The sequence below is a fragment of the Dendrobates tinctorius genome, unplaced genomic scaffold, assembly GCF_039654945.1.
Source record: "Dendrobates tinctorius isolate UK_male_01 unplaced genomic scaffold, ASM3965494v1 ptg000524l, whole genome shotgun sequence".
NCBI lineage: Eukaryota > Metazoa > Chordata > Amphibia > Anura > Dendrobatidae > Dendrobates > Dendrobates tinctorius.
The window spans coordinates 49,276-193,454 of NW_027362183.1; the positions used below are offsets into that span (position 1 = coordinate 49,276).

A 144,179-nucleotide genomic window follows, 5' to 3' on the forward strand; every position below is an offset into this window, starting at 1 on the left:
TAGGGTATATACATCCATAGCTATGAGGATACAGACAGGACAGGTGTAACCTCCTATCACCTGTGTGTCCATATAATAGAGTATACACATCCATAGCTATGAGGATACAGACAGGACCGGTGTAACCTCCTATCACCTGTGTGTCCATATAATAGGGTATATACATCCATAGCTATGAGGATACAGACAGGACCGGTGTAACCTCCTATCACCTGTGTGCCCATATAATAGGGTATATACATCCATAGCTATGAGGATACAGACAGAACAGGTGTAACCTCCTATCACCTGTGTGCCCATATAATAGGGTATATACATCCATAGCTATGAGGATACAGACAGGACCGGTGTATCCTCCTATCACCTGTTTGTCCATATAATAGATTATATACATCCATAGCTATGAGGATACAGACAGGACCAGTGTAACCTCCTATCACCTGTGTGCCCATATAATAGGGTATATACATCCATAGCTATGAGGATACAGACAGGACCGGTGTATCCTCCTATCACCTGTGTGCCCATATAATAGGGTATATACATCCATAGCTATGAGGATACAGACAGGACCGGTGTAACCTCCTATCACCTGTGTGCCCATATAATAGGGTATATACATCCATAGCTATGAGGATACAGACAGGACCGGTGTAACCTCCTATCACCTGTGTGCCCATATAATAGGGTATATACATCCATAGCTATGAGGATACACAGGACCGGTGTAACCTCCTATCACCTGTGTGTCCATATAATAGGGTATATACATCCATAGCTATGAGGATACAGACAGGACCGGTGTAACCTCCTATCACCTGTGTGTCCATATAATAGAGTATATACATCCATAGCTATGAGGATACAGACAGGACCGGTGTAACCTCCTATCACCTGTGTGTCCATATAATAGGGTATATACATCCATAGCTATGAGGATACAGACAGGACAGGTGTAACCTCCTATCACCTGTGTGTCCATATAATAGAGTATACACATCCATAGCTATGAGGATACAGACAGGACCGGTGTAACCTCCTATCACCTGTGTGTCCATATAATAGGGTATATACATCCATAGCTATGAGGATACAGACAGGACCGGTGTAACCTCCTATCACCTGTGTGCCCATATAATAGGGTATATACATCCATAGCTATGAGGATACAGACAGAACAGGTGTAACCTCCTATCACCTGTGTGCCCATATAATAGGGTATATACATCCATAGCTATGAGGATACAGACAGGACCGGTGTATCCTCCTATCACCTGTTTGTCCATATAATAGATTATATACATCCATAGCTATGAGGATACAGACAGGACCAGTGTAACCTCCTATCACCTGTGTGCCCATATAATAGGGTATATACATCCATAGCTATGAGGATACAGACAGGACCGGTGTATCCTCCTATCACCTGTGTGCCCATATCATAGGGTATATACATCCATAGCTATGAGGATACAGACAGTACCGGTGTATCCTCCTATCACCTGTGTGTCCATATAATAGGGTATATACATCCATAGCTATGAGGATACAGACAGGACCGGTGTAACCTCCTATCACCTGTGTGCCCATATAATAGGGTATATACATCCATAGCTATGAGGATACAGACAGGACCGGTGTAACCTCCTATCACCTGTGTGCCCATATAATAGGGTATATACATCCATAGCTATGAGGATACAGACAGGACCGGTGTAACCTCCTATCACCTGTGTGCCCATATAATAGGGTATATACATCCATAGCTATGAGGATACAGACAGGACCGGTGTAACCTCCTATCACCTGTGTGCCCATATAATAGGGTATATACATCCATAGCTATGAGGATACAGACAGGACCGGTGTAACCTCCAATCACCTGTGTGTCCATATAATAGAGTATACACATCCATAGCTATGAGGATACAGACAGGACCGGTGTAACCTCCTATCACCTGTGTGCCCATATAATAGGGTATATACATCCATAGCTATGAGGATACAGACAGGACCGGTGTATCCTCCTATCACCTGTGTGTCCATATAATAGAGTATACACATCCATAGCTATGAGGATACAGACAGGACCGGTGTAACCTCCTATCACCTGTGTGCCCATATAATAGGGTATATACATCCATAGCTATGAGGATACAGACAGGACCGGTGTAACCTCCTATCACCTGTGTGCCCATATAATAGGGTATATACATCCATAGCTATGAGGATACAGACAGGACCGGTGTAACCTCCTATCACCTGTGTGTCCATATAATAGAGTATATACATCCATAGCTATGAGGATACAGACAGGACCGGTGTATCCTCCTATCACCTGTGTGCCCATATAATAGGGTATATACATCCATAGCTATGAGGATACAGACAGGACCGGTGCATCCTCCTATCACCTGTGTGCCCATATAATAGGGTATATACATCCATAGCTATGAGGATACAGACAGGACCGGTGTAACCTCCTATCACCTGTGTGTCCATATAATAGGGTATATACATCCATAGCTATGAGGATACAGACAGGACCGGTGTATCCTCCTATCACCTGTGTGCCCATATAATAGGGTATATACATCCATAGCTATGAGGATACAGACAGGACCGGTGTATCCTCCTATCACCTCTGTGTCCATATAATAGGGTATATACATCCATAGCTATGAGGATACAGACAGGACCGGTGTAACCTCCTATCACCTGTGTGCCCATATAATAGGGTATATACATCCATAGCTATGAGGATACAGACAGGACCGGTGTAACCTCCTATCACCAGTGTGTCCATATAATAGGGTATATACATCCATAGCTATGAGGATACAGACAGGACAGGTGTAACCTCCTATCACCTGTGTGTCCATATAATAGAGTATACACATCCATAGCTATGAGGATACAGACAGGACCGGTGTAACCTCCTATCACCTGTGTGTCCATATAATAGGGTATATACATCCATAGCTATGAGGATACAGACAGGACCGGTGTAACCTCCTATCACCTGTGTGCCCATATAATAGGGTATATACATCCATAGCTATGAGGATACAGACAGGACCGGTGTAACCTCCTATCACCTGTGTGCCCATATAATAGGGTATATACATCCATAGCTATGAGGATACAGACAGGACCGGTGTAACCTCCTATCACCTGTGTGTCCATATAATAGAGTATATGCATCCATAGCTATGAGGATACAGACAGGACCGGTGTAACCTCCTATCACCTGTGTGTCCATATAATAGGGTATATACATCCATAGCTATGAGGATACAGACAGGACCGGTGTATCCTCCTATCACCTGTGTGCCCATATAATAGGGTATATACATCCATAGCTATGAGGATACAGACAGGACCGGTGTATCCTCCTATCACCTCTGTGTCCATATAATAGGGTATATACATCCATAGCTATGAGGATACAGACAGGACCGGTGTAACCTCCTATCACCTGTGTGCCCATATAATAGGGTATATACATCCATAGCTATGAGGATACACAGGACCGGTGTATCCTCCTATCACCTCTGTGTCCATATAATAGGGTATATACATCCATAGCTATGAGGATACAGACAGGACCGGTGTAACCTCCTATCACCTGTGTGTCCATATAATAGAGTATATACATCCATAGCTATGAGGATACAGACAGGACCGGTGTAACCTCCTATCACCAGTGTGTCCATATAATAGGGTATATACATCCATAGCTATGAGGATACAGACAGGACAGGTGTAACCTCCTATCACCTGTGTGTCCATATAATAGAGTATATACATCCATAGCTATGAGGATACAGACAGGACCGGTGTATCCTCCTATCACCTGTGTGCCCATATAATAGGGTATATACATCCATAGCTATGAGGATACAGACAGGACCGGTGCATCCTCCTATCACCTGTGTGCCCATATAATAGGGTATATACATCCATAGGTATGAGGATACAGACAGGACCGGTGTAACCTCCTATCACCTGTGTGTCCATATAATAGGGTATATACATCCATAGCTATGAGGATACAGACAGGACCGGTGTATCCTCCTATCACCTGTGTGCCCATATAATAGGGTATATACATCCATAGCTATGAGGATACAGACAGGACCGGTGTATCCTCCTATCACCTCTGTGTCCATATAATAGGGTATATACATCCATAGCTATGAGGATACAGACAGGACCGGTGTAACCTCCTATCACCTGTGTGCCCATATAATAGGGTATATACATCCATAGCTATGAGGATACAGACAGGACCGGTGTAACCTCCTATCACCAGTGTGTCCATATAATAGGGTATATACATCCATAGCTATGAGGATACAGACAGGACAGGTGTAACCTCCTATCACCTGTGTGTCCATATAATAGAGTATACACATCCATAGCTATGAGGATACAGACAGGACCGGTGTAACCTCCTATCACCTGTGTGTCCATATAATAGGGTATATACATCCATAGCTATGAGGATACAGACAGGACCGGTGTAACCTCCTATCACCTGTGTGCCCATATAATAGGGTATATACATCCATAGCTATGAGGATACAGACAGGACCGGTGTAACCTCCTATCACCTGTGTGCCCATATAATAGGGTATATACATCCATAGCTATGAGGATACAGACAGGACCGGTGTAACCTCCTATCACCTGTGTGTCCATATAATAGAGTATATGCATCCATAGCTATGAGGATACAGACAGGACCGGTGTAACCTCCTATCACCTGTGTGTCCATATAATAGGGTATATACATCCATAGCTATGAGGATACAGACAGGACCGGTGTATCCTCCTATCACCTGTGTGCCCATATAATAGGGTATATACATCCATAGCTATGAGGATACAGACAGGACCGGTGTATCCTCCTATCACCTCTGTGTCCATATAATAGGGTATATACATCCATAGCTATGAGGATACAGACAGGACCGGTGTAACCTCCTATCACCTGTGTGCCCATATAATAGGGTATATACATCCATAGCTATGAGGATACACAGGACCGGTGTATCCTCCTATCACCTCTGTGTCCATATAATAGGGTATATACATCCATAGCTATGAGGATACAGACAGGACCGGTGTAACCTCCTATCACCTGTGTGTCCATATAATAGAGTATATACATCCATAGCTATGAGGATACAGACAGGACCGGTGTAACCTCCTATCACCAGTGTGTCCATATAATAGGGTATATACATCCATAGCTATGAGGATACAGACAGGACAGGTGTAACCTCCTATCACCTGTGTGTCCATATAATAGAGTATACACATCCATAGCTATGAGGATACAGACAGGACCGGTGTAACCTCCTATCACCTGTGTGTCCATATAATAGGGTATATACATCCATAGCTATGAGGATACAGACAGGACCGGTGTAACCTCCTATCACCTGTGTGCCCATATAATAGGGTATATACATCCATAGCTATGAGGATACAGACAGGACCGGTGTATCCTCCTATCACCTGTGTGCCCATATAATAGGGTATATACATCCATAGCTATGAGGATACAGACAGGACCGGTGTAACCTCCTATCACCTGTGTGTCCATATAATAGAGTATATACATCCATAGCTATGAGGATACAGACAGGACCGGTGTAACCTCCTATCACCTGTGTGTCCATATAATAGAGTATATACATCCATAGCTATGAGGATACAGACAGGACCGGTGTAACCTCCTATCACCTGTGTGTCCATATAATAGAGTATATACATCCATAGCTATGAGGATACAGACAGGAATGGTGTAACCTCCTATCACCTGTGTGCCCATATAATAGGGTATATACATCCATAGCTATGAGGATACAGACAGGACCGGTGTAACCTCCTATCACCTGTGTGCCCATATAATAGGGTATATACATCCATAGCTATGAGGATACAGACAGGACCGGTGCATCCTCCTATCACCTGTGTGCCCATATAATAGGATATATACATCCATAGCTATGAGGATACAGACAGGACCAGTGTAATCTCCTATCACCTGTGTGTCCATATAATAGAGTATATACATCCATAGCTATGAGGATACAGACAGGACTGGTGCATCCTCCTATCACCTGTGTGCCCATATAATAGGGTATATACATCCATAGCTATGAGGATACAGACAGGACCGGTGTAACCTCCTATCACCTGTGTGCCCATATAATAGGGTATATACATCCATAGCTATGAGGATACATACAGGACCGGTGCATCCTCCTATCACCTGTGTGTCCATATAATAGGGTATATACATCCATAGCTATGAGGATACAGACAGGACCGGTGTATCCTCCTATCACCTGTGTGCCCATATAATAGGGTATATACATCCATAGCTATGAAGATACAGACAGGACCGGTGTATCCTCCTATCACCTGTGTGCCCATATAATAGGGTATATACATCCATAGCTATGAGGATACAGACAGGACCGGTGCATCCTCCTATCACCTGTGTGCCCATAAAATAGGGTATATACATCCATAGCTATGAGGATACAGACAGGACCGGTGCATCCTCCTATCACCTGTGTGCCCATATAATAGGGTATATACATCCATAGCTATGAGGATACAGACAGGACCGGTGTAACCTCCTATCACCTGTGTGTCCATATAATAGAGTATATACATCCATAGCTATGAGGATACAGACAGGACCGGTGTATCCTGCTATCACCTGTGTGCCCATATAATAGGGTATATACATCCATAGCTATGAGGATACAGACAGGACCGGTGCATCCTCCTATCACCTGTGTGCCCATATAATAGGGTATATACATCCATAGCTATGAGGATACAGACAGGACCGGTGTAACCTCCTATCACCTGTGTGTCCATATAATAGGGTATATACATCCATAGCTATGAGGATACAGACAGGACCGGTGTATCCTCCTATCACCTGTGTGCCCATATAATAGGGTATATACATCCATAGCTATGAGGATACAGACAGGACCGGTGTATCCTCCTATCACCTCTGTGTCCATATAATAGGGTATATACATCCATAGCTATGAGGATACAGACAGGACCGGTGTAACCTCCTATCACCTGTGTGCCCATATAATAGGGTATATACATCCATAGCTATGAGGATACAGACAGGACCGGTGTAACCTCCTATCACCAGTGTGTCCATATAATAGGGTATATACATCCATAGCTATGAGGATACAGACAGGACAGGTGTAACCTCCTATCACCTGTGTGTCCATATAATAGAGTATACACATCCATAGCTATGAGGATACAGACAGGACCGGTGTAACCTCCTATCACCTGTGTGTCCATATAATAGGGTATATACATCCATAGCTATGAGGATACAGACAGGACCGGTGTAACCTCCTATCACCTGTGTGCCCATATAATAGGGTATATACATCCATAGCTATGAGGATACAGACAGGACAGGTGTAACCTCCTATCACCTGTGTGCCCATATAATAGGGTATATACATCCATAGCTATGAGGATACAGACAGGACCGGTGTAACCTCCTATCACCTGTGTGCCCATATAATAGGGTATATACATCCATAGCTATGAGGATACAGACAGGACCGGTGTAACCTCCTATCACCTGTGTGCCCATATAATAGGGTATATACATCCATAGCTATGAGGATACAGACAGGACCGGTGTAACCTCCTATCACCTGTGTGCCCATATAATAGGGTATATACATCCATAGCTATGAGGATACAGACAGGACCGGTGTAACCTCCTATCACCTGTGTGCCCATATAATAGGGTATATACATCCATAGCTATGAGGATACAGACAGGACCGGTGTAATCTCCTATCACCTGTGTGTCCATATAATAGAGTATATACATCCATAGCTATGAGGATACAGACAGGACCGGTGTAACCTCCTATCACCTGTGTGTCCATATAATAGGGTATATACATCCATAGCTATGAGGATACAGACAGGACCGGTGTATCCTCCTATCACCTGTGTGCCCATATAATAGGGTATATACATCCATAGCTATGAGGATACAGACAGGACCGGTGTATCCTCCTATCACCTCTGTGTCCATATAATAGGGTATATACATCCATAGCTATGAGGATACAGACAGGACCGGTGTAACCTCCTATCACCTGTGTGCCCATATAATAGGGTATATACATCCATAGCTATGAGGATACACAGGACCGGTGTATCCTCCTATCACCTCTGTGTCCATATAATAGGGTATATACATCCATAGCAATGAGGATACAGACAGGACCGGTGTAACCTCCTATCACCTGTGTGTCCATATAATAGAGTATATACATCCATAGCTATGAGGATACAGACAGGACCGGTGTAACCTCCTATCACCAGTGTGTCCATATAATAGGGTATATACATCCATAGCTATGAGGATACAGACAGGACCGGTGTAACCTCCTATCACCTGTGTGTCCATATAATAGAGTATATACATCCATAGCTATGAGGATACAGACAGGACAGGTGTAACCTCCTATCACCTGTGTGTCCATATAATAGAGTATACACATCCATAGCTATGAGGATACAGACAGGACCGGTGCATCCTCCTATCACCTGTGTGCCCATATAATAGGGTATATACATCTATAGCTATGAGGATACAGACAGGACCGGTGCATCCTCCTATCACCTGTGTGCCCATATAATAGGGTATATACATCCATAGCTATGAGGATACAGACAGGACCGGTGTAACCTCCTATCACCTGTGTGTCCATATAATAGAGTATATACATCCATAGCTATGAGGATACAGACAGGACCGGTGTATCCTCCTATCACCTGTGTGCCCATATAATAGGGTATATACATCCATAGCTATGAGGATACAGACAGGACCGGTGCATCCTCCTATCACCTGTGTGCCCATATAATAGGGTATATACATCCATAGCTATGAGGATACAGACAGGACCGGTGTAACCTCCTATCACCTGTGTGTCCATATAATAGGGTATATACATCCATAGCTATGAGGATACAGACAGGACCGGTGTATCCTCCTATCACCTGTGTGCCCATATAATAGGGTATATACATCCATAGCTATGAGGATACAGACAGGACCGGTGTATCCTCCTATCACCTCTGTGTCCATATAATAGGGTATATACATCCATAGCTATGAGGATACAGACAGGACCGGTGTAACCTCCTATCACCTGTGTGTCCATATAATAGAGTATACACATCCATAGCTATGAGGATACAGACAGGACCGGTGTAACCTCCTATCACCTGTGTGTCCATATAATAGGGTATATACATCCATAGCTATGAGGATACAGACAGGACCGGTGTAACCTCCTATCACCTGTGTGTCCATATAATAGGGTATATACATCCATAGCTATGAGGATACAGACAGGACCGGTGTAACCTCCTATCACCTGTGTGTCCATATAATAGAGTATACACATCCATAGCTATGAGGATACAGACAGGACCGGTGTAACCTCCTATCACCTGTGTGTCCATATAATAGGGTATATACATCCATAGCTATGAGGATACAGACAGGACCGGTGTAACCTCCTATCACCAGTGTGTCCATATAATAGGGTATATACATCCATAGCTATGAGGATACAGACAGGACAGGTGTAACCTCCTATCACCTGTGTGTCCATATAATAGAGTATACACATCCATAGCTATGAGGATACAGACAGGACCGGTGTAACCTCCTATCACCTGTGTGTCCATATAATAGGGTATATACATCCATAGCTATGAGGATACAGACAGGACCGGTGTAACCTCCTATCACCTGTGTGCCCATATAATAGGGTATATACATCCATAGCTATGAGGATACAGACAGGACAGGTGTAACCTCCTATCACCTGTGTGCCCATATAATAGGGTATATACATCCATAGCTATGAGGATACAGACAGGACCGGTGTAACCTCCTATCACCTGTGTGCCCATATAATAGGGTATATACATCCATAGCTATGAGGATACAGACAGGACCGGTGTAACCTCCTATCACCTGTGTGCCCATATAATAGGGTATATACATCCATAGCTATGAGGATACAGACAGGACCGGTGTAACCTCCTATCACCTGTGTGCCCATATAATAGGGTATATACATCCATAGCTATGAGGATACAGACAGGACCGGTGTAACCTCCTATCACCTGTGTGCCCATATAATAGGGTATATACATCCATAGCTATGAGGATACAGACAGGACCGGTGTAATCTCCTATCACCTGTGTGTCCATATAATAGAGTATATACATCCATAGCTATGAGGATACAGACAGGACCGGTGTAACCTCCTATCACCTGTGTGTCCATATAATAGGGTATATACATCCATAGCTATGAGGATACAGACAGGACCGGTGTATCCTCCTATCACCTGTGTGCCCATATAATAGGGTATATACATCCATAGCTATGAGGATACAGACAGGACCGGTGTATCCTCCTATCACCTCTGTGTCCATATAATAGGGTATATACATCCATAGCTATGAGGATACAGACAGGACCGGTGTAACCTCCTATCACCTGTGTGCCCATATAATAGGGTATATACATCCATAGCTATGAGGATACACAGGACCGATGTATCCTCCTATCACCTCTGTGTCCATATAATAGGGTATATACATCCATAGCAATGAGGATACAGACAGGACCGGTGTAACCTCCTATCACCTGTGTGTCCATATAATAGAGTATATACATCCATAGCTATGAGGATACAGACAGGACCGGTGTAACCTCCTATCACCAGTGTGTCCATATAATAGGGTATATACATCCATAGCTATGAGGATACAGACAGGACCGGTGTAACCTCCTATCACCAGTGTGTCCATATAATAGGGTATATACATCCATAGCTATGAGGATACAGACAGGACAGGTGTAACCTCCTATCACCTGTGTGTCCATATAATAGAGTATACACATCCATAGCTATGAGGATACAGACAGGACCGGTGTAACCTCCTATCACCTGTGTGTCCATATAATAGAGTATATACATCCATAGCTATGAGGATACAGACAGGAATGGTGTAACCTCCTATCACCTGTGTGCCCATATAATAGGGTATATACATCCATAGCTATGAGGATACAGACAGGACCGGTGCATCCTCCTATCACCTGTGTGCCCATATAATAGGATATATACATCCATAGCTATGAGGATACAGACAGGACCAGTGTAATCTCCTATCACCTGTGTGTCCATATAATAGAGTATATACATCCATAGCTATGAGGATACAGACAGGACTGGTGCATCCTCCTATCACCTGTGTGCCCATATAATAGAGTATATACATCCATAGCTATGAGGATACAGACAGGACCGGTGCATCCTCCTATCACCTGTGTGTCCATATAATAGGGTATATACATCCATAGCTATGAGGATATAGACAGGACCGGTGTATCCTCCTATCACCTGTGTGTCCATATAATAGGGTATATACATCCATAGCTATGAGGATACAGACAGGACCGGTGTAATCTCCTATCACCTGTGTGTCCATATAATAGGGTATAAACATCCATAGCTATGAGGATACAGACAGGACCGGTGTAACCTCCTATCACCTGTGTGCCCATATAATAGGGTATATACATCCATAGCTATGAGGATACATACAGGACCGGTGCATCCTCCTATCACCTGTGTGTCCATATAATAGGGTATATACATCCATAGCTATGAGGATACAGACAGGACCGGTGTAATCTCCTATCACCTGTGTGTCCATATAATAGGGTATATACATCCATAGCTATGAGGATACAGACAGGACCGGTGTAACCTCCTATCACCTGTGTGTCCATATAATAGGGTATATACATCCATAGCTATGAGGATACAGACAGGACCGGTGTATCCTCCTATCACCTGTGTGCCCATATAATAGGGTATATACATCCATAGCTATGAGGATACAGACAGGACCGGTGTAACCTCCTATCACCTGTGTGTCCATATAATAGGGTATATACATCCATAGCTATGACGATACAGACAGGACCGGTGTATCCTCCTATCACCTGTGTGTCCATATAATAGAGTATATACATCCATAGCTATGAGGATACAGACAGGACCGGTGTATCCTCCTATCACCTGTGTGCCCATATAATAGTGTATATACATCCATAGCTATGAGGATACAGACAGGACCGGTGCATCCTCCTATCACCTGTGTGCCCATATAATAGGGTATATACATCCCATAGCTATGAGGATACAGACAGGACCGGTGTAACCTCCTATCACCTGTGTGCCCATATATTACGGTATATACATCCATAGCTATGAGGATACAGACAGGACCGGTGTAACCTCCTATCACCTGTGTGCCCATATAATAGGGCATATACATCCCATAGCTATGAGGATACAGACAGGACCGGTGTATCCTCCTATCACCTGTGTGTCCATATAATAGGGTATATACATCCATAGCTATGAGGATACAGACAGGACCGGTGTAACCTCCTATCACCTGTGTGCCCATATAATAGAGTATATACATCCATAGCTATGAGGATACAGACAGTACCGGTGTATCCTCCTATCACCTGTGTGCCCATATAATAGGGTATATACATCCCATAGCTATGAGGATACAGACAGGACCGGTGTAACCTCCTATCACCTGTGTGCCCATATAATAGGGTATATACATCCATAGCTATGAGGATACAGACAGTACCGGTGTATCCTCCTATCACCTGTGTGCCCATATAATAGGGTATATACATCCATAGCTATGAGGATACAGACAGGACCGGTGCATCCTCCTATCACCTGTGTGCCCATATAATAGGGTATATACATCCATAGCTATGAGGATACAGACAGGACCGGTGCATCCTCCTATCATCTGTGTGCCCATATAATGGGGTATATACATCCATAGCTATGAGGATACAGACAGGACCGGTGTAACCTCCTATCACCTGTGTGCCCATATAATAGAGTATATACATCCATAGCTATGAGGATACAGACAGGACCGGTGTATCCTCCTATCACCTGTGTGCCCATATAATAGGGTATATACATCCATAGCTATGAGGATACAGACAGGACCGGTGTAACCTCCTATCACCTGTGCCCATATAATAGGGTATATACATCCCATAGCTATGAGGATACAGACAGGACCGGTGTAACCTCCTATCACCTGTGTGCCCATATAATAGGGTATATACATCCATAGCTATGAGGATACAGACAGGACCGGTGCATCCTCCTATCACCTGTGTGTCCATATAATAGGGTATATACATCCATAGCTATGAGGATACAGACAGGACCGGTGCATCCTCCTATCACCTGTGTGTCCATATAATAGGGTATATACATCCATAGCTATGAGGATACAGACAGGACCGGTGCATCCTCCTATCACCTGTGTGCCCATATAATAGGGTATATACATCCATAGCTATGAGGATACAGACAGGACCGGTGTAACCTCCTATCACCTGTGTGTCCATATAATAGGGTATATACATCCATAGCTATGAGGATACAGACAGGACCGGTGCATCCTCCTATCACCTGTGTGCCCATATAATAGGGTATATACATCCATAGCTATGAGGATACAGATAGGACCGGTGTATCCTCCTATCACCTGTGTGTCCATATAATAGGGTATATACATCCATAGCTATGAGGATACAGACAGGACCGGTGCATCCTCCTATCACCTGTGTGCCCATATAATAGGGTATATACATCCATAGCTATGAGGATACAGACAGGACCGGTGCATCCTCCTATCACCTGTGTGCCCATATAATAGGGTATATACATCCATAGCTATGAGGATACAGACAGGACCGGTGTATCCTCCTATCACCTGTGTGCCCATATAATGGGGTATATACATCCATAGCTATGAGGATACAGACAGGACCGGTGTAACCTCCTATCACCTGTGTGTCCATATAATAGGGTATATACATCCATAGCTATGAGGATACAGACAGGACCGGTGTATCCTCCTATCACCTGTTTGTCCATATAATAGGGTATATACATCCATAGCTATGAGGATACAGACAGGACCGGTGTAACCTCCTATCACCTGTGTGCCCATATAATAGGGTATATACATCCATAGCTATGAGGATACAGACAGGACCGGTGTAACCTCCTATCACCTGTGTGCCCATATAATAGGGTATATACATCCATAGCTATGAGGATACAGACAGGACCGGTGTATCCTCCTATCACCTGTGTGTCCATATAATAGGGTATATACATCCATAGCTATGAGGATACAGACAGGACCGGTGTAACCTCCTATCACCTGTGTGCCCATATAATAGGGTATATACATCCATAGCTATGAGGATACAGACAGGACCGGTGTAACCTCCTATCACCTGTGTGCCCATATAATAGGGTATATACATCCATAGCTATGAGGATACAGACAGGACCAGTGTATCCTCCTATCACCTGTGTGTCCATATAATAGGGTATATACATCCATAGCTATGAGGATACAGACAGGACCGGTGTAACCTCCTATCACCTGTGTGTCCATATAATAGGGTATATACATCCATAGCTATGAGGATACAGACAGGACCAGTGTATCCTCCTATCACCTGTGTGCCCATATAATAGGGTATATACATCCATAGCTATGAGGATACAGACAGGACCGGTGTAACCTCCTATCACCTGTGTGTCCATATAATAGGGTATATACATCCATAGCTATGAGGATACAGACAGGACCGGTGTATCCTCCTATCACCTGTGTGTCCATATAATAGGGTATATACATCCATAGCTATGAGGATACAGACAGGACCGGTGTAACCTCCTATCACCTGTGTGTCCATATAATAGGGTATATACATCCATAGCTATGAGGATACAGACAGGACCAGTGTATCCTCCTATCACCTGTGTGTCCATATAATAGGGTATATACATCCATAGCTATGAGGATACAGACAGGACCGGTGTAACCTCCTATCACCTGTGTGTCCATATAATAGGGTATATACATCCATAGCTATGAGGATACAGACAGGACCGGTGTAATCTCCTATCACCTGTGTGTCCATATAATAGGGTATATACATCCATAGCTATGAGGATACAGACAGGACCGGTGTAACCTCCTATCACCTGTGTGTCCATATAATAGGGTATATACATCCATAGCTATGAGGATACAGACAGGACCGGTGTAATCTCCTATCACTTGTGTGTCCATATAATAGGGTATATACATCCATAGCTATGAGGATACAGACAGGACCGGTGTAACCTCCTATCACCTGTGTGTCCATATAATAGGGTATATACATCCATAGCTATGAGGATACAGACAGGACCGGTGTATCCTCCTATCACCTGTGTGTCCATATAATAGGGTATATACATCCATAGCTATGAGGATACAGACAGGACCGGTGTAACCTCCTATCACCTGTGTGCCCATATAATAGGGTATATACATCCATAGCTATGAGGATACAGACAGGACCGGTGTAACCTCCTATCACCTGTGTGCCCATATAATAGAGTATATACATCCATAGCTATGAGGATACAGACAGGACCGGTGTAACCTCCTATCACCTGTGTGCCCCTATAATAGGGTATATACATCCATAGCTATGAGGATACAGACAGGACCGGTGTAATCTCCTATCACCTGTGTGTCCATATAATAGGGTATATACATCCATAGCTATGAGGATACAGACAGGACCGGTGTAACCTCCTATCACCTGTGTGTCCATATAATAGGGTATATACATCCATAGCTATGAGGATACAGACAGGACCGGTGTAACCTCCTATCACCTGTGTGTCCATATAATAGGGTATATACATCCATAGCTATGAGGATATAGACAGGACCGGTGTAACCTCCTATCACCTGTGTGCCCATATAATAGGGTATATACATCCATAGCTATGAGGATACAGACAGGACCGGTGTATCCTCCTATCACCTGTGTGTCCATATTATAGGGTATATACATCCATAGCTATGAGGATACAGACAGGACCGGTGTAACCTCCTATCACCTGTGTGCCCATATAATAGGGTATATACATCCATAGCTATGAGGATACAGACAGGACCGGTGTAACCTCCTATCACCTGTGTGCCCATATAATAGGGTATATACATCCATAGCTATGAGGATACAGACAGGACCGGTGTAACCTCCTATCACCTGTGTGTCCATATAATAGGGTATATACATCCATAGCTATGAGGATACAGACAGGACCGGTGTAATCTCCTATCACCTGTGTGTCCATATAATAGGGTGTATACATCCATAGCTATGAGGATACAGACAGGACCGGTGTATCCTCCTATCACCTGTGTGCCCATATAATAGGGTATATACATCCATAGCTATGAGGATACAGACAGGACCGGTGTAACCTCCTATCACCTGTGTGTCCATATAATAGGGTATATACATCCATAGCTATGAGGATACACAGGACCGGTGTAACCTCCTATCACCTGTGTGTCCATATAATAGGGTATATACATCCATAGCTATGAGGATACAGACAGGACCGGTGTATCCTCCTATCACCTGTGTGCCCATATAATAGGGTATATACATCCATAGCTATGAGGATACAGACAGGACCGGTGCATCCTCCTATCACCTGTGTGCCCATATAATAGGGTATATACATCCATAGCTATGAGGATACAGACAGGACCGGTGTAACCTCCTATCACCTGTGTGTCCATATAATAGAGTATATACATCCATAGCTATGAGGATACAGACAGGACCGGTGTATCCTCCTATCACCTGTGTGCCCATATAATAGGGTATATACATCCATAGCTATGAGGATACAGACAGGACCGGTGCATCCTCCTATCACCTGTGTGTCCATATAATAGAGTATACACATCCATAGCTATGAGGATACAGACAGGACCGGTGTAACCTCCTATCACCTGTGTGTCCATATAATAGGGTATATACATCCATAGCTATGAGGATACAGACAGGACAGGTGCATCCTCCTATCACCTGTGTGTCCATATAATAGGGTATATACATCCATAGCTATGAGGATAAAGACAGGACCGGTGTAACCTCCTATCACCTGTGTGCCCATATAATAGGGTATATACATCCATAGCTATGAGGATACAGACAGGACCGGTGTATCCTCCTATCACCTGTGTGCCCATATAATAGGGTATATACATCCATAGCTATGAGGATACAGACAGGACCGGTGTATCCTCCTATCACCTGTGTGCCCATATAATAGAGTATATACATCCATAGCTATGAGGATACAGACAGGACCGGTGTAATCTCCTATCACCTGTGTGTCCATATAATAGGGTATATACATCCATAGCTATGAGGATACAGACAGGACCGGTGTAACCTCCTATCACCTGTGTGTCCATATAATAGGGTATATACATCCATAGCTATGAGGATACAGACAGGACCGGTGTAACCTCCTATCACCTGTGTGCCCATATAATAGGGTATATACATCCATAGCTATGAGGATACAGACAGGACCGGTGTATCCTCCTATCACCTGTGTGCCCATATAATAGGGTATATACATCCATAGCTATGAGGATACAGACAGGACCGGTGTATCCTCCTATCACCTGTGTGCCCATATAATAGGGTATATACATCCATAGCTATGAGGATACAGACAGGACCGGTGTAACCTCCTATCACCTGTGTGTCCATATAATAGGGTATATACATCCATAGCTATGAGGATACAGACAGGACCGGTGTAACCTCCTATCACCTGTGTGCCCATATAATAGAGTATATACATCCATAGCTATGAGGATACAGACAGGACCGGTGTATCCTCCTATCACCTGTGTGTCCATATAATAGGGTATATACATCCATAGCTATGAGGATACAGACAGGACCGGTGTAACCTCCTATCACCTGTGTGCCCATATAATAGGGTATATACATCCATAGCTATGAGGATACAGACAGGACCGGTGTATCCTCCTATCACCTGTGTGCCCATATAATAGGGTATATACATCCATAGCTATGAGGATACAGACAGGACCGGTGTAACCTCCTATCACCTGTGTGTCCATATAATAGGGTATATACATCCATAGCTATGAGGATACAGACAGGACCGGTGTAACCTCCTATCACCTGTGTGCCCATATAATAGAGTATATACATCCATAGCTATGAGGATACAGACAGGACCGGTGTATCCTCCTATCACCTGTGTGTCCATATAATAGGGTATATACATCCATAGCTATGAGGATACAGACAGGACCGGTGTATCCTCCTATCACCTGTGTGCCCATATAATAGGGTATATACATCCCATAGCTATGAGGATACATACAGGACCGGTGCATCCTCCTATCACCTGTGTGTCCATATAATAGGGTATATACATCCATAGCTATGAGGATACAGACAGGACCGGTGTAACCTCCTATCACCTGTGTGTCCATATAATAGGGTATATACATCCCATAGCTATGAGGATACATACAGGACCGGTGCATCCTCCTATCACCTGTGTGTCCATATAATAGGGTATATACATCCATAGCTATGAGGATACAGACAGGACCGGTGTAACCTCCTATCACCTGTGTGCCCATATAATAGGGTATATACATCCATAGCTATGAGGATACAGACAGGACCGGTGTAACCTCCTATCACCTGTGTGTCCATATAATAGGGTATATACATCCATAGCTATGAGGATACAGACAGGACCGGTGTAACCTCCTATCACCTGTGTGTCCATATAATAGGGTATATACATCCATAGCTATGAGGATACAGACAGGACCGGTGTAACCTCCTATCACCTGTGTGTCCATATAATAGGGTATATACATCCATAGCTATGAGGATACAGACAGGACCGGTGTAACCTCCTATCACCTGTGTGTCCATATAATAGAGTATATACATCCATAGCTATGAGGATACAGACAGGACCGGTGTAACCTCCTATCACCTGTGTGTCCATATAATAGAGTATATACATCCATAGCTATGAGGATACAGACAGGACCGGTGTAACCTCCTATCACCTGTGTGTCCATATAATAGGGTATATACATCCATAGCTATGAGGATACAGACAGGACCGGTGTATCCTCCTATCACCTGTGTGCCCATATAATAGGGTATATACATCCATAGCTATGAGGATACAGACAGGACCGGTGTAACCTCCTATCACCTGTGTGTCCATATAATAGGGTATATACATCCATAGCTATGAGGATACAGACAGGACCGGTGTATCCTCCTATCACCTGTGTGCCCATATAATAGGGTATATACATCCATAGCTATGAGGATACAGACAGGACCGGTGTAACCTCCTATCACCTGTGTGCCCATATAATAGGGTATATACATCCATAGCTATGAGGATACAGACAGGACCGGTGTATCCTCCTATCACCTGTGTGCCCATATAATAGGGTATATACATCCATAGCTATGAGGATACAGACAGGACCGGTGTATCCTCCTATCACCTGTGTGCCCATATAATAGGGTATATACATCCATAGCTATGAGGATACAGACAGGACAGGTGTAACCTCCTATCACCTGTGTGCCCATATAATAGAGTATATACATCCATAGCTATGAGGATACAGACAGGAATGGTGTATCCTCCTATCACCTGTGTCCATATAATAGGGTATATACATCCATAGCTATGAGGATACAGACAGGACCGGTGTATCCTCCTATCACCTGTGTGCCCATATAATAGGGTATATACATCCATAGCTATGAGGATACAGACAGGACCGGTGTAACCTCCTATCACCTGTGTGTCCATATAATAGGGTATACACATCCATAGCTATGAGGATACAGACAGGACCGGTGTATCCTCCTATCACCTGTGTGCCCATATAATAGGGTATATACATCCATAGCTATGAGGATACAGACAGGACCGGTGTAACCTCCTATCACCTGTGTGCCCATATAATAGGGTATATACATCCATAGGTATGAGGATACAGACAGGACCGGTGTATCCTCCTATCACCTGTGTGCCCATATAATAGGGTATATACATCCATAGCTATGAGGATACAGACAGGACCGGTGTATCCTCCTATCACCTGTGTGTCCATATAATAGGGTATATACATCCATAGCTATGAGGATACAGACAGGACCGGTGTAACCTCCTATCACCTGTGTGCCCATATAATAGGGTATATACATCCATAGCTATGAGGATACAGACAGGACCGGTGCATCCTCCTATCACCTGTGTGCCCATATAATAGGGTATATACATCCATAGCTATGAGGATACAGACAGGACCGGTGTAACCTCCTATCACCTGTGTGCCCATATAATAGAGTATATACATCCATAGCTATGAGGATACAGACAGGACCGGTGTATCCTCCTATCACCTGTGTGCCCATATAATAGGGTATATACATCCATAGCTATGAGGATACAGACAGGACCGGTGTATCCTCCTATCACCTGTGTGTCCATATAATAGGGTATATACATCCATAGCTATGAGGATACAGACAGGACCGGTGCATCCTCCTATCACCTGTGTGCCCATATAATAGGGTATATACATCCATAGCTATGAGGATACAGACAGGACCGGTGTAACCTCCTATCACCTGTGTGCCCATATAATAGAGTATATACATCCATAGCTATGAGGATACAGACAGGACCGGTGTATCCTCCTATCACCTGTGTGCCCATATAATAGGGTATATACATCCATAGCTATGAGGATACAGACAGGACCGGTGTATCCTCCTATCACCTGTGTGCCCATATAATAGGGTATATACATCCATAGCTATGAGGATACAGACAGGACCGGTGTAACCTCCTATCACCTGTGTGCCCATATAATAGGGTATATACATCCATAGCTATGAGGATACAGACAGGACCGGTGTAACCTCCTATCACCTGTGTGCCCATATAATAGGGTATATACATCCCATAGCTATGAGGATACAGACAGGACCGGTGTAACCTCCTATCACCTGTGTGTCCATATAATAGGGTATATACATCCATAGCTATGAGGATACAGACAGGACCGGTGTAACCTCCTATCACCTGTGTCCATATAATAGGGTATATACATCCATAGCTATGAGGATACAGACAGGACCGGTGTAACCTCCTATCACCTGTGTGCCCATATAATAGGGTATATACATCCCATAGCTATGAGGATACAGACAGGACCGGTGTAACCTCCTATCACCTGTGTGCCCATATAATAGGGTATATACATCCATAGCTATGAGGATACAGACAGGACCGGTGCATCCTCCTATCACCTTTGTGCCCATATATTACGGTATATACGGTCGAGGGCGGGCACGTTTCTGAACAGCTTCAGATCAGCTTGTATTCGGTAGCTCAGGTCACGTGCCTCCTTTTCTGTGGGTTTGTATTGGTCACTAGGTGAATTCTCGTCACGTGTTCCTAGAGTCACATGGTTTTCATTGACTTATGGGCTGGAGCCTTTAGTCACGTGGTATAGATTCTCTCGGCGTCCTAGTAACCGTTGCCACCAGTCAGTCCTCTTTACGTCACTGTGGGGCGGAGCTATTTATAATACACCAATCACCATGTGAGCTTTGCGCATGCGTTCTGAGAGCAATAAGTTTTCCACGGGCCGGCACACTTGAGTGGCATCTGAAATAGCCAATGAGTTTCCTGACTTTAGAGTTATTCTCCAATTAGAGAGCGCGTGTTTTCTAGTGGGCGGAGTTCCGTGCTAGTCAGAGCGGGAGAATCGCCGGAGACTCGGAGGATGAGTGATCGGGAGATCAGACGTGAGTACCGGCGACTGCGGGGCCCGATCCCCACACTGCGAGGCTGCCGAGCCCGAGCTGTCACCGAGGACCCCGCCTGTAATAATAGAGGCAGACCCCTCCCCCCGCCTGTAATAATAGAGGCAGACCCCTCCCCCCGCCTGTAATAATAGAGGCAGACCCCTCCCCCCCGCCTGTAATAATAGAGGCAGACCCCTCCCCCCGCCTGTAATAATAGAGGCAGACCCCTCCCCCCGCCTGTAATAATAGAGGCAGACCCCTCCCCCCGCCTGTAATAATAGAGGCAGACCCCTCCCCCCGCCTGTAATAATAGAGGCAGACCCCTCCCCCCGCCTGTAATAATAGAGGCAGACCCCTCCCCCCGCCTGTAATAATAGAGGCAGACCCCTCCCCCCGCCTGTAATAATAGAGGCAGACCCCTCCCCCCGCCTGTAATAATAGAGGCAGACCCCTCCCCCCGCCTGTAATAATAGAGGCAGACCCCTCCCCCCGCCTGTAATAATAGAGGCAGACCCCTCCCCCCGCCTGTAATAATAGAGGCAGACCCCTCCCCCCGCCTGTAATAATAGAGGCAGACCCCTCCCCCCGCCTGTAATAATAGAGGCAGACCCCTCCCCCCGCCTGTAATAATAGAGGCAGACCCCTCCCCCCGCCTGTAATAATAGAGGCAGACCCCTCCCCCCGCCTGTAATAATAGAGGCAGACCCCTCCCCCCGCCTGTAATAATAGAGGCAGACCCCTCCCCCCGCCTGTAATAATAGAGGCAGACCCCTCCCCCGCCTGTAATAATAGAGGCAGACCCCTCCCCCCGCCTGTAATAATAGAGGCAGACCCCTCCCCCCGCCTGTAATAATAGAGGCAGACCCCTCCCCCCGCCTGTAATAATAGAGGCAGACCCCTCCCCCCGCCTGTAATAATAGAGGCAGACCCCTCCCCCCGCCTGTAATAATAGAGGCAGACCCCTCCCCCCGCCTGTAATAATAGAGGCAGACCCCTCCCCCCGCCTGTAATAATAGAGGCAGACCCCTCCCCCCGCCTGTAATAATAGAGGCAGACCCCTCCCCCCGCCTGTAATAATAGAGGCAGACCCCTCCCCCCGCCTGTAATAATAGAGGCAGACCCCTCCCCCCGCCTGTAATAATAGAGGCAGACCCCTCCCCCCGCCTGTAATAATAGAGGCAGACCCCTCCCCCCGCCTGTAATAATAGAGGCAGACCCCTCCCCCCCGCCTGTAATAATAGAGGCAGACCCCTCCCCCCGCCTGTAATAATAGAGGCAGACCCCTCCCCCCCGCCTGTAATAATAGAGGCAGACCCCTCCCCCCCGCCTGTAATAATAGAGGCAGACCCCTCCCCCCCGCCTGTAATAATAGAGGCAGACCCCTCCCCCCCGCCTGTAATAATAGAGGCAGACCCCTCCCCCCCGCCTGTAATAATAGAGGCAGACCCCTCCCCCCCGCCTGTAATAATAGAGGCAGACCCCTCCCCCCCGCCTGTAATAATAGAGGCAGACCCCTCCCCCCCGCCTGTAATAATAGAGGCAGACCCCTCCCCCCCGCCTGTAATAATAGAGGCAGACCCCTCCCCCCCGCCTGTAATAATAGAGGCAGACCCCTCCCCCCCGCCTGTAATAATAGAGGCAGACCCCTCCCCCCCGCCTGTAATAATAGAGGCAGACCCCTCCCCCCCGCCTGTAATAATAGAGGCAGACCCCTCCCCCCCGCCTGTAATAATAGAGGCAGACCCCTCCCCCCCGCCTGTAATAATAGAGGCAGACCCCTCCCCCCCGCCTGTAATAATAGAGGCAGACCCCTCCCCCCCGCCTGTAATAATAGAGGCAGACCCCTCCCCCCCGCCTGTAATAATAGAGGCAGACCCCTCCCCCCCGCCTGTAATAATAGAGGCAGACCCCTCCCCCCCGCCTGTAATAATAGAGGCAGACCCCTCCCCCCCGCCTGTAATAATAGAGGCAGACCCCTCCCCCCCGCCTGTAATAATAGAGGCAGACCCCTCCCCCCCGCCTGTAATAATAGAGGCAGACCCCTCCCCCCCGCCTGTAATAATAGAGGCAGACCCCTCCCCCCCGCCTGTAATAATAGAGGCAGACCCCTCCCCCCCGCCTGTAATAATAGAGGCAGACCCCTCCCCCCCGCCTGTAATAATAGAGGCAGACCCCTCCCCCCCGCCTGTAATAATAGAGGCAGACCCCTCCCCCCCGCCTGTAATAATAGAGGCAGACCCCTCCCCCCCGCCTGTAATAATAGAGGCAGACCCCTCCCCCCCGCCTGTAATAATAGAGGCAGACCCCTCCCCCCCGCCTGTAATAATAGAGGCAGACCCCTCCCCCCCGCCTGTAATAATAGAGGCAGACCCCTCCCCCCCGCCTGTAATAATAGAGGCAGACCCCTCCCCCCCCGCCTGTAATAATAGAGGCAGACCCCTCCCCCCCCGCCTGTAATAATAGAGGCAGACCCCTCCCCCCCCGCCTGTAATAATAGAGGCAGACCCCTCCCCCCCGCCTGTAATAATAGAGGCAGACCCCTCCCCCCCCGCCTGTAATAATAGAGGCAGACCCCTCCCCCCCGCCTGTAATAATAGAGGCAGACCCCTCCCCCCCCGCCTGTAATAATAGAGGCAGACCCCTCCCCCCCGCCTGTAATAATAGAGGCAGACCCCTCCCCCCCGCCTGTAATAATAGAGGCAGACCCCTCCCCCCCGCCTGTAATAATAGAGGCAGACCCCTCCCCCCCGCCTGTAATAATAGAGGCAGACCCCTCCCCCCCGCCTGTAATAATAGAGGCAGACCCCTCCCCCCCGCCTGTAATAATAGAGGCAGACCCCTCCCCCCCCGCCTGTAATAATAGAGGCAGACCCCTCCCCCCCCGCCTGTAATAATAGAGGCAGACCCCTCCCCCCCCGCCTGTAATAATAGAGGCAGACCCCTCCCCCCCCGCCTGTAATAATAGAGGCAGACCCCTCCCCCCCCGCCTGTAATAATAGAGGCAGACCCCTCCCCCCCCGCCTGTAATAATAGAGGCAGACCCCTCCCCCCCCGCCTGTAATAATAGAGGCAGACCCCTCCCCCCCCGCCTGTAATAATAGAGGCAGACCCCTCCCCCCCGCCTGTAATAATAGAGGCAGACCCCTCCCCCCCCGCCTGTAATAATAGAGGCAGACCCCTCCCCCCCGCCTGTAATAATAGAGGCAGACCCCTCCCCCCCGCCTGTAATAATAGAGGCAGACCCCTCCTGTATACACTGTGGATGTGTATATGGCGCTGCTGCTACTTGTTGTTCTTTTCTTCCTTTTTCCACTTCTTTTTTTTTTTTTTTTTTCTTTTTTTTAGAGTTGGAGAAAGAGAAATGTCGCGCTCAGAAATCTCACAACCTGCGGGAGGAGGCCGCTGTGTGCAACAAGCTGGGGGAGCTGCTGGCCCGGGCCGGTGAGTGGAGGCTGGACCGCAGGCCTTCATCAGTCCAATGTAGCATGGGGGGGGTCACCTCCTCCTCCTCTTTTCTCCTCTCTGTGGCCGGGGGGGCTCCTCCTCTTTCTCCTCTCTGTGGCCGGGGGGGCTCTTCCTCTTTCTCCTCTCTGTGGCCGGGGGGGCTCCTCCTCTTTCTCCTCTCTGTGGCCGGGGGGGCTCTTCCTCTTTCTCCTCTCTGTGGCCGGGGGGCTCCTCCTCTTTCTCCTCTCTGTGGCCGGGGGGGCTCTTCCTCTTTCTCCTCTCTGTGGCCGGGGGGCTCCTCCTCTTTCTCCTCTCTGTGGCCGGGGGGGCTCTTCCTCTTTCTCCTCTCTGTGGCCGGGGGGGCTCTTCCTCTTTCTCCTCTCTGTGGCCGGGGTGCTCCTCCTCTTTCTCCTCTCTGTGGCCGAGGGGCTCCTCCTCTTTCTCCTCTCTGTGGCCGGGGGGCTCTTTCGCCTCTCTGTGGCCGGGGGGCTCCTCCTCTTTCTCCTCTCTGTGGCCGGGGGGCTCCTCCTCTTTCTCCTCTCTGTGGCCGGGGGGGCTCCTCCTCTTTCTCCTCTCTGTGGCCGGGGGGGCTCCTCCTCTTTCTCCTCTCTGTGGCCGGGGGGGGCTCCTCCTCTTTCTCCTCTCTGTGGCCGAGGGGCTCCTCCTCTTTCTCCTCTCTGTGGCCGGGGGGGCTCCTCCTCTTTCTCCTCTCTGTGGCCGGGGGGGCTCCTCCTCTTTCTCCTCTCTGTGGCCGGGGGGGCTCTTCCTCTTTCTCCTCTCTGTGGCCGAGGGGCTCCTCCTCTTTCTCCTCTCTGTGGCCGGGGGGGCTCTTCCTCTTTCTCCTCTCTGTGGCCGAGGGGCTCCTCCTCTTTCTCCTCTCTGTGGCCGGGGGGGGCTCCTCCTCTTTCTCCTCTCTGTGGCCGAGGGGCTCCTCCTCTTTCTCCTCTCTGTGGCCGGGGGGCTCTTCCTCTTTCTCCTCTCTGTGGCCGGGGGGCTCCTCCTCTTTCTCCTCTCTGTGGCCGGGGGGCTCTTTCTCCTCTCTGTGGCCGGGGGGCTCCTCCTCTTTCTCCTCTCTGTGGACGGGGAGCTCTTTCTCCTCTCTGTGGCCGGGGGGGCTCTTCCTCTTTCTCCTCTCTGTGGCCGGGGGGGCTCTTCCTCTTTCTCCTCTCTGTGGCCGGGGGGGCTCTTCCTCTTTCTCCTCTCTGTGGCCGGGGGGGCTCTTCCTCTTTCTCCTCTCTGTGGCCGGGGGGGCTCTTCCTCTTTCTCCTCTCTGTGGCCGGGGGGGCTCTTCCTCTTTCTCCTCTCTGTGGCCGGGGGGGCTCTTCCTCTTTCTCCTCTCTGTGGCCGGGGGGGCTCTTCCTCTTTCTCCTCTCTGTGGCCGGGGGGGCTCTTCCTCTTTCTCCTCTCTGTGGCCGGGGGGCTCCTCCTCTTTCTCCTCTCTGTGGCCGGGGGGGCTCTTCCTCTTTCTCCTCTCTGTGGCCGGGGGGGCTCTTCCTCTTTCTCCTCTCTGTGGCCGGGGGGGCTCTTCCTCTTTCTCCTCTCTGTGGCCGGGGGGGCTCTTCCTCTTTCTCCTCTCTGTGGCCGGGGGGGCTCTTCCTCTTTCTCCTCTCTGTGGCCGGGGGGGCTCTTCCTCTTTCTCCTCTCTGTGGCCGGGGGGGCTCTTCCTCTTTCTCCTCTCTGTGGCCGGGGGGGCTCTTCCTCTTTCTCCTCTCTGTGGCCGGGGGGGCTCTTCCGCTTTCTCCTCTCTGTGGCCGGGGGGATCTTTCTCCTCTCTGTGGCCGGGGGGATCTTTCTCCTCTCTGTGGCCGGGGGGGCTCTTCCGCTTTCTCCTCTCTGTGGCCGGGGGGGCTCTTCCGCTTTCTCCTCTCTGTGGCCGGGGGGGCTCTTCCGCTTTCTCCTCTCTGTGGCCGGGGGGGCTCTTCCGCTTTCTCCTCTCTGTGGCCGGGGGGGCTCTTCCGCTTTCTCCTCTCTGTGGCCGGGGGGGCTCTTCCGCTTTCTCCTCTCTGTGGCCGGGGGGGCTCTTCCGCTTTCTCCTCTCTGTGGCCGGGGGGGCTCTTCCGCTTTCTCCTCTCTGTGGCCGGGGGGGCTCTTCCGCTTTCTCCTCTCTGTGGCCGGGGGGGCTCTTCCGCTTTCTCCTCTCTGTGGCCGGGGGGGCTCTTCCGCTTTCTCCTCTCTGTGGCCGGGGGGGCTCTTCCGCTTTCTCCTCTCTGTGGCCGGGGGGGCTCTTCCGCTTTCTCCTCTCTGTGGCCGGGGGGGCTCTTCCGCTTTCTCCTCTCTGTGGCCGGGGGGGCTCTTCCGCTTTCTCCTCTCTGTGGCCGGGGGGGCTCTTCCGCTTTCTCCTCTCTGTGGCCGGGGGGGCTCTTCCGCTTTCTCCTCTCTGTGGCCGGGGGGGCTCTTCCGCTTTCTCCTCTCTGTGGCCGGGGGGGCTCTTCCGCTTTCTCCTCTCTGTGGCCGGGGGGGCTCTTCCGCTTTCTCCTCTCTGTGGCCGGGGGGGCTCTTCCGCTTTCTCCTCTCTGTGGCCGGGGGGGCTCTTCCGCTTTCTCCTCTCTGTGGCCGGGGGGGCTCTTCCGCTTTCTCCTCTCTGTGGCCGGGGGGGCTCTTCCGCTTTCTCCTCTCTGTGGCCGGGGGGGCTCTTCCGCTTTCTCCTCTCTGTGGCCGGGGGGGCTCTTCCGCTTTCTCCTCTCTGTGGCCGGGGGGGCTCTTCCGCTTTCTCCTCTCTGTGGCCGGGGGGGCTCTTCCGCTTTCTCCTCTCTGTGGCCGGGGGGGCTCTTCCGCTTTCTCCTCTCTGTGGCCGGGGGGGCTCTTCCTCTTTCTCCTCTCTGTGGCCGGGGGGGCTCTGCCTCTTTCTCCTCTCTGTGGCCGGGGAGCTCCTCCTCTTTCTCCTCTCTGTGGCCGGGGAGCTCCTCCTCTTTCTCCTCTCTGTGGCCGGGGGGCTCCTCCTCTTTCTCCTCTCTGTGGCCGGGGGGGCTCTTCCTCTTTCTCCTCTCTGTGGCCGGGGAGCTCTTTCTCCTCTCTGTGGCCGAGGGGATCTTTCTCCTCTCTGTGGCCGGGGGGCTCCTCTTCTTTCTCCTCTCTGTGGCCACAGGCTGCGCCCCTGGGCAGAGGGGACACGATATTCTCCTTTTGTCCGCCCTCCCTCCACCTTTGTAATTCCCACAGTAAACATCGGCAGGCTCCGGCCACCTGCGGCTTTTGTAATGCATGTCTGGCCTGCCGCTTTTCTATTGGCCGGCCCTCGGTATCTGTGTGATATATTCTGTGTCCTGTGAGTAAAGTGTTGTCAGACTGGAAATACATGGAGAAGCAGTGATCTTTTATATGCGCCCATGTAACCAAGGAATTCCAGCCAGCGTCATTCATTCAGACTCCAGCCAACGCAGAGCGGACCTCCGAAAACACGGGGTGCTACTGAAAGAGGTACCCCAGCTTGGTAGCCCCCGTTACACTGGTGGCAGACAGCGGGATATGAAACCCCTTCTACAGGAGGAAAGGAATGAATGGAAAATAATTACCAGAAGTTAAAGAGGACTACATTAAAAGACCTGGTGGAAGCCCGAGGGTTGATCGCCAGCAACAAAACAAAAGCGGATTTGATAGCAGCCATCATGGAACACGACAGTGCAGCGCCCCCCAATGTGAACGTGGAGGAGACCGAATTCCAGAGGGAGGTAAAGAACAGACTGGCGTTCTATGGCCCAAACCCTGCAGTAGAGATCATACGAGAGGTGATGGCTGATGTGCGTACTGATCTGAAGGAAAAGATGGCCGAGCGGACCAGGATAGAGCTAGCCAAGATGGAGATGGCAGAGCGGACCAAAGTGGAGCTAGCCAAGATGGAGATGGCAGAGCGGAAAGAGGAGAGTCAGCGAGCAGGGGGAGCTCTGGCCTTCGACCAGGTACCTTCAACAGTAAGCCACAAAAAGATCCAGTATAATGCCTTCCGACAGTTGGGGGAGGCAGAGGAAGACATTGATGGCTTTCTGCAGGACATTGAGCGGCAGTGTGCCCTTCATCAAGTGAAGCTGGAGGAACGGGTTCAGATTCTGGCCAGCAAGCTGACAGGCCGGGCAGCAGCCGCCTATCGCACGGTACCTGATGAGAACTGTACGGACTATGAGCGGATCAAAGAAGTGATCTTGGCCCGGTATGCGCTGACACCAGAGGCCTACCGCCAAAAGGTCCGCGGACTTATAAAACGCGTAACCGATACCCACGCTGAATGGGCCTGTAAATTACTGCGGTCACTGCTACAGTGGGTACAAGGGAGCCAAGCAACCACTAAGGAGGACGTCCTCCAGCTCTTCTTGTTAGAACGATTCTTTAATGGACTAAACCTCGAGACACAGGAATGGCTTCGGGATAGGCGGCCAACAACTCTTGAGGAAGCCGCTCGTCTGGCCGATGAACATCATGATGCCAGGAGGCCGCAGTTGTCCGGATCAAAGGTGGTCACTAGTGGTCCTCCCATGGACCTGGAGGGCCCCAAGCCACTGAAGAATGTAGGGGGACCAGCTAGAAACCCGGCCTACCACAGTCCCCCTGGGGCGCGATGCCACACCTGCCGTCAGCTGGACCACCTGCAAAGACAATGCCCCAACCGGACTCAGCATACCCAGTGGCCAAAGGCAGACACAGCTACCTTCAGCCGGGCTGCTGTACACTGCTACCAAGGCGAAGCTGACCCGGCATTGGGGGCTACGACTAACCAAGGGGTGGAAGAGATGGAGGAAGTGCTGCATGAAGTAGACCCCGTGCAGGCAGCCCGGGCAGATAATCGACAACAGCATCGACAGGTCGTGTGGGTTAATGGGAAACGTATGCAGGGACTAAGAGATTCCAGAGCAACTTTGACCCTTGTGAAGCCTCATCTCGTCCGGGACCAAGAGAAGACGGACCGGACAGTGGCAGTCCGTGTAGCAGGGGGAGCTATACATCGACTGCCCACTGCCAGGATTCACCTGAACTGGGGAGTCGGGGATGGCCTTGTTGAGGTTGGCTTGATGGAGGATTTGCCTGCAGAGGTCTTGCTGGGAAATGACTTGGGGCCCATGTTGTCTGCATTCTCGGTGGCCCCTCTGGCTGAGACCTATCCTGTGACCACCCGGAGACAAGCTCGAGCTGCGGAGGCGGAATAACACTCAGAGGAGGCTCAGGTAAGACATCCCAACCCTGCACGTATTCCCATAGCCAGACACATTTCTTTGGCCACCCCAGATGAATTTAAGAGGGAGTTACTTGAGGATCCTTCATTAGAGGGATATCGTGGGAAGGCACAGGAGGGGAGAGGAGTACTGGAAGGGGAACAGTTTGTATGGAAACATGGACTCCTCTACCGGATCACAGAGCAGCACCACACAGGGACGAGCCCCACTATAAAACGACAGCTGGTAGTTCCCAAGAAGTATAGGCAGGAGTTACTGCGTATATCTCATGATATACCCTTAGCCGGGCACTTCGGCGTCAGTCGCACCAGGCATCGTCGGACACAAAACTTTTTTTGGCCGGGGGTAACCTATGATGTTCGTCAGTACTGCCAGACCTGTGACAGTTGTCAGCGCATTGGCAAGAGGGGGGATCGATGCAAGGCCAAATTACGCCCCCTCCCCATTGTGGAGGAACCATTTAGCCGAGTAGTGGTCGATCTGATAGGGCCGTTAGCCAAACCCAGTCCGTCCGGAAAAAGTATATATTGACAGTGGTAGATTATGCCGCACAGTATCCAGAGGCGGTTACGTTACCTAACATATTGGCAGAGACGGTGGCGGCCGCCCTGCTCCAGGTGTTCTCACGGGTTGGATTTCTCCGGGAGATTATCTCGGACCAGGGTACCCAGTTTACAGCAGAGGTGACCAACCAACTGTGGAAGCTGTGCGGCGTAAAGTCCATTAGAAGCGCCCCGTACCACCCGCACACCAATGGGTTGTGTGAACGCTTTAACGGGACATTAAAACAGCTCATTGGGACTTTTACCAGGACCTACAGGGACTGGGAGAAATTCTTGCCACACCTCCTGTTTGTCTATCGGGAGGTGCCCCAAGAATCCACGGGGTTCTCCCCGTTCGAGCTGGTATACGGGAGATGGGTAAGGGGACCCCTAGACTTAGTGCTGAACACTGGGAAGGGGAGGGCCTCATAGAAGGGGTACCTATTGTACCCTATGTGCTGGAATTCCGGGACCACCTACAGGAGCTGACCCAGGTTGTACGTGAGAACCTGCAGGCGACCCAGCGGCGCCAGCGCATATGGTACGATAGGAGGGCCAGAGAGCGCACTTTGGAAATAGGACAGAAGGTCCTGGTGTTAGAGCCCACTAAGCAGAATAAGTTCCAAGCTGCATGGCAGGGGCCCTACCAGGTAGTGGGGAAAATAGCCGACACAACCTATAATGTCACCGATTGTGACGACCCCAGGGTTATCCGCATGTTCCACGTGAATATGCTGAAGCCCTACCGGGAGCGCCCTGAAGAGGTAGTGGCCATCTGTGCACCTGAAGCAGAGGATTTAGCCGGACTTCCCTTGCCGGATGTCTTAGGGGAAAGGACTCAGTCTAAAACATGGGACCAGGTACACTTGGGTGAAGACCTAGGCCCCCGGGAGAGACAGCAGGCGGAGGCGTTGCTGAGGCTGCGACAGAGGATGTTTTCGGGGAGACCGGGGTACACTCGCCTGGCACAACACAAGGTTGAGACCCAGGATCAGACCCCCCTGCGACAAAACCCCTTCCGCGTCCCTGAGTCTGTACGAGAGGGGATGCAACAAGAGATACAAGAGATGCTGCGTTTAGGGGTCATTGAAGAGTCAGATAGTCCCTGGGCATCCCCCGTAGTGTTAGTGCCCAAGAAGGATGGGACTACACGGTTTTGTGTAGACTATCGTAGGCTCAATGAGAAAACAGTGACGGATGCATACCCCATGCCGCGTGTGGATGAGTTGTTAGACCGGCTGGCGGGGGCAAAGTATTTGACCACCATCGATCTATGCAAAGGCTACTGGCAGATTCCCCTTAGTCCTGACGCTATTCCCAAGTCGGCATTTGTCACCCCCGTTCGGCTTATTCCAGTTTCGAGTTATGCCATTCGGGATGAAGAATGCCCCGGCGACCTTCCAAAGGCTGGCTGACCGGCTTCTGGATGGTCTCCAGGACTATGCTTGTGCCTACCTGGACGACATCGCCATCTACAGTGCGACATGGGAAGAGCATCTAAATCACCTAGAGACAGTATTGGACAGGATCCACCAGGCCGGAATCACCCTGAACCCAAACAAGTGTCACGTGGGCAAAGCAGAGGTTCAGTATTTAGGGCATTGGGTGGGAAGTGGGAAACAGCGACCAGAACCTGCCAAGATTGAGGCCATAGCCAAATGGCCCATCCCATGCACTAAAACCCTGGTAATGGCGTTTCTAGGGAGAGCGGGGTATTACAGGAAATTCGTTCCCAATTACAGCAGCGTAGCCAAGACCCTCACTGATCTGACCCGTAGGAACCAACCCCGCCAGGTAACCTGGACCTCAGAGTGTGAGGAAGCCTTCCGCCAACTAAAGTACGCCCTTACCAATACCCCTGTATTGGCCGCACCCGATCCAACTAAATGTTTCCTTGTTCACACAGACGCTTCTATGTTTGGATTGGGGGCAGTACTGAGCCTACTTGCTAGAGATGGGGTGCACCTTACGAAGACTGGAAAGCAGGTATTTGGAAGTCGCCTTGCTACACTTGTAAGGAGAGCTTTAAACTAGAACAACATGGGAAGGGAAGCAAAAGACCAGAAAAAGCCATACACCTGACAAATGCTATTGAGAACTCTGCTATTAGAAGTGGAAAGGAAGAACAAAGACGAAAGAATCTAATTAATAAAAATATTGGAGAAAGAGAAACCAATCACAAACTAAAATGTTTCTATACTAATGCACAAAGCATGGGCAACAAACAAGGAGAATTGGAACTACTAACACAGGAAAAGAAATATGATGTCATTGGAATCACTGAAACTTGGTGGGACAATACACATGATTGGAATACAAGACTAGAAGGATACAACTTATTTGCAAGAAACAGACTTGATAAACGAGGAGGGGGTGTCGCATTGTATGTTCGAAACGCGTATATCTGCACAGAGATTGAAGCTTCAGAGACTGGGAGTTCTGTGGAAACTGTTTGGGTAAGAATACAAGGACAGAACAATGGAAAGGACACCATTGTAGGCATTTACTACAGGCCGCCTGTGCAAGCTGAAGCTATGGATGAACTCTTTATGCATCAAATGGCCAAGTTCTCCAAAAAATATGACATAGTTGTCATGGGAGATTTCAACTATCCAGACATTTGTTGGGAATCTCTCTCAGGCAAAACTAACAGGTCAAGGAAATTCTTATCCTCTCTTGCTGACAACTTTATCTTCCAAAAGGTAAGGGAGAAAACAAGGGGAACTGCTACCTTGGATCTAATCCTTATAAACAGGGAGGAAATGGTTGAGGAGGTAAAAGTGGCTGGGACCCTAGGAGGTAGCGACCATGCTATTTTAGAATTTTGGATAACTAGAGGCGGAAGACCTGTGAAGACTCAGACGTCAAGGTTAGATTTCAGAAAGGCAGATTTTAAGGGATTCAGAAAGAGAATTGGAGGGATCCAATGGCTGGATATCCTTAAAGACAAAAATGTCCAGGAAGGATGGGAAATCTTGAAAAATGAAATTCTCAAAGCACAGTTGTTAACAATTCCGAAAAGAGGGAAGAATAGGAAGCAGTTAAGGAAACCAGGATGGATGAACACAGAACTTAAGCACATGCTAAAAAGGAAGAAAAAAATGTTTATAAAATGGAAAGAGGGAGGCATATCTAAAGAAGAATATAATGCTGTCTGCAGAACCTGCAGGGCACAAATCAGATTAGCTAAAGCTGAAAATGAATTGAGGCTTGCAAGAGATGTCAAAAGCAATAATAAAGGATTTTGGGGATATGTCAAAAGTAAAAGAAAAGTCAAAGATGCTATAGGATTTTTACAGGATGAAAATGATGAAATGGTAAGACAGGATGTTGAGAAGGCTGAACTTTTAAATTCCTATTTTGCATCTGTTTTCTCTCAGAAAGGAAATGTAACATCAACTGTTATTCACTGTCCTATTAAGGGAATAGAAGAATCCAGGATATCTATAAACAGAAAGATAGTGAGGAAACACTTAGCTAGCCTAAATGAATTCAAGTCTCCAGGTCCAGATGAATTACACCCCAGAGTACTGAAGGAGATAGCAGAAGAAATTTTTGAACCCCTCTCTATAATCTTTGAAAATTCTTGGAGAACAGGAGAAGTGCCAGAAGACTGGAGAAGAGCAAATGTTGTTCCTATCTTCAAAAAGGGGAAGAAGGTGGACCCAGGTAACTATAGGCCGGTGAGTCTGACTTCTATACCAGGAAAGATCTTTGAACAAATTATTAAACAACATGTATGTCAATACCTGGATAAGAATGAAGTGATTAAACAGAGTCAGCATGGGTTTGTAACTAATAAGTCATGTCAGACTAACTTAATTTCCTTCTATGACGGTATCACTGATTGGGTGGATCAAGGAAATGCTGTAGATATAGTATATCTTGACTTCAGCAAAGCATTTGACAAAGTCTCTCATACAATCCTTATTGAAAAAATGACTAAGTATGGAATGGACAAGGCAACTGTTAGGTGGATTCATAACTGGCTTAGTGATCGGACCCAAAGAGTGGTCGTAAATGGCTGCACATCCAGTTGGAAGAATGTCTCAAGTGGGGTACCACAGGGCTCTGTCCTGGGCCCTGTATTGTTCAACATCTTTATCAACGATTTAGATGAAGGAATTGAGGGTAAACTGATTAAATTTGCTGATGACACAAAGCTAGGAGGGATAGCTAATACTAGAGAAGAGAGAGAGAGGATTCAAAAAGATTTAAATAAACTGGAGAAGTGGGCAGCAACTAACAGAATGGTTTTTAACAGGGAGAAATGCAAAGTACTACATCTGGGCAATAAAAATGGAAAAAGCATATATAGAATGGGAGGAATAGGGCTAAGTGACAGCACATGTGAAAAAGACTTGGGTATACTAATAGATCACAGACTGAATGAGTCAACAGTGTGATGCAGCAGCAAAAAAGGCAAATGCAATTCTAGGATGTATTAACAGAAGCATACAGTCTAGATCACGTGAAGTCATTATTTCCCTCTACTCCTCTTTGGTCAGACCTCATCTGGAATATTGTGTCCAGTTTTGGGCACCACATTTTAAAAAAGACATCAACAAACTGGAGCAAGTTCAGAAAAGAGCGACCAGAATGGTGACCGGTCTGCAAACCCTGTCTTATGAGGAAAGGTTGCAGGATTTGGGAATGTTTAGTTTGCAAAAGAGAAGACTGAGAGGAGACTTAATAGCTGTCTACAAATATCTAAAGGGCTGTCACATTGTAGAAGGATCAACTTTATTCTCATTTGCACAAGGAAAGACTAGAAGCAATGGGATGAAACTGAATGGGAGGAGACACAGATTAGATATTAGAAAAAACTTTTTGACAGTTAGAGTGATCAATGAGTGGAACAGGCTGCCACGAGAAGTGGTGAGTTCTCCTTCAATGGAAGTCTTCAAACAGAGGCTGGACAGACATCTGACTGGGATGATTTAGCGAATCCTGCTTTGAGCAGGGGGTTGGACCAGATGGCCCAGGAGGTCCCTTCCAACTCTACGATTCTATGATTCTATGATTAAGTCGGGCCGGACAGCCAAGAACACCCGGTAGCTTACCTGAGTCGGAAACTACTGCCCCGTGAAGTAAGCTATGCGGCCATCGAGAAGGAGTGCCTGGCGGTAGTATGGGCACTCAAAAAGTTGCAACCATATTTGTATGGACGACAGTTTTCCCTCCTAACGGACCATAATCCCCTAGTCTGGCTTAATCGGGTCTCTGGAGACAACGCCAGATTGCTGCGGTGGAGTTTAGCCCTACAACCTCTGAACTTCACCATCCACCACAGACCCGGCAAACAAAACGGTAACGCCGATGGACTGAGTCGACAAACGGAACTTGTACCAACCCCATAAACTTCGGTCATCCCCAAACCGATCCGTTGAGGATCAGACTGTGTATGCCGATCGTGTCGCTGAAAAGGGGGAGCCGTGTTACCGAACCACTCAGCACCCAGAATATGTTGTGCGGTTGTGTGTATGTATGGTGGGTTCCATGTGAGATGCATGTCCCTAATGTATCAGCAGTGTCCGCCCTCCTCCCACCTTTGTAATTCCCACAGTAAACATCGGCAGGCTCCGGCCACCTGCAGCTTTTGTAATGCATGTCTGGTCTGCCGCTTTTCTATTGGCCGGCCCTCTGTATCTGTGTGATATATTCTGTGTCCTGTGAGTAAAGTGTTGTCAGACTGGAAATACGTGGAGAAGCAGTGATTTTCTCCTCCCTGTGGCCGTGGTGATCCTCCTCTTTCTCCTCTCTGTGGCCGGGGGGGATCCTCCTCTTTCTCCTCTCTGTGGCCGGGGGGGATCCTCCTCTTTCTCCTCTCTGTGGCCGGGGGGAGCCTCCTCTTTCTCCTCTCTGTGGCCGGGGGGAGCCTCCTCTTTCTCCTCTCTGTGGCCGGGGGGGAGCCTCCTCTTTCTCCTCTCTGTGGCCGGGGGGGGAGCCTCCTCTTTCTCCTCTCTGTGGCCGGGGGGGAGCCTCCTCTTTCTCCTCTCTGTGGCCGGGGGGGAGCCTCCTCTTTCTCCTCTCTGTGGCCGGGGGGAGCCTCCTCTTTCTCCTCTCTGTGGCCGGGGGGGAGCCTCCTCTTTCTCCTCTCTGTGGCCGGGGGGGAGCCTCCTCTTTCTCCTCTCTGTGGCCGGGGGGGAGCCTCCTCTTTCTCCTCTCTGTGGCCGGGGGGGAGCCTCCTCTTTCTCCTCTCTGTGGCCGGGGGGGAGCCTCCTCTTTCTCCTCTCTGTGGCCGGGGGGGAGCCTCCTCTTTCTCCTCTCTGTGGCCGGGGGGGAGCCTCCTCTTTCTCCTCTCTGTGGCCGGGGGGGAGCCTCCTCTTTCTCCTCTCTGTGGCCGGGGGGGAGCCTCCTCTTTCTCCTCTCTGTGGCCGGGGGGGAGCCTCCTCTTTCTCCTCTCTGTGGCCGGGGGGGAGCCTCCTCTTTCTCCTCTCTGTGGCCGGGGGGGAGCCTCCTCTTTCTCCTCTCTGTGGCCGGGGGGGAGCCTCCTCTTTCTCCTCTCTGTGGCCGGGGGGGAGCCTCCTCTTTCTCCTCTCTGTGGCCGGGGGGGAGCCTCCTCTTTCTCCCCTCTGTGGCCGGGGGGGAGCCTCCTCTTTCTCCCCTCTGTGGCCGGGGGGGAGCCTCCTCTTTCTCCTCTCTGTGGCCGGGGGGGAGCCTCCTCTTTCTCCTCTCTGTGGCCGGGGGGGAGCCTCCTCTTTCTCCTCTCTGTGGCCGGGGGGGAGCCTCCTCTTTCTCCTCTCTGTGGCCGGGGGGGAGCCTCCTCTTTCTCCTCTCTGTGGCCGGGGGGGAGCCTCCTCTTTCTCCTCTCTGTGGCCGGGGGTTGCCGCCTCCTCCTCCTCTTTCTCCTCCTCTTTCTCCTCTCTGTGGTCGGGGGTTGCCGCCTCCTCCTCCTCTTTCTCCTCCTCTTTCTCCTCTCTGTGGTCGGGGGTTGCCGCCTCCTCCTCCTCTTTCTCCTCCTCTTTCTCCTCTCTGTGGTCGGGGGTTGCCGCCTCCTCCTCCTCTTTCTCCTCCTCTTTCTCCTCTCTGTGGTCGGGGGTTGCCGCCTCCTCCTCCTCTTTCTCCTCCTCTTTCTCCTCTCTGTGGTCGGGGGTTGCCGCCTCCTCCTCCTCTTTCTCCTCCTCTTTCTCCTCTCTGTGGTCGGGGGTTGCCGCCTCCTCCTCCTCTTTCTCCTCCTCTTTCTCCTCTCTGTGGTCGGGGGTTGCCGCCTCCTCCTCCTCTTTCTCCTCCTCTTTCTCCTCTCTGTGGTCGGGGGTTGCCGCCTCCTCCTCCTCTTTCTCCTCCTCTTTCTCCTCTCTGTGGTCGGGGGTTGCCGCCTCCTCCTCCTCTTTCTCCTCCTCTTTCTCCTCTCTGTGGTCGGGGGTTGCCGCCTCCTCCTCCTCTTTCTCCTCCTCTTTCTCCTCTCTGTGGTCGGGGGTTGCCGCCTCCTCCTCCTCTTTCTCCTCCTCCTCTTTCTCCTCTCTGTGGTCGGGGGTTGCCGCCTCCTCCTCCTCTTTCTCCTCCTCCTCTTTCTCCTCTCTGTGGTCGGGGGTTGCCGCCTCCTCCTCCTCTTTCTCCTCCTCCTCTTTCTCCTCTCTGTGGTCGGGGGTTGCCGCCTCCTCCTCCTCCTCCTCCTCCTCCTCTTTCTCCTCTCTGTGGTCGGGGGTTGCCGCCTCCTCCTCCTCCTCCTCCTCTTTCTCCTCTCTGTGGTCGGGGGTTGCCGCCTCCTCCTCCTCCTCCTCCTCCTCTTTCTCCTCTCTGTGGTCGGGGGTTGCCGCCTCCTCCTCCTCCTCCTCCTCCTCTTTCTCCTCTCTGTGGTCGGGGGTTGCCGCCTCCTCCTCCTCCTCTTTCTCCTCTCTGTGGTCGGGGGTTGCCGCCTCCTCTCTCCTCTCTGGGGCAGGCGGTCTCCTCCTCTCCATGTGCTGAGTTTCTTCTGAGTTTGGCTGTTGTGGGCTCGCTGACCGTCACACTTTTTCCTCCTCAGGGAGGTTCGGGGATGCCATTGAGGAGCATCGGCAGGAGCTAGCGATCTGCGAGGGTCTGGGAGACATCATCGGCTGTGCTGTCGCCAATCGCAGGATCGGAGAGTGCTGTGCCGAGATGGGAAAATATGACGCCGCTCTGAAAGTGGGTGGTCTCCTTGAGGTGTGGGACCCTTTGTCCTGAGAGACTGATGAGAGTCAGAGGTTTCACTAGATGGAGATCTTTGCTTAATAAGTTATACTGATCCGCTGCTGCACACAGCTGAGGGTTTGTCACAAATACGAGCCGTCAACATGGAGTCCATGTATCGCTCACAGATGAGCCGCAGGAGGCGCCGTCCTCTTCTTGCTGTCATTGTGTTCTCAGCATATTTGCCATTTTTGCATTCACAATCGGACTGATAATGACAACTCTGCACCTCTAAACCAAAACGGTGGCTATGACAGCAGGAGATTAGTACAGTGTGACCGCTCTTACAGGAGAGAATCTGCAGTGTGACCGCTCTTAGAGGAGATAATCCGCAGTGTGACCGCTCTTACAGGAGAGAATCCGCAGTGTGAGCGCTCTCACAGGAGAGAATCCGCAGTGTGAGCGCTCTTAATAATAATAATAATAATCTTTATTTTTATATAGCGCTAACATATTCCGCAGCGCTTTACAGTTTGCACACATTATCATCACTGTCCCCGATGGGGCTCACAATCTAAATTCCCTATTAGTATGTCTTTAGAATGTGGGAGGAAACCGGAGTGCCCGGAGAAAACCCACGCAAACACGGGGAGAACATACAAACTCCTCTTACAGGGGAGAATCCGCAGTGTGACCGCTCTTAGAGGAGAGAATCCGCAGTGTGAGCGCTCTTAGAGGAGAGAACCCGCAGTGTGACCGCTCTTACAGGAGAGAATCCGCAGTGTGAGCGCTCTTACAGGGGAGAATCCGCAGTGTGACCGCTCTTAGAGGAGAGAATCCGCAGTGTGAGCGCTCTTACAGGGGAGAATCTGCAGTGTGACCGCTCTTAGAGGAGAGAATCCGCAGTGTGAGCGCTCTTACAGGAGAGAATCTGCAGTGTGACCGCTCTTAGAGGAGAGAATCCGCAGTGTGAGCGCTCTTACAGGAGAGAATCTATAGTGTGACTGCTCTTACAGGAGAGAATCTATAGTGTGACTGCTCTTACAGGAGAGAATCTATAGTGTGACTGCTCTTACAGGAGAGAATCTATAGTGTGACTGCTCTTACTGGAGAGAATCTATAGTGTGACTGCTCTTACAGGAGAGAATCTATAGTGTGACTGCTCTTACAGGAGAGAATCTATAGTGTGACTGCTCTTACAGGAGAGAATCTATAGTGTGACTGCTCTTACAGGAGAGAATCTATAGTGTGTCTGCTCTTACGGGAGAGAATCTATAGTGTGACTGCTCTTACGGGAGAGAATCTGCAGTGTGACCGCTCTTACAGGAGAGAATCTGCAGTGTGACTGCTCTTACAGGAGAGAATCTGCAGTGTGACCGCTCTTACAGGAGAGAATGTATAGTGTGACCGCTCTTACAGGAGAGAATGTATAGTGTGACCGCTCTTACAGGAGAGAATGTATAGTGTGACTGCTCTTACAGGAGAGAATCTGCAGTGTGACCGCTCTTACAGGAGAGAATGTATAGTGTGACCGCTCTTACAGGAGAGAATCTGCAGTGTGACAGCTCTTACAGGAGAGAATCTGCAGTGTGACCGCTCTTACAGGAGAGAATCTGCATTGTGACCGCTCTTACAGGAGAGAATCTGCAGTGTGACCGCTCTTAGAGGAGAGAATCCGCAGTGTGAGCGCTCTTACAGGAGAGAATCTATAGTGTGACTGCTCTTACAGGAGAGAATCTATAGTGTGACTGCTCTTACAGGAGAGAATCTATAGTGTGACTGCTCTTACAGGAGAGAATCTATAGTGTGACTGCTCTTACAGGAGAGAATCTATAGTGTGACTGCTCTTACAGGAGAGAATCTATAGTGTGACTGCTCTTACAGGAGAGAATCTATAGTGTGACTGCTCTTACTGGAGAGAATCTATAGTGTGACTGCTCTTACAGGAGAGAATCTATAGTGTGACTGCTCTTACAGGAGAGAATCTATAGTGTGACTGCTCTTACAGGAGAGAATCTATAGTGTGACTGCTCTTACAGGAGAGAATCTATAGTGTGTCTGCTCTTACGGGAGAGAATCTATAGTGTGACTGCTCTTACGGGAGAGAATCTGCAGTGTGACCGCTCTTACGGGAGAGAATCTGCAGTGTGACTGCTCTTACAGGAGAGAATCTGCAGTGTGACCTCTCTTACAGGAGAGAATGTATAGTGTGACCGCTCTTACAGGAGAGAATGTATAGTGTGACCGCTCTTACAGGAGAGAATGTATAGTGTGACTGCTCTTACAGGAGAGAATCTGCAGTGTGACCGCTCTTACAGGAGAGAATGTATAGTGTGACCGCTCTTACAGGAGAGAATCTGCAGTGTGACCGCTCTTACAGGAGAGAATCTGCAGTGTGACTGCTCTTACAGGAGAGAATCTGCAGTGTGACCGCTCTTACAGGAGAGAATGTATAGTGTGACCGCTCTTACAGGAGAGAATGTATAGTGTGAGCGCTCTTACAGGAGAGAATCTGCAGTGTGACCGCTCTTACAGGAGAGAATCTGCAGTGTGACCGCTCTTACAGGAGAGAATCTGCAGTGTGACCGCTCTTACAGGAGAGAATGTATAGTGTGACCGCTCTTACAGGAGAGAATGTATAGTGTGAGCGCTCTTACAGGAGAGACTCTGCAGTGTGACCGCTCTTACAGGAGAGAATCTGCAGTGTGACGGCTCTTACAGGAGAGAATCTGCAGTGTGACCGCTCTTACAGGAGAGAATCTGCAGTGTGACCGCTCTTACAGGAGAGAATCTGCAGTGTGAGCGCTCTTACAGGAGAGAATCTGCATTGTGAGCGCTCTTACAGGAGAGAATCTGCAGTGTGACAGCTCTTACAGGAGAGAATCTGCAGTGTGACCGCTCTTACAGGAGAGAATCTGCAGTGTGACCGCTCTTACAGGAGAGAATCTGCATTGTGACCGCTCTTACAGGAGAGAATCTGCAGTGTGACCGCTCTTACAGGAGAGAATCTGCAGTGTGACCGCTCTTACAGGAGAGAATCTGCAGTGTGACTGCTCTTACAGGAGAGAATCTGCAGTGTGACCGCTCTTACAGGAGAGAATGTATAGTGTGACCACTCTTACAGGAGAGAATGTATAGAGTGACTGCTCTTACAGGAGAGAATCTGCAGTGTGACCGCTCTTACAGGAGAGAATCTGCAGTGTGACCGCGCTTACAGGAGAGAATCTGCAGTGTGACCGCTCTTACAGGAGAGAATCTGCAGTGTGACCGCTCTTACAGGAGAGAATCTGCAGTGTGACCGCTCTTACAGGAGAGAATCTGCAGTGTGACCGCTCTTACTGGCGAGAATCTGCAGTGTGACCGCTCTTACTGGCGAGAATCTGCAGTGTGACCGCTCTTACAGGCGAGAATCTGCAGTGTGACCGCTCTTACAGGCGAGAATCTGCAGTGTGACCGCTCTTACAGGCGAGAATCTGCAGTGTGACCGCTCTTACAGGCGAGAATCTGCAGTGTGACCGCTCTTACAGGAGAGAATGTATAGTGTGACCGCTCTTAGGGTCCCATTACACTAAACGACGCACCAGCGATCCCGACAGCGATACGACCTGGTCAGGATCGTTGGTGTCACTACATGATCGCTGGTGAGCTGTCAGACAGGCAGATCTCAGCAGCGATCAGAATAAGCGAGGACGCTGGTATCCGAGGTAAACAGCAGGTAACTAAGCGATGCGCGCACAGCACAGTCTGCTTACAGCGCTGGGAGCTCGCTGATCGATGGTCTCCCGCTGCCACACACAGCGATCAAAAAATGGCCCAGGCCGATGCTGCACGATCAGCGATACCCGGCGGGGGGGGCGGCCGCTGATGCGCGTGACACACAGCGAGATCGCTGGCGCATCACAAAATCGGTGACTCATCAGCGCTGTCGCTTAGTGTGAAGTACCCTTGCAGTAGATGGCTCCGTGACCACTTTTGACCTTTGGTGGGGGGGGCGCTCAGAGTGAGGTTGGTGTCCCCCTTGTCTGATGTGCGGTTGTCTCTTCAGCACCAGCGCCTTCACCTGGATTTGGCGCAGTCGGTCTCCTCGGAGGTGGAGGAGCAGCGGGCTCTGGCCACCATCGGCCGCACCTACCTGTTCATGTGTGAGACGGGCGATGTGAGCGCTCGGCGGCCGGCAGAGGAATCCTTCCTGAAGAGCCTGGAGATCGTGGATGAGAAGCTGGAGGGTGAGGATGCTCCGCAGTAGTCCGGGGCCCCACAGGGGTGGTCTGTAGTTACAGCCACGCTGAGGGGCCGCTGCAGAGAAGCAGGGGCCACACTACGGTGTTCTCATGTGGTTATGGTGGGGGAGTACCCCCGGGTGTCAGCCACTGACTCTCTAATCTCTAGGTAAGGTGTCGTCGCGGGACCTGAGTGAGATGCGAGCGCGGCTCTTCCTGAACCTCGGCTTCTTGTACGACATCACGGCGCAGGCGGAAAAGTGCAGCTTCTACATCCGGAAGAGCATCTTCATAGCGGAGTAACTCGGCCTCCCCTCCCCCTCCAGCCCTTCCACCGCACTCAGCCTCTACGGGCCCTATGCTCCAGTGCCCCGCTCTCGGCCGCCTTCTCTCTCTCTCCTGAGCTCTGCCTACCGTGCTCAGCCACCTTCTCTCTCTCTCCTGAGCTCAGCCTTCCGCGCTCAGCCGCCTTCTCTCTCCTGAGCTCTGCCTACCGCGCTCAGCCGCCTTCTCTCACTCTCCTGCGCTCTGCCTACCGCGCTCAGCCACCTTCTCTCACTCTCCTGCGCTCTGCCTACCGCGCTCAGCCGCCTTCTCTCACTCTCCTGCGCTCTGCCTACCGCGCTCAGCCGCCTTCTCTCACTCTCCTGCGCTCTGCCTACCGCGCTCAGCTGCCTTCTCTCACTCTCCTGCGCTCTGCCTACCGCGCTCAGCCGCCTTCTCTCACTCTCCTGCGCTCTGCCTACCGCGCTCAGCCGCCTTCTCTCACTCTCCTGCGCTCTGCCTACCGCGCTCAGCCGCCTTCTCTCACTCTCCTGCGCTCTGCCTACTGTGCTCAGCCACCTTCTCTCTCTCTCTTGCACTCTGCCTACTGTGCTCAGCCACCTTCTCTCTCTCTTGCACTCTGCCTACCGTGCTCAGCCACCTTCTCTCTCTCCAGTGCTCTGCCTACCGTGCTCAGCCGCCTTCTCTCTCCCGCAGACAGATGCAACTCCATGAAGATCTGTACAGAGCTAACGCCAACCTTGCCAGCATCCACCTTCGTGGTGGCGAGCACTCCAAAGCCATCCGCTGCTGGGAGGCCGCCCGTGAGTGCGCCCGGCGCATGCGCGACAAGTACATGGAGAGTGAATGTTGCTGCAGCATTGGCCAGGTGAGGGCGCTGGTGAGTGGAGGTCACATCCAACCTCAGTGGTGCCATTCTCCGTTCACAAGCTCTTTCTTCTCCAGACTCTGCTGTCTCTCGGTGACGTCTCTGCAGGGAAGCGCTCTCTCAAGAAAGCATTCATCCTGGGCACTCTGCAGGAGTCCGACCGCGACACAGTGCGCCGCAGCCTGAAGTACGGTGAGTGTGTACGACTGCATCCCGGGGCCCCAACCCTCCATCAAGGGCCAAACAGACAGCTTCCCGTTTGTTCCTAGTTACCTGTGAACTTGTATCCCCCTGGGGGGCCTAATATGATTGTCAAAGATGCACAGGGAAGGGAATCGCGCAGATCCCACCGCTGCCACTAGCTTGTCAGGGACCGGCACATGCTGCCTCCAAACATCAGGACAATAACACAACAGACTGACGAGTGATGGATGAGGCCGCGGCTGCTCCCACTAGTAGGCCGGGTATTGGGTGACTCACAGGGAGTTTATGGTATATACACCTCCGATTCTAAGACATGGAATATATACTGTATATATACACACACACACCCCCCGGTACGGTCACTGCCAACTCCACAATTACAAAAGTAACTCGCTGCCACCACCAATCGTTTATACAGGAAAATTGGACGCCTGTTACAGGTAGTGTACGGCTTCAGGGTGCGGTTTACAGAACAAGAGGAACAGATATATTACATTGTATGTATTTAATCTGAAAAGTAGTCGGTGTTTATAAAAGTATGCAAGGATGATACAAAATGGGAACAAACAATACGATATACAGAGGTGTTCAAAATAATAGCCGTGATCAGAATCCCGAGTCGCTCCCAAAATAATAACCTTGATCAGAATCCCGAGTCGCTCCCAAAATAATAGCCGTGATCAGAATCCCGAGTCGCTCCCAAAATAATAGCCGTGATCAGAATCCCGAGTCGCTCCCAAAATAATAGCCGTGATCAGAATCCCGAGTCGCTCCCAAAATAATAGCCGTGATCAGAATCCCGAGCCTCTCCCAAAATAATAGCCATGATCAGAATCCACAGTCACTCCCAAAATAATAGCCGTGATCAGAATCCCGAGCCACTCCCAAAATAATAACCTGTTGTGAGCTCATTTTCTCGTTCACCTTTGATGTCCGATGAACTCCCTCTGCTGGTGAAAGGAGGTGGTGAAACTGATTTGGATGGGAGAAACCTGTCACCTGAACAGGTGGATTGCGATTGGACATCCGGAATCTCTGAGTGGATATAAGGCAGCCGACGCCCTGTAGGGTTGCTGGTGATTTCTCTGCTCTGAGCTCTGGCCTCCAGTTCAGTTCCTGTCTTCTAAAGCTAAGTTTTGCTCTTATTGTTCCATGAGATTTTGTCTGATTTGCTTAGTTTTGTGTTCTGCCAGCCCCGGCTGGGGCTCTGCTGAATTTCCATTTTTGTCCCTGATAGAGCAAAAGAGATTTAACCTGTCTTCAGAATATATCGGAGTGCTGATATAGGGATTTTGAAGTCTAGTGACTTCAGGGCCGTTTTTCCTATCAGACGTGTTGGGACATTTTTGGTAGGTTTTTTGCGGATTGCAGCCAGCATCTTTTCTGTCCTTTCCTATCTAGTTAGGCCCCATCGTTTGCTCTGCCTGTCTTTCTCTCTGTGTTTGTGTTTTCATCTGTTTTCAATGACAATACATGTTGGGGGCTGTCTATTGCTTTGGGGTCTGCTCTAGGGCAGTTTAGATTTCCCCTTTCTTTCGTTAGGTTTATTTAGTTCTCCGGCTGTGAACGAGGTGTCTAGGACCACCGTAGGAACGCTCCACGGCTACTGTTAGTTGTGGTGAATAGGATCAGGGGTCTGCAATCCGCTAGTTACCAACCTCTCCGGTTTTCTGGACTTGGCTTGTATTTTTGTTTTTTCCTCCTCGGTGACTCATTCATAACAGAATCACCAGCCATACCGCAGACTCTAGGGTACTCAATAGCAGGAAAGAATTGTAAAAAAAAAAAAAAAAAAGTGTCAGAATTTTTTTTTTTTTTTTTTTTAGTGTATATTTTTCCCTCTTTTTCTCTGGGGCCGTAGGAGGAATTTTTTTTTCTTAATGGAGATTAAGAAATTGTCTGATGGTGTGGAGCAGCTCACTGCTGAAGTGCGGGGAATTTCCACCTATCTTGCTCATTCATATGCTGCTGAACCAAAGATCCCTACTCCTGATGTGGTTTTTGGGGATCGGTCTAAATTTCTGAATTTTAAGAATAATTGTAAATTATTTCTGGCCTTGAAGCCTAACTCATCGGGGAGCTCTGTGCAGCAGGTTAAAATTGTCTTCTCTTTGCTGCACGGCGATCCCCAGGATTGGGCATTTTCTTTGACACCTGATGATCCTATTCTAACTAATGTGGACGCATTTTTTCAAGCCTTGGGGTTGTTGTATGATGAACCTAATGCTATTGATCAAGCTGAGAAAGCCCTGTTGGCATTGAGCCAGGGTCGAGATTCTGCAGAGTTGTACTGTTAAATTCCGAAAGTGGGCGATCCTTACTACCTGGAATGATGGTGCCTTGGCAGCTCTCTTTCGGAAGGGTTTGTCAGAAACCGTAAAAGATACTATGGTGGGATTTCCTGTTCCCTCTGGTCTTGACGATTCTATGTCATTAGCCATTCAGGTTGGTCGGCGTTTACGTGAACGTAAAATTACACGAGAAATGTTGCCACCTGTTGAACAAATGTCTGAACCTATGCAATGTGATGGGGTTTTGTCTAGGGCGCAACGTCAGGAGTTTAGAAGGCGTAATAAGCTGTGTTTTTTCTGTGGAGACGCCTCGCATATTATTTCTGTCTGCCCTAAACGAGAGAAACGTTTTGCACACACATTTGCTGTGAGTGGTGTTAAACCTAAGTTTCTTCTGGCAATTACTCTGATCTGCTCCCTGTCCACATTTTCCGCTAAGGCTTTTGTGGATTCAGGAGCAGCCCTAAACCTGATGGACTTGGATTTTGCTAAACGTTGTGGATTTCCTATGACACCTCTGCAGACGCCTATCCCTTTGAGGGGTATTGATGCTACTCCTTTGGCGAAGAATAAACCTCAGTTTTGGACCCAGGTGGTAATGCGGGTCGCCCCAGACCATCAAGAAAATTGCAGATTTTTGGTGTTGCATAATTTGCTTGATACCATTGTTCTGGGATTTCCCTGGTTGCAAATTCATAATCCGGTTTTGGATTGGAAATCGGTGTCTGTGATGAGTTGGGGTTGTCGGTGTGCTCTTGGTGACACTCCTGTTTTCTCCACCTCTCCCCAGTCGCATGATGTTCCTGATTATTTGGCGGACTTTTATGATGTATTTAGTGAGAGTAAGTCTGCGTCTCTGCCTCCTCATAGGAGTTATGACTGTGCAATTGAGCTGAACCCGGGGTGTAAATTCCCCAAGGGTCGACTTTTCAATTTATCTGTACCCGAGCACGAGGCTATGCGATCCTATATTAAGGAGTCGTTGGAGAAGGGTTATATTAGACCATCCTCTTCACCATTAGGTGCTGGGTTTTTTTTTCGTGGCCAAGAAAGATGGTTCATTAAGGTCTTGTATTGACTATCGTTCCCTCAACAAAATTACTATTAAATATCAGTATCCGTTACCCCTGATTTCTGATCTATTCTCCAGAGTTAAAGGTGCTTGCTGGTTTACCAAGCTTGACCTCAGGGGGGCGTATAATCTTATCCGCATTAAGCAGGGGGATGAATGGAAGACGGCGTTTAATACTCCGGAGGGACATTTTGAGTACCTGGTGATGCCTTTTGGGCTCACTAATGCCCCTTCTGTCTTCCAGTGCTTCATGAACGATATTTTCCGAGACTTTGTGGATAAATTTTTGATCATCTATCTGGATGATATTTTGATCTTTTCCAAGGATTGGGATTCTCATGTGGAACATATTCGGACGGTGTTCCGGATTTTGAGGGAGAATTCTCTGTATGTCAAGGGGTCGAAATGCCTTTTTGGAGTACAGAGGATTTCATTTTTGGGATTTATTTTGTCTCCGTCAACTATTGAAATGGACCCGGCCAAGGTACAGGCCATTTATGATTGGGTTCAGCCCACTTCTTTGAAGGCCCTCCAGAAGTTTTTGGGTTTTGCTAATTTTTATCGTAAATTTATAGCTAATTTTTCTGGTATTGCCAAGCCATTGACTGATTTGACTAAGAAGGGTGCTGATGTGCTGAATTGGTCTCCAGAGGCTGTTGCTTCCTTTCAGGAGCTGAAGCGGAGGTTCACTTCTGCCCCGGTTTTGCGGCAACCTGATGTCTCACTCCCGTTCCAGGTAGAGGTGGACGCTTCTGAGATTGGTGCAGGAGCTGTTTTGTCCCAAAAAGATCCGGTGACGTCTAAAATGAATCCCTGTGCTTTCTTTTCCCGAAAGTTCTCCCCATCTGAACGTAACTATGATGTGGGGAATCGGGAACTGTTAGCCATGAAATGGGCATTTGAGGAGTGGAGACATTGGTTGGAGGGAGCTAGACATCAAGTCGTGGTCCTTACTGACCACAAGAATTTGATTTATCTAGAGTCGGCTAAACGCTTGAACCCTAGACAGGCTAGGTGGGCCTTGTTTTTTACGCGTTTTGATTTTGTGGTCTCTTTTCTTCCTGGCACTAAGAATGTCAAGGCAGACGCTCTCTCTAGGAGCTTCTTTGCTGATTCTCCTGTGGTGACCAAGCCTGCTACCATCTTAGGTGAGGGGGTAGTTCTTTCTGCCATCTCGCCCGATTTGAGACATGCTCTGGAAGAGTTCCAGGAGGACAAACCTGAGCATTGTCCCATTGGAAAATTGTATGTTCCTGACCAGTGGAGGAAGAGAGTGATGTCTGAAGTTCATTGCTCCGCATTGGCTGGGCATCCAGATATTTTTGGTACTAGAGATTTGGTGAGTCGGTCTTTTTGGTGGCCCGCCTTATCTCGTGATGTCAGGAATTTTGTGCAGTCCTGTGGGACTTGCTCCCGGTCTAAACCTTGTTCTCGCTCTAGTGGGTTGTTGATGCCTTTGCCGGTGCCCAGGAGGCCATGGACCCATATTTCAATGGATTTTATCTCTGATATGCCGGTCTCTCAAAGAATGACTGTTATTTGGGTGATTTGTGATAGGTTCTCTAAGATGGTTCATCTTGTACCACTCCCTAAGTTGCCATCTTCCTCTGAGTTGGTGCCCTTGTTTTTACAACAGGTGGTTTGCTTGCACGGGATTCCTGAGAACATTGTATCTGACAGAGGAGTTCAGTTTGTGTCTAGATTTTGGAGAACTTTCTGTTCCAAGCTGGGAATTCAGTTGTCCTTCTCCTCTGCTTTTCACCCTCAGACCAATGGGCAGACGGAGAGAACAAACCAGACTTTGGAGTCGTATTTGAGATGTTTATTTCTGCTGATCAGGATGATTGGGTCTCATTTTTCCCCTTGGCCGAATTTGCTTTGAATAATAGAGCTAGTTCTGCCACTTTGATGTCACCTTTTTTTTTGTAACTTTGGGTTTCATCCTCGATTCTCTTCAGGGCAGGTGGAGCCTTCTGCCTGTCCAGGTGTTGACACTGTGGTGGAGAGAATGCACCAGATCTGGGACCAAGTGGTGGATAAGTTATCTCTCTCTTCCAGGAAAAGGCCCAGCGGTTTTCCAACCGACATAGGACCATTGGTCCCCGGTTTAAGGTGGGTGATATGGTTTGGTTGTCATCAAAGAATATCTCTATGAAGGTGGCTTCTCCTAAGTTGAAACCTAGATTTATTGGACCTTACAAGATTTTGGAGATTCTTAATCCGGTTTCTTTTCGATTGTCTCTTCCTGTTACATTTAAGATCCATAACGTGTTTCATAAGTCTTTGTTGAAGAGGTTTGTTGAGCCAGTAGTTCCTGTGGTGGCACCTCCTGACTCTGTATTGGTTGAAGGTAATGTGGAATATGAGGTTGAGAAGATACTGGATTCTCGTCTGGCTAGACGGAGACTCCAGTAGTTGGTTAAGTGAAAGGGTTATGGCCAGGAGGATAATTCTTGGGTTTCTGCATCTGATATTCATGCCGAAAGATTGGTTCGTGCTTTTCATCAGGCACATCCTGATCGGCCTGGTGGCGTGGATGAGGGTTCGGTGACCCCTCCTCAAGGGGGAGGTACTGTTGTGAACTCATTTTCTCGTTCACCTTTGATGTCCGATGAACTCCCTCTGCTGGTGAAAGGAGGTGGTGAAACTGATTTGGATGGGAGAAACCTGTCACCTGAACAGGTGGATTGCGATTGGACATCCGGAATCTCTGAGTGGATATAAGGCAGCCGACGCCCTGTAGGGTTGCTGGTGATTTCTCTGCTCTGAGCTCTGGCCTTCAGTTCAGTTCCTGTCTTCTAAAGCTAGGTTTTGCTCTGTTATTGTTCCATAAGATTTTGTCTGATTTTCTTAGTTTTGTGTTCTGCTAGCCCCGGCTGGGGCTCTGCTGAATTTCCATTTTTGTCCCTGATCGGTTAAATCTCTTTTGCTCTGTCTTCAGAATATATCGGAGTGCTGATATATGGATTTTGAAGTCTATTGACTTCAGGGCCGTTTTTCCTATCAGACGTGTTGGGACATTTTTGGTAGGGTATTTGCGGATTGCAGCCAGCATCTTTTCTGTCCTTTCTTATCTAGTTAGTTGGGCCCCATCGTTTGCTCTGCCTGTCTTTCTGTCTGTGTTTTCATCTGTTTTCACTGACAATACATGTTGGGGGCTGTCTATTGCTTTGGGGTCTGCTCTGGGGCAGTTTAGATTTCCCCTTTCTTTAGGCTTATTTAGTTCTCCAGCTGTGAAGAGGCGTCTAGGAACACCGTAGGAACGCTCCACGGCTACTGTTAGTTGTTGTGAATAGGATCAGGGGTCTGCAATCCGCTAGCTACCAACCTCTCCGGTTTTCTGGACTTAGCTTGCATTTTTGTTTTTTCCTCCTCCGGTGACTCATTCATAACAATAGCCGTGATCAGAATCCCGAGTCGCTCCCAAAATAATAGCAGTGATCAGAATCCCAAGTCACTCCCAAAATAATAGCCGTGATCAGAATCCTGAATCACTCCCAAAATAATAGCCGTGATCAGAATCCCGAGCCACTCCCAAAATAATAGCCGTGATCAGAATCCCGAGTCACTCCCAAAATAATAGCCGTTATCAGAATCCCGAGTCAATCCCAAAATAATAGCTGTGATCAGAATCCCGAGCCGCTCCCAAAATAATAGCCGTGATCAGAATCCACAGTCACTCCCAAAATAATAGCCGTGATCAGAATCCAGTCACTCCCAAAATAATAGCCGTGATCAGAATCCACAGTCACTCCCAAAATAATAGCCGTGATCAGAATCCCGAGCCACTCCCAAAATAATAGCCGTGATCAGAATCCCGAGCCACTCCCAAAATAATAGCCGTGATCAGAATCCACAGTCACTCCCAAAATAATAGCCGTGATCAGAATCCACAGTCACTCCCAAAATAATAGCCGTGATCAGAATCCACAGTCACTCCCAAAATAATAGCCGTGATCAGAATCCACAGTCACTCCCAAAATAATAGCCGTGATCAGAATCCTGAGCCACTCCCAAAATAATAGCCGTGATCAGAATCCCGAGTCACTCCCAAAATAATAGCCGTGATCAGAATCCCGAGTCACTCCCAAAATAATAGCTGTGATCAGAATCCCGAGCCGCTCCCAAAATAATAGCCGTGATCAGAATCCACAGTCACTCCCAAAATAATAGCCGTGATCAGAATCCACAGTCACTCCCAAAATAATAGCCGTGATCAGAATCCACAGTCACTCCCAAAATAATAGCCGTGATCAGAATCCACAGTCACTCCCAAAATAATAGCCGTGATCAGAATCCACAGTCACTCCCAAAATAATAGCCGTGATCAGAATCCCGAGTCACTCCCAAAATAATAGCCGTGATCAGAATCCCGAGTCACTCCCAAAATAATAGCCGTGATCAGAATCCACAGTCACTCCCAAAATAATAGCCGTGATCAGAATCCACAGTCACTCCCAAAATAATAGCCGTGATCAGAATCCACAGTCACTCCCAAAATAATAGCCGTGATCAGAATCCACAGTCACTCCCAAAATAATAGCCGTGATCAGAATCCCGAGTCACTCCCAAAATAATAGCTGTGATCAGAATCCCCAGTCACTCCCAAAATAATAGCCGTGATCAGAATCCCGAGTCACTCCCAAAATAATAGCCGTGATCAGAATCCCGAGTCACTCCCAAAATAATAGCCGTGATCAGAATCCCGAGTCACTCCCAAAATAATAGCTGTGATCAGAATCCCGAGTCACTCCCAATCTTTCTCCTAGTTGTTATCCGGCATCACTCGCTGTTACCTATATAATCTATAATGACTTTACAGAAAATAACACATAATGACCATTGTGCGCTGTAATAATCAGCGGCGTCTGCTTTTGTCTTTTTATACTTTTTTGTGTGGATTTATCTTTCCTGTGAATCACTTACCTGATATTTCGTTGTTACAGTTCTTTAGACCGGCTTCACATCCATGTTGCATGGAGTCACCACCTTCTGGCCGCTGTCTCCTGTTATTCCTGGCCGCTCGGACTACATCCTACAATTTTTTGGCATGTGCTGAATGTGCCTCAGAAATGGCATTTTATATGTCACCACAAGTGTCCCATTGGATTAAGGTCCGGGGATCGGGCCGGCCGCTCCATAACCTCAACTTTGCTGAGCTGGAACCAAGATTTTGCTGGTTTCCTGGTGTGTTCAGGGTCGTTGTCTTGGTGAAACTCCCATTTCAGGTGCATATCCTCTTCAGTGTAAGGCGACATGACCTCTTCAAGTATTTTACTATCTGCAGACTGGTCCATGATCCCTGGTGTGCGGTAAATAGGTCTGGCGCCATAGTAAGAGAAACCTGCCCATATCGTGATGCTTCCACCATGCTTCACTGTCTGCAGACTGTACTGTGGCTGCAGAGTTTGGGTGTTGTCTTATGAACTGGCTGCGGCCCTTGGACCCAAAAAAGAACAATTTTACTTTCATCAGTCCACAGAATGTTTCTCCGTTTCTCTTTAGGCCAGTTGATGTGTTCTTTGGCACATTGTATCCTCTTCAGAACATGGCTTTATTATCAGTGGGACTTTGCGGGGACTTCTTGGTAAGAGATTAGCGTCACACTGGCGTCTTCTGTCACAATCCTCACAGTAACGTGAGACTGTGATCATCCTGGAGCCGATCACTGGTAACGTGAGACTGACTGTGATCATCCTGGAGCCGATCACTGGTAACGTGAGACTGACTGTGATCATCCTGGAGCCGATCACTGGTAACGTGAGACTGACTGTGATCATCCTGGAGCCGATCACTGGTAACGTGAGACTGTGATCATCCTGGAGCCGATCACAGGTAAATTGAGACTGACTGTGATCATCCTGGAGCCGATCACTGGTAACGTGAGACTGTGCTCATCCTGGAGCCAATCACTGGTGGATCCTTTGCCATTCGGGCCGTTCTTCCATCCATTAGAATGGTCGTCTTCCGCTTTCGTCCACGTCTCTCCAGTTTGGCTTTCCATTACAAAGCACTGGCGATCATTGTAGCCGATCGGCCGATCATTGTCTGCTCGTCTTTATAAGTTTCACCTTCTACAATGAACTTTGTAATCCCAGTCCGCTGTTCTTCTGAACAATCTCTGGAGTGACCCGTATTTCTCAGGCTTTCAAGGAGAAACTCCTCTACACCATGTCCTTCCTTCACCCTTAGATAAGGGCCACCGCATTCACCCCTGTCTCTTCACTGAATGATTGACCTCATGATATTATTGTGAACACCCCCCCCCTTCAATTAATTATTCTAAGACTCCGAAACCTGCAGATCGTGAATGTGGAGTCTGGTGGTTCTCTTATCTACTGCACCGACTGGTAAATTGTGTGACATGTGGTGATAGAATTTATACCAAAAACGGGGATTCATCTGGTCAAACATATTGGACGGAGAGGATTTTGAACACTTCTGTATACAACTAGATAAAATAAAAGGATAAACAAGAAACTTGTATATCCTGATGTCATGGATGGCTCAGTGCTTAGCGGCGGGAGACACTCCAGTTGTAAAACCTACAGCGAACTGTGCCTCCCTAGACTGACAATTGATCTGAGCCCGGATTCCGCTGTTTATTTGCTCCTAATTTTCACCCCTCGCACCTCCCCTTGATGACCTCACATGGGGCTGTTTGTGGGATGTTCTCAGCCCTTCTGGATTTTATGAGATTTCCAGCAAAATATCTTTGTCTCTGCATGTTCCCAGCGTTGGACATTGCCGTCATATTTTTACCATGATTTCACTGTTACATATAGACCAAATATGATAGGTTATAGCATCATCTATCAGAACGTTATTCAATTAGAGGGATTCTAGTGGCCCTAGAGGGATGTGAGTGAGTGTGTCACATCTGTTCTATCACTACGGCACTGAAAATTGGTATCACGTAAATATTGGATTGATAAAGTCTCCAATATTCCTATCTGAATCTCGGAGACGGCCATCTTGCTCCGCTCTCATACAAATGTTTTGAAGTCTGGATGCTTCATTCCTTGCAAAAAAGGCACTCTCTCCACTTCTCATCCCCCTGCATAAACAAATCTTGGTCTGTCTGTCTTTACCCTCGCAGTTATCCTGTTCCTCACAATAGACCTCTGTTGTAATTACCTGTCCACTGCAGGAGGTCTCTGTAGTTATCTTCAATTATTTTCTCACGTCCCCATATGTTCCATGTAAAGGCCTACTTCCTAAAAGAGTTTAACTTGTTAGCCCTTCCTATGTCTCGATTAGTATTGCTCACTTCCTAGCTATACGTACTTCTCCCTCTTCACTATTTGTCCAATGTGAGAGCATGCCCCCTCCCTGGAGATGTCTTATGGATTTTATTCTTTCGCTATGACACCTGATATCACGGAAATGGCTCAGAGTTTAGCAGAGGGAGGTACTCCTTTGTTCACTGTGAGGGTGTTCCATTCTCCTATGTCTTCCGAGTACTGACAATGATCCTGACTCAGTTTCTGCTGTTTATTAGCTCCTAAGTTACACCCTCATACCTCCCCTTGATGACCTCATGTGGGGCTGTGTGTTGGATGTTCTCAGCCCTTCAGGATTTCATGAGATCCCTAACTTACAGGGTATAATCGCCTCTAAAGGTCCCAGGTGTTGGATATTGCCGTTTACCATTACATAGGAATCAAACATAACCTAATTCACATCATCTATCCGACCAATAGAAAGTTGGATGGTTTCTAGTGGCCGCACGGTGATGTGAGTGAATGCGTCACGTTTGTCCTTTGGCTACAATGACAGAAATCTTATAAATATCAGATTCGCCATGACACCTGATATCACGGCAATGGCTCAGAGATTAGCAGAGGGAGGTACTCCTTAGGAAAATGGGACACCCTCACAGTGAACTGTGTCATCCGAGTACTGACAATGATCCAGACCCAGAAAAAATGCAGGAAGAAACGGAATGCCTCACCGTGTCAATGTGCTTGGTAGCCTTGAATTTGCCAGCAGCAATCCAAAAAATTCCGTCTGATCATCGGATCACAATGAGAGGAAAAAAAAAAAAAAAAAAAAGGCTGTTGGATCACACAGCTGAGTAGTAAAAAACAATTCTTCTTTATTTCACCCCATCATAAAGATGTGTAGATATATCCACAAATAGATAAAAACAGAGTCACATTCTTACGCCTTTCTAGCTATCAGCCCTTAGTCATAGACTGTATCAAAATAACAACTAAAGAAATAATTTATACAGGTGTGAGTTTCTATGACATCACAGTTAATTAGCAGCTACACCTAACAGAATGCACGCAACAGAGATCGCATTGCAGAAACTAGTTTAACTTAACTAAATTTCCCATCAAAAAACAAACACATAGTTAGATCCAGACCCAGTTTCTGCTGTTATTAGCTCCTGAGTTACACCCGCATACCTCCCCTTGATGACCTCATGTGGGGCTGTGTGTTGGATGTTCTCAGCCCTTCAGGATTTTATGAGATCCCTGACTTACAGGGTATCATCGCCTCTAAAGGTCCCAGGTGTTGGATATTGCCGTTTACCATTACATAGGAATCAAACATGACCTAATTCACATCATCTATCCGACCGATACAAAGCTGGATGGTTTCTAGTGGCCGCACGGTGATGTGAGTGAATGCGTCACGTTTGTTCTTTGGCTACAATGACAAAAATCTATCTTAGAAATATCAGATCAGTACAAACCCCAATATTCCTACCTGGTCCCAGAAGCTGGGCAGGCTACAATCTGTGCTGTGTGATTGGAAGCTCTGCCTGGGAAAGAATACTTCTCTGCGAAAACAGATCTCAATGTGGCTGTCTTTTCCCCTGCAGGGATTCTGTTTTAATCACCTGTCCAAGGCAGGACGTCTCTGCTTCAAAGTGATTGGCATGTTCGCTTCTGTATTAATTGGTTTCTCTGTTCCTAGTCTAATTAGTCCCACTTCAAAAACAAAAAAAAAAATTTATATGTGGTGTTCCCTCTTCCCATAAGTTCAAGGTGGAATGGCGGCATGTCCCCTCCCTGGAGATGACTTATAGATTTTAATTTTTCTATTACAATGACGTTTTCCTAGACGTGACGCTACCTTCCGGGTCCAGGGAGAGTCACCTCATTCCTTGTAGGGGCCCCTGACCTGACATCACTTCCGGGGACCCAGGACAGTCACCTCGCTACTAGTAGGAGCCCCTGAGCTGACACCTCATCACTCCCCCCGGTTTGTTATTCCCCTTCCCTTTTGTGTCTTTCAGCCATTAAAGGTTGTCGACTGGAGGAGGCGTTGTCGGAGCTGGCAGATGGTGACCAGCAGGGGACGCTGCCCTTGTATGAGCAGCTGGGAGATCTGTACTGTAAGGTCGGATGTTACAGTAAAGCTGTGGAGTATTATCAGCTGCAGGTGAGGGGTCCCGTCTATTTCTGGGGGGATTTGGAGCGCCGTGTGTTGTGAACTCCCTTGCTTAGATTTCTGAGCCGAAGCTCCCTCTGGTGGTTACTGAGAGTAGTGGAGCTGGCCAGGTGGATGGAGGTTCTCCACCTGACGATGATAATTGGGAATCTGGGATTACTGGCTGGGAGCATATAATGGAGCTGGCTGCTCTTGAAGGTTGCTGGTGATTTTTTTTTTCCTATATGTGCATTTGGAGCTCTCTTGTCCCCTGCCTGATCTGCATGGTTCACCTAAGTGATTCTTTTGTTAATCCTTTGCATCTAATCTGTTTGTGTCTTTTTTTTGCTTTCTGTTTTGCTGCTAGGGTTCAGCGTGCTCCCTGCGGGGGGCAGCGCTGGGCCCTGCTTCATATGTTGCAGCTTGTTCAATCCCCTGTTACGTTAGTATCTTTTTGCTTGCTGCCAGTTAATACCAGAGTGCTGATCTAGAGGGGGTGAGATCGTGGATCTCAGGTTTTTTTGTATATCAGAAGTGTTGGACTTTTTCAGGGTTTTGTGCGTGATTGCAGACAGTATCTTTTTCTGTCCTGTCTAGACAGCTTGGGCCCCACCGTTTGCTCAGTCTGTTCTCTGTCTATGTTTGTGTCTCATCTTGTCTCACCGACAATATATGTTTGGGGGCTGTCTATTCCTTTGGGGTCTGCTCCGGGGCAGTTTAGATTTCATCTTTCTGTCTTTAGGCTTAGTTAGTCCTCTGGCTGTGACGAAGCATCTAGGGCATCGTTGGAATGCACCACGGCTACTGCTAGTTGTGCGAATAGGATCAGGGGTCTGCAATCCGCTTAGTTACCAACCTCTCTGGTCTTCTGGTGGCTTAGCCTGTTCCTGCCATCCTCCTCGGTGACCCACTTCATAACAGAATCAGGAAAAAATCACCAGCAACCTTCAAGAGCAGCCAGCTCCATTAAATGCTCCCAGCCAGCAATCCCAGATTCCCAATTATCATCGTCAGGTGGAGAACCTCCATCTGCCTGGCCAGCTCCACTACTCTCAGTAACCACCAGAGGGAGCTTCGGCTCAGAAATCCAAGTAAGGGAGTTCACAACAGCCATGCATTGCAGCCTATACCGTGACGGTAGTGAGGGTCCCGTCTATTGCCTGGGGGGTACAGAGCACCGTGTATCGCAGCCTATACCGTGATGGTAGTGAGGGGTCCCGTCTATTGCTGGGGGGTGTGACGACAGCGCACCCTGTGCCACCAATATGTCAGTCCTGCAGCTGACACGGGTATGTCAGCGGACGGAGGGATGCGACGCACTGCCGGCACACGGCTATCACAGGCACAGTGGGGGGCTTATCTTAGTTATCCCGACACTGGTACCATGTGACAAAATATACAGCAAGCTAACCTTGCTCTAACAATTTACCGCAGGGGGTATTTTGGATGCCCCACCACTGCTAACAACCTTCCAAGAACTGTGATGATTTATGGATATCCCACTTTCTCAGTTCCACTTTGGAACTCGCAGCTCTCCGGCGCCCCCCTTACCCTCAGGTCAGTCAGGGAACTGCACCTAGGATAATTAGTTGCCGGATGGGCTGCTTGTGCACGGACAATTAGACTACTGCAGTAAGGGAATTATCAATGCTTCGGCCGTGGCCACTCATTCAGCAATATAAGACCCTTCTGTGCTGCCAACTAGCTGAAACAACCGCACACACCACGCTGCCACCAGCCACGATTCACTTAGAGTTAATTAAGAGGGTCCGTGGCAAACCCCCAAATTAGTAGTGATTATCTAAAAAAGGCACATAGTTCATTTCTTAGAGCATGAAGACAGACTGATAATTTTATCATTTATTCCCAAAATGTGGGCAGTGATTACACAGATAAAAGTTGTTACAAAGTTGAGACATTAAATATGTACATTACAAATATAAAAATAACATGGATGGAAAAACAGAAATTACATTTACAGTTGCTTATGGTACTTTAGGCAGCCCATGTGTAATGTAAAATGTCTACAAAGTATGATGTTTTCTGTAATCTTCTAGAATCGTCCATTCTATGAGATAGTAGCCTGTCAGCTTTTGCAGCTCCCTCCTTTTGCCCCCCTTAGCAAGTGTGTGTGTGTGTGTGTGTGTGTGTGTGTGTACAGCTCTCTGCCTGCATCTGAAACCTGTTACCGGGCCTTTCCTCTCGAAGCCTTCTCCTCCCCCCCCCCCCCCCCCCTGCACAGCTAAATGGAAAAGATCTCTGTGTTCTGGCCACGAGGCTGGATGCCAGTATATGGGAAGTATTAAAGCAAGTCGTATTGCAAAAACCATACCCCTCAGAGATATAATAGTCACAAAACTGCGTAGGCAACGAAACCAGCTTACCAATCCCTAATTTTCATGATCCTAATCCCTCCAGAAAGTGAGATATGGATTGCTCCCAAATGGAGTGTCTTAATTATGGCATGCTTGGTGTTGTTAGATTCTATTCGATAAATCACAAATAATGATGCCCTATGTGTGTTGGTACAGGCTTTTCTCGTTTAGATATAGTTATTCTAAATTTTGTAGCCAAATCATAACTTAGAGAAAGGGGGGTTGGACCTCACCAGACCACCCATTTCGTTAGGTCACAGACCCTAGGCTATAAGGTATTCCATACCAAATTCCAGTCAGTTGGAGCTGCAGAGTCCATGCTGACAAGAACCCCAGATGAGTGGGGACGTTTGGCTAAGCGGCCCATCCCCCAGTCACATGGTCTGCCTAATACCACCTAAGCACATGTAAGTGTTAATTTCTGCCTTTTAATCCTTGTTGTTTTCATATATTTGTATTGTACATACTTAATGTCTCAATTTTATAACAAATTTTATCTATGTAATTACTGCCCATTTGGGGAATAAATGATTAAATTATTCAGTCTGCCTTCATGCTCTAAGAAACGAACTATACGCCTTTTTTAGATATCTACTAATTTGGGGGTTTGCCACGGACCCTCTTAATTAACTCTTTGATTAAGTAAAGCGTGGCTGGTGGCAGCGTGGTGTGTGCGGTTGGTTAGGCTAGTTGGCAGTCCGGAAGGGTCTTGTATTGCTGAATGAGGGGCTGCAGCCACAGCATTGATAATTCCCTCACTGCAGTAGTCTAATTGCCCGTGCACAACAAGCAGCCCGTCCGGCGACTAATTATCCTAGGTGCAGTTCCCTGACTGACCTGAGGGTAAGGGGGGCGCCGGAGAGCTGCAAGTTCCAAAGTGGAACTGAGAAAGTGGGATATACATAAATCCCCGTAGTTCTTGGAAGGTTGTTAGCAGTGGTGGGGCATCCAAAATACCCCCCTGCGTTAAATTGTTAGAGCAAGGATAGCTTGCTGTATATTTTGTCACATGGTACCAGTGGCGGGATAACTAAGATAAGCCCCCACTGTGCCTGTGATAGCCGTGTGCCGGCAGTGCGTCGCATCCCTCCTTCAGCTGACAAACCCGTGTCGGTGGGATCGTGACATATTGGCACCGGCCGCGCTGTTCGTCACACCATGTGGCTTGGGGGAGGGGCAGCCAACCACACATCCCCGGACATCTGCAGGTCTTTCTAGCATGGCATCTGCAGCTTCAACTCCGGAATTGTAAGGGAGGGGTACCTTATAGCCTAGGGTCGGTTACATCACGAAAGGGGCAGTCTGGGGAAGTTCAGCCCCCCTTTCTCCAAGTTGCAATTTCACTGTAAAACTTATAACTATATCTGAACGAGGGAAGCTCATATAAACACACACATGGTATCATTGGTTGTAGTCTATTGAATACAATAAAACAACATCAAACATGCCGTAATTAAGACACTCCATTTGGGAGCAATCCATATCTCAGTTTCTGGAGGGGTTAGAACCGTGAAAACTAGGGGTTAGAAAGCTGGTTTCGTGCCCTACGCAGAAATGTAATTATTATATCCCTGTCACACATGGTTTTTGCGATATGACTTGTTTTAATATCTCCCATAGCTTTATTCAGCCACATGTTTGAGAACAAAAGACATCCTCTCCACTCAGCTTAATTAACATTCCTAGCTCCACAGGAAATGGACGGTGTCCTGTTACCAAATGCAGGCAGAGAGCTGTAAGTGAATAAGGAGGGGGGATGCTGCAACTATGACAGGCTGATTTTCTCATCAGAGTGAAATGGGAGATTCTAGAATGTTCCAGAAACATCATACTTTACTTAAGATTACAGGGGGATACAGAGCACCGTGTATCGCAGCCTATACCGTGACGGTAGTGAGGGGTCCTGTCTATTGCTGGGGGATATGGAGCACCGTGTATCGCAGGCTATACCGTGACGGTAGTGAGGGGTCCCGTCTATTGCTGGGGGGATACGGAGCGCCGTGTATCACAGCCTATACCGTGACGGTAGTGAGGGGTCCCGTCTATTGGCTGGGGGGATACGGAGCACCGTGTATCGCAGCCTATACCGTGACGGTAGTGAGGGGTCCCGTCTATTGCTGGGTGGCTACGGAGCACCGTGTATCGCAGCCTATACCGTGACGGTAGTGAGGGGTCCCGTCTATTGGCTGGGGGGATACGGAGCACCGTGTATCGCAGCCTATACCGTGACGATAGTGAGGGGTCCCGTCTATTGCTGGGGGGATACGGAGCGCCGTGTATCACAGCCTATACTGTAACAGAAGTGAGGGGTCTTGTCTATTGCTGGGTGGATACGGAGCGCCGTGTATCGCAGCCTATACCGTGATGGTAGTGAGGGGTCCCGTCTATTGCTGGGTGGATACGAAGCGCCGTGTATCGCAGCCTATACCGTGACGGTAGTGAGGGGTCCCGTCTATTGCTGGAGGGATACGGAGCGCCGTGTATCGCAGCCTATACCGTAACAGAAGTGAGGGGTCTTGTCTATTGCTGGGTGGATACGGAGCGCAGTGTATCGCAGCCTATACCGTGACGGTAGTGAGGGGTCCTGTCTATTGCTGGGTGGATACGGAGCGCAGTGTATCGCAGCCTATACCGTGACGGTAGTGAGGGGTCCTGTCTATTGCTGGGTGGATACGGAGCGCAGTGTATCGCAGCCTATACCGTGACGGTAGTGAGGGGTCCCGTCTATTGCTGGGGGGATATGGAGCGTCGTGTATCGCAGCCTATACCGTAACAGAAGTGAGGGGTCTTGTCTATTGCTGGGGGGATACGGAGCACCGTGTATCGCAGCCTATACCGTGACGGTAGTGAGGGGTCCCGTCTATTGCTGGGGGATACGAAGCGCCGTGTATCGTAGCCTATACCGTGACGGTAGTGTGTGTGGGGGTGGGGTGTCGATGTAGCTGACAGATGTTTGTATGTGGGCGGGGACAAAGACAGCGGACCTGTTGGGGGAGGGGAACTTAGCCGACGGACGTGTGTGGGGAGGGGCTGCAGAGCTGACAGATGTTGGGGAGGGTGACGGATCTGATGGACGCGTGTGGCGGCGGAGCTGACCGATGCGTTGCGGGAGGTCGATATGGCTGATGAACAAGGGGGGCTGGAGTCAACTACCGGTTGGAGGCGGTGGAGCCAGCGTACAGTCTCGCGCTCTTCAGGCTGTTATTTCAGGGTTCGCCCACTTCTGAGGGGTCCTGGGGCAGCACTGTCATGAAGTCTGGTCCGTTTTTCTGCAGACAGTTTACTTGCTCTCTTGTAGCTGAGCTGTGCTGAGTCCTTGGGCCGTCCGGACCGGGAGCTCGCTGTCATCCACGTGTCTTTGGCTGCCACGTTTGCCGATCTGAAGGACTACCAGCAGGCCCTGGAGCACTATCGAGCTGAGCTGGACCTGAGGAGGGGGAACCCCCGCGAGGTGAGGGGGATGGTGGGAGTGGGATCCCCCGCGAGGTGAGGGGGATGGTGAGATGGTGGGAGGGGGATCCCCCGCGAGGTGAGGGGGATGGTTGGAGGGGGAACCCCCGCGAGGTGAGGGGGAACTCCCGGGAGGTGAGGGGGATGGTGGGAGGGGGAAACCCCGCGAGGTGAGGGGGATGGTGGGAGAGAAGATATAGGTATAGAAGAGCTCGCGAGATGGGGAGGAGCTTGTTGTTAGGACTGATGGATGCTCCGGCCTTCCAGGAGTGTAAGACATGGATGAACATGGCGGTGGCGGTGGAGGAAGACACTCAGGAGTATCGAGAGGTGCAGAGTTGCCTATCCAGTGCCTTGACGTGCGCTCGAGAGACCAGAGACCCCCACCTGCAGGTGAGGACGTGCACCGCAGTAACCGGAGGCCCCGCTGCTGTCCCATCTAGCGGTGTGCAGTATCACCTCCCTATTCCAGGACAGAATGTTCCTGGCTGCAGACCGCTGAGGTGACATCACGGAGTGCCCCTGGTGCTGCCCTCATCCATCAGAGCATCTTCAGACGTTTAGGCTGGGCACGAGCCGCTCCGGAGGGGAGTGCTGTGTGGCTACCCCATTTCCCGTGTATGTCGTAGTATATGGAATGTAGATGTGTTACATGCATTGTCATTCTGTGTAAACAAGAACAATGGCAACCAATGTGCACTGATCTGTTACTGATCTGTGTAAACGTGCTGCGGAGAACAATGGCAGCCGATGTGCAGTGATCTGTTACTGATTGTTCTGTGTAAACGTGCTGCCGAAACCAATGACAGCTGATGTGCATTGATCTGTTACTGATCGTTCTGTGTAATCGTGCTGCGGAGAACAATGGCAGCCGATGTGCACTGATCTGTTACTGATTGTTCTGTGTAAACGTGCTGCCGAGAACAATGGCAGCCGATGTGCACTGATCTGTTACTGATCGTTCTGTGTAAACGTGCTGCGGAGAACAATGGCAGCCGATTTGCACTAATCTGTTACTGATCGTTCTGTGTAAACGTGCTGCCGAGAACAATGGCAGCCGATGTGCACTGATCTGTTACTGATCGTTCTGTGTAAACGTGCTGCGGAGAACAATGGCAGCCGATGTGCACTGATCTGTTACTGATCGTTCTGTTTAAATGTGCTGCCGAAACCAATGACAGCTGATGTGCATTGATCTGTTACTGATCGTTCTGTGTAATCGTGCTGCGGAGAACAATGGCAGCCGATGTGCACTGATCTGTTACTGATCGTTCTGTGTAAACGTGCTGCCGAGAACAATGGCAGCCGATGTGCACTGATCTGTTACTGATCGTTCTGTGTAAACGTGCTGCGGAGAACAATGGCAGCTGATGTGCACTGATCTGTTACTGATCATTCTGTGTAATCAGTACCATCTTTATGCTGATGACACACAACTATATACAGTCATATTTTAAAGTTTGGGCACCCCTATTAATGTTAACCTTTTTTCTTTATAACAATTTTGGTTTTTGCAACAGCTATTTCAGTTTCATATATCTAATAACTGATGGACTCAGTTATATTTCTGGATTCAAATGAGGTTTATTGTACTAACAGAAAATGTGCAATCTGCATGTAAACAAAATTTGACCGGTGCAAAAGTATGGGCACCTCAACATAAAAGTGACATTAATATTTCGTAGATCCTCCTTTTGCAAAAAATAACAGCCTCTAGTCGCTTCCTGTAGCTATTAATGATTCCTGGATCCTGGATGAAGGTATTTGTGACCATTCCTGTTTACAAAACAATTCCAGTTCAGCTAAGTTTGATGGTCGCCGAGCATGGACAGCCCGCTTCAAATCATCCCACAGATGTTCAATGATATTCAGGTCTGGGGACTGGGATGGCCATTCCAGAACATTGTAATTGTTCCTCTGCATGAATGCCTGAGTAGATTTGGAGCGGTGCTTTGGATCATTGTCTTGCTGAAATATCCATCCCCTGCGTAACTTCAACTTCGTCACTGATTCTTGCACATTATTGTCAAGAATCTGCTGATACTGAGTTGAATCCATGCGACCCTCAACTTTAACAAGATTCCCGGTGCCGGCATTGGCCACACAGCCCCAAAGCATGATGGAACCTCCACCAAATTTTACTGTCGGTAGCCAGTGTTTTTCTTGGAATGCTGTTTTTTAGCCTCCATGCATAACGCCTTTTTGTATGACCAAACAACTCAATCTTTGTTTCATCAGTCCACAGGACCTTCTTCCAAAATGTAACTGGCTTGTCCAAATGTGCTTTTGCAGACCTCAGGCGACTCTGTTTGTGGCGTGCTTGCAGAAACGGCTTCTTTCGCATCACTCTCCCATACAGCTTCTCCTTGTGCAAAGTGCGCTGTATTGTTGACCGATATACAGTGGTCTTTGGAGGTGGTCTGTGGATTGTCCTTGACTGTTCTCACCATTCTTCTTCTCTGCCTTTCTGATATTTTTCTTGGCCTGCCACTTCTGGGCTTAACAAGAACTGTACCTGTGTTCTTCCATTTCCTTACTATGTTCCTCACAGTGGAAACTGACAGGTTAAATCTCTGAGACAACTTTTTGTATCCTTCCCCTGAAAAGCTATGTTGAATAATCTTTGTTTTCAGATCATTTGAGAGTTGTTTTGAGGAGCCCATGATGCCACTCTTCATAGGACAATCAAATAGGAGAACTACTTGCAAGTGGCCACCTTAAATACCTTTCCTCATGATTGGATACACCTGGCTATGAAGTTCAAAGCTCAATGAGGTTACAAAACCAATTTAGTGCTTCAGGAAGTCAGTAAAAAGTAGTTAGGAGTGTTCAAATCAAGAAAATGATAAGGGTGCCCATACTTTTGCACCGGTCAAATTTTGTTTAAATGCAGATTGCACATTTTCTGTTAGTACAATAAACCTCATTTGATTCCAGAAATATAACTGAGTCCATCAGTTATTAGATATATGAAACTGAAATAGCTGTTGCAAAAACCAAAATTGTTATAAAGAAAAAAGGTTAACATTAATAGGGGTGCCCAAACTTTTATATATGACTGTACGTCATTCCCCGACCTTACCCCCGCTGTACTACAGATCGCCAGTGACTGTCTGTCCGAAGTCTCCAATATCATGTCCGCTCTCTATCTGAAACTCAACTTCTTCTGCTCCCGCCATCCACTAATCGCCCTAAATCTGACATTTCCCTCTCCGTGGGTGGTACCACAATAACACCCCGGCAGCAGGCACGCTGTCTGGGTGTTATGTTTGACACCAACCTCTCCTTCACATCCCATATACAATCTCTTGCCCGCTCTTGCCGCTTACACCAAAAGAACATCTCTAGAATCCGCCCTTTTCTCACCATGGAAACAACAAAAACCCTCACTGTAGCATTGATCCACTCCCGCCTGGACTACTGCAACGCTCTATTAATTGGCCTCCCCTTCACTCGACTATCCCCTCTCCAGTCCATACTTAATGCAGCAGCCAGGGTTGTGCATCTGGCTAATCGGTACTCGGACGTGTCTGCTCTTCGTCAGTCATTACACTGGCTGCCCATTTATTATAGGATCCAATTCAAAGTACTTGTTCTCACCCACAAAGCTCTCCACGGTGCAGCACCCCCCTACATCTCCTCCCTCATTTCTGTCTATCGGCTTAACCAACCGCTGCGCTCTGCAAACGACTTTCGACTAACCTCTGCACTAATCCGTACCTCCCACTCCCGACTCCAAGACTTCTTCCGTGCTTCTCCTATCCTCTGGAATGCTCTACCCCTAGAAATTAGGACTAACCACAGTTTGCACAGTTTTAGGCGCTCCCTCAAAACACATTTGTTCAGAGCGGCCTATCACGTTCACTAATCAAAGTCATTCTATGTGTAAGTGTGCGTGTGTAGCCCATTCACTATCTCCATCCATCCCTCACTCCCTCAAGATGTCCGGACCATCATTGTAAATATACCCCTGTCCTCTGTATCTCCCCCACCTCATTGTAGATTGTAAGCTCTCACCAGCAGGGGCGGCTTATTTCGTCTTATTTTGCTTTATTGTATTGTTAATGTTGTTACTTATGACTTGTGTTTTGAAACTGTTAAACTGTAAATCGCTGCGGAATATGTTGGCGCTATATAAATAAAGATTATTATTATTATTATTAATCGTGCTGCCGAGAACAATGGCAGCCGATGTGCAATGATCTGTGTTATGAATGAGTCACAGGAGGAGGAAAAAACAAAAATGCAAGCTAAGTCCAGAAAACCGGAGAGGTTGGTAGCTAGCAGATTGCAGACCCCTGATCCTATTCACAACAACTAACAGTAGCCGTGGAGCGTTCCTACGGTGGTCCTAGACGCCTCTTCACAGCCGGAGAACTAAATAAGCCTAAAGAAAGAAAGGGGAAATCTAAACTGCCCCAGAGCAGACCCCAAAGCAATAGACAGTCCCCAACATTTATTGTCGGTGAAAACAGATGAAAACACAGACAGAAAGACAGGCAGAGCAAGCGATGGGGCCCAACTAACTAGATAGGAAAGGACAGAAAAGATGCTGGCTGCAATTCGCAAAAACCCTACCAAAAATGTCCCAACACGTCTGATAGGAAAAACGGCCCTGAAGTCGCTAGACTTCAAAATCCCTATATCAGCACTCCGATATATTCTGAAGACAGAGCAAAAGAGATTTAACCGATCAGGGACAAAAATGGAAATTCAGCAGAGCCCCAGCCGGGGCTGGCAGAACACAAAACTAAGCAAATCAGACAAAATCTCATGGAACAATAATAGAGCAAAACTTAGCTTTAGAAGACAGGAACTGAACTGGAGGCCAGAGCTCAGAGCAGAGAAATCACCAGCAACCCTACAGGGCGTCGGCTGCCTTATATCCACTCAGAGATTCCGGATGTCCAATCGCAATCCACCTGTTCAGGTGACAGGTTTCTCCCATCCAAATCAGTTTCACCACTTCCTTTCACCAGCAGAGGGAGTTCATCGGACATCAAAGGTGAACGAGAAAATGAGCTCACAACAGATCTGTTTCTGATTGTTCTGTGTAAACGTGCTGCCGAAACCAATGACAGCTGATGTGCATTGATCTGTTACTGATCGTTCTGTATAAACGTGCTGCCGAGAACAATGGCAGCCGATGTGCACTGATCTGTTACTGATCGTTCTGTGTAAACGTGCTGCCGAGAACAATGGTAGCCGATGTGCACTGATCTGTTACTGATCGTTCTGTGTAAACGTGCTGCCGAGAACAATGGCAGCCGATGTGCACTGATCGGTTACTGACCGTTCTGTGAAATCGTGCTGCATGTATTGTGGTAGTTGGCAATACACGGAGCTAGGAAGGACAGGAACACTGTCTCTTTAAGTCTTTGGTTGGTTTATTATATGTTGGCATAAACCAACAAGGAGGGGAAAGTAAGCACTGCCCTTCTGGAAAACAACAAAGACCGCTAAATTCTGTAACAGACTCCGTTCTTTGCGTTTTGCTGAACAAAGACTTCCTCCCGGAGCCCGGCTATTTCAGCCCCAGACCGTGTGACTCCTCCATGTGACTGATCACATGACTGTGACCTCACACAGGTCCTGTCAGCACACGCCGGTGCCGCCTCTGCAGGTGGAGGTAAGGCGGACCCCCTCCCACCCCCTCTATGGATGTCGTTTATGCAGCTCACTCCTCACAACACTCTGATGTGCTGGAGGAAAATCCTCTGGTCTCACACGGACTCCATTAAGGGCATAAACCCACGTCTCCCCTCCAGCACTTCCCCAGGGACGAGGTCACAGTCTGGGCTCAGCTTGGTTCTGTTCCTATGGCTGTGTAATCATTCTGGTTTTGTATCTATTTAATGAGCTTGTGTCGGGGTGACTGTTGCATTGCATCTATCTGCAGAATGTCTCAGCGGTTGGCTTTGCAGAGTCCTTCCTGGTTCTTCTGACTTTAGACCCAGTGGCATCTTACCCCGGCTCTAGTTGACCCCTGGACCGGGATGTTTATAACCCCCAGCTTACTGCTGGGAATTGCGGTTGATATTTCTATTTCCAGTTCCCTGTTGAGGCTTGGAGCTATTGCAGTCAGCTATCTTCCTCTTTGGTGTTTGGAGGGCGTCGGTGTTTCTCTCTGAGTCTACTCGCGCTAAGTGTTCCCCCTTGTTTGTGTATCCCATCTGTCTTTAGTGGTAGTAGGGATTGACTAGCGCTCATCCTGTCCTTCCAGGCGCAGGGCTTATTGCCAGGGTCGGGCAGGGATTAGGTATCCTGCTCGGCGATAGATGCAGAATCTATATAGGGATGATAGGGCAGACAGGGTAACGTTAGATCTGTCTAGGGGTCTCCACTTCCCCCTTCCCTAGTGTTTGGTTCCCTTATCCCTTCCAGAAATATTTGGACAGTGACACAAGGTTCAGCATTTTAGAAATGTTAGGAGCAGAGTGATGAAGAGTTTGTACATTCTGCAGATGAGCCCACTGGTGAGCTGGGAACTAAAAGTCCTGGACGTCCCTGGAAGACGCCAGTGGTGGATGATCGCCCAATGTTTCCCCCGAACTCTCCAGGAAGTCTGCGACTAAGTCCGCCATAACGGGAAGACTTTGTGAGAGCAAATACCGAGGGGTCACCACAAGGTGCAGACCACTAATAAGCAAAAGCAAGGTCGGAGTAGACTTTACCAGAAACATGTAGCCCCTTTACCCCCGAGGGTGGTCTGCACCTTCTTGCCCCGGCCAATTCTTACACTTCTGACCACTGTCCCTGTATGAGGTGATAACTCCGGAGCTTCCATGGATCCCGGTGATTCTGACATTGTTTTCTCGTGACATATTGTCCTTCATGTTAGTGGGAACATTTCATTCATATATCTTGTGTTTATTTGTGAAAAAAAACTGAAATTTGGTGAAAATTTTGAAACTTTGAATTTTTATGACCTTAAATCACAGAGATACAGCACACAAAAAACTTAATAACTAACATTTCCCACATGTTTACTTTACATCAGCACAATTTGGGAACCAAAATATTTTTTGTTAGGAAGTTATAAGGGTTAAAAGTTGACCAGCGATTTCTCATTTTTACAACACCATTTTATTTTAGGGACCACATCACATGTGAACTCACTTTGAGGGGTCTATATGATAAGAAATACCCAAAAGTGACACCATTCTAAAAACTGCACCCCTCAAGGTGCTCAAAACCACATTCAAGAAGTTTATTAACCCTTCAGGGGCTTCACAGGAATTTTTGAAATGTTTTTAAAAAAAATGAACATTTAACTTTTTTTCACAAAAAAATTACTTCAGGTCCAATTTTTTTTATTTTCCCAAGGGTAACAGGAGAAATTGGACTGCAAACGTTATTGTGCAATTTGTCCTGAGTACGCTGATACCTGATATTTGGGGGGAACCACTGTTTGGGCGCATGGCAGAGCTCAGAAGGGAAGGAGCGCCGTTTGAATTTTTCAGTGCAGAATTGGCTTGACGCCATATCGAATTTGGAGAGCCCCTGATGAGCCTAAACAGTAGAAACCCCCCACAAATGACACCATTTTGGAAACTAGACGCCCCAAGGAACTTATCTAGATATGTGGTGAGAACTTTGAACCCCCAAGATCTTCACAGAAGTTTATAACAGAGCCATAAAAATAAAAAAAATCATTTTTTTTTTCCACAAAAATGATATTTTTGCCCCCAATTTTTTATATTCCTAAGGGTAAAAGGACAAATTGGACCCCAAAACTTGTTGTGCAATTTGTCCTGAGTACGCTGATACACCATATGTGGGGGTAAACCACTGTTTGGGCGCTTGGCAGAACTCGGAAGGGAAGGAGCGCCATTTGACGTTTTCAACGCTGAATTGGCTGGAATTGAGGTCGAAAGCCATGTTGCATTTGGAAAGCCCCTGATGTGCCTAAAGAGTGGAAACCCCCCAATTCTATCTCCAACTCTAACCCCAACACACCCCTAACCCTAATCTCGGCCCTAACCCTAATGGGAAAATGGAAATAAATACATTTTTTTTAAGATTGTTTCCCTAACTAAGGGGGTGATAGATGTACAATGACCCAAAACATCCTGAGAAAGAAAAGAAGTGGAATATTCTACAATGGCTGAGTCCTCACCAGATCTCAGCCCATCAAGCCGCATTTCACCGGCTGAAGGCAAAAGGCAGAAGAAGCCACAAACAACTGTAGAAGTCAATGCAGGATAGGCGACAAAGCCTCACACCAGAGGAGACCAACGATGGTGACAGCCATGGCCTCCACACTTCAGGCCATCATTGCTGCAAAGCATCACACCAGAAGAAACCAGTGATGGTGATATCCATGGCCTCTAGACCTCAGGACATCATTGCTGCAAAGCCTCACACCAGAGGAGACCAGCGATGGTGACAGCCATGGCCTCCAGACTTCAGGCCATCATTGCTGCAAAGCCTCACACCAGAGGAGACCAGTGAGGGTGACATCCATGGCCTCTAGACTTCAGGACATCATTGCTGCAAAGCCTCACACCAGAGGAGACCAGCGACAGTGACAGCCATGGCCTCCAGACTTCAGGACATCATTGCTGCAAAGCCTCACACCAGAGGAGACCAGCGATGGTGACATCCATGGCCTCTAGACTTCAGGACATCATTGCTGCAAAGCCTCACACTAGAGGAGACCAGCGATGGTGACATCCATGGCCTCTAGACTTCAGGACATCATTGCTGCAAAGCCTCACACTAGAGGAGACCAGCGATGGTGACATCCATGGCCTCTAGACTTCAGGACATCATTGCTGCAAAGCCTCACACTAGAGGAGACCAGCGATGGTGACATCCATGGCCTCCAGACTTCAGGACATCATTGCTGCAAAGCCTCACACCAGAGGAGACCAGCGATGGTGACATCCATGGCCTCTAGACTTCAGGACATCATTGCTGCAAAGCCTCACACTAGAGGAGACCAGCGATGGTGACATCCATGGCCTCCAGACCTCAGGATATCATTGCTGCAAAGCCTCACACCAGAGGAGACCAGCGATGGTGACAGCAATGGCCTCCAGACTTCAGGCTGTCATTGCTGGAAAGCCTCACACCGTAGGAGACCAGCGATGGTGACAGCCATAGCCTCCAGACTTCAGGACATCATTGCTGCAAAGCCTCACACCAGAGGAGACCAGCGATGGTGACATCCATGGCCTCTAGACATCAGGCCATTATTGCTGCAGAGTCTCACACCAGAGGAGACCAGCAATGGTGATATCCGTGGCCTCCAGACTTCAGGCCATCATTGCTGCAGAACCTCACACCAGAGGAGACCAGCGGTGGTGACAGCCATGGCCTCCAGACCTTAGGACGTCTCCACTTCAATTGTAAAATAGCAGCCTTCAGAGCTGAAATCACAAAGATTTTTTTGTCAGTGGAAAAAGATTTCTGGAACTCGCTGTATGTAGGCAAGTCAGTTGTGGGTCTATGTGACTAAACAGATGGATGTTGTCCAGCATCGGAATTGATAAAATTTCAAAGTTTATTCAAAACTGCGTAAAAATATAAGGGTTAAAAATCCCAAAGGAAAACAGGGAGATGTAACACTTCCACGCTTCAAACCACACTTCTCATTAATAAATGAAAAATCCTGGGAAATAAATGTGCATTTCATGTCCTGGAACTGACGTTACGGGAGTGAAAGACTCGCGCTTCATTATAGATACAAAACTGACATGGGAAACACTGCAAAACACAAGGAACAAAATGTCACAATAATATTAAAACTTGTAAAAAGTGTACAAGTACATGAGAAATACCGGTGATGACACCCGTAGCGTGGCGTGCATTTAGCCGCAGGGTTCCATGCTTCTCGGGTGGCTGAAGCTTTCTGCCGCTCCCCTCATCTGATGGGTTTAATGACCCACGTGAATGAACCTTCCCTCCCACCGCAGCATGCATAGATTTGCTAGCGCAGGTGGGAAAAAGCTGGTGCCCATTGGACAAATGCACACCTGGAAGAAAACTGACCATCAAAGCTAAAAAGTATGAATAAAAGATCGGTAACTGTAAGGTGGTAAACTCAGAAGAGTATTCAGGAGCTTCAGGAAGACAAATGATGAGGAAAAGCGAAGCATGGCAGCGCCTCCTGCCCTAGCTGAATAGAAGGTATCTAGGGTCGCATAAGTTCTTGTTCTGGATGACATTCCTCCTTTTAGTCTCTCTGCCTCCTCGTGGATATCGGTCCCAAAGATCAAAGCGTCGGATGCCCTCTTTATCCATGGTTATTCTGTGATTATTTTTTTTTGATGAGCTGATGGTTTTTTTTTTTTTCTTATAATGAACTCTATATTTTTGTAGCAAGGTTGATTTTGGATCTTTGTTGTAAAACTGGTTCTGTATCTGTTTTTGGCTTTGTTCTGAATCTGTGTAGTAAGGTATATCTGGATCTATGTTTTTGGCTTAGTTCTGGATCCGCACAGTAAGGTTTGTCCTGATTCTGTGTAGTAAGGTTTGGTCTGGATCTGTGCAGTAAGGTTTTTCTGGTTATGTAGTAAGGATTGTTCTGGATCTGTGTAGTAACGTTTAGTCTGGATCTGTGTAGTAAAGTTTCTCTGGATCTGTGTAGTAATGTTCTCGAACTGTGTAGTAAGGTTCTGTATATCTGTTTTTGGCTGGGTTCTGGAGCTGTGTAGTAAGGTTCTGTATATCTGTTTTTGGCTTGATTCTGGAGCTGTGCAGTAAGGTTTGTTCTGGATCTATGTTTTGGCTTGGTTCTGGAGCTGTGTAGTAAGGTTCTGTATATCTGTTTTTGGCTTGATTCTGGAGCTGTGCAGTAAGGTTTGTTCTGGATCTATGTTTTGGCTTGGTTCTGGAGCTGTGTAGTAAGGTTCTGTATATCTGTTTTTTGCTTGGTTCTGGAGCTGTGTAGTAAGATTGGTTCTGGAGCTGTGTAGTAAGGTTCTGTTTATCTGTTTTTGGCTTGGTTCTGGATCTGTGCAGTAAGATGGGTTCTGGAGCTGTGTAGTAAGGTTCTGCATATCTGTTTTTGGCTTGATTCTGGAGCTGTGTAGTAAGGTTCTGTATATCTGATTTTGGCTTGATTCTGGAGCTGTGCAGTAAGGTTTGTTCTGGATCTATGTTTTGGCTTGGTTCTGGAGCTGTGTAGTAAGGTTCTGTATATCTGTTTTTGGCTTGATTCTGGAGCTGTGCAGTAAGGTTTGTTCTGGATCTATGTTTTGGCTTGGTTCTGGAGCTGTGTAGTAAGGTTCTGTATATCTGTTTTTGGCTTGGTTCTGGAGCTGTGTAGTAAGATTGGTTCTGGAGCTGTGTAGTAAGGTTCTGTTTATCTGTTTTTGGCTTGGTTCTGGAGCTGTGTAGTAAGATTGGTTCTGGAGCTGTGTAGTAAGGTTCTGTTTATCTGTTTTTGGCTTGGTTCTGGATCTGTGCAGTAAGATGGGTTCTGGAGCTGTGTAGTAAGGTTCTGCATATCTGTTTTTGGCTTGATTCTGGAGCTGTGTAGTAAGGTTCTGTATATCTGATTTTGGCTTGATTCTGGAGCTGTGCAGTAAGGTTTGTTCTGGATCTATGTTTTGGCTTGGTTCTGGAGCTGTGTAGTAAGGTTCTGTATATCTGTTTTTGGCTTGATTCTGGAGCTGTGCAGTAAGGTTTGTTCTGGATCTATGTTTTGGCTTGGTTCTGGAGCTGTGTAGTAAGGTTCTGTATATCTGTTTTTGGCTTGGTTCTGGAGCTGTGTAGTAAGATTGGTTCTGGAGCTGTGTAGTAAGGTTCTGTTTATCTGTTTTTGGCTTGGTTCTGGAGCTGTGTAGTAAGATTGGTTCTGGAGCTGTGTAGTAAGGTTCTGTTTATCTGTTTTTGGCTTGGTTCTGGATCTGTGCAGTAAGATGGGTTCTGGAGCTGTGTAGTAAGGTTCTGCATATCTGTTTTTGGCTTGATTCTGGAGCTGTGTAGTAAGGTTCTGTATATCTGATTTTGGCTTGATTCTGGAGCTGTGCAGTAAGGTTTGTTCTGGATCTATGTTTTGGCTTGGTTCTGGAGCTGTGTAGTAAGGTTCTGTATATCTGTTTTTGGCTTGATTCTGGAGCTGTGCAGTAAGGTTTGTTCTGGATCTATGTTTTGGCTTGGTTCTGGAGCTGTGTAGTAAGGTTCTGTATATCTGTTTTTGGCTTGGTTCTGGAGCTGTGTAGTAAGATTGGTTCTGGAGCTGTGTAGTAAGGTTCTGTTTATCTGTTTTTGGCTTGGTTCTGGAGCTGTGTAGTAAGATTGGTTCTGGAGCTGTGTAGTAAGGTTCTGTTTATCTGTTTTTGGCTTGGTTCTGGATCTGTGCAGTAAGATGGGTTCTGGAGCTGTGTAGTAAGGTTCTGCATATCTGTTTTTGGCTTGATTCTGGAGCTGTGTAGTAAGGTTCTGTATATCTGATTTTGGCTTGATTCTGGAGCTGTGCAGTAAGGTTTGTTCTGGATCTATGTTTTGGCTTGGTTCTGGAGCTGTGTAGTAAGGTTCTGTATATCTGTTTTTGGCTTGATTCTGGAGCTGTGCAGTAAGGTTTGTTCTGGATCTATGTTTTGGCTTGGTTCTGGAGCTGTGTAGTAAGGTTCTGTATATCTGTTTTTGGCTTGGTTCTGGAGCTGTGTAGTAAGATTGGTTCTGGAGCTGTGTAGTAAGATTGGTTCTGGAGCTGTGTAGTAAGGTTCTGTTTATCTGTTTTTGGCTTGGTTCTGGAGCTGTGTAGTAAGATTGGTTCTGGAGCTGTGTAGTAAGATTGGTTCTGGAGCTGTGTAGTAAGGTTCTGTTTATCTGTTTTTGGCTTGGTTCTGGATCTGTGCAGTAAGATGGGTTCTGGAGCTGTGTAGTAAGGTTCTGCATATCTGTTTTTGGCTTGATTCTGGAGCTGTGTAGTAAGGTTCTGTATATCTGTTTTTGGCTTGATTCTGGAGCTGTGCAGTAAGGTTTGTTCTGGAGCTGTGTAGTAAGGTTCTGTATATCTGATTTTGGCTTGATTCTGGAGCTGTGCAGTAAGGTTTGTTCTGGATCTATGTTTTGGCTTGGTTCTGGTTCTGTGCAGTAAGATTGGTTCTGGAGCTGTGTAGTAAGGTTCTGTATATCTGTTTTTGGCTTGGTTCTGGAGCTGTGTAGTAAGGTTCTGTATATCTGTTTTTGGCTTGATTCTGGAGCTGTGCAGTAAGGTTTGTTCTGGATCTATGTTTTGGCTTGGTTCTGGAGCTGTGTAGTAAGGTTCTGTATATCTGATTTTGGCTTGATTCTGGAGCTGTGCAGTAAGGTTTGTTCTGGATCTATGTTTTGGCTTGGTTCTGGTTCTGTGCAGTAAGATTGGTTCTGGAGCTGTGTAGTAAGGTTCTGTATATCTGTTTTTGGCTTGGTTCTGGAGCTGTGTAGTAAGGTTCTGTTTATCTGTTTTTGGCTTGGTTTTGGATCTGTGCAGTAAGATGGGTTCTGGAGCTGTGTAGTAAGGTTCTGCATATCTGTTTTTGGCTTGATTCTGGAGCTGTGCAGTAAGGTTTGTTCTGGATCTATGTTTTGGCTTGGTTCTGGTTCTGTGCAGTAAGATTGGTTCTGGAGCTGTGTAGTAAGGTTCTGTATATCTGCTTTTGGCTTGGTTCTGGAGCTGTGTAGTAAGGTTCTGTATAACTGTTTTTGGCTTGGTTCTGGAGCTGTGTAGTAAGGTGTTCTGTATATCTGTTTTTGGCTTGGTTCTGGAGCTGTGCAGTAAGGTTTGTTCTGGATCTATGTTTTAGCTTGGTTCTGGATCTGTGCAGTAAGGTTCTGTATATCTGTTTTTGGCTTGGTTCTGGAGCTGTGCAGTAAGGTTTGTTCTGTATATCTGTTTTTGGCTTGGTTCTGGAGCTGTGTAGTAAGGTTTATTCTGGATCTATGTTTTGGCTTGGTTCTGGAGCTGTATAGTAAGGTTCTGTATATCTGTTTTTGGCTTGGTTCTGGAGCTGTGTAGTAAGATTGGTTCTGGATCCTTGTAGTAAGGTTTGTTCTGGATCTGTGTAGTAAGGTTCTGTATATCTGTTTTCGGCTTGGTTCTGGAGCTGTGCAGTAAGGTTTGTTCTGGATCTATGTTTTGGCTTGGTTCTGGAGCTGTGTAGTAAGGTTCTGTATCTGTTTTTGGCTTGGTTCTGGAGCTGTGCAGTAAGGTTTGTTCTGGATCTATGTTTTGGCTTGGTTCTGGAGCTGTGTAGTAAGGTTCTGTATATCTGTTTTTGGCTTGGTTCTGGAGCTGTGCAGTAAGGTTTGTTCTGGATCTATGTTTTGGCTTGGTTCTGGAGCTGTGTAGTAAGGTTCTGTATATCTGTTTTTGGCTTGGTTCTGGAGCTGTGTAGTAAGATTGGTTCTGGATCCTTGTAGTAAGGTTTGTTCTGGATCTGTGTAGTAAGGTTTTGTATATCTGTTTTCGGCTTGGTTCTGGAGCTGTGTAGTAAGGTTCTGTATATCTGTTTTTGGCTTGGTTCTGGAGCTGTGTAGTAAGGTTCTGTATATCTGTTTTTGGCTTGGTTCTGGAGCTGTGTAGTGAGATTGGTTCTGGAGCTGTGTAGTAAGATTGGTTCTGGAGCTGTGTAGTAAGTGTCAGGTCATTGATGAAGATGGTTGTGGGCAGAGTCTGACGCATTTGGTGCAGTACATCACTAGACCTCTTCCTCAGAGGTTTGGCTAGGTGTTACCCACAGACGGCTGCTACTGGTTTTGAAAAGGTTCTCTGTCTTTGAAAGTGTCAAGACCGAGCGAGAAGGAACCTGGCCTCTCCCCTTCTTTATTAATCTGTCTCGGAGAGTTCAGCCCTGCTGCTGCGCCTGTTTTACGCCCGCCTCTCTAATCTGGGTACCTTCTGGCAGCATTACGGTCTGATGCCAGTGTCGCCATTAATGAGGAGTCGCACACCAATGGGGCGTGCCACCACATGAGCCGCACTGCCGCTGCCACATTTGTGTTGGTGTTGATGGGGCATCTAGTTCCCAAATCCCCGAAGACCCTCTGCAGCAGGTGTCCAACCCCAGGAACACCCGGCCCATCGTTACCAGAGGTGATCAGGCTACAGATGGGCGGCCGGGGTACAGTGGCGCCTCTCGGAGTCTCTCCTCGATAACCCCAATCCTTCCTTCTCCGTTCCAGAGGAAAGTTCTGCGTCAGCTCCTGGCTGTGCAGCAGAAGTGGGGGGCCCCTGACGTTGGGGACACAGAGGCGCAGTTACATGACCTGTGCAGCGGTGACGCCGAGGAGAGCAGCGAGGACGAGGACATGGAGAACAGCGAGCCCCTGCAGGAAAGCGAGCTAGAGCTGTCCCAGAGCGGTGGGTATCGGTGCGGCGTTTTGTCCTCCATCTCTTCCGTTTCTGACTGCGCCTCTTGTGACTTCCAGAAGATGACGAGCTGGAGGGCTACGAGAAGTCTATGCCGGGGCGGAGGAGGGCCACCCGGGTGAGTGCAAGCTCCTGGGACCAGCAAGGTGTGGACGCTCCACGTTGAGGCCATTAACCCTTGCTATCTTTCATTAGTGGAATCGCCGCAACGAGAAGGGGGAGACAGTTCTGCATCGCGCCTGTATTGAGGGGAACGCCAAGATGGTGCAGAGCCTGCTGGAGAAGGTGAGTGAGGACCACCCCTCACTCCATGTGGACCTGGGGGCATTATGGTATTACCCATGCATCCTTTATTCTAGGGCCACCCCCTGAACCCCCGAGATTACTGCGGCTGGACCCCACTTCATGAAGCCTGCAACCATGGACATTTGGGTGAGACCCCCGGCCGGAGTGCGCGTCCTCTGCTTTCTCATCTGCCTATCACATCCATCTGGCACCTCCCCTTACTGTGCGCCCCGCCCTCCTGGCGAATCCTCCTCCCAGGTCTGATTATTGTGTCGTCCCCAGATATTGTCCAGCTCCTGTTAGAGAGAGGAGCCAACATTAATGATCCGGGGGGTCCGTTATGTGAAGGGATCACCCCCCTCCATGATGCTCTGTCCAGCGGGAACTTCCATGTCGCACAGCTGTTGATTAATAGAGGGGCATCCGTCACCCAGAAGACCACCAAGGTGTGTGCCCAGACCTCCGTTCATGGGGGAGACTCCCAAAATGTCAGGCTGATCTTCATCATGTCCCCCCACAGGGAGCGGCCCCTCTCAGCAGCCTGCAGGAATGGATCCACATGTACGGGAAGCACCTGGATCACGAGACGCGGCGGGACTGTAAGGAGACCGAGAAGATGCTGCGTGACGCTCTGGATAAGCCGGGTGAGAGGTGGGGGTGGGGTAACAAGCTGCGTGTGGAGGCGGGGTGGGAGGTGCGGCCTGGGTGAGGGGAAGGGGGGTGGGGTGAGAGGTGCGGAGAGGGGATGGGGAGGGAGGTGGGGTGAGGCAGGGTGAGACGTGGGGGAGAGGGGATGGGGAGGGAGGTGGGGGAGAGGGGATGGGGAGGGAGGGAGGTGGGGGAGAGGGGATGGGGAGGGAGGGAGGTGGGGGAGAGGGGATGAGGTGGGGGAGGGAGGGAGGTGGGGGAGAGGGGATGGGGGGGAGGTGGGGGAGGGGGGGAGGTGGGGGAGGGAGGGAGGTGGGGGAGGGGATGGGGAGGGTGGTGGTGGGGGGGAGAGGGGATGGGGAGGGAGGTGGTGGGGGGAGAGGGGATGGGGAGGGAGGGAGGTGGGGGAGAGGGTGAGAGGCGGGGCAGGGAGAGGGGGTGGGGTGAGGCAGGTGAGAGGTGGGGGCAGGGAGAGGGGATGGGAGGGAGGTGGGGGCGGGGAGTGGGGGTGCCTATTGTGTGGGTAGAGTGAGGATGGGGGTGAGGTGAGAGGGGTGTGGGGGCGGGGTGAGAGGTGCGGAAAGGGAGAGGGGAGAGTGGTGGGGTGAGGGGTGTGTGGGTGGCTGAGAGATGCGGGCAGGGAGAGGGGATGGGGAGGGAGGTGGGGTGAGGCGGGTGAGAGGTGGGGGCAGGGAGAGGGGATGGGAAGGGAGGTAGGTGGGGGAGTGGGGGCGCATATTGAGTGGGTGGAGTGAGAGGAGGGGCAGGATTAGGGTATACACTGGGGAAAATAAGTGTTTGATACGCTGCTGATTTGCTCCTACAAGAATGGAGAGATCTATCATTTTGATCATAGTCTTCACCTGTGAGAGATTGAAACTAAAAAAAAACTGAAAAAAGAGAACTTTAATATTTGGTGCAGAAACCTTTGTAATTGCAGAGGTCGGACGTTTCCTGTGGTTCTTCACCAGGTGTGCACACACTGCAGCAGGGATTTTGGCCCCCTCCCCCATACAGATCTTCTCCCCCTCCCCCATACAGATCTTCTCCAGATCTTTAAGGTTTCGTGGCTCTCTCTGGGCAACATTGAGTTTCAGCTCCCTACAAAGACTTTCTTTTGCGTTATGGTGCCTCTCCCTAGTTGCCCTGGCCATGTGTTTCGGGTCATTGTCATGCTGGAAGACCCAGCCACGACGCATCTTCAATGCTGTTACTGAGGGAAGGATGTTGTTGACCAAAATCTCATGATACATGACCCCATCCATCCTCCCTTCAATACGGTGCAGTCGTCCTGTTCCTTTTGCAGAAAAACACCCCCAAAGTATGATGTTTCCCCACCATGATTCACTGTTGGGATGGTGTTCTAGGTTTTGTACTATTCTTCTTCCTTTAAACACGGCGTGTGGCCTTGATAACTAAAAAGTTCTCTTTTGGTCTCTGACCACATGGCCTTCTGCCATGTCTCCTCTGGATCATCCAGATGGTCATTGGTAAACTACAAACGGTCCTGGACATGTCCTGATGTGAGCAGGGGGACCTTGTGTGCCCTGCAGAATATTAATCCATGACCGTATAGTGTATTACTAACAGTAATATTTGAGGCTGTGGTCCCAGCTCTCTTCAGGTCATTGACTGGGCCCTCCCGTGTACTTCTGGGCTGATTCCTGACCTTTCTGAGAATCATCCTCACCCCACGAGGTGAGATTTTGCATGGAGACTGAGGAAAATTGACATTCATCTTTTTTTTTCCTTCCATTTTATAACAATTGTGCCAACAGTTGTTGCCTTCTCACCTAGCTGCTTGTCTATTGTCCTGTAGCCTATCCCAGTCTTGTGCAGGTCTACAATTCTATCCCTGGTGTCCTTAGTCAGCTCTTTGGTCTTGGCCATGGTAGAGAGGTTGGAGTGTGATTGAATGTGTGGACAGCTGCAATTAATACAGGTAATGAGTGCAGAGTAGGAGGCTTCTTACAGAAAACTAGCAGGTCTGTGAGAGCAGAAATCTTGCTGGTTGGTCACTGATCAAATACTTATTTCATGCAATAAAATCATAATTAATTATGTAAAAATCCTGCTATGTGATTTTATGGATTTTATTTTTAGATTCTGTCTCTCACAGGTGAAGTCACCTACAATAGAAATTACCGACTCCTCCATTCTGTGTAGGTGGAAAAAATTGCAACATTTGACATTGGCTCAAACACTTCTATCACCACTGTATATGGCCTCGCTGCGCCCGGCGTGACCCGTGGCTATGGCCTCGCTGCGCCCGGCGTGACCCGTGGCTATGGCCTCGCTGCGCCCGGCGTGACCCGTGGCTATGGCCTCGCTGCGCGACCCGTGGCTATGGCCTCGCTGCGCGACCCGTGGCTATGGCCTCGCTGCGCGACCCGTGGCTATGGCCTCGCTGCGCGACCCGTGGCTATGGCCTCGCTGCGCGACCCGTGGCTATGGCCTCGCTGCGCGACCCGTGGCTATGGCCTCGCTGCGCGACCCGTGGCTATGGCCTCGCTGCGCGACCCGTGGCTATGGCCTCGCTGCGCGACCCGTGGCTATGGCCTCGCTGCGCGACCCGTGGCTATGGCCTCGCTGCGCGACCCGTGGCTATGGCCTCGCTGCGCGACCCGTGGCTATGGCCTCGCTGCGCGACCCGTGGCTATGGCCTCGCTGCGCGACCCGTGGCTATGGCCTCGCTGCGCGACCCGTGGCTATGGCCTCGCTGCGCGACCCGTGGCTATGGCCTCGCTGCGCGACCCGTGGCTATGGCCTCGCTGCGCGACCCGTGGCTATGGCCTCGCTGCGCGACCCGTGGCTATGGCCTCGCTGCGCGACCCGTGGCTATGGCCTCGCTGCGCGACCCGTGGCTATGGCCTCGCTGCGCGACCCGTGGCTATGGCCTCGCTGCGCGACCCGTGGCTATGGCCTCGCTGCGCGACCCGTGGCTATGGCCTCGCTGCGCGACCCGTGGCTATGGCCTCGCTGCGCGACCCGTGGCTATGGCCTCGCTGCGCGACCCGTGGCTATGGCCTCGCTGCGCGACCCGTGGCTATGGCCTCGCTGCGCGACCCGTGGCTATGGCCTCGCTGCGCGACCCGTGGCTATGGCCTCGCTGCGCGACCCGTGGCTATGGCCTCGCTGCGCGACCCGTGGCTATGGCCTCGCTGCGCGACCCGTGGCTATGGCCTCGCTGCGCGACCCGTGGCTATGGCCTCGCTGCGCGACCCGTGGCTATGGCCTCGCTGCGCGACCCGTGGCTATGGCCTCGCTGCGCGACCCGTGGCTATGGCCTCGCTGCGCGACCCGTGGCTATGGCCTCGCTGCGCGACCCGTGGCTATGGCCTCGCTGCGCGACCCGTGGCTATGGCCTCGCTGCGCGACCCGTGGCTATGGCCTCGCTGCGCGACCCGTGGCTATGGCCTCGCTGCGCGACCCGTGGCTATGGCCTCGCTGCGCGACCCGTGGCTATGGCCTCGCTGCGCGACCCGTGGCTATGGCCTCGCTGCGCGACCCGTGGCTATGGCCTCGCTGCGCGACCCGTGGCTATGGCCTCGCTGCGCGACCCGTGGCTATGGCCTCGCTGCGCGACCCGTGGCTATGGCCTCGCTGCGCGACCCGTGGCTATGGCCTCGCTGCGCGACCCGTGGCTATGGCCTCGCTGCGCGACCCGTGGCTATGGCCTCGCTGCGCGACCCGTGGCTATGGCCTCGCTGCGCGACCCGTGGCTATGGCCTCGCTGCGCGACCCGTGGCTATGGCCTCGCTGCGCGACCCGTGGCTATGGCCTCGCTGCGCGACCCGTGGCTATGGCCTCGCTGCGCGACCCGTGGCTATGGCCTCGCTGCGCGACCCGTGGCTATGGCCTCGCTGCGCGCCCCGCGTGACCCGTCTCTATGGCCTCGCTGCGCGCCCCGCGTGACCCGTCTCTATGGCCGCGCTGCGCGCCCCGCGTGACCCGTCTCTATGGCCGCGCTGCGCGCCCCGCGTGACCCGTCTCTATGGCCGCGCTGCGCGCCCCGCGTGACCCGTCTCTATGGCCGCGCTGCGCGCCCCGCGTGACCCGTCTCTATGGCCGCGCTGCGCGCCCCGCGTGACCCGTCTCTATGGCCGCGCTGCGCGCCCCGCGTGACCCGTCTCTATGGCCGCGCTGCGCGCCCCGCGTGACCCGTCTCTATGGCCGCGCTGCGCGCCCCGCGTGACCCGTCTCTATGGCCGCGCTGCGCGCCCCGCGTGACCCGTCTCTATGGCCGCGCTGCGCGCCCCGCGTGACCCGTCTCTATGGCCGCGCTGCGCGCCCCGCGTGACCCGTCTCTATGGCCGCGCTGCGCGCCCCGCGTGACCCGTCTCTATGGCCGCGCTGCGCGCCCCGCGTGACCCGTCTCTATGGCCGCGCTGCGCGCCCCGCGTGACCCGTCTCTATGGCCGCGCTGCGCGCCCCGCGTGACCCGTCTCTATGGCCGCGCTGCGCGCCCCGCGTGACCCGTCTCTATGGCCGCGCTGCGCGCCCCGCGTGACCCGTCTCTATGGCCGCGCTGCGCGCCCCGCGTGACCCGTCTCTATGGCCGCGCTGCGCGCCCCGCGTGACCCGTCTCTATGGCCGCGCTGCGCGCCCCGCGTGACCCGTCTCTATGGCCGCGCTGCGCCCCGCGTGACCCGTCTCCTTGTATTCTTGCAGTTGTGTTCACCGCTCCTCGGTCGGCACCGGAGCTTCAGGACAGCGCACTGTTTGATGCGGAGCAGTCGGAGCCGCTCTTCGTGAGCCCAGCACTCTCCTCGGGGGGTCAGTGGAAAAACTCTGCTAATGTGAGAAGTCGTCCGGAGCGCAGAGAGGCCAGGAGCCCACGACTGTCTGGCCAGGAGGACGAGGACTTCACTACACATCACTCCCCTCCGCTCCACTCCAGCGCCGACGTCCACCTGGAGGCTCTGCACACAGAGGAGCCTGAGCAGCTTATGAACCCGCTGAGGCCGGTGAAGAAGAGGCCACGACATGGACCTCCGAGGTCGTCCTCCGATTCAGACACCACCAAGGAGACAACCGCAGGGTCCGATCTTTCCAAAGGTGGGGTAGACGCCTATCAGAAAGCCATGCAGGGCCTGGGCAGTGCAAAGTCCCGCTTCCTGAGTCAGAGCTTAGCACAGCCTAAGACCGCCCCCGAGGACCTGGCTCCCACAGGGGCGCTGGTCCCCGCACACCATTACCTGGAAGATGATTGGCTAGAAGATGATTTAATGATGGACTCGCGCTCCAGGAAGAGAAGTCGCCAATCGCCAGACGTCCTGGAGGTGCCAGAGACTGAGGAGTACAGTGAAGAGGAGGAAGCCACCCCTCGGAGGGACAAACCGGGGCCACTTTCTCTTGTCCGGAAACGCTCTCGCCAGACTAAGCTGACCCAGATTGTGGACAGGGCTGTAGTGGGGCGCACGAAGAGCAGCGGGCAGAATTTCTCCATCCCCCGCATTGTGGACTCCGCGAGATCACACAGCACAACAGAGGACAGTGGAAGCAGAGCTGTGCTGGGCTCTGCTCAGGTGGGTCACCATGTGCACAGAGGGTGGGGGTACAGTGATGTGAGAGGTATAATCCTGGGAATGAGCAGTGATCCTGTATCACAATGTGAACAGGACCGTCACCTGCTGATGGCCCGGACCACCACACCGTCACCTGCCGACATCCCCAATCCCCACACTATCATCTGCCAATATCCCCAACCACCAGACTGTCACCTGCCGATGTCCCAAACCTTTAGACCATCACCTGCCGATGTCGCAAACCTCTAGACCATCACCTGCCACTATCCCCAAGCACTAGACCATCACCTGCCAATTTCCCCAATCCCCGCACCATCACCTTCCGATGTCCCCAATCCCCACACAGTCACCTTCCGATGTCCCCAATCCCCACACAGTCACCTGCCGATGTCCCCAATCCCCACACTATCATCTGCCAATATCCCCAACCACCAGACTGTCACCTGCCGATGTCCCAAACCTCTAGACCATCACCTGCCACTATCCCCAACAACTAGACCGTCTCCTGCCGCTGTCCCCAATCCCCACACCGTCACCTGCCGATGTCCCCAATCCCCACACCGTCACCTGCCGATGTCCCCAATCCCCACACCGTCACCTGCCGATGTCCCCAATCCCCACACCGTCACCTGCCGATGTCCCCAATCCCCACACCGTCACCTGCCGATGTCCCCAATCCCCACACCGTCACCTGCCGATGTCCCCAATCCCCACACCGTCACCTGCCGATGTCCCCAATCCCCACACCGTCACCTGCCGATGTCCCCAATCCCCACACCGTCACCTGCCGATGTCCCCAATCCCCACACCGTCACCTGCCGATGTCCCCAATCCCCACACCGTCACCTGCCGATGTCCCCAATCCCCACACCGTCACCTGCCGATGTCCCCAATCCCCACACCGTCACCTGCCGATGTCCCCAATCCCCACACCGTCACCTGCCGATGTCCCCAATCCCCACACCGTCACCTGCCGATGTCCCCAATCCCCACACCGTCACCTGCCGATGTCCCCAATCCCCACACCGTCACCTGCCGATGTCCCCAATCCCCACACCGTCACCTGCCGATGTCCCCAATCCCCACACCGTCACCTGCCGATGTCCCCAATCCCCACACCGTCACCTGCCGATGTCCCCAATCCCCACACCGTCACCTGCCGATGTCCCCAATCCCCACACCGTCATCTGCCGATGTCTCCAACCACCAGACTGTCACCTGCCGATATCCCCAATCCCCACACCATCACGTGACGATATCCCCGTCCACCACACTGTGACCTGCCGATATCCCCGTCCACCACACTGTGTCCCGCCGATATCCCCGACCACCACACTGTGTCCCGCCGATATCCCCGACCACCACACTGTGTCCCGCCGATATCCCCGACCACCACACTGTGTCCCGCCGATATCCCCGACCACCACACTGTGTCCCGCCGATATCCCCGACCACCACACTGTGTCCCGCCGATATCCCCGACCACCACACTGTGTCCCGCCGATATCCCCGACCACCACACTGTTTCCCGCCGATATCCCCGACCACCACACTGTTTCCCGCCGATATCCCCGACCACCACACTGTGTCCCGCCGATATCCCCGACCACCACACTGTGTCCCGCCGATATCCCCGACCACCACACTGTGTCCCGCCGATATCCCCGACCACCACACTGTGTCCCGCCGATATCCCCGACCACCACACTGTGTCCCGCCGATATCCCCGACCACCACACTGTGAGCCGCCGATATCCCCGACCACCACACTGTGAGCCGCCGATATCCCCGACCACCACACTGTGATCCTCCATACATATCCTATACCCTCCGATATCTGGAGGTATCACGTAGGTGAGGCCCACGTAGCCTCCATCCTCCTTCCGGCGGCTCCTGGAGATGACGGTTCAGCTGCCGGCACTGGTTTGGCTGCTTTTTGACCACCGCCGGTCAGTGCTGCTCATGCCCTAGGGAGCTGAACTTTCCCGATTGTCACTCGCTGGATTCTCAGGATTTCCGGACATAGTAGCGCACTGTGTGCCGGCGGCGGCTGCCAGTCTGACCCCGGCGTTCAGCCGTGACCCCAGCATGTCTTGTGTGACAGCGATGCCCTGGATGTTTTTGTTTTTTCCTAGCCCCCCTCTGCGACTGTGAACCCCTCTTTGCCTCCACCAATCAGGGTGCGGGTCCGAGTTCAGGGTGACGTCTTCCTCATCCCGGTCCCTCACAGGTAGGACACACAGGGGTCTGACAACTCCTCAGTCACTTGTTTCTGCAGTTGTTGCAATGTCTGCTTGCAATCAGTGAACGGAAAATTAATTGCTCACACAGCTGAAGGGCCGTTACAATGTTTCATGTGGGAAAGCTATCAGGAGATGGCTCTGTGCTTCTGTGTACACCGGTCTGCACTGATACATTGTAACAAGCCCTCAGCTATGTGCAGAAATAGTTGAAGAGGTTTTAAGAGCATAGAGCCATGTTTCCATTCTCTGACTTAGATCAGAGGTGGACAATGAGTGTAGAAGAGTGACCGATGTATTCTAACCCTCAACATCCTGGTGTTTCAGTGATGGAGCCACACCGGAGGTGTCATGGTTGGCGGAGCAGGCCTCGCAGCGCTACTACCAGAGCTGTGGCCTGCTGCCTCGCCTGACGCTGAAGAAGGAAGGGGCCCTGCTGGCCGCCCAGGACCCCATCCTCCATGTGCTGCAGAGCAATGAGGAGGTGAGTAGTGCGGTGCGCTGCGATGAGGAGGGGACTGCTACGGCGAGGAGCACAGTGGAGCGGTGAGGAGGATAGCTGTGCGGTACGACAAGGAGGAGAGTGGTGCAGTATGACGAGGGGAGTGGTGTGAGGAGGGCAGCAGTGCAACAAGGAGGGGAGCAGAAAGGACTGCGGTGTGACGAGGGGAGCAGTGAGGAGTGTGGTGCAATTAGGAGGGGAGCGGAGAGGAGTGCAGTGCGATTAGGAGGTGAGGAGTGCGTTGCTATTAGCAGGGGAGCGGTGCAGTATGACGAGGAGAGTGGTGTGAGGAGGGCAGCGGTGCAACAAGGAGGGGAGCGGAGAGGACTGCGGTCCAGTGAGGTGAGGAAAGCAGTCGTGCGGTACAAGGAGGAGGCGAGCAGGGAGGAGTGCGGTGCAGTGAGGAGGATAGCTGTGTGGTATGACAAGGAGGATAGTGGTGCAGTATGACGAGGGGAGTGGTGTGAGGAGGGCAGCAGTGCAACAAGGAGGGGAGCGGTGAGGAGTGCGGTGTGACGAGGGGAGCAGTGAGGAGTGTGGTGCAATTAGGAGGGGAGCGGAGAGGAGTGCAGTGCGATTAGGAGGGGAGTGGTGCAGTATGACGAGGGGAGTGGTGTGAGGAGGGCAGCAGTGCAACAAGGAGGGGAGCGGTGAGGAGTGCGGTGTGACGAGGGGAGCAGTGAGGAGTGTGGTGCAATTAGGGGAGCGGAGAGGAGTGCAGTGCGATTAGGAGGGGAGTGGTGCGATTAGGAGGGGAGTGGTGCAGTATGACGAGGGGAGTGGTGTGAGGAGGGCAGCAGTGCAACAAGGAGGGGAGCGAAGAGGACTGCGGTGTGACGAGGGGAGCAGTGAGGAGTGTGGTGCAATTAGGAGGGGAGCGGAGAGGAGTGCAGTGCGATTAGGAGGTGAGGAGTGCGGTGCTATTAGCAGGGGAGCGGTGTAGTATGACGAGGGGAGTGGTGTGAGGAGGGCAGCAGTGCAACAAGGAGGGGAGCGGTGAGGAGTGCGGTGTGACGAGGGGAGCAGTGAGGAGTGTGGTGCAATTAGGAGGGGAGCGGAGAGGAGTGCAGTGCGATTAGGAGGGGAGTGGTGCAGTATGACGAGGGGAGTGGTGTGAGGAGGGCAGCAGTGCAACAAGGAGGGGAGCGGTGAGGAGTGCGGTGTGACGAGGGGAGCAGTGAGGAGTGTGGTGCAATTAGGAGGGGAGCGGAGAGGAGTGCAGTGCGATTAGGAGGGGAGTGGTGCAGTATGACGAGGGGAGTGGTGTGAGGAGGGCAGCAGTGCAACAAGGAGGGGAGCGGTGAGGAGTGCGGTGTGACGAGGGGAGCAGTGAGGAGTGTGGTGCAATTAGGAGGGGAGCGGAGAGGAGTGCAGTGCGATTAGGAGGGGAGTGGTGCAGTATGACGAGGGGAGTGGTGTGAGGAGGGCAGCAGTGCAACAAGGAGGGGAGCGGTGAGGAGTGCGGTGTGACGAGGGGAGCAGTGAGGAGTGTGGTGCAATTAGGAGGGGAGCGGAGAGGAGTGCAGTGCGATTAGGAGGGGAGTGGTGCAGTATGACGAGGGGAGTGGTGTGAGGAGGGCAGCAGTGCAACAAGGAGGGGAGCGGTGAGGAGTGCGGTGTGACGAGGGGAGCAGTGAGGAGTGTGGTGCAATTAGGAGGGGAGCGGAGAGGAGTGCAGTGCGATTAGGAGGGGAGTGGTGCAGTATGACGAGGGGAGTGGTGTGAGGAGGGCAGCAGTGCAACAAGGAGGGGAGCGGTGAGGAGTGCGGTGCAATTAGGAGGGGAGCGGAGAGGAGTGCAGTGCGATTAGGAGGGGAGTGGTGCAGTATGACGAGGGGAGTGGTGTGAGGAGGGCAGCAGTGCAACAAGGAGGGGAGCGAAGAGGACTGCGGTGTGACGAGGGGAGCAGTGAGGAGTGTGGTGCAATTAGGAGGGGAGCGGAGAGGAGTGCAGTGCGATTAGGAGGTGAGGAGTGTGGTGCTATTAGCAGGGGAGCGGTGTAGTATGACGAGGGGAGTGGTGTGAGGAGGGCAGCGGTGCAACAAGGAGGGGAGCGGAGAGGACTGCGGTCCAGTGAGGTGAGGAAAGCAGTCGTGCGGTACAAGGAGGAGGCGAGCAGGGAGGAGTGCGGTGCAGTGAGGAGGATAGCTGTGTGGTATGACAAGGAGGGTAGTGGTGCAGTATGACGAGGGGAGTGGTGTGAGGAGGGCAGCAGTGCAACAAGGAGGGGAGCAGTGAGGAGTGCGGTGTGACGAGGGGAGCAGTGAGGAGTGTGGTGCAATTAGGAGGGGATCGGAGAGGAGTGCAGTGCGATTAGGAGGGGAGTGTTGCAGTATGACGAGGGGAGTGGTGTGAGGAGGGCAGCGGTGCAACAAGGAGGGGAGCGGAGAGGACTGTGGTACAGTGAGGAGGCATGCAGGGAGGGGTGAGGTGCAGTGAGGAGGATAGCTGGTATGACAAGGAGGGTAGTGGTGCAGTATGACGAGGGGAGTGGTGTGAGGAGGGCAGCGGTGCAATTAGGAGGGGAGTGGTGAAGAGTGCAGTGCGATTAGGAGGGGAGCGGTGCGATTAGGAGGTGAGGAGTGCGGTGTGACGAGAGGAGGAGTGTGGTGCAATTAGGAGGGAGCGGAGAGGAGGGCAGTGCGATTAGGAGGGGAGCGGTGCGATTAGGAGGTGAGGAGTGCGGTGCGATTAGCAGGGGAGTGGTGCAGTATGATGAGGGGAGTGGTGTGAGGAGGGCAGCGGTTCAACAAGGGGGGGAGCGGAGAGGACTGCGGTCCAGTGAGGAGGCATGCAGGGAGGGGTGAGGTGAGGAAAGCAGCCGTGCGGTACAAGGAGGAGGTGAGCAGGGAGGAGTACGGTGCATTGAGGAGGATAGCTGTGTGGTATGACAAGGAGGGTAGTGGTGTAGTATGACGAGGGGAGTGGTGTGAGGAGGGCAGCGGTGCAATTAGGAGGGGAGCGGTGAAGAGTGCGGTGTGACGAGGGGAGCAGTGAGGAGAGCAGCGCTGCGGACATGAGTGGTGGCTCCAGTGTGGTGGTTGGTGACACTTCTCGCCCTGATCTCCGCAGGTGGTGGCCGAGGTGCACTCCTGGGACCTGCCGCCTCTCACTGACCGCTATAAGAAGGCCTGTCAGAGCCTGGCTGTGGGTAAGTCTTGCATCCTGCTCCCCGCTGATATCCCGGGTGGCGGCCTCTAACCTGCGTCTCTTCTTGTAGAGGAGAATCTTCTGGTACATAAGGCTCTGGAGCAGCAGGACGGTGGTTCTTCCATGTCGCTCTGCCACCTGGCCCTTACAGGACGCCACCTCTGCCCACTGCTCCGCGCCTTGAAGCTGCAGAGCTCTCTGCGCCAGCTGCATCTCTGTGGAAACCTCTTGGGGGACGCTGAAGTTGAGGAGCTGCTGTCCATGCTGGTAACGATGCCCCACCTTACCCACCTCAACCTGTCCTGTAACCGGCTGACACATGAGGGCATCAGGAGGCTGGTGCCAGCCCCAGGCACGCCGGAATACAGCGCCCTGCAGGTGAGACTATGGCGGTGGGTGATGGTGGTGAGCCTTTGTTAACCATGTCCTGTCTGCTCTCCTAGAACCTTGAGGAGTTGGACTTGAGCATGAACCCGCTGGGCGATGGGTTATCACAGCCCCTGGCATCGCTTCTGCTCCACTGCCCGGTCCTCAGGTCCCTGCGCCTGCAGGCCTGCCAGCTGTCCGCCAAGTTCCTGCAGCAGTACCGCCTCCTCCTGGCCGACACCTTCCGAGGTTCGATTCTGACACCGGCGGACCCCGCTCTGGGCCTGTCATTGTATATCGGGGGCGCAGCAGGAACGCCGTATGTTTCAGGGTCGGGGTGAGGGTACAGTCGGTGGCTCTTTCCTGTGTGATGTGGGCGCTGAACCTCACCGCTGAGGTCCTGCACATGGCCGTCCTGCAGCTGCGTCCTCTCCTCTTGGTCTCCATCTGCTGCTCAGTCCTTTCTCTGGTGACTTCCGACTGTTCCATCACATCTTGTATTCTTCATCAGGTGCGGTTCATTTGAAGACCCTCTCTCTTTCCCACAATCCACTGGGATCAATAGGGGTGGAGCTTGTGCTGAAGACCCTCCCACACGAAACAGTCTCCCGCCTGGAGCTTGGTGCGGTGGTCACGGCTGACGTTCTGATCACAGAGCCGCTGATAAGATACCTTGCTCAGGTGAGCACAGCCCCCCACCGTGATCCGCACCCCCCCACCGTGATCCGCACCCCCCCACCGTGATCCACACCCCCCCACCGTGATCTGCGCCCCCCACCGTGATCCACACCCCCCCCACCGTGATCCACACCCCCCACCGTGATCCACACCCCCCACCGTGATCCGCGCCCCCCACCGTGATCCGCACACCCCCCCCACCGTGATCCGTGCCCCCCACTATGATCCGTCCTAGACCCACCGTGATCTGCGCCCCCCACCGTGATCCACACCCCCCCCCCACCGTGATCCGCGCCCCCCCACCGTGATCCGCACACCCCCCCCCCACCGTGATCCGTGCCCCCCACTATGATCCGTCCTAGACCCACCGTGATCTGCGCCCCCAGTCCGCCCCTACACTCTGATCTACGCCGGCCACTGACTCCCTCCGCTCTTTTCCTGCAGGACGGCTGCGTCTTGTCCCACCTGACACTCTCTTGTAACCACCTGAACGATGACTTTGTGCGAGACCTGGCCAGGTAAGTCAGTGGTCTCCTGTCATCGGGACTGTCGGGGAAACGTAATGACACCAGTGCTCTCTGTGCAGATGTCTCCCCGTCTGCTCCTCTCTGACTGACGCTCTCTGTGCAGATGTCTCCCCGTCTGCTCTTCTCTGACTGACGCGCTCTCTGCAGATGTCTTCCCGTCTGCTCCTCTCTGACCGGCGCTCTCTCTACAGATGTCTCCCCGTCTGCTCCTCTCTGACCGGCGCTCTCTCTACAGATGTCTCCCCGTCTGCTCCTCTCTGACACTCTCTCTGCAGATGTCTCCCTGTCTGCTCCTCTCTGATTGACGCTCTCTCTGCAGATGTCTTACCGTCTGCTCCTCTCTGACCGGCTCTGTCTGTACAAATCTCCCCGTCTGCTCCTCTCTGACACTCTCTCTGCAGATGTCTCCCTGTCTGCTCCTCTCTGACTGACGCTCTCTGCAGATGTCTCCCTGTCTGCTCCTCTCTGACTGACACTCTCTCTGCAGATGTCTCCCTGTCTGCTCCTCTCTGACTGACGCTCTCTCTGCAGATGTCTCCCTGTCTGCTCCTCTCTGACTGACGCTCTCTCTGCAGATGTCTCCCTGTCTGCTCCTCTCTGACTGACGCTCTCTCTGCAGATGTCTCCCTGTCTGCTCCTCTCTGACTGACGCTCTCTCTGCAGATGTCTCCCTGTCTGCTCCTCTCTGACTGACGCTCTCTCTGCAGATGTCTCCCTGTCTGCTCCTCTCTGACCGCGCTCGATCTGTCGGGAAACCCGAAAATTGGGGCACAAGGATTTCACTGGCTGCTGAACGGGATCCAGGAGCGAAACGGAGGAATGCAAGAACTGAACCTGACAGGTGAGCGCTGCGATCGGGGACATGCCCCCCACAGGAGACTACTGTGCCCGTTAGTGAGGGGCTGGGGATGTGACACCACAGGAGACTACTGTGCCCGTCAGTGAGGGGCTGCAGCTGGGGACGTGAGAGCACAGGAGACTACTGTGCCCGTCAGTGAGGGGCTGCAGCTGGGGACGTGACACCACAGGAGACTACTGTGCCCGTCAGTGAGGGGCTGCAGCTGGGGACGTGAGAGCACAGGAGACTACTGTGCCCGTTAGTGAGGGGCTGCGGCTGGGGACGTGACACCACAGGAGACTACTGTGCCCGTCAGTGAGGGGCTGCGGCTGGGGATGTGACACCACAGGATACTACTGTGCCCGTCAGTGAGGGGCTGCGGCTGGGGACGTGACAGCACAGGAGACTACTGTGCCCGTTAGTGAGGGGCTGGGGATGTGACACCACAGGAGACTACTGTGCCCGTCAGTGAGGGGCTGCGGCTGGGAATGTGACGCCACAGGAGACTACTGTGCCCGTCAGTGAGGGGCTGCGGCTGTGGACATGACCCCACAGGAGACTACTGTGCCTGTCAGTGAGGGGCTGCAGCTGGGGACGTGAGAGCACAGGAGACTACTGTGCCCGTTAGTGAGGGGCTGGGGACGTGACACCACAGGAGACTACTGTGCCCGTCAGTAAGGGGCTGCGGACGTGACACCACAGGAGACTACTGTGACCGTCAGTGAGGGCTGCGGCTAAGGACGTGACAGCACAGGAGACTACTGTGCCCGTTAGTGAGGGGCTGCGGCTGGGGACGTGACACCACAGGATCCTACTGTGCCCGTCAGTGAGGGGCTGAGGACGTGACACGACAGGAGACTACTGTCCCCGTCAGTGAGGGGCTGAGGACGTGACACCACAGGAGACTACTGTGCCCGTCAGTGAGGGCTGCGGCTAAGGACGTGACAGCACAGGAGACTACTGTGCCCGTTAGTGAGGGGCTGCGGCTGGGGACGTGACACCACAGGATACTACTGTGCCCGTCAGTGAGGGGCTGCGGCTGGGGATGTGACACCACAGGAGACTACTGTGCCCGTCAGTGAGGGGCTGAGGACGTGACACGACAGGAGACTACTGTCCCCGTCAGTGAGGGGCTGAGGACGTGACACCACAGGAGACTACTGTGCCTGTCAGTGAGGGGCTGCGGCTGGGGATGTGACACCACGGGAGACTACTGTGCCAGTCAGTGAGGGGCTGCGGCTGGGGACGTGACACCACAGGAGTCTACTGTGCCTGTCAGTGAGGGGCTGCTGTTGTGAACTCATTTTCAGGTTTAACTCTGGCTTTTGGTGAGAGTGGTGGAGCTGGATGTGTTGACAGAGGAGTCGTGAGTTCTCCATCCGGGCTCCCACTAGTGGTAACAATAGGTAATGAAGCAGATCTAAATGGCAGAGACCTGCCACCAGAGGAGGAGGACTGTGAGTGGACATCAGGAGTCTGACTGGATTTAAGACAGCCGACTCCCTAATTTTGTGCTGGTGATTTTTTTCCTGCCCGGAGGTTCTGGTTTCCAGTTCTGTTCCTGCCTTCTCAAGCTAAGTGTGCTCTGCTATTTTTTCACATGAGATTTGGTCTTGTTTACTCAGTTTTTGTGGTCAGCCAGCCCCTGCTGGGGCTGTGCTGAATTTCCATTCTTATGTCTCTGTTTATGCCAGTTTGCTTTTTGTCCCTGATCAGATTGGTCTCTTTTTGCTCTGTCTTCAGAATATACCAGAGTGCTGATATAGGGAATTAAAGTTTAGTGACTTCAGGGTTTTTGTTATCAGAAAGTGTTGGACATTTTTTGGCAGGGTTTTGTGCGTGATTGCAGACAGCATCTTTCCTTTCCTGTCCTTTCTAGTTAGTGTGGGCCCCATTGTTTGCTCAGCCTATTTTTCTATCTGTGTTTTTGTTTTCAAATTGTCTCACCGACAATACATGTTTGGGGGCTGTCTATTGCTTTGGGGTCTGCTCTGGGGCAGTTTAGATTTCCCCTTTTCTTGCTTTAGGTTTATTTAGTTCTCCGGCTGTGACGAGGCGTCTAGGATCATCGTAGGTACACTCCACGGCTACTGCTAGTTGTGTGGATAGGATCAGGGGTCTGCAAACCGCTAGTTACCAACCTCTCTGGTTTTCTGTGGCTCAGCTTGTTTTTGTTTTTCCTCCTCGGTGACTCATTCATAACAGAATCACCAGCCATACTGCAGATTCTAGGGTTCTCAAGAGCAGGAAGACAAAAAGTGTCAAATTTATTTTTTATATATGCATTTTTTCCTCTTTTTCTCTGGGGTCGTAGGAGGATTTTTTCCTTAATGGAGATTAAGCAATTGTCTGATCGTGTGGAGCAGCTCGCTGCTGAATTGCGAGGAATTTCTGCCTATCTTGCTCATTCACATGCTGTTGAACCCAAAATCCCTACTCCTGATGTGTTTTCTGGGGATCGGTCTAAATTTTTGAATTTTAAGAATAATTGTAAACTATTTCTTGCCTTGAAACCTAACTCATCGGGGAGCTCTGCGCAGCAGGTTAAAATTGTCATCTCCTTGCTGCGCGGCGATCCCCAGGATTGGGCGTTTTCTTTGACACCTGAAGATCCTGTTTTTTTTTTTTTTTTGAAACCATAATTTTTATTGAAGTTTAACAACAAAAATAGAAAACAAACATACAGATCATGGGCAGTTACAATCGTTTATACAGTCTTCCAGTCTGTTATCTTTAATAATAATAGTAAGCAATTATCTCTTTTCTGGTTCAGGTTTCAAAATGTAACAATCATTATACAACATTGAAACCCCAATGATTGAGCCTCCCTCTCTACACCAGACAGCTTGAACTCCTACATGCCCCTTGACCTAATCTCGCCTAGAATCCGAGTACTCCAGCCATTTTCCCCAAGTAACTTCAAACTTATACCCTTTATTATTGCTGACTGCTATCATCTTTTCCATACTACAATTATGTTGCTTCTTGGCCCTTATTTCTTGAACAGTAGGAACCTGCGAAGTTTTCCATTTGCTCGCAATACATCCTCTAACCAGAGTCAAAAATTGTACAGTTATTAATGCATCGTTATGGTCCATATCTTCCAGGCCTATGGACAGCAATGCAGTTTCGGGCCCCATCTCCACACCATAGCCCAGCATCGAGCTTAGACATACAGGCTGAATCAGCTCGCACTCCCACCAAATGTGCAGCAACGAGCCTGGCTGTTTATTACACCTCCAGCACCCGTCTGATAAGTGAGGATACATTTTCTGTAAACGCGTTGGCGTATAATACCATCTATATAAAATTTTTCTTGATATCTCCAAATGATTAATACAATGGGACTTTTTTTTTGTGTATTTGAAAAGAGTAATCCCATTGTTCTTCCCGAAAATGTGTTTTTTAAATCAATTTCCCATTTCTCCACAAATGGTAGGGAGTGCGAACCGCCCACGTCATTCAAGACCTCATACGCCCTAGATATTCCCCCTTTTGTATCTTTGTTGACTTCAAAGACGTTTTCATATGGTGAGACCAAATCCTGGTGATCTGTTTTAATACTTGTTAACAGGTGTCTAATTTGGAGGTATTTATAAAAATCCCTCTGATGTACCCCAAACATTCTAACTAGATCACTAAACGGTCTAAGGACCGAGTTACTCATAATATCTCCAACTTTTAATAGTCCCTTTGCGATCCAATCTCCCAAATCCAAATTTTGGATCAAGTTACCCACTACATTCATAGGAAGCTTGTGTACTCTTGTAGGGAGTAATTTGTGTCCAATCGTCTGCATTAACCAGGTGTTTGCTCCTGCTCGTATCGTAGGGTGACTTGGCAATTGCACCTTTTTGGCCAGTCTGAGATGCCATAGAGGGATTCCCCACTATTTGCGCTTCTAGTTTTACCCAAGCCTTTGTAGAGTTTCCATCCCACCAACATCTTAGTTGATCTATCAGCGTAGCCTGATAATATGCTCGTACACATGGGCAACCCAGCCCCCCCCTTCTTATTGGCAAATACAAGAATTTCGCTGATCCTCTCGCTTTCCGTCGGTTCCATATGTAATTCATTAAAGCAGACTGGATTTTTTGTAGTGTGTGCAGTGGGACTTGGACAGGCAAGTTGCGAAAATAATATAAAATTTGAGGTAAAACCATCATTTTTACCACTGAAATCCGGCCCAACCAGGAAATCATTGCTTTGGAGAATGATTGCAACTCCTTATGGATATTCTGCAGTAAACGTGTATAATTTGTTTTCCCCAGATTTTTGATTGGGTAGGTTAATTGAATCCCTAAGTATGGAATTGAGTCAGCTCTCCATGTCAAAGGATATTGTTCCATTAGTTTCTGCTTTGTGGTCTGTGGGATACCCATGTCAAGGATTAAACATTTACTTAAATTAATTTTGTAATAGCTAACTTTCCCGAATTGGGTAATAAGTCTAAATATGTGGGGCAGGGAGACCTCAGGATTCGTGACACATAATATAACGTCGTCAGCAAATAGTCCTATCTTATTTTCCATAGTACCCACTTTGACCCCGGAGATTTCTTTCTCCAATCTTATAGCCTGGGCGAATGGTTCCATCAATAAGACAAATATCAAAGGGGAGAGAGGACACCCCTGCCTCGTTCCGTTTGTGATAGTAAACCCAGGAGACAAATACCCATTTGCATATACCTGGGCTGAAGGCCCAGAGTATAGAGCCATGATGGAAGACAGAATGGGTCCCCTGAATCCAAAACATCTAAGCGTCCTTTCCATAAATCCCCAGTGGATTCTGTCAAACGCCTTCTCCGCATCCAATGACAGGAGCAGAGAAGGCGCCCGACTCCCCTCCACCTCAGCAATCAGATCTATAAGGCGTCTGGTTCCATCACTGGTTTGTCTATTTTTGACAAATCCAACCTGATCCCAGTGGATCAACTCGGGAAGGATGTCTAGAAGTCTCAAGGATAGAACTTTAGCAAATAGTTTGATGTCCGTGTTCAAAAGCGAAATTGGTCGAAAGTTTGCCGGGGTATTTGGATCCTTTCCTGGTTTGGGTAGGGTGATAATATGAGCCTTCAGCATTTCTGCTGGAAAGGCACCATTCTTGGTGGCTTCTTTGAATACTCTCGCCAAGTAAGGAGAGATCAGATTTTTATATTTTACATAATAGTTGTTTGGGATTCCATCTGGTCCAGGGGCCTTATGTAGCTTCAAAGTATCAATAGCTCTATGAATTTCCAATATTGTGAATTCCTGGGATAATTTTTCTATCTGTGTGGGTGATAGCGTGGGTAAGATTATTGAATCTAAGAATCTCCCTATTTCTGCATCACTTGGTTGGTGGGTTTGATTATCTCCTTTTAAATTGTATAAGGATTCATAATAGTCGGCAAATTCGTTTGCGATTCTCTGAGAGTCTATTATTTTTCCCTTATTGGGGCCGTTTAAATATGGGATACGGGATTTTGCTGCACGTATTTTCACCTGTTTAGCCAATAATTCCCCAGATTTATTTCCATGCCGATTAATATTTCATTTTGAGTTTTTTGAGGGCTTTCTCGTAAGTGTGTAAATTAAGCTCATGTAGCCTTTTGTGAAGGTCTGAAACCTCGGCCGCCCTTGTGGGAGAGTATGATCTTTTGTGCAATCTATGTAATCTTCCCAATTTGGTTTGAATATCATGTGCTGCATTTTGCGTAGATTTTTTATAATGGGAAGCCTGCTTTATAAAGTGCCCCCTCATGAATGCCTTATGTGCACACCACAGAGTCGCGTCTGACACTTCTCCGTTATCATCTTGTATGGGTTGTTGCGTTTGTGAAGTATAAGTGGGGTGGTTCAGGATGTAAGTATTGAGCCTCCAAATTGGGGATCTATCTGTGACATGCTTCTCTTCCATTTCCAGTGTGATAGGAGCATGGTCGCTCCAGGTTATGGGACCTATGTTAGCGGTTAATACTCGCGGGATTATTGTTTTATCAACTAGAAAAAAATCAATTCTCGTGTACGTATTATGCGGGTGAGGAAGAAACGTATAATCTCGTGTAGATGGGCTTTTAAGTCTCCAAATGTCGTACAGTTCTTGCATGTGACACAGTTTGGCAAGTGGGCTGGGATTGAGTTTATTTGATCTGGTTGTAGTATCCATGTTGGGCCACAACGCTACATTAAAATCCCCTACTACTGTAAGAGAACCTTTCTTGACTTTAATAGCTTTTGCTCTTATCTTCTTAATGTGAGTATATTGTCCTGTGTTGGGGGCATATATGGTTACTAGTGTGTATGGGATGTTGTTGATTAAACACTGTAGTATAATGTATCTTCCGTGAGAATCTATAATTTGGATAGTTAGGGAAAAGGCCACCGAGTCCCTTATTGCAATCGACACCCCACCTTTTTTCCTATTTGCCGGTGCTAAGATCACATGAGGGAATCTTTTATGTTTTAATCTACTCGTATCTTCACTGTTTAAATGAGTCTCGTGAATACACAATATGTCCGCATTGGACCTCAGGGCCTCCTTCCATAGTATTGACCTCTTGTAAGGGGAATTTAAGCCTTTGGCATTAACAGATAAAAACTTAATCACCATCTATGAGTGTGACCAAGAATGCGAAGTGCCGCTGCTGTGTATAAGGTATACTGGTGGGATATACTCCCCTGTGCAGGCTTACCAAACATGCCATGAAACATACAAACTCATACTTATCCTGGGCACTGGCGCCCGCTTGAACAAATTGCTTCTCACCCCTTTTCCCCACCCCTGTAGATCCGACTGTGAAGTGCTGCCACTGTGAATGCAAAAAACAGTAAACACAAATAACATTCAAACTAATAACTATGCCCTCTAAGGCACACATACAGAGAGCCTTTGCAGGCTGCCTGTCAACGGTATCGGGAGCCCAGCCAAAGCTTAATAGGCCACAAATAGCCTGGGCCCTGACATAAGTCCCAAACTTGGACCAGTACCAGAAAAAGTACCAAATTTGGAGAAAAACAGCACAAAAAAACATAAAATTTGGGAAGCAGTAAAAAATCTAAAAAGCTTCATGAAAAATCTCCATGTAAGGAAAAAAATAAAACAAACACAAAACCAAAAGCCAGAGTTCCAAAGATCCTGGTGAATGATCCATGTCCAAGTCCCGATAGCCGTAAGTAATGGGGTCCTGCCATAAATGACCCCCGACTTCTCAGACCCGGACAGTCCTACCCCAACAGGTTTTACTGCTCTCAATTTGTATAACCAAAAAGAGCGAAGCCATCAAAGTTCCCCTGATAGATATCAACCACCAGAGGACCTCCTCCAGATTTCCGTTTCCTGTTCCAGGAGACTAAGCCAGTTCCTTGTTGCATGCTGCTCACGCTTGAGACCATTCCTCCAGGATTGGTCGTAGTAGTGTGTTTTTCCCCCTCAGCTCCCCATCTTTCAGAGGGAGATTCCATTCTTTACAAAGGCGTAAAGCTTGTTCCAAGTTGTTCGCCGCTTGCTTGCGTCCATCTTTCGTTATTACCAACTTCACTGGGAACCCCCACTTGTACGGGATATTATGCTCTCTTAGGATCCCCGTGCATGATGAAAATGTTCTCCTGCGTGCTAGAGTGAAAGCTGACAAGTCCGCAAATATAGTTATGTCTTTAAAGCGGTCGGGCAGAGATGGCGGACTTCGAGCAGCTTCCATCACCTTTTCTTTTATATGAAAGAAATGGATTCTTACTATAACATCTCTCGGTATTTCGGTTGGGAGTCGGTTTGGCTTGGGCAATCTATGCGCCCTGTCCATAATCAGATCGAGCTGTGAGGTCTCCGGCAACAGACATGAGAAATAGTCAGTAAGAAATTCTTTAAGGTCTTCAGTCTTCACCGTTTCCGCAATGCCCCTCAAACGGATGTTGTTGCGGTGAGATCTGTCTTCCATATCTGCAATTTTCAGTTTTAATGCATCCACCTCTTCATCCGTGGACACCACTGTGTCTACCACCTCATTGTGCGCAGCGGTTAACTCCGCCATCTTATCTTCTATGTGGGACGTGCGTTCTTCCAGAACATTAATGTCCGTTTGCATAGATCTAAGCATATTTTGCATATCTTTTTTAAAGGTAGACATTATTTCAGACATAAGTTGTCTCATAGTGTGCTCGTTTAATGGTTCTCCAGCAGAGGTAAATACATTGCTTTGTCTGAATTCTTTGGAGCCGCTTGAGGCCCTTGAGCCACTTCCATGAGGGGAAGCCTGGGGCTGGATTTCTGATTCCTCCCCACCGCTTCCATCCCTCTGCGCCGTGGAGGTTCCAGAATCAACCCCCTCCCGGTCCTCTCTCCTATACTCGGGTAGGTTGCTCGCCCTGTTTTCCCCCTCCGCATGCCTCCGTGGGGATTCTCCCACCTCTCCCTTTGTGCGTGGGGCGGATGAGCGCTGTGTCTCTATACCGCGGCTGTGCTTCCCAGCGCCATTTTGTTCACTCTCCGCCGCCGGGTAAAACTGGGTGAGTTTAAGGGGGCTTTTCCTACCCTTTCCTCCTCTGCTTGTGCGAAGGTCCTTCATGGCCCCACACTTCCCACTGCTATCCACAGTCTTTCGGGTCTGGAGCCGTTGCTGTACAAAGCTGTGTGCCGCTTTATGGGGTCAGTATGCACCGGAGAAGTTCTACTCTGCTTCTGTCTCCATGTGCAGCAGGCCACGCCCCCTGAAGATCCTGTTTTGACTAATGTGGATGCATTTTTTCAAGCCTTGGGGTTGTTATATGATGAACCTAATGTTGTTGATCAAGCTGAGAGAGCCCTGTTGGCATTGAACTAGGGTCAGGATTCTGCAGAGTTATACTGTCAAAAATTCCGAAAGTGGGCGGTCCTTACTACATGGAATGATAGTGCATTGGCAGCCCTCTTTCGGAAGGGTTTGGCAGAAACCGTAAAAGATGTTATGGTGGGATTTCCTGTTCCCTCTGGTCTTGATGATTCTATGTCATTAGCCATTCAAGTTGATCGGCGTTTACGTGAACGTAAAACTACACGGGAAATGTTGCCACCTTCTGAACAAATGTCTGAACCTATGCAATGTGATGGGGTTTTGTCTAGGGCGCAACGTCAGGAGTTTAGAAGGCGTAATAAGCTGTGTTTTTTCTGTGGAGACGTCTCTCATATTATTTCTGTCTGCCCTAAACGAGAGAAACGTTTTGCACACACATTTGCTGTGGGCAGTGTACAACCTAAGTTCCTTTTGGCAATTACTCTGATCTGCTCCTTATCCACATTTTCCACTAAGGCTTTTGTGGATTCAGGAGAAGCTCTAAATCTGATGGATTTGGACTTTGCTAAACGTTGTGGTTTTCCCATGATACCTCTGCGGACGCCTATTCCTTTGAGGAGTATTGATGCTACTCCTTTGGCGGAGAATAAACCTCAGTTTTGGACCCAGGTGACAATGCGAGTTGCCCCAGACAACCAAGAAAATTGTAGATTTTTGGTACTGCATAATTTGCATGATACTATTGTTCTGGGTTTTCCCTGGTTGCAAACTCATAATCCAGTTTTGGATTGGAAATCTGTGTCTGTGGTGAGTTGGGGTTGTCGGTGTGCTCTTAGTGACGCTCCTGTTTTCTCCACCTCTCCCCAGTCGCATGATGTTCCTGACTATTTGGCTGATTTTTCTGATGTATTTAGTGAGAGTAAGTCTGCGTCTTTGCCTCCTCATAGGAGTTATGACTGTGCAATTGAGTTGATGCCTGGGTGTAAATTTCCCAAGGGTCGGCTTTTCAACTTATCTGTACCTGAACACGAGGCTATGCGACCTTATATTAAGGAGTCGTTGGAGAAGGGTCATATTAGACCATCCTCTTCGCCCTTAGGTTTTGGTTTTTTTTCGTGGCGAAGAAAGATGGTTCTTTAAGACCTTGTATTGACTATCGTTCCCTCAATAAGATTACGGTTAAATATCAGTACCCGTTACCTCTGATTTCTGATTTATTCTCCAGAGATAAGAGTGCCTGCTGGTTTACTAAGCTTGACCTCAGGGGGGCGTATAATCTTATTCACATCAAGCATGGGGATGAATGGAAGATGGCGTTTAATACTCCGGAGGGACATTTTGAGTACCTGTTGATGCCTTTTGGGCTCACTAATGCCCCTTCTGTCTTCCAATCCTTCATGAATGATATTTTCCGGGACTTTGTGGATAAGTTTTTGATCATCTATCTGGATGATATTTTGATCTTTTCCAGGGATTGGGATTCTCATGTGGAACATGTTCGGACTGTGTTCCGGATTTTGAGGGAGAATTCCCTGTATGTTAAGGGATCGAAATGCCTTTTTGGGGTACAGAGGATATCATTTTTGGGATTTATTTTGTCTCCATCAGCTATTGAAATGGACTCGGCCAAGGTACAGGCCATTTATGATTGGGTTCAACCCACTTCTTTGAAGGCCCTCCAGAAGTTTTTGGGTTTTGCTAATTTTTATCGTAAATTTATAGCTAATTTTTCTGGTATTGCCAAACCTCTGACTGATCTGACCAAGAAGGGCGCTGATGTGCTGAATTGGTCTTCAGAGGCTTTTTTGGCCTTTCAGGAGCTGAAGCGGAGGTTCACTTCTGCTCCGGTTTTACAGCAACCTGATGTCTCACTTCCATTTCAGGTAGAGGTAGATGCTTCGGAGATAGTGCAGGAGCTGTTTTGTCCCAAAAAGATCCGGTGAGTTCTAAAATGAATCCCTGTGCCTTCTTTTCCCGAAAGTTCTCCCCATCTGAACGCAACTATGATGTGAGGAATCGGGAATTGTTGGCCATGATGTGGGCATTCGAGGAGTGGAGACATTGGTTGGAGGGAGCTAGACATCAAGTTGTGGTCCTTACTGACCACAAGAATTTGATTTACCTGGAGTCGGCCAAATGCTTGAATCCTAGACTGGATAGGTGGGCCTTGTTTTTCACGCGTTTTGATTTTGTGATCTCCTTTCTTCCGGGTACTAAGAATGTTAAGGCAAACGCCCTTTCTAGGAGTTTCCTTGCTGATTCTCCTATTGTGACCGAACCTACTACCATCCTAGGTGAGGGGGTAGTTCTTTCTGCCATCTCGCCCGATTTGAGACGTGCCCTGGAAGAATTTCAGGAGGACAAACCTGAGCGTTGTCCTATGAGAAAATTGTATGTTCCTGACCAGTGGAGGAAGAGAGTGATGTCTGAAGTTCACTGCTCCGCGTTGGCTGGTTATCCAGGTATTTTTGGTACCAAAGATTTGGTGAGTCGGTCCTTTTGGTGGCCTGCCTTTTCTCGTGATGTCAGGAATTTTGTGCAGTCTTGTGGGACTTGTTCCCGGTCTAAACCCTGTTCTCGTTCTAGTGGGTTGTTGATGCCCTTGCCGGTGCCCAAGAGGCCATGGACCCATATCTTAATGGATTTTATTTCTGATCTTCCTGTCTCTCAGAGAATGACTGTTATCTGGGTGATTTGTGATAGATTTTCTAAGATGGTCCATCTTGTACCACTCCCAAAGCTGCCATCTTCCTCAGAGTTGATGCCCTTGTTTTTACAACAGGTGGTTCGGTTGCATAGGATTCCTTAGAACATTGTGTCAGACAGAGGAGTCCAGTTTGTCTCCAGATTTTGGAAAGCTTGTTGTTCCAAGCTGGGAATTCAGTTATCCTTCTCCTCTGCGTTTCACCCACAGACCAATGGGCAGACTGAGAGAACAAACCAGACCTTGGAGTCTTATTTGAGATGTTTTATATCTGCTGATCAGGATGATTGGGTTTCATTTTTGCCCTTGGCCAAATTCGCTTTAAATAATAGAGCTAGTTTTGCCACTTTGATGTCGCCCTTTTTCTGTAACTTTGGGTTTCATCCTAGATTTTCTTCAGGGCAGGTGGAATATTCAGCCTGCCCAGGTGTTGACACTGTGGTAGAGAGAATGCAGCAGATTTGGGACCAAGTGGTGGGTAAGTTGTCCCTCTCTCAGGAAAAGGCCCAGCGGTTTTCCAACCGGCATAGGACCATTGGTCCCCGGTTTAAGGTGGGTGATATGGTTTGGTTGTCGTCAAAAAATATCTCTATGAAGGTTTCGTCTCCAAAGTTAAAGCCAAGATTTATTGGACCTTACAGGATTTTGGAGATTCTTAACCCGGTTTCTTTTCGATTGGCTCTTCCAGTTACGTTTAAGATCCATAACGTGTTTCATAAGTCTCTGTTGAAGAGGTTTGTTGAGCCAGTGGTTCCTATGGCGGCACCTCTTGACCCTGTGTTGGTTGAAGGTAATGTGGAATATGAGGCAGAGAAAATCCTGGATTCTCGTCTGGTTAGACGGAGACTCCAGTATTTTGTCAACTGGAAGGGTTATGGCCAGGAGGATAATTCTTGGGTCCCTGCCTCTGACATTCATGCCGACAGATTGGTTCGTGCTTTTCACCGGGCCCATCCTGATCGGCCCGGTAGCGTGAATGAGGGTTCGGTGACCCCTCCTCAAGGGGGGGTACAGTTGTGAACTCATTTTCTGGTTTACCTCTGGCTTCTGGTGAGGGTGGTGGAGCTGGATGTGTTGACAGAGGAGTCGTGAGTTCTCCATCCGGACTCCCTCTAGTGGTAACAATAGGTAGTGAAGCTGATATAAATGGCAGAGACCTGCCACCTGAGGAGGAGGACTGTGAGTGGACATCAGGAGTCTGAGTGGATTTAAGACAGCCGACTCCCTAATTTTGTGCTGGTGATTTTTCCTGCCCTGAGGTTCTGGTTTCCAGTTCTGTTCCTGCCTTCTCAAGCTAAGTGTGATCTGCTATTTTTTTCACATGAGATTTGGTCTTGTTTACTCAGTTTTTGTGGTCAGCCAGCCCCTGCTGGGGCTGTGCTGAATTTCCATTCTTATGTCTCTGTTTATGCCAGTTTGCTTTTTGTCCCTGATCAGATTGGTCTCTTTTTGCTCTGTCTTCAGAATATACCAGAGTGCTGATATAGGGAATTAAAGTCTAGTGACTTCAGGGTTTTTGTTATCAGAAAGTGTTGGACATTTTTTGGCAGGGTTTTGTGCGTGATTGCAGACAGCATCTTTCCTTTCCTGTCCTTTCTAGTCAGTGTGGGCCTCATCGTTTGCTCAGCCTATTTTTCTATCTGTGTTTGTGTTTTCATCTTGTCTCACCGACAATACATGTTTGGGGGCTGTCTATTGCTTTGGGGTCTTCTCTGGGGCAGTTTAGATTTCCCCTTTTCTTGCTTTAGGTTTATTTAGTTCTCCGGCTGTGACGAGGCGTCTAGGATCATCGTAGGTACGCTCCACGGCTACTGCTAGTTGTGTGGATAGGATCAGGGGTCTGCAATCCGCTTGGTTACCAACCTCTCTGGTTTTCTGTGGCTTAGCTTGTTTTTCCTCCTCGGTGACTCATTCATAACAGGCTGCGGCTGGGGACGTGACACCACAGGAGACTACTGTGCCCGTTAGTGAGGGGCTGCGGCTGGGGATGTGACACTACAGGAGACTACTGTGCCCGTCAGTGAGGGGCTGGGGCCGTGACACGGCAGGAGACTACTGTGCTTGTCAGTGAGGGGCTGGGGATGTGACGCCACAGGAGACTACTGTGCTTGTCAGTGAGGGGCTGCGGCTGGGGACGTGACACCACAGGAGACTACTGTGCCTGTCAGTGAGGGGCTGCGGCTGGGGACGTGAGATGCCACAGGAGACTACTGTGCCCGTCAGTGAGGGGCTGCGGCTGAGGACGTGACACCACAGGAGACTACTGTGCCTGTCAGTGAGGGGCTGCGGCTGGGGACGTGAGATGCCACAGGAGACTACTGTGCCCGTCAGTGAGGGGCTGCGGCTGAGGACGTGACACCACAGGAGACTACTGTGCCTGTCAGTGAGGGGCTGCGGCTGGGGACGTGAGATGCCACAGGAGACTACTGTGCCCGTCAGTGAGGGGCTGCGGCTGAGGACGTGACACCACAGGAGACTACTGTGCCCGTCAGTGAGGGGCTGCGGCTGACGACGTGACGCCACAGAAGACTACTGTGCTTGTCAGTGAGGGGCTGCGGCTGGGGACGTGACACCACAGGAGACTACTGTGCCTGTCAGTGAGGGGCTGCGGCTGGGGACGTGACGCCACAGGAGACTACTGTGCTTGTCAGTGAGGGGCTGCGGCTGGGGACGTGACACCACAGGAGACTACTGTGCCCGTCAGTGAGGGGCTGCGGCTGGGGACGTGACACCACAGGAGACTACTGTGCCCGTCAGTGAGGGGCTGTGGCTGGGGACGTGACACCACAGAAGACTACTGTGTCCGTCAGTGAGGGGCTGCGGCTGGGGACGTGACACCACAAGAGACTACTGTGCCCGTCAGTGAGGGGCTGCGGCTGGGGACGTGAGATGCCACAGGAGACTACTGTGCCCGTCAGTGAGGGGCTGCGGCTGAGGACGTGACACCACAGGAGATTACTGTGCCCGTCAGTTAGGGGCTGCGGCTGGGGACGTGACACCACAGGAGACTACTGTGCCCGTCAGTGAGGGGCTGGGGACGTGACACCACAGGAGACTACTGTGCCCGTCAGTGAGGGGCTGCGGCTGGGGACGTGACACCACAGGATACTACTGTGCCCGTCAGTGAGGGGCTGCGGCTGGGGACGTGAAACCACAGGATACTACTGTGCCCGTCAGGGGCTGTGGCTGGGGACGTGACACCACAGGATACTACTGTGCCCATCAGTGAGGGGCTGTGGCTGAGGATGTGACGCCACAGGAGACTACTGTACCCGTCAGTGAGGGGCTGCGGCTTGGGACGTGACACCACAGGAGACTACTGTGCCCGTCAGTGAGGGGCTGGGGACGTGACACCACAGGATACTACTGTGCCCGTCAGTGAGGGGCTGCAGCTGGGGACGTGACACCACAGGATACTACTGTGCCCGTCAGTGAGGGGCTGCGGCTGGGAACGTGACGCCACAGGAGCCTACTGTGCCCGTCAGTGAAGGGCTGCGGCTGGGGACGTGACAGCACAGGAGATTACTGTGCCCCTCGGTGAGGCGCTGCGGCTGGGGACGTGACGCCACAGGAGACTACTGTGTCCGTCAGGGGCTGGGGACTTGACACCACAGGATACTACTGTGCCCGTCAGTGAGGTGCTGCGGCTGGGGATGTGACACCACAGGATACTACTGTGCCCGTCAGTGAGGGGCTGGGGACGTGACGCCATAGGAGACTACTGTGCCCGTCTGTGAGGGGCTGCGGCTGGGGACATGACACCACAGGAGACTACTGTGCCCGTCAGTAAGGGGCTGGGGACGTGACGCCACAGGAGCCTACTGTGCCCGTCAGTGAGGGGCTGAGGACGTGACGCCACAGGAGACTACTGTGCCCGTCTGTGAGGGGCTGCGGCTGAGGACGTGATGCCACAGGAGACTACTGTGCCCGTCAGTGAGGGGCTGAGGACGTGACGCCACAGGAGACTACTGTGCCCGTCTGTGAGGGGCTGCGGCTGAGGACGTGATGCCACAGGAGACTACTGTGCCCGTCAATGAGGGACTGCGGCTGAGGACATCACACCACAGGAGACTACTGTGCCCGTCAGTGAGGGGCTGTGGCTGGGGACGTGACACCACAGAAGACTACTGTGTCCGTCAGTGAGGGGCTGCGGCTGGGGACGTGACACCACAAGAGACTACTGTGCCCGTCAGTGAGGGGCTGCGGCTGGGGACGTGAGATGCCACAGGAGACTACTGTGCCCGTCAGTGAGGGGCTGCGGCTGAGGACGTGACACCACAGGAGACTACTGTGCCCGTCAGTGAGGGGCTGCGGCTGGGGACGTGACACCACAGGAGACTACTGTGCCCGTCAGTGAGGGGCTGCGGCTGGGGACGTGACACCACAGGATACTACTGTGCCCGTCAGTGAGGGGCTGCGGCTGGGGACGTGAAACCACAGGATACTACTGTGCCCATCAGGGGCTGTGGCTGGGGACGTGACACAACAGGATACTACTGTGCCCATCAGTGAGGGGCTGTGGCTGAGGATGTGACGCCACAGGAGACTACTGTACCCGTCAGTGAGGGGCTGCGGCTTGGGACGTGACACCACAGGAGACTACTGTGCCCGTCAGTGAGGGGCTGGGGACGTGACACCACAGGATACTACTGTGCCCGTCAGTGAGGGGCTGCGGCTGGGGACGTGACACCACAGGATACTACTGTGCCCGTCAGTGAGGGGCTGCGGCTGGGAACGTGACGCCACAGGAGCCTACTGTGCCCGTCAGTGAGGGGCTGCGGCTGGGGACGTGACAGCACAGGAGATTACTGTGCCCCTCGGTGAGGCGCTGCGGCTGGGGACGTGACGCCACAGGAGACTACTGTGTCCGTCAGGGGCTGGGGACTTGACACCACAGGATACTACTGTGCCCGTCAGTGAGGTGCTGCGGCTGGGGATGTGACACCACAGGATACTACTGTGCCCGTCAGTGAGGGGCTGGGGACGTGACGCCATAGGAGACTACTGTGCCCGTCTGTGAGGGGCTGCGGCTGGGGACATGACACCACAGGAGACTACTGTGCCCGTCAGTGAGGGGCTGGGGACGTGACGCCACAGGAGACTACTGTGCCCGTCTGTGAGGGGCTGCGGCTGAGGACGTGATGCCACAGGAGACTACTGTGCCCGTCAGTGAGGTGCTGGGGACGTGACGCCACAAGAGCCTACTGTGCCCGTCAGTGAGGGGCTGAGGACGTGACGCCACAGGAGACTACTGTGCTTGTCAGTGAGGGGCTGCGGCTGGGGACGTGACGCCACAGGAGACTTCTGTGCCCGTCAGTGAGGGGCTGCGGCTGGGGACGTGACGCCACAGGAGACTACTGTGCTTGTCAGTGAGGGGCTGGGGACGTGACACCACAGGAGACTACTGTGCCCGTCAGTGAGGGGCTGCTGCTGGGGACATGACGCCACAGGAGACTACTGTGCTTGTCAGTGAGGGGCTGGGGACGTGACACCACAGGAGACTACTGTGCCTGTCGGTGAGGGGCTGCGACTGGGGACATGACACCACAGGAGACTACTGTGCCCGTCAGTGAGGGGCTGCGGCTGAGGATGTGACACCACAGGAGACTACTGTGCCCGTCAGTGAGGGGCTGCGGCTGAGGACGTGACACCACTGGAGACTACTGTGCCCGTCAGTGAGCGTCTCATCTGGGGTTGATCCGGGGGGACGTGGTCAGTGTAAATTTGGCACACCATTGAAAACTGTGACATTTATATTAATGGGACCCCTGGCCTCACCCTGTTTTTTTTAAAGCCCCCCGTGTTTGAGACACTCCTATATTAATGGAGCTTGTTCTGCATCCTGGATCACAGGTGACTCCATCACGTGGACCCGGCGCTCGGTCACCACATTGCAGTGAGGATTGTCATCCCTTGTTTTGGGTAGTCCTCGAGGTCTCGCTCCTTGTGGGCACATTGGGTCCCGAGCTCTGACCTCTGCTCATTCCCAGAACTGTGAAGAATCTCGGCGGCTCGCAGTTTTCCATCCCTGGACCCCGGTGACTGCTTTCTAAGCACTTGTCAGTGCAGCTCTCACTTCTGGGATTGATAGAGGTCAGAGCAGAGAAGTACATGTGGCCATTCATGCAGGTACCAGTAGGGGGCGACACCGGCTCTTCCTGCAACTGGGAGCAATGTTGGGTACTGACCAGTGCTTTTCTTTTTTTCAGGCTGCAGTATTCGGGGCCCCTTTAATGTCCGCTCCTTGGATACACTGTCCTCACTTCTCCAGGAGCTCAGGCTCGGCTCCTGCAGCCTATCCAAAACTGACAGAGAGGCATTGCTTCAGGCCTGGAGTGGGGACTCGCTGATCGTCAGTCGGCAGAGCAAACTCTTCATCAAGAGACTCACGTGAGGGACAGGGGTCGCCACGCGGGAAAATGTGGTCTGTACGACCATGCACCTCCATGATGTCCCCTCCATGGTCCCGGAGAAGACTGTGCACTTCTATGATGTCCCCTCCATGATCTGCTGGGGATGCATCGGTCAGGGCCGGATATGGCGTACTCCAGCAGACATGGAACCATCCATGTCGTCGTACTGCTGCCACCTGTGTGTGGGATGTCCGCTCCAGTCCATTCATCTCAGTGTAACGTGCTGCTCCTGTTTTTTCTCATTGTTGGGGAAGAAGTACACAGGTCCTAAGCTGCCAGACATTTCTATCTGGGGAGCTTCTGCTCCCCCCAACCAGTCCACTGCTGCTATTATTTGTGAGGGTTTGGGTTGTCAGGAGAGGGTCACGTCCGTGACAAGAGGACAGGACCCAGGGGATCGTGTGCTGCATGGGGGGTGACATCCAGTCCTGGCTCTCTGTCCTGAAGGGGTCCTGTTCTCTGCGTAACTCCTCTGCCCGGTGGGGCCCTGTTCTCTGCGTAACTCCTCTGCCCGGTGGGGCCCTGTTCTCTGCGTAACTCCCCTGCCCGCTGGGGTCCTGTTCTCTGCGTAACTCCTCTGCCCGGTGGGGCCCTGTTCTCTGCGTAACTCCTCTGCCCGGTGGGGCCCTGTTCTCTGCGTAACTCCTCTGCCCGGTGGGGCCCTGTTCTCGGCGTAACTCCTCTGCCCGGTGGGGCCCTGTTCTCTGCGTAACTCCTCTGCCTGGTGGGGCCCTGTTCTCTGTGTAACTCCTCTGCCCGCTGGGATCCTGTTCTCTGCGTAACTCCTCTGCCCGGTGGGGCCCTGTTCTCTGCGTAACTCCTCTGCCCGGTGGGGCCCTGTTCTCTGCGTACCTCCTCTGCCCGGTGGGGTCCTGTTCTCTGTGTAACTCTGTACATTGGCTTTTACATTTCCTCGGAAGGTTTTATGTTTGTTAGCTCCTGTCTGCAGTGAATGGTCTATTTATTCTGTAAATAAACAGATATTGGGGGATTGAGTCTGATCTATGTGTCGTCCCCCTGATATGTCATAGTGCACATTGTCCCATGAGAACCCATAATCCCACACACACCAATAGATCCAGGGGTCCACTTGTCTGTGGGCCAGTTCTGGACAAGATACTAAGAAAAGCAGCTGCAGTACCAAGTCCGAGAACACTGAGAGGGGAGCTGAAGGTGTAGGATTCTCACCCCGGCACCAGGAAGATGGGCACTTGTCTATGACGGATGAACTACGCCACCCGCTGTACGGGAAGAAAATGACTTGGGACGCCGCTTGTTTCTGTCTGCCAATGCCGGTGTGCCTGGTAGCGGTGCCCTACCTGTAGTGCTTAAGAAACATCAAAATGAGGAAATGGTTGCACTCAATTGCATTATGGCATGTCAATGAGAAAAACATGAAGTGTGAATACCATAATGGCTTTTGAAATTTAAGAAAAACACATTGTTAGGGACGGTGGAACGCACTAAATAATAGTAAGTGCGTTCGCCGCCCCGGGTCCACCGTGCAGAGGTGTTACGCTGCTGCTACGTAATGGCAGACGCTCAATATGGTGGTATAACGCACGCGGGTTGAACGTCACCCGGTGTGCGCTGGGCGGACTCTGTTCACAGAGACGCTGAAGCGTTAAACAACGGCCGAGCCTGTTGACGTCACAGAGCTCAGCGGAATGCACACACGGTATATGGTCACAGGACTCTGGCCCAAGACACAGGGTCAGCATCCCTCTAGACCTACCGTGCGTGCGGCGTCGTAAGCGGACGCCAATACCTCTGACTGCAGCGCGGTGACAGACAGCCGCTGTACGACAATGCCCGGTAGCAGGCACCCTGTTGGACGCTAGTACCGTGGATGATAAGCACTGTGGCCTGTAGCTTGCCACTGACTGGCGCTGACTCTATCACTAGTTCCCTATCCACACACGTAATATCAGAGGGAGGGGAATCTTAACGAGTCATTTGTAAGTCAATGCATCCGTCATCATTCACACAGGTAGCAACTAGAGTCTATATATAGAGACCTTTTATAGCCGGGACCTTCCGGAAGCTTCCAGATCCCTGAGATGGGCCAATCAGATCTGGAGAAGGACCTGTGCATGTGACTCCCGATCTCCAATGGGAGATCGTCTCGTCTCGTCTCGTGAGAATGCTCGGTGGAGCGACGGAAGGACTTAGCCTCTGGAGTGGCTTGCTGCTGAGCAACCTGCGTTGCTATTGCTGGCCCAGAGGTAGCAGCAACAGCCAGATCCACGGAGCTGGTCTGAGCAGCGCGTCTGGAACGACGGGGCTGCTGAGCAGGCTCCTCTGCGGTTGATGGATAATGGGAGACCGCTGAATGCAAGGCTCTGGATTCCCGTTGTTCAGCTGCAGGAACCCGACACCTAACATTACCCCCCCTGGAGTCCCCTGCCCTCTGAGCGTCGCTACGCTCAAATGCCGTGATAAGGAGCGGGGCGTGGATGTTCTCCACTGGTTCCCAGGTCTGGGCCGCTGGACCATGACCCTTCCAATCCACCAAATAAAGCTTTGCCACGCACCACCCTGCGTCCCACAATGGCTTGACCTCAAACTCGTCCGAAGACAAGTGATGTCCCGGCATATGACTCGGAAAGCCGGGCCATGTGAACAGGTTTGAGAAGGGACACGTGGAAGGCGTCAGAGATGGCCAAGTGTGGAAGAGCACCGAGCTCATCCGCTTGAGGATTTTGATGGGACCAATGTATCGCGGCGCAAACTTGGTGGACTCGACCCGCAGTCTGATATTTTGGGCAGAGAGCCACACTAAGTCGCCAGGGGCAAAAGTTGGAGCCGGGCGCCGATGTGTGTCTGCAGATGCCCTCATTCTCTCCTTAGAGGCTAGAATGGCATGCTGGGCGTGATCCCAAATGTCACAAGCCTCCATTGCCCGGTCTGGCACCGGCAAGGGATACAGTAACCCAGCCGGCCTCTGCCTAGAGAACCTGTTCCGAGCACAAGAGGCGCATGCCTGAATGTATTCTTTCGTGTCCCGAGCCCTGTGTGGCCACCAGTAAGACCTTGCCAGGAGTTCTGTGGTCCACTTGTACCAAAGTGACCACCCACCCTAGAAGCGTGTGCCCACGCCAGAACCTTTGGCCGCAGGCGAGGAGGGACAAAGGTCTTGCCCGGCGGCACTGACTTGAGGGCGACCGGAGCCACGGTCCTCAGATTCTCAGTGGGGGAGCGCGGAAAGATCCGCAGGCACCTCCGCAGAGGCTACTTGGAAGCTGCCCCCCATGCACCTTCCCTCAGTCCTTGCTCCTTCCCAGTATTCTCCCCGAGGACCACTCTATATGAGGGGAATGGCAACGGAGCCCGGGAACTCTGAGGAGCACCTGGTTGATGCCCTCTGGCATAATGAGCATGGACAGCGTCTCATGGTGGGATTGAGAGCCTAAGGGGTGCTGTCTGATGGGTAATCTGGGACAGTAAGGTCGAACCGTTGACCACCCTGATGGGCACGGTGTGAGGAAGTGGCACCAACGAAATTGCGTGCTGTTGGGCGAAGGCCGAGGACATAAAGTTCCCTTCTGCCCCAGAGTCATCTAACTTCCCTCGGATTGCCGGTTTGGGGGAGAAAGTCTCCATATCAAATAGGCCCCCACCAACTACCACTGGACGTGATCGTTTTTTCGACCGCTGCGGACACCTGATAGCCAGGCGACCAGGCTGTCGACACTGGTAACAGCGTGCAGAGCTTTGTGCCGGGCTCGGCTTGGGACCGGTGCGAGACACCTCCATGGGCTCTGGAGGTATAATCTCCAGCTCGGGGAGTTCAAGAGGTTCAGAGAAGTTGGGAGCCAAGCTAACCTGTCTGGATTGAGCACGCTCCAGCCCGCGCTCAGAAAAACAGATCAATGCGGGTGGAAATAGCAATCAGCTCCTCCAGACTTACTGGAACCTCCCTGCTAGCTAGAGCGTCCTTGACATGCTAAGCCAAACCTCTCCAGCACACAGGGACGAGTGTCTTATCAGGCCATTCCAGCTCAGAAGCCAGTGTCCGGAAACGGACGGCGTACTGGCTGACCGAAAGGGATCCCTGTGTTAATGCAAGTAACTGGAGAGAGGTGTCGTGAGTGACCCGTGGCCCCAAAAAGACCTGCTTTAGTGATGTGAGGAACTGAGCAGCGCTCAGAACCACGGGGTCACCATGCTCACAGTGCCCACAGTGGCGTGGCCCATTCTAACGCCCTGCCCGATAGGAGGGAGACTATAAACCCCACCTTAGCCCGCTTTGTAGGGAATCGCACGGCCATTAACGCGAGCTGGATAGAGCACTGGCTCACGAAACCCCTACGGGTGGCGCTGTCACCAGAAAATTTATCGGGCAACGGGAGGCGGGATATTGTCAGCGCAGGCGTGGATGTGGACCCATGCGAGACAGCCTCTGTGACTGCCTGGACAGCAGCCGCTGTAGCATTCGCAGCTGAGGTGGAACTCTCGAGGGCCGCCAACCTGCCCTCCAGCTGCTGCTGGTCCGCCATTACTAGCCAGACCCTGGCGCTAGTATAAAGTTAGGGACGGCGGAACGCATTAAATAATAAGTGCGTTCGCCACCTGGGGTCCACCGTGCAGAGGTGTTACACTGCTGCTACATAATGGCAGACGCTCAATATGGCGGTATAACGCACGCGGGTTGAACGTCACCCGGTGTGCGCTGGTCGGACTCTTACTTCACAGAGACGTCGAAGCGTTAAACACAACTGTCGAGCCTGTTGAACTTACAGAGCTCAGCGGAATGCACACACGGTATATAGTCACAGGACTCTGGCCCAAGACAGGGTCAGCGTCCCTCGACCTACCGTGCGTGCGGCGTCGCAACCGCGGATGCCAGTAAGTACTACTGACTGCAGCGCGGTGACAGACACAGACATTCACACAGGTAGCAGCTAGAGACTATACTAGCGCATGGCCGAGTGGCCATGCAAACTTTTTATAGCCGGGACCTTCCAGAAGTTTCCAGATCCCTGAGATGGACCAATCAGATCTGGAGAAGGACCTGTGCATGTGACTCCCGATCTCCAATGGGAGATCGTCTCGTGAGCATGCTCGGTGGAGCGACGGAAGGACTTAGCCTCTGGAGTGGCTTGCTGCTGAGCAACCTGCGTTGCTATTGCTGGCCCAGCGGTGGCAGCAACAGCCAGACCCGCAGAGCGTTGGGAATGATGGGAGTGCTGAGCAGGCTCCTCTGCCATCGATGGAGAATGGGAGACCGCTGAATGCAAGGCTCTGGATTCCCGCTATGCAGCTGTAGGAACCCGACGCCTAACACACATGAGATGCTTAGCACAAAATTTTAATTACATCTAATCACATCAGGTTCCGACCAACCCATAAATGTAGGCTTTACCAAGATATTAGCCATAGGTAAGTGTTCACACTGGGCCGTTAGGTCAGGGATCCATGAGATCACCTTGACGATGGTGGATGGGCTTAGCAGCTCATGTGTTTTTCCTAAATTTCAAACGCCATTATGCTATTCACACTTCATGTATTTCATATTGATATGCCTTAATGCAATTGAGTGCAACCATTTCCTCATTTTGATATGTAAGCTGTTTTTAGTATGCACCTGTTCAGACTAGTTCTTGCTGTGCCATCAGTTTTCCGTTATTTGCCTGAGAAACAGACATGAGCCCCATCCCCCAGGAAGGTGGGGTAGAGCAAGTAGTATGTGCTCCGAGACCCAGGACAGAAGAACTTTCCAAGATGACTTGTCATCATCCACTTGTCCGATGTACGGGCCCCTGTGGAATCTCTCCTGAAGTGATTGGATGGGTGACCATGCATCATTGGCCTCTATCTCCCATCTATGGAGCAGCCTCATTGTGTCCATGAAACAACTGATCATCAGGAGGTAGATCTGCTGGAAAAGCTCGTCTGCCTGTCCACGGAGGCTGCTGGTCTCCCGAATCCCTGTATCTAGGCTACTGTGCATTATCACCTTTTGAGCCCCACACCCTTAGTTAAGACCATAAAAATTGGCACAAAATAAAGTCTAGACCCTAATGGCAGATTTAGTAAAGACAAGAATGGCATACTTGGAACACAGGGAGTAAGAACTAAAACTGGCCACTTAAGAGCTGGTGACAGGTCCTGTTTAGACTTGGGTAAAAATCACTTCTCGGCAGCACATTGGGGTAACTGGAAACACCGAGAGATCAGAAGTTGAGAGGAGACTACAGAGCTATAGGAGGAGACACCACCTGGGACCATAATAAATCACATTCTTGAGCTGCGTCTCTGTAAAAAAGGAGGATGTATTCCAGCGAGATGAGAAATCGGAATAAAGTCCAAAAATGTATTGAGAAAAACGTGGGAAGACAACCAGCACCACACTGAGCGACGCGTCTCACATGGCTCTGCCCCCAAAGGCTTTTTTAATTGCGATAGCAATAAATATCTCGCCTGCAATCATGCACATAAAGAGAAGAATTTGACAACTTTTTCTACTGGTTAAATGGTCACCAGTCACAATTTTATAAACTGTAATGTGACATGCAGAAGTGCTAACTGCAGGTTCTTTGAAAGCATCCAGCAACTAGAGGGGTTAACTCAGTCACAGGAGACTGGAAGTGGTTAGCAGAGCCCCAGGGGGATTGTGGGAAACTTGTTTTCTGTTGGGGTAGCAGCCGAAGGGATGAGTGGTGTATGATCTGTCTCACAAAAGTTCAGGCAAGTGAACCATAGGGACACAGGATTCCATTACAGAGTGGAGCTGGGCTAACCCCTGTACTGCTAGTAGATGAAGTCTATCAGGAACAGGAAGATAAGGACTGGAAGAAATTGTGTCACAGGGATCATCTCCCTCAGCAACCCCTCCTCCATCTCACTGCTAGAAGGAATGCTGTGCACCTCATTCGAGGTGCACTCTGTCCACATCTACTCCCCCTCCAACCTCCAACTGGCTGTCATCTACCGCCCCCCAGAACTAGCCATCTCCACCTTTCTCGACCACTTCACCACCTGGCTACTCCATTTCTTTTCTGCTGACATCCCCACCATCATCATGGGCGACTTCAACATCCCCATTGACACTTCCACCCCGGCTGCCTCTAAACTTCTATCGCTCACGGCTTCCCTCGGCCTCACTCAATGGTCCTCTGCGGCCACTCACAAAGATGGTCACACGCTGGACCTTATCTTCACCCGTCTCTGTTCCCTAACTAATCTCAATAACACCCCTCCCCCTGTCTGACCACAACCAACTGACATTCTCTTCCCTCTCCTCTCCTACTGAGCAACCCCCGCTCCATAAACTCGCTCACCCTCGCAGGAATCTCAAACACCTCAATTTACAATCACTCTCTGAATCCCTTCTCCCTCTTACAGACATAGCTTCCCTTCATGACATAGATGCTGCTGCCACATTTTTATAACACCACAATAACAGCAACACTTGATTCGGCTGCCCCCCTCACGCAGAGTTAAACTCGAAAAATCAACAGGCAGCCCTGGCTGACCAGCCTGACCAAAGAACTGAGACGGGTTTCAAGGACCGCTGAGCGGAGTTGGAAGAGAACCCATTCTACTGAGCACTTCAGCGCATACAAGCAGTCCCTTGCCAGCTTTAAGTCCACGCTCTCTGCCGCAAAACAAACTTACTTCGCATCTCTCATATCCTCCCTGTCTCATAACCCTAAACAGCTCTTCAACACTTTCAATTCTCTACTCCGTTCCACAGCACCTCCTCCCCCTCCTCTCATCTCTGCCGAAGACTTTGCCTCCTTCTTTAAGCAGAAGATCGACACGATCAGACAAAACTTTGGCCCGCAGCCCCCAATGCCCCTCTTAACCGCTCAGCCCTGTTCTGCAAAAGCCAGCTTCTCCACCATGACAGAAGATCAGCTCTCCACCCTTCTGTCAAGATCACACCTCACCACTTGTGCCCTCGACCCACTCCCGTCCCACCTCATCCCTAATTTGGCCACAGTCCTCATCCCATCTCTAACACACCTTTTCAACCTTTCACTTACAAATTGTGTCTTTCCCTCATCCTTCAAACATGCTTCAATCACACCCATCCTCAAAAAGCCATCCCTTGACCCATCCTCTGTGTCTAACTATCGCCCAATATCTCTTCTCCCTTACGCCTCAAAACTACTGAAACAGCATGTATATCTTGAACTGTCCTCCCACCTCTCCTCCTGTTCCTTCTTTGACCGGTTACAATCTGGCTTCCGACCGCATCACTCAACTGAAACTGCCCTAACTAAAGTCACTAACGACTTACTAACCGCCAAGAGCAAGCAACACTGCTCTGTCCTCCTTCTCCTGGACCTGTCCTCTGCCTTTGACACCGTAGACCATTCCCTCCTGCTACAAATTCTCTCATCTCTTGACATCACAGACTTAGCCCTATCCTGGATCTCATCATACCTAACAGACCGAACATTTAGTGTCTGCCTCTCACACACCACCTCCTAACCTCGCCCCCTGTCTGTCGGTGTTCCCCAAGGCTCTGTCCTAGGACCCCTACTATTCTCCATCTATACCTTCGGCTTGGGACAGCTCATAGAATCCCACGGTTTGCAGTATCACCTCTACGCCGATGACACGGAGATCTACCTATCTGGACCTGACCTCACCTCCTTACAGACTGAAATCCCACAATGTCTGTGCTATCTCAGCCTTCTTCTCTGCTCGCTTTCTCAAACTGAACATGGACAAAACAGAATTCATCATCTTTCCCCCATCTCACTCTACCCCTCCACCAGCCCTATCCATCAATGTCAACGGCTACTCTCTTTCCCCAGTCTCGCATGCCCGGTGCCTTGGGGTGATCCTCGACTCTGCGCTCTCTTTCAAACCACATATCCAAGCCCTCGCCTCCTCCTGCCACCTCAAACTCAAAAATATTTCCCGGATCCGCTCATTCCTCAACCACAAAAACACTAGTGCACACTCTTATCATCTCCCGCCTCGACTACTAAAACCTCCTACTCTCTGGCCTCCCCTCTAGCACTCTGGCACTGCTCCAGTCCATCCTACACTCTGCTGCCTGACTAATCCACCTGTCTTCCCGCTATTCCCCAGCCTCCCCCCTATGCCAGGCCCTTCATTGGCTTCCTATTGCCAAGAGGATCCAATTCAAAACACTAACCATGACATACAAAGCCATCCACAACCTGTCTCCTCCATACATCTGTGACATGGTCTCTAGGTACCTACCTGCATGCAACCTTCGATCATCCCAAGATCTCCTTCTCTACTCCCCCCTTATCTCTTCTTCCCACATCCGCATACAAGACTTCTCCCGTGCTTCCCCCATACTCTGGAACTCCCTGCCGCAACACATCAGACTCTCACCATCAACGGAAACCTTCAAGAAGAACCTGAAGACCCACCTGTTCTGACAAGCCTACAGCCTGCAATGATCCTTGGTCTACTGAACCACCGCATGACCTGCTCTACCCTCTCCTACTGTATCCTCACCCATTCCTGTAGACTGTGAGCCCTCGCGGGCAGGGTCCCCTCTCCTTATGTACTTGTGTGTCTCTTGTCTTACATTTGTTTATTACTCTTGTATATATTACACTTGTCTATATTTCCCCTTTTCACATGTAAAGCGCCATGGAATAAATGGCGCTATATAAATGCATAATAATAATAATACTGCTGTGCCTGTGTAAAGAGTCTTGTTCTGTGCTGAACTGTGCTATCAAAAGAGACTGTTAGTCAATGTGCCTTTAAGAAGCAGCTGTCCTGTTTATGAAGCCTGTGCTTAAGAGACTTGAATTGCACTGGACGTGATGTGACATTAAACTACACTGTTATGAGGACTCTATTAGTTGTATCTGTGTGAGCAAGCAGATCCACCTGGTGCCTGAGGAAGCTGCGGTACATGGTCACCCTGAGTAATGGTTCCCCCAGAGTTCCAAACAATTCATGAGCCCTGTCCCGCCCCTTTCTGAACCTAGCGGCGTTCGTGTAACATTGGTGGCCCATACGGGGATCTCTGAGCGGCAATTAGCACGTAGAGGGAACAGAGGCAAAGTGACTGGAAAATACAGCAGCACAGCACCTCAACCCAACTCTGCGACACCAGCTAAAGGAGATCCACTACCAAAAAAATATATGAAGCCCTGTCACGCATGCTCCACACCAATGTGGGGGAGCCAGGACAGAAGAGAGGGGCACGCTGAGATTAAATCCTCAACCCAAAGATAAACGGGAGTGTAAGTCCAAAATACTTAAGAATGTATAAATTTATTCAAAAGTTTTTGATACAATATTAGCAAACAGTAAACAAGTAGATAAAAATATCCAAAAGATATTACATGTTCAGCGAGGAAGGCAGATAGACAAAAAGAGTGCGTCCACCCGAGAAAACCCACGAGGATTCCATAATGAAGTGCTTAGTGCAAGGTCATCATATTGCTGGGAAAAGGAGAGACCGGACAAGAACCGTAGAACAAGCGCCCAGAGAAGGAATTAATTCTTCTTACCATATGAAAAGATCGTAAATATGGCGCACACGTAACGAGAGAGATCCTCATCAGCTGGAAGAGGACGTCCCCTCATCTGGACTGAGATGCAATTGCTGTATTTCTAGTAATATTAGGGCCAGTGTGATTCACATGTGTTGTCTGTACGCTGGTGCGCACATCAGGAGCTGAGGAAAGGGCTCCTGCCTTCCTCTAGCTGGCAGATGGTTCGTGTTTGGTATCAATGGAGAGCTCATGCCGTGATAAGACAGATTATAGTCCTGCCGTCATCCTACGAGCCTTGCAGCCAAAGTTATGGTTTTCACAAGGTTTTAGTAACTTTTGAAAAGGGGAGTACATTCCATAGCTCCGCCCACCAACGCAGTAGAAGGGTAGGAAGTCCAGTTAGGAAGTGGTCTTTCTGCCTGGGGACCAGCTGTGGCCAGCTGTTCATTTTGACCTGCCCTCCCCCCAAACCACATGGCGTACCATTGACTGAGACATGGTTTTAGCGAAAGATATTGTGAAGGGTTAATACTAAAATCAGAGCTTAAGTTTCACTTCTCCATTTCTCTGTAAGGTTTCGTTTCTTAATTTTGCTGCTGTAAGATAAATTTTTGTAATTGGCACGGGCTGTCATGAAACCAGATTGTTCTCATCAGGTGCAAAGATAAGGGAGGTGGGAATGTTAAACTCTGAAGAATAAGCCATTATACTACTTTCTACGCTATCTACGTACGGACATATATGTAGTTTCCGGTTTTCTTGCAATATTATTGGCTTATAAAGTGAAATGATTTTATTGGTAGTTGAGAACCTTGCATAATTAAGCAAAATATTATGAAAGAAGTGACTACAATAAACGGGTTACCGATCTCTTTGGATTGTCCCATTCAGAGACACGTCTCCGTTTGGTCATATGAGTGGCTAGCAACACTCTGTGGAATAATTTGGACATCACTGGCTCAACCGTGAAGGGTTAATTTAACTCTCTCCCTATCAGCTGGCGCCCAACGTGGGGCCCCTGAACAGGGACGCCTCTTCCCCCGGAGGACAACAAGACAAAGGACCCTCGGAGTGGACACAGGTGTTGGAAAATTGGGACTGATCACCCCCCACAACCACGGTAAGTTGGCAGTTATACTGTTCAGACTGACCGTTGGTGTGGTTTTCCTGTGCTTGTTGCTGCAAAGAGGATCTGAGGTTTGTCCCCGTGGTGGGGTGATTCATGGGTGGAATCCTATAGAGGTGTAGTCCCATTGGGGGCCCAGTGCTCGAACCGTACCTCATAAGGGACGGACACCCCGGATTGACCAGTGATTGTGACTCTCTTTATAGTCAAAATATCCTGAAATCCTGAATTCATTGTTAGAGTCAGGCGTGGTGAGTGATCGAATATGGGTAGGATACGTAACTCAGGTATATATAGATAGATATATATAACCAGAGGTGTCCGGAGGGATAGTCTGAGACGCCCTCCTCCTTTCACTGAGTACCGCGAATTTTGGGCTTCCCAGAGGGGGTTGACCCTGTGGAACAAACGAAGACGGCCGCTCCAGTATTGTGCACAATTTGTCAGGATATTTAGCTCTAAAGGAGAGAATTATGTTTCTGTGGAAGAAAAAGAAAAGTTTGGAATTGTGTGAAGTATCAGATACTGTTAGTCTTATGATTCAAAGACGAGGAAAGAAATTTGTCAGGAATGCAGGAAAAATATTTTCGATTCTGGGATTTCCTAAGGGCGGGAGGTTACAGCCTACGCTATGGGATGAAGGAGTTAAAAAGAATAAAGGAAGGTTGACTGATGATGGATTACTTGAAGGCGCTGAGGAATTCCGTGGCTTGGCACATGAATTGTATAATGAAGGTTATGTGGAAATTGAAGAGCAAGTGAATTCTGATTGTTTTTATTGCTATGTGGAAAAAGGAAAATTGTCTAACACTGTGAAAAAGACTGAAAGTCTTGTGGTACAGGAAAGAATTGAGAATGTGATTAAAGAAGACACTGAGATCGAGGTTAATGTGTCGGGCAGGAAATTAGTTAAGAATGATTTGAAACAAGAAGTTTCCCTGCTAGATGATAAGGTCCCTCCCCAGGAAATCAAGCCTCTCCTCCCGACTGTAAGCTCTGTGCCCCTTAACCCTAAGGCACCGATATATCCTGGACTACCGAAACTCAGTTTGCCCCCACCCTATGATCCTGCTGGGTGGATCTGTGCTGTATGCGGAGTTACTAATCCTCAGTGGAGAGAGGTCTGTTATAATTGTGGTACAAGGAGACCGGGAGTAGCAGCCCCCACCTTTCCTCTGCTAAACGCTGGCGGTACCTATTATCATCCGCCGCCAGCCTCAGTCCCCGTTATGCCTAATATTGTTAGTGGTTATTAATATCCACCCCCTCCTACTTTAGTTACCAGGTCAGAGACAGGATGCTCAGAGGAGATAGAAGATTTCCAGGGGATGTATTCCAATATTATTCCTGGACCCAACTGTTATGATGTGCTTTTTAGGATAGGGACAGGGGATCTCACGAAGCAGCATGTTGGGGCCATAGTAAATGCCGCGAATAATCAACTCCGCCATGCTGGAGGACTGGCCGCAAAAATTTCACAGAAAGGCGGACCCATTATACAGGAAGAATCTGATTCATATATACAAATGTATGGCCAGGTAGAAACAGGACAGGTCGCAGCAACCAGAGCAGGACAGCTACCGTGTCAATATGTAATATATGCAGTGGGACCACGATATGACCCTATCAATATTCCTAGGTCCCAACAATTGCTTACTGAGGCTGTCCAGAACGCAATCCTGTATGCCTCCTCTGTCCCCCCGGTACGATGCCTCAACGTACAGAGGCCATACCATTAATCTCTACCGGTAACGTTCAATATTCCAGGAAGGATGCCGCCATGGTCATAGTATCAGCAATAGAGCAGTGTATACAGGAAAACCCCATAAAATTGGAAGAGGTCCGATTTGTCCTCAACAGCCGCCTAATGGCCCATCAGGCAATACAATCTCTAACTGTAACAGAGCCTCCTGCCCCGCTCCCACAGCAGATGCCTCTTGTGCCCGTACTACCGCCACCTCCCCCCGAGTTGTCAGTAATATCTGAATTTGAGGAAGATAACGTGGAAAGCACCCCTGACAGGCCAAAGTATACTCCCTTCACCCCATCACAAATAGACACTGTTTGCAATCAATTACCCGATCCAGAGACTTCCTCCATGGCTCTCACAGATGTCACACAGGACAAGGGGGAGACTGCCGAGAAGTTCTCTGGGCGTCTTATGGTAGTATTTAGAGATCTGGGATTCTCACTGTATAATGAAGCCCATACACATCTTTTTGTGGCAGCTTTGATGTCCGGCCTTAAACCCGAGTTGCAAGAGGCGATAATCTCTGTTAGACCTGATGTTGAGAATTCCACCCCGGATGATGCATTGAAGGTAATAAAGAGTTTTCAGAAGAATTTAACCCGTTCTGCAGCGGCAGGGAAACAGAAAAATAAGCCTGCAGCTGTAGCAGCTCCAGTTCCTCCAATAACAGCAGCCCCCACCATTGTGCCCAGGGCGGCTGCGAGTACGCAGCTGGTTCCTTATCACTGGAGCACACAGCAAACTATGGCCCCCCCTCAGACTTCAGCTCCTTACTCCAGTATCTCTCCTAATACTATGAATAGGAGCCTTCCTCCCCAGATCCGCCGTGCCAATTCTCGTCTACAATGCTGGCGCTGCGGGCGATCTGGTCATTTTCAGAGAGACTGTCACACCCCCGCTGATAGATGCTACCCTCAAGTTCCCTCTTCCAATCGTAACCTAAATACTGGGAACCCCAGAGGATACCCCGGTTACGGACAGCCCCAAAATCCTGATAATCGTCCATACTGAAGGGGTGGCCAACCAGGGTCTGCCATCACAATGTCCTCCACCAAACCTGGGGCATGCTCATCCATCACGCTCCCTATAGGGGACACCCTTGTTAGGTTCATGGTAGACACTGGGGCGGCCAATTCTATAATCAAATCAATAGATGTACCTACGGATATCCCTATTCAATTCTCAGATCAAGAGCTTGTTCTAATTGGAGTAGATGGCAGACCCAATAAACATACTCTTACAAAACCCATCCCTGTGGGGCCTTTCCCTGAGGTTACTGCTCAATTCGTAATCTCTCCCACATGTCCAGTAAATTTACTGGGGGTAGATTTGTTATCACAGTTCCGCTCCAGAATACAATTCCAAGATGATGGTCGGATGGTTCTTACGTTACATAGCCCCTATGCAGATGAAGACAGTGAGGAAATCTGTATTTTGCATGCCCTTCCTACAGTTCTGATGGCCCTGATAGGCCCAGATCCACCCCCAATATTGCCTGAGGATCAACGACTCACGCCATACCTCTCAGAGATACCATCTAAACTCTGGTCAAAAAGGTCAAATGATATAGGGAAAATGCCTGTAGAACCAGTAAAAGTGTTTCTCAAACCTGGTGCCCCTTTTCCCAAAGTCCATCAAACATGATCAGGAGCGGGGCCTTCAGGAACAAATACAAACGTTACTTGATAACGGTGCTCTGGTACCCTGTGTTTCTCCATGTAAAACGCCCTTGTTTCCCGTTAAGAAAAAGACCCCACCTGGCCAGCCCCTGTGTACCGGCTGGTACAAGACCTACGGGCAGTTAATGCAGCTACTATCCTGGAAACTCCAGTGGTACCTAATCCACATACTCTTTTGTCCCAAATACCCCAGGATGCTGCTTGGTTTACAGTCATCGACCTTACCAATGCCTTCTTTAGCATTCCGTTACACCCAGATTGCCAGTGTCTATTTGCATTCACTTTTCAGGGTCGACAGTTAACATGGACAGTTATGCCACAAGGGGCCCAAAACAGTCCCAACCAGTTTGCAAAAAACATGAGCGAGTGTCTCTTGCCCTGGCAGTTAGATCACCCCCAGGTCACGCTGCTTCAGTATGTGGATGATCTTTTGTTGTGTACACGGACGGAGCAGGAAGCCATTGCTGCCACTGTCAGCCTCCTCAAGCATCTGGCAGCACTGAACTGTCAGGTTTCGGCCTCGAAACTTCAGTTCTGCCTTGGTCAAGTGATATTCTTGGGTCACTGTCTCCTTCAGGGTGCCAGACACCTCGCAGAAGAAAGAAAAATAGCTGTCAGCTCCCTTCCTTTCCCAAAAGATGAAACTGAACTCCAGCGTTTTCTTATGCACTTATTGTTGTCAGTGGATACCGGATGCATCCCGCATAATGCAACCCCTTTACAACGCCTTGAAAGATGGTATAATGAGCTATAAGGAAAGATCACCGGTTTGCATGGAAAGCCTTCATCATGCCTTCTCTGAATTGAAGCGGCTTATTGCTTCCGCCCCTGCCTTGGGCATCCCGGACTATACTCGACCGTTCCATTTGTATGTGTCTGAGAATGAAGGACACGCAGCAGGGGTGCTTACACAGTCACATGGCAATAGGCAATGACCAGTGGGCTATTATTCGGCCCGCCTCGACCCAGTGACCCGAGCATCACCAAGTTGCATGAGGGCAGTTCACGCCACTCACTCGTTGCTTGACAAGACTGCAGACATAATTCTTGGACATGAAACGCACATTTTTGCTCCGCATGATATTGCAGCAATACTGACACTGCAGCAACCAAGACATTTGACTGTGAAGCGACACTTACGGCTGCAGTGTTCACTCCTTTTGCCTGATTATGTCAAGTTGCATCGCTGTACTACAATCAACCCCGCTACTTTACTGCCGGTCCCCAAGAAAGATGGCAGTGATGAGTATTTTCTCCAACATGATTGTTCCCAACTTCTGACTGAAGAAACAGCTACTCCACCAAATGTCAGTGAGAACCCACTCCCAGATCCTGATCTGGTGTTATACACGGATGGTTCAAGATATGCTGACGAGTTTGGTAGATTCCACACGGGATACGCTGTTACCACAGAGGACACTGTAGTGCACGCAGCTGCGCTCCCGCCCTCACAGTCAGCACAAGAAGCAGAACTTCAGGCTCTGTCTACTGCATGTACTTTGGCCAAGAACAGATGGGCTAATATATACACGGACGCACGGTATGCATTTGGTATTGCTCACGATTTTGGGGCTCTATGGGCCAATCGAGGGTTTATTACTACTGCCGGAACCCCAGTGAAAAATGCTGAAGCTGTTAAAACCTCATGGACTCGATCAAATTACCTACTCAGGTGGCCATTATCAAAGTTAAGGCGCACGGTCCTAGGAACAGTCCACAGACTGTTGGCAACGCGTTTGCGGATATGCAAGCAAAAGCCGCTGCTCTTTTACCCGTTGAACCAACCATACCAACTATGGTGACCACACGCTCTCAGCGTTAACAGTTACAAGAAGCACTGACCCTACAAGAACCTGATGATCTACAACAGACTGAAGTTTTCTGTCGGACCCCGCGAGACCGCTTAATGACGATGCAGAGAATGTCTCCAAAGGAAGAGGTGAAGCAATGGAAGACTGATGGGGCACGAATGGATAATGGTCTCTGGAAAAAGGACCAACTTGTGTGTCTCCCTAAGCGGATGTACCCTGCTATTGCCACATGGGCACATGGACCTACACATCGAGGAAAGAATCAGGCCCTCGCACTGGTGCAAAAATTCTACTGGGCCCCGGGAATTTCCACAGTTTTGTCAGCGCTCAACCGTGCCTGTAATATCTGTCAGACCTGTAATCCCGGTCAACTTCAACGTGTACCCCCGAAGCATCTTGTTAAGCCCGACTATCCTTTCCAAAGGCTCCAGTTGGACCATATCACGTTGCCTAAGTCTGGAAGGTATGAATACTGTTTGGTTGTTGTTGACATGTTCTCCAGTTGGCCGGAAGCATTCCCTGTTACCAACATGACTGCAAATACTACGGCGAAGAAACTGGTGATGGAATTCATATGCAGATATGTGGTTCCAGAAGTTGTTGAAAGTGACCAAGGCCCGGCCTTTTCTTCTCATGTGTACCAAGAAGTTCTGACAATGCTTGGATCCACTGTAGCCCTACATACTCCGTACCACCCACAATCCAGTGGAAAAGTTGATTGGTTGAATGGCACACGAGGGGACAATTGACCAAAATGATGCAGGAGACTACGGCTCCATGGCCAGAGCTCCCACCCATTGTACTATACCATATTCGTACTACCCCTATTGCAAAACATGGCCTGTCCCCATATGAGATATTGTTTGGTGCTAGGCCCCCAGTTGCAAATTTCCAGCCTCAGCAGTTATCAGAAGAGACTGACCGTGCTGTTCAATATGTTATTCAGCTTAGTAAAAATCTTGCTAACACCCATGCTCTAGTTTCTTCTTCTATTCCAGATTCAGCAGAAACCGACACTTGTCATAACCTGAAGCCTGGTGATTTGGTAGTCGTGAAAAGGCATGTCAGGAAGCACGGACTAGAACCCTTGTATGACGGTCCCTATCAAGTCCTCCTCATCACCCCTACATCAGTGAAGCTAGAAGGAAGACCGACTTGAATTCACGCATTGCACTGCAAGCTGGTCAAACGAGCCAATAGCAAATAAGGGGGCATAATGTTTTGGTCTTTCACATTTTCCATATTATTGGTAACCGCATGGGACAGCCTAAATTCCCCAACGTCCTTGAATAATAAGTTTATACAACATCATGAAAAATTACTGAGAGATTTGTTGGACAATTCCCAGTGTCTGGCAGACTGTTGGATCTGCACGTATTCACCAGTGTCAGCCACAAGCATCCCCTTTTTGGCTATCCCTGTTCCACCTGAAGAGTTATTTGCTTGGACTGACTGTTCTGACACACTAATAATGCCACTGATAATGTTAAGTTATGGAATTTAGATGTTGGTATACCTATTGTGGGATGGGTGGGATACCCCTGGTGGCAAGGTAACCTTTCAGGAAGCAGTACACAACTTCAATATTTGGCCTACAAAGGAGGGGCTTGGGTCCCTAAGAATAAGACTAGTCTAACCAATCTAGGGCAAGTTCCAACGTATGGTCTACAAGTCAGTTTCAATGTAACTTCACACTCTACTGATGCTTTCAAACCAATGTTGTTAGAAAGAAGGTTACATAATATGTCATGGGAATATTCTAATTTGTTTCCCCAGGGTTCTAACGAAACCTGTGCCAGTATTCCTGGCAATATATCTTGTAATGAGTCCTCTGAATATGTGCCAGGAACCCCCACTTGTGGAAATCCCGATGTAGGTTATTGTAGTCCTTTAGGACAATCTCCAGCTTGGTGTATGCTTCAGAATGCATCTGCATTCATAGACTTAGCTCATAGATTGGCGCTGCAACATTCAGCCCTATGGGATTTACCTGATGACAAGTGTTGAGCATTCCGATACCGCAAGTATCGGGTATCGGCCGATACTTGCTGTATCGGAATTCCGATACCGACTTCCGATATTTTTTCAATATCGGAATTCGGCATCGGAATCGGAAGTTCAAAGTTGATTGACAAACTGACGTCATCATGATGCGCGGTGTGTGCGCATCATGATGCGCCGTCATTTCGGGCCTTCCGGGGGTCTCTGCCGGCCTGCCGGGGGGCTGTGCCGGCCTGCCGGGGGGCTGTGTGGACTGCCCGGGGTCTGTACCGGCCTGCCGGGGGGCTGTGCCGGCCTGCCGGTGGTCTGTGCACCCTGTGGGGGTCTGTACCGGCCTGCCGGGGGGCTGTGCCGGCCTGCCGGTGGTCTGTGCACCCTGTGGGGGTCTGTACCGGCCTGCCGGGGGGCTGTGCCGGCCTGCCGGTGGTCTGTGCACCCTGTGGGGGTCTGTACCGGCCTGCCGGGGGGCTGTGCCGGCCTGCCGGGGGGCTGTGCTGATGTCCGGGGGTCTGTGCAAGCATCGTCCGATGGGACTACAAGTCCCATCGGGCGATGCCTGCTACCATGACAGTGATTGACACATTAGCCAATGATGGGACAGTAGTAGTCCCATCATCCGGCTAATGTGTTAAATGTTAAAAAAAAAAAAAAAAAATACTACATACATACTACATGCATGCTACATACATACTACATGCTACATACATACTACATATATACTACATACATACTACATACATGCTACATACATACTACATGCATGCTACATACATACTACATGCTACATACATACTACATGCATGCTACATACATACTACATGCTACATACATACTACATATATACTACATACATACTACATATATGCTACATACATACTACATACATGCTACATACATACTACATACATACTACATACATACTACATGCATGCTACATACATACTACATGCATGCTACATACATACTACATGCATGCTACATACATGCTACATACATACCACATACATACTACATACATACTACATACTACATATATACTACATGCATGCTACATACATACTACATGCTACATACATACCACATACATACTACATACATGCTACATACTACATACATACTACATACATACTACATGCATGCTACATACATACTACATGCATGCTACATACATACTACATGCCACATACATACCACATACATACTACATACATACTACATGCTACATACATACTACATATATACTACATGCATGCTACATACATACTACATGCTACATACATACCACATACATACTACATACATGCTACATACATACTACATATATACTACATGCATGCTACATACATACTACATATATACTACATGCATGCTACATACATACTACATGCTACATGCATGCTACATACATACTACATACATACTACATGCTACATACATACCACATATATACTACATACATACAATACATTCATACAATACATACATAGACATACAGTACATATAACATAGAGTAACATACTTACCAATACTTGTCACATTGTTCCCTGAAGCCATTGTCTTTTACGGAATAAATATTAACATAACAAACCACAAAAATACTCACCCACGATCCGAAGCAGTCCACGAGTGTGTCCCACGACGATCTTGGGTAGAGAACGGCAGCATCAGATGATGCTGCCGTTCTCTACGGGCTGCAGGAATCCAATGACGGAAGGTAGGTATCCTTCCGCACTGTATTCCTCCGCCACTTAAAAAAAAAAAAAGTCCCTAGTCTCACTTTATGCCATTGCTGTGTGGGAATTTCCCACACATATGTAGTATGTATGTGGTATGTATGTAGCATGTAATATGTATGTAGCATGCATGTAGTATGTATGTAGCATGCATGTAGTATGTATGTAGTATGTAGCATGCATGTAGTATATATGTAGTATGTATGTAGCATGTAGTATGTATGTAGCATGCATGTAGTATATATGTAGTATGTATGTAGCATGTAGTATTTATGTAGTATGAATGTAGCATGTATGTAGTATGCATGTTGTATGTATGTAGCATGTAATTTTTTTTTTTTTATTTTTTTTTTTACATTTAACACATTAGCCGGATGATGGGACTACTACTGTCCCATCATTGGCTAATGTGTCAATCACTGTCATGGTAGCAGGCATCGCCCGATGGGACTTGTAGTCCCATCGGACGATGCCTGCACAGACCCCCGGAGCCTGCACAGACCACCGGCAGGCCGGCACAGACCACCGGCAGGCCGGCACAGCCCCCCGGCAGGCCGGCACAGCCCCCCGGAGCCTGCACAGCCCCCCGGCAGGCCGGCACAGCCCCCCGGCAGGCCGGCACAGCCCCCCGGAGCCTGCACAGACCACCGGCAGGCCGGCACAGACCACCGGAGCCTGCACAGACCCCCTGACAGGCCGGCACAGCCCCCCGAAAGGCCCGTACAGACCCCAGAGAGGCTGTACAAGGGCAGGAAAGGGTTTTTCTTATTCCGATACCGGAAGTCCCATAGACTTGAATGGGACTTCCGGTATCGGAATCGGCGATACCGATACTTTTTTTAAAGATCGGCCGATACCATCCGATACGATACTTTGAAGTATCGGACGGTATCGCTCAACTCTACTGATGACATGTTCTGGGTATGTGGAGATAATGCTTATAAATGGTTGCCAGTAGGGGTAAGAGGTACTTGTACTCTGGGTCGCTTGACCCCAGCCACCTTTGTTATTCCAAACAAACAGTTGGATACACAGGCTATACCCAAACATACATTATACAAAGAGCTGCGGACAAGTCACCCCGCCCTTCAGGGAGACCACATATAGTGCAGATGAGTGTGGCCAATAAAGTTGTCAGTTCTATTTTCATTTACCCAATGATTACACAAATGTGGGATAAATTAGTTAGGGCCACAGACTATCTAGATGATCAAATTTGGGATATATTGGACATACTTAACACTACTGTTGCTGTCCAAAATCAACTTATTATAGTCACTAATCAACATACTATAGTGCTGGACTACTTAACAGCAGCACAAGGTGGTATGTGTCAGGTCATCGGACCCGCTTGCTGTCATTATATAGATCCTAATAGTACTATGAAGTTAAAGTTAAAGTTAGAAGATATTCAAAGACTCAGAGATCAATACAATAAAGACAATGATCGTACTAAGGACAGTTGGTGGTCAGACACCTTCTCCTTTCTCAATCCAGCCAATTGGTTTAAGGGAATTGGGGGCTGGATAGCTGGTATCTTACAAAGCTTGTTGCATATTGCTACCTGTATCCTTGTTGTATATGTGATACTAAAACTTGTTCTTTGGTGTATTGCTGTATGTATTAGGAAATTCTGCACTAAGACAGCTAATGATGATACCAAAGGTGTCGTTGCCCCTGCTCTTCTCTGCACCGATCTCAAAAGGCTACTTGATGAAGATGTTGAAGCCAAGCACATGCCTACCTACAAAAGATCCCTACCACCGTCATCAAAAATTGTTATTCGTGAACTGCAGTATACAGTGGGGACGGGTGCGCCGCGACAGCCATGACTGGTAACACGGCATCAGTCATGTGAAGACCAGTACCCCTCAAGCTGTTAGCTTGGGATAGCACCTCTGATGCTGCATATGTGTTAAAAAAAATTTATCTAGGGGGGAATGTGAAGGGTTAATACTAAAATCAGAGCTTAAGTTTCACTTCTCCATTTCTCTGTAAGGTTTCGTTTCTTAATTTTGCTGCTGTAAGATAAATTTTTGTAATTGGCATGGGCTGTCATGAAACCAGATTGTTCTCATCAGGTGCAAAGATAAGGGAGGCGGGAATGTTAAACTCTGAAGAATATGCCATTATACTACTTTCTACGCTATCTACGTACGGACATATATGTAGTTTCCGGTTTTCTTGCAATATTATTGGCTGATAAAGTGAAATGATTTTATTGGTAGTTGAGAACCTTGCATAATTAAGCAAAATATTATAAAAGAAGTGACTACAATAAACGGGTTACCGATCTCTTTGGATCGTCCCATACAGAGACACGTCTCCGTTTGGTCATTTGAGTTGCTAGCAACACTCTGTGGAATAATTTGGACATCACTGGCTCAACCGTGAAGGGTTAATTTAACTCTCTCCCTATCAATATCATACCTGTAACTATACGGTACACAGATATACATCTTTCCTATACCTATAATTGCTCATTTATATCCCTAAATAAATCACTATGGGCAACTCAGAAATTGATCCAACCTACAACAGCAATTGAGTTCAAAAGAGCCCAACCATTTAGTACTCAAGACTACAGTACAAAGAACACGCGAGAATTTACACGTGCAAAAAGTACTTTATTCTTATTATTTATAAATAAATTCCATAAAAGACAAAATTACAAAATGAGTATACATAAGGTGGTAGATCCAAGGCCAGGACCACCTGACACGTAACAGTTAATGCCACATCAAAAGGGTTACCACCAGGTTAGTGATTAGAATAGGGATAGGTACTTACAGTAAATAGAGCGGTATATCCTAAATTCAAAAAAGACAGTATATGGGTACAAAGTCTCCAGTTAATAACATGTCTAGTTCATACCAGCTCTATATAAGGGAAAGAAACAGAACAACCAAGTGGTGCCTATGGCTGTGGAAAAAACCACTAATGTAATGCCGCAAAAGATTCCTTACCCATGTGGGTGGTCAGACGGTCTTGCCTATGCTCCGACGCGTTTTGCTGTAAGGGCTATATATACAGCCCAGCAGCAGCCTCAAATATACAGCCCAGCAGCAGCCCCTCATACATATACAGCCAAGCAGCAGCCCCTCATACATATACAGCCCAGCAAAAGCCCCTCATACACACTGGCATAACTACCGGGGTAGCAGCCGAAGCAGTGGCTTTGGGGCCCAGCCCATATAGGGGCCCGGGTCCCCGGCTCCGATCGGCGCTACCCGGTAGTGCAATTGTAACGGCTCCAGTCCCGGCTTCAGCTCCAGTCTCTACTTACCTCGCTGCGCGCTCCTCCCGGCGCGCTCCTGCTTCTCGGCGCGTCCCCGCGCCCGGCCTCCGGCTCCCTCGGCGTCGGGCACCTGCACACTGCTTGACTCCCGGCGCGCAGCCTCCTGGGTAGTGTGACACGCTGGCCCCGCCCCCAACATGGCGGCGCCCACCGCTACATATGCTCGGCGTCTGGACAGGTAAGACGCCTGGGATGGGGGTTAATTTGTGGGGGGTAATGTGTGGGGATGGGGGGTTAATTTGTGGGGGGGTTAATGTGTGGGGCGTTAATGAGTGGGGATGGGGGTTAATGAGTGGGAATGGGGATTAATTTGTGGGGGGTTAATGAGTGGGGATGGGGGTTAATGTGTGGGGGGTTATTGAGTGGAGGGGTTAATGTGTGTGGGGGGTTAATGTGTGGGGGGTTAATGAGTGGGGATGGGGGTTAATGTGTGGGGGTTAATGAGTGGGGATGGGGGATACTTAATGTGTGTGGTGATTTGGAGTGGGGGGTACATAATGTGTGGGGGGATTTGGGAGAAGGGATGGGGGTTATTGAATGGGGATGGGGGGTTATTTAATGTGTGTGAGGGATTTGGAGTGGGGATGGGGGTTATTTAATGTATGTGAGGGATTTGGAGTGGGGATGGGGTTATTTAATGTGTGGGGGGATTTGGAGTGGAGATGGGGGTAATTTAATGTGTGTGAGGGATTTGGAGTGGGGATGGGGTGTTATTTAATGTATGTGAGGGATTTGGAGTGGGGATGGGGGGTTATTTAATGTGTGGGGGGATTTGGAGTGGAGATGGCGGGTTTGTTATGAATGAGTCACCGTAGGAGGCAAAAACAGAAATACTAGCTAAGTCCAGAAAACCAGAGAAGTTGGCAGCTATCGGATTGCAGACCCCTGAACCTATCAACAACTAGCAGTAGCCGTGGGGGTTCCTACGGTGCCCTAGACCCCTCGATCACAGCCGGAGAACTACATAGCCTAAAGACAGAAAGAGAAATCTAAACTGCCCCAGAGCAGACCCCAAAGCAATAGGCAGCCCCCAACATATAATGACGGTGAAGCAAGATGAAAATACTAACACAGACAGAAAGATAGACTGAGCAAAGACGGGGCCCAAGCTAACTAGATAGGAAAGGACAGGAAGGCTGCTGTCTGCAATCCGTGAAAAACCCTATAAAATAAGAGCCAACAAACTGACAGTGAAAAAGGCCCTGAAGACGCTAGGCTTCAAAAAAGCTATGTCAGTACTCAGGAATATTCTGAAGACAGAGCAACCGGCAAAAGGAGATTCAGCTCACCCCAGCAGGGAATGGCAGAATCCAGAAAAGCAAGGAAAACAAAAACAAAACGCAAATGCTAACAGGCAAAGCAGAAAACTTAGCTTTAGAGGAGGAGGAATCAGACTGGTGTCCTAGAAGTCCACAGAGAAATCACCCGCAGGGCAGAAGGGCGTCGGCAGCCTTATATCCAGTCCGTGACTCCACTCAGCCAGTCATCCACATTAGGCTCAGGTGCCTGATAATCAGGCTCATTACCTTCCTTTACCAGAATAGGGAGTTCACCAGACCTCAGTGACGAAGGGGAAAATGAACTCACAACAGTACCTCCCCCTTGAGGAGGGGTCACCGAACCCTCAACCACGCCACCAGGGCGATCAGGGTGAGCCCGATGAAAGGCACGCACCAATCTTTTGGCATGAATATCAGAGGCAGAGACCCAGGAATTATCCTCCTGACCATAACCCTTCCACTTAACCAAATACTGGAGTCTCCGTCTAGCCAGACGGGAATCCAGTATTTTCTCTACCTCATATTCCATGTTACTTTCAACCAATACAGAGTCTGGAGGTGCCACCCCAGGAACAACTGGTTCAACAAACCTCTTCAACAAGGACTTATGGAACACATTATGGATTTTAAATGTGACAGGAAGAGCCAAACGAAAAGAGACCGGATTAATAATCTCCAAAATCTTGTAAGGTCCAATAAATCTAGGCTTAAACTTAGGAGAAGCCACCTTCATAGCAATATTTTTTGATGATAACCACACCATATCACCAATCTTAAACTGGGGACCAATGGTCCTATGTCGATTGGAAAACCGCTGGGCCTTTTCCTGGGAGAGAGATAACTTATCCACCACTTGGTCCCAGATCTGGTGCATTCTCTCCACCACAGTGTCAACACCTGGGCAGGCAGAAGGCTCCACCTGCCCTGAAGAAAATCGAGGATGAAACCCAAAGTTACAAAAAAAAGGTGACATCAAAGTGGCAGAACTAGCTCTATTATTTAAAGCAAATTCGGCCAAGGGCAAAAATGAAACCCAATCATCCTGATCAGCGGAAATAAAACATCTCAAATACGACTCCAAGGTCTGGTTTGTTCTCTCTGTCTGCCCATTGGTCTGAGGGTGAAAAGCAGAGGAGAAGGACAACTGAATTCCCAGCTTGGAACAGAAGGTCCTCCAAAATCTAGACACAAACTGAACTCCTCTGTCAGATACAATGTTCTCAGGAATCCCGTGTAAGCGAACCACCTGTTGCAAAAACAGGGGCACCAACTCAGAGGAAGATGGCAACTTAGGGAGTGGTACAAGATGAACCATCTTAGAGAACCTAACACAAATCACCCAAATAACAGTCATTCTTTGAGAGACCGGCATATCAGAGATGAAATCCATTGAAATATGGGTCCATGGCCTCCTGGGGACCGGCAAAGGCATCAACAACCCACTAGAGCGAGAACAAGATTTAGACCGGGAGCAAGTCCCACAGGACTGCACAAAATTCCTGACATCATGAGACAAGGTGGGCCACCAAAAAGAGAGACTCACCAGATCTCTAGTACCAAAAATACCTGGAATACCGGGATTCCTGAGAATATTGTATCTGACAGAGGAGTTCAGTTTGTGTCTAGATTTTGGAGGACCTTCTGTTCCAAGCTGGGAATTCAGTTGTCCTTCTCCTCTGCTTTCACCCTCAGACCAATGGGCAGACAGAGAGAACAAACCAGACCTTGGAGTCGTATTTGAGATGTTTTATTTCCGCTGATCAGGATGATTGGGTTTCATTTTTGCCCTTGGCCGAATTTGCTTTAAATAATAGAGCTAGTTCTGCCAGAGCAATGAACTTCAGACATCACTCTCTTCTTCCACTGGTCAGGAACATACAACTTTCCACTGGGACAACGCTCAGGTTTGTCCTCCTGGAACTCTTGCAGAGCAAGTCTGAAATCGGGCGAGATGGCAGAAAGAACTACCCCTTTGCATAAGATGGTAGCAGGCTTGGTCACCACAGGAGAATCAGCAAAGAAACTCCTAGAGAGGGCGTCTACCTTGACATTCTTAGTTCCAGGAAGAAAAGAGACCACAAAATCAAAACGTGTAAAAAACAAGGCCCACCTAGCCTGTCTAGGGTTCAGGCGTTTAGCCGACTATAGGTAAATCAAATTCTTGTGGTCAGTGAGGACCACAACTTGATGTTTAGCTCCCTCCAACCAATGTCTCCACTCCTCAAATGCCCATTTCATGGCCAACAGTTCCCAATTCCCCACATCATAGTTACGTTCAGATGAAGAGAACTTTCGGGAAAAGAAAGCACAGGGATTCATTTTAGATGTTACAGGATCCTTTTGGGACAAAACAGCTCCTGCACCAATCTCAGAGGCATCCACCTCTACCTGGAACGGGAGTGAGACATCAGGTTGCCGCAAAACCGGGGCAGAAGTGAACCTCCGCTTCAGCTCCTGAAAGGAAGCAACAGCCTCCGGAGACCAATTCAACACATCAGCACCCTTCTTAGTCAGATCAGTCAATGGCTTGGCAATACTAGAAAATTTTGCTATAAATTTCCGATAAAAATTAGCAAAACCCAAAAACTTCTGGAGGGCCTTCAAAGAAGTGGGCTGAACCCAATCATAAATGGCCTGTACCTTGGCCGGGTCCATTTCAATAGTTGACGGAAACAAAATAAATCCCAAAAATGAAATCCTCTGTACCCCAAAAAGGCATTTCAATCCTTTGACATACAGGGAATTCTCCCTCAAGATCCGGAACACAGTCCGAATATGTTCCACATGAGAATCCCAATCCTTGAAGAAGATCAAAATATCATCCAGATAGATAATCAAAAATTTATCGACAAAGTCTCGGAAAATATCGTTCATGAAGCACTGGAAGACAGAAGGGGCATTAGTGAGCCCAAAAGACATCACCAGGTACTCAAAATGTCCCTCCGGAGTATTAAACGCCGTCTTCCATTCATCCCCCTGCTTAATGCGGATAAGATTATACGCCCCCCTGAGGTCAAGCTTGGTAAACCAGCAAGCACCTCTAACTCTAGAGAATATATCCAAAATCAGGGGTAACGGATGCTGATATTTAATAGTAATTTTGTTGAGGGAACGATAGTCAATACAAGGCCTTAAAGAACCATCCTTTTTGGCCACAAAAAAAAAACCGGCACCTAAGGGTGAAGAGGATGGTCTAATATGACCCTTCTCCAACGCCTCCTTAATATAGGACCGCATAGCCTCGTGCTCGGGTACAGATAAATTGAAGAGCCGACCCTTGGGAAATTTACACCCCGGGCTTAGTTCAATTGCACAGTCATAACTCCTATGGGGAGGCAAGGACGCAGACTCATTCTCACTAAATACATCATAAAAGTCCGCCAAATAGTCAGGAACATCATGCGACTGAGGAGAGGTGGAAAAAACCGGAGCCTCACTAAAGGCACACCGACAACCCAAACTCACCACAGACACAGATTTCCAATCCAAAACTGGATTATGAATTTGCAACCAGGGAAACCACAGAACAACGGCATCATGCAGACCATGCAAAACCAAAAATCTGCAATTTTCTTGATGGTCTGGGGCGACCCGCATGACCACCTGGGTCCAAAACTGAGGTTTATTTTTAGCCAAAGGAGTAGCATCAATCCCCCTCAAAGGGATAGGCGTCTGCAGAGGTGTCATCGGAAATCCACAACGTTTAGCAAAATCCAAGTCCATTAGGTTTAGCGCTGCTCCCGAATCCACAAAAGCCTTAGCGGAAAATGTGGACAGGGAGCAGATCAGAGTAATTGCCAGAAGAAACTTAGGTTGAACACCACCAACAGAAAACGTGTGTGCAAAGCGTTTCTCTCGTTTAGGACAAACAGAAATAATATGCGAGGCATCTCCACAAAAAAAACACAGCTTATTACGCCTTCTGAACTCCTGACGTTGCGCCTTAGACAAAACTCTATCACATTGCATAGGTTCAGACGTCTGTTCAACCGGTGGCAACACCTCTTGTGCAATCCTGCGTTCACGTAAACGCCGATCAACCTGAATGGCTAGTGACAGAATCGTCCAGACCAGAGGGAACAGGAAATCCCACCATAGTATCTTTTACGGCTTCTGACAAACCCTTCCGAAAGAGAGCAGCCAAGGCATTATCATTCCAGGTAGTAAGGACCGCCCACTTTCGGAACTTTTGACAGTACAACTCTGCAGAATCTCGACCCTGGTTCAATGCCAACAGGGTCTTTTCAGCCTGATCAATAGCATTAGGTTCGTCATACAACATCCCCAAAGCTTGAAAGAACGCGTTCACATTAGTCAGAATAGGATCATCTGGTTTCAAAGAAAACGCCCAATCCTGGGGTTCGCCACGCAGCAAAGAGATGACAATTTTAACCTGCTGCGCGGAGCTCCCTGACGAGTTAGGCTTCAAGGCAAAAAATAATTTACAATTATTTTTGAAACTCAAAAATTTAGATCGATCCCCAAAAAATACATCAGGTGTAAGGATCTTTGGTTCAACAGCATGCGAACGAGCAAGGTAGGCGGAAATTCCCCGCACTTCCGCGGCGAGCTGCTCCACACAATCAGACAATTGCTTTATCTCCATTGAGAGAAAAAAAAATTCCCCCTACGGCCTCAGAGATAAAGAGGAAAGAATATAAACACACCTTTTTTTTTTTTTAAAACACAATTCTTTCCTGCTATTGAGTACCCTAGGATCTGCGGTATGGCGGGTGATTCTGTTATGATTGAGTCACCGTAGGAGGCAAAAACAGAATTGCTAGCTAAGTCCAGAAAACGAGAGATGTTGGCAGCTATCGGATTGCAGACCCCTGATCCTATCCACAACAACTAACAGTAGCCATGGGGGGTTCCTACGATGCCCTAGACCCCTCGATCACAGCCGGAGAATTAAATAGGCCTAAAGAAGGAAAGGGGAAATCTAAACTGCCCCAGAGCAGACCCCAAAGCAATAGGCAGCCCCCAACATATAATGACGGTGAAGCAAGATGAAAACACTAACACAGACAGAAAGATAGACTGACCAAAGACGGGGCCCAAGCTAACTAGATAGGAAAGGACAGGAAGGCTGCTGTCTGCAATCCATGAAAAACCCTATGAAAATAAGAGCCAACAAACTGACAGTGAAAAAGGCCCAGAAGACGCTAGGCTTCAAAAAAGCTATGTCAGTACTCAGGAATATTCTGAAGACAGAGCAATCGGCAAAAGGAGATTCAGCTCACCCCAGCAGGGAATGGCAGAATCCAGAAAAGCAAGGAAAACAAAAACAAAACGCAAATGCTAACAGGCAAAGCAGAAAACTTAGCTTTAGAGGAGCAGGAATCAGACTGGTGTCCTAGAAGTCCACAGAGAAATCACCCACAGGGCAGAAGGGCATCGGCAGCCTTATATCTAGTCCGTGACTCCACTCAGCCAGTCATCCTCATTAGGCTCAGGTGCCTGATAATCAGGCTCATTACCTTCCTTTACCAGAATAGGGAGTTCACCAGACCTCAGTGAGGGATGGGAAAATGAACTCACAACAGGTCTCTGCCAGTTTCACCACTGGGCTGCAGGGGTCTTGTGGCTCCGGGGGTCTCTGCCAGTCTCAGCACTGGACTGCAGGGGTCTTGTGGCTCTGACAGTCTCTGTCAGTCTCAGCACTGGGCTGCAGTGGTCTTGTGGCTCGGGGGTCTCCGTCAGTCTCAGCACTGGGCTGCAGTGATCTTATAGCTCCAGGGGTCTCTGCCAGTCTTAGCACTGGACTGCAGGGGTCTTGTGGCTCCGACAGTCTCCGTCAGTCTCAGCACTGGGCTGCAGTGGTCTTGTGGCTCCGGGGGGGTCTCTGCCAGTTTCAGCACTTGGCTGCAGTGGTCTTTTAGCTCCAGGGGTCTCTGCCAGTCTCAGCACTGGACTGCAGGGGTCTTGTGGCTCCGCGGGTCTCTGCCAGTCTCAGCACTGGGCTGCAGTCGTCTTGTGGCTCCGGGGAGGTCTCTGCCAGTCTCAGCACTGGGCTGCAGTGGTCTTGTGGCTCCGACAGTCTCCGTCAGTCTCAGCACTGGGCTGCAGTGGTCTTGTAGCTCCAGGGGTCTCTGTCAGTCTCAGCACTGTGACGCAGTGGTCTTGTGGCTCCAGGGGTCTCTGCCAGTCTCAGCACTGGGCTGTAGTGATCTTATAGCTCCAGGGGTCTCTGCCAGTCTCAGCACTGGGCTGCAGGGGTCTTGTGGCTCCGGGGGGGTCTCTGCCAGTCTCAACACTTGGCTGCAGTGGTCTTGTAGCTCCGGGGATGTCTCTGCCAGTCTTAGCACTGGGCTGCAGTGGTCTTGTGGCTCCGACAGTCTCTGTCAGTCTCAGCACTGGGCTGCAGTGATCTTGTAGCTCCAAGGGTCTCTGTCAGTCTCAGCACTGTGACGCAGTGGTCTTGTGGCTCCAGGGGTCTCTGCCAGTCTCAGCACTGGGCTGCAGGGGTCTTGTGGCTCCGGGGGTCTCTGCCAGTCTCAGCACTGGACTGCAGGGGTCTTGTGGCTCCGACGGTCTCTATCAGTCTCAGCACTGGGCTGCAGTGGTCTTGTGGCTCCGGGGGTCTCCGTCAGTCTCAGCACTGGGCTGCAGTGATCTTATAGCTCCAGGGGTCTCTGCCAGTCTTAGCACTGGACTGCAGGGGTCTTGTGGCTCCGACAGTCTCCGTCAGTCTCAGCACTGGGCTGCAGTGGTCTTGTGGCTCCGGGGGGGTCTCTGCCAGTCTCAGCACTTGGCTGCCGTGGTCTTGTAGCTCCAGGGGTCTCTGCCAGTCTCAGCACTGGACTGCAGGGGTATTGTGGCTCCGTGGGTCTCTGCCAGTCTCAGCACTGGGCTGCAGTGGTCTTGTGGCTCCGGGGGGGTCTCTGCCAGTCTCAGCACTGGGCTGCAGTGGTCTTGTGGCTCCGGGGGTCTCCGTCAGTCTCAGCTCTGGGCTGCAGTGGTCTTGTGGCTCCGGGGGTCTCCATCAGTCTCAGCACTGGGCTGCAGGGGTCTTGTGGCTCCGGGGGGGTATCTGCCAGTCTTAGCACTGGGCTGCAGTGGTCTTGTGGCTCCGGGGGTCTCCGTCAGTCTTAGCACTGGACTGCAGCGGTCTTGTAGCTCTAGGGGTCTCTGCCAGTCTCAGCACTAGGCTGCAGTGATCTTGTGGCTCGGGGGGGTCGCTGCCAGTCTCAGCACTGGGCTGCAGTGATCTTGTGGCTCCGTGGGTCTCTGTCAGTCTCAGCACTGGACTGCAGTGATCTTATAGCTCCAGGGGTCTCTGCCAGTCTCAGCACTGGGCTGCAGGGGTCTTGTGACTCCGGGGGTCTCTGCCAGTCTCAGCACTGGACTGCAGGGGTCTTGTGGCTCCGACGGTCTCTGTCAGTCTCAGCACTGGGCTGCAGTGATCTTATAGCTCCAGTGGTCTCTGCCAGTCTTAGCACTGGACTGCAGGGGTCTTGTGGCTCCGACAGTCTCCGTCAGTCTCAGCACTGGGCTGCAGTGGTCTTGTGGCTCCGGGGGGGTCTCTGCCAGTCTCAGCACTTGGCTGCAGTGGTCTTGTAGCTCCGGGGAGGTCTCTGCCAGTCTCAGCACTGGGCTGCAGTGGTCTTGTGGCTCCGACAGTCTCCGTCAGTCTCAGCACTGGACTGCAGTGATCTTGTAGCTCCAGGGGTCTCTGTCAGTCTCAGCACTGCGATGCAGTGGTCTTGTGGCTCCGAGGGTCACTGCCAGTCTCAGCACTGGGCTG

At 50.0% G+C, this 144,179-nt stretch overlaps 1 protein-coding gene across 4 annotated transcripts; it reads left to right on the forward strand.

The window, feature by feature from the left end:
• Positions 1-21,827: 21,827 nt before the first annotated feature.
• TONSL (tonsoku like, DNA repair protein) lies at positions 21,828-112,307 on the forward strand. 4 transcript variants are annotated; one of them, XM_073565052.1, is made up of 26 exons: positions 21,828-21,983; positions 25,329-25,424; positions 39,098-39,240; positions 43,271-43,451; positions 43,615-43,744; positions 44,427-44,598; positions 44,676-44,790; positions 57,416-57,561; positions 63,223-63,375; positions 63,642-63,767; positions 78,495-78,672; positions 78,741-78,799; positions 78,877-78,966; positions 79,041-79,113; positions 79,249-79,412; positions 79,487-79,610; positions 84,286-85,142; positions 87,278-87,372; positions 87,710-87,866; positions 90,957-91,035; positions 91,105-91,412; positions 91,478-91,649; positions 91,912-92,081; positions 92,523-92,596; positions 93,313-93,446; positions 111,103-112,307. In XM_073565052.1, exons 1-26 carry the CDS (start codon positions 21,962-21,964, stop codon positions 111,285-111,287), a joined length of 4,203 nt encoding a protein of 1,400 aa, XP_073421153.1. In that variant the 5' UTR covers positions 21,828-21,961; the 3' UTR covers positions 111,288-112,307. The 4 variants fall into 4 exon arrangements, with proteins under 4 accessions (XP_073421153.1, XP_073421154.1, XP_073421155.1 ...); XM_073565053.1 differs by having other exon boundaries at positions 78,744-78,799; XM_073565054.1 differs by lacking the exons at positions 93,313-93,446; positions 111,103-112,307 and adding an exon at positions 93,007-93,133.
• Positions 112,308-144,179: the final 31,872 nt, after the last annotated feature.

Excerpts from the sequence above, each read along its gene's own strand:
- TONSL (XM_073565052.1), top strand. The coding sequence starts at position 21,962 with ATGAGTGATCGGGAGATCAGAC. Across the intron at positions 78,967-79,040 it reads TGCAGAGCCTGCTGGAGAAG|GGCCACCCCCTGAACCCCCG; the intron begins GTGAGTGAGGAC and ends CCTTTATTCTAG. Across the intron at positions 91,650-91,911 it reads CCTGGCCGACACCTTCCGAG|GTGCGGTTCATTTGAAGACC; the intron begins GTTCGATTCTGA and ends ATTCTTCATCAG.